The sequence below is a fragment of the Rattus norvegicus genome, chromosome 5 (assembly GCF_036323735.1).
Source record: "Rattus norvegicus strain BN/NHsdMcwi chromosome 5, GRCr8, whole genome shotgun sequence".
Classification (NCBI taxonomy): Eukaryota; Metazoa; Chordata; class Mammalia; order Rodentia; family Muridae; genus Rattus; species Rattus norvegicus.
This window is the reverse complement of record NC_086023.1, coordinates 138,417,470-138,534,637: the sequence shown is the minus strand read 5'-3', so window position 1 is coordinate 138,534,637 and position 117,168 is coordinate 138,417,470. Positions and strand designations below refer to the sequence as shown.

At 42.1% G+C, this 117,168-nt stretch overlaps 3 protein-coding genes and 2 pseudogenes across 8 annotated transcripts; 3 read left to right on the top strand and 2 right to left on the bottom strand.

Annotated features, from left to right (window-relative positions):
• The first annotated feature begins 427 nt into the window (after positions 1 to 427).
• On the top strand, positions 428 to 2,478 carry Guca2b (guanylate cyclase activator 2B). Its single transcript, NM_022284.2, has 3 exons — positions 428 to 538; positions 1,459 to 1,645; positions 2,251 to 2,478. The coding sequence occupies exons 1-3, from the start codon at positions 464 to 466 to the stop codon at positions 2,307 to 2,309; spliced, it is 321 nt and encodes a 106-aa protein (NP_071620.1). The 5' UTR covers positions 428 to 463; the 3' UTR covers positions 2,310 to 2,478.
• A 7,871-nt stretch (positions 2,479 to 10,349) lies between these two features.
• Positions 10,350 to 12,192, bottom strand: Guca2a (guanylate cyclase activator 2A). The gene is made up of 3 exons (NM_013118.1): positions 12,106 to 12,192; positions 11,121 to 11,328; positions 10,350 to 10,612 (listed from the first exon to the last, which is right to left on the bottom strand). The coding sequence occupies exons 1-3, from the start codon at positions 12,178 to 12,180 to the stop codon at positions 10,548 to 10,550; spliced, it is 348 nt and encodes a 115-aa protein (NP_037250.1). The 5' UTR covers positions 12,181 to 12,192; the 3' UTR covers positions 10,350 to 10,547.
• An 8,685-nt stretch (positions 12,193 to 20,877) lies between these two features.
• Positions 20,878 to 109,015, bottom strand: Foxj3 (forkhead box J3). 6 transcript variants are annotated; one of them, XM_039110007.1, is made up of 14 exons: positions 108,876 to 109,014; positions 108,194 to 108,272; positions 91,129 to 91,189; positions 74,927 to 75,251; positions 61,952 to 62,026; positions 50,640 to 50,723; positions 41,007 to 41,108; positions 34,128 to 34,256; positions 30,780 to 30,954; positions 29,851 to 30,264; positions 28,494 to 28,595; positions 26,795 to 26,986; positions 25,250 to 25,360; positions 20,878 to 23,699 (listed from the first exon to the last, which is right to left on the bottom strand). In XM_039110007.1, exons 3-14 carry the CDS (start codon positions 91,170 to 91,172, stop codon positions 23,584 to 23,586), a joined length of 1,869 nt encoding a protein of 622 aa, XP_038965935.1. In that variant the 5' UTR covers positions 91,173 to 91,189; positions 108,194 to 108,272; positions 108,876 to 109,014; the 3' UTR covers positions 20,878 to 23,583. The 6 variants fall into 6 exon arrangements, with proteins under 6 accessions (XP_038965935.1, XP_038965934.1, XP_063143814.1 ...); XM_039110006.1 differs by lacking the exon at positions 108,194 to 108,272 and having other exon boundaries at positions 108,876 to 109,015; XM_063287744.1 differs by lacking the exon at positions 41,007 to 41,108.
• LOC134487092 (ubiquitin-like FUBI-ribosomal protein eS30 fusion protein) lies at positions 47,659 to 48,250 on the top strand (annotated as a pseudogene).
• Positions 68,558 to 69,136, top strand: Rps27a-ps1 (ribosomal protein S27a, pseudogene 1; annotated as a pseudogene).
• Positions 109,016 to 117,168: the final 8,153 nt, after the last annotated feature.

Sequence of the window (117,168 nt, the reverse complement as noted above, 5' to 3'; positions counted from 1 at the left end):
TTGCTCTGAGCCATCTGCCCGCATCCTTCACTCAAAAAGCTATGGGCTAACCTGGGCTAAAGACACGCAGGCCGAGTCAACTTGACTGAGGAAAATCACTTGGCCTGCTATCACTTTCCTGACTCATCATCTTCCCCTCCTCCCCGGTGTGGAGGAGAGAGTGGAAAGTGGAGTGGTCCAAATCTTCCCACAGAGCCCTATTCACATCATGCCCTTGGCAGACCAGGTTCCCACAGGCTCTGGTTTCTCCATCATCACCATCGCCCCCACCCCCTTCCTGAGAACCAACTCAGAATCTGTCAAAGAGCCAGGTCTTTGTCAACCCCACCCCAGCCAGACAGTTAATAAGTGACCAGGGCTCTGGACCCTGGCCTATAAGGGGCTGCTGGCCGGGAGACAGGTGGCAGGCAGGTGGACAGCAGAGGAAGCAGAAACCCAGAGGTGTGAGCTGGGAAGCCGGGCCATGTCAGGAAGCCAACTGTGGGCTGCTGTACTCCTGCTGCTGGTGCTGCAGAGTGCCCAGGGTGTCTACATCAAGGTGAGACCCTGGCCAGCCTACCTGGTACCTGGAGGACCTGGGTTCAGCCCAGCAGCCAGTCTAGACTGAGACACCAGCTGGGTTGGGGTTGCTGGATAGATATGACGAGAGCAGCAGGTTTAGTCCGCTCCACTCTCCTTTGAAGTCAGCGCTCAGGGTCACAGTGTGAGCCTGGAGGGAACCCTCTATGGTTCCCTTTCCTGTGCTCACACACAAGGGCAAGTCACAGAACAGATTCCTGGGTAGGGAACCTTTGTTCTCACTGGAGGATGAGTGGTGCCAGGCCCAGGTGGACATTTTCTAGGCAGAGCAAAGGCCAGAAAAAGGGGAACGTGGACTTCAGCGTCTTCTTGGGGAGTGTTAGATGGGTTGGGCATGGAATCAGTCCTGACTGCAGTGTGGGATGCTTCTGGTCTTACTAGACCTGTGTGACTATACTCTAGCATCCGTATCTGGCAGGGTTTCCAGGAGGAGAATAAGAGAGTCTGGGAGGGTTTGAAAGAGTCAATCTCAATAAAGAAAGCTTCACCAGTGCAGAGAGAGGACCTTTAGCTGATGTGTCTGGTACCAGGCTTCCACAAGGAAAGGTCAGGTCAGATTGGAAACAGACAGACAGCAGAATGGAGGGAGAGATAGGGTTTGAACAAACAAGGGTCTTCCTGGGTCTGATGCCCATGTGATGATCTACAGAACTACAGAGTCTTTTGTGAGCAGCCTGGGACGCAGGGCTTCTATGTTGGTGTCAGATGGCAAGGCAATGTCCCACTTTCCTCCTTACAAGTTGTTTTTCCACTGTGGCTTGGCCTCTTCGTGAGCACAGAGAATGTTCTGGAGGACTCATGGGACCTTGACGAGTCCAGTTTCGTGGCACTACCCACTCCTAACCAGAGCCTAACCTCTCACCCCTCCCTTCTCCCTAGTACCATGGCTTCCAAGTCCAGCTAGAATCGGTGAAGAAGCTGAATGAGTTGGAAGAGAAGCAGATGTCCGATCCCCAGCAGCAGAAAAGTGGCCTCCTCCCCGATGTGTGCTACAACCCCGCCTTGCCCCTGGACCTCCAGCCTGTTTGTGCATCCCAGGAAGCTGCCAGCACCTTCAAGGCCTTGAGTAAGGATATTAACCCTCAGATCTTCCTGCTCTTCCCTCTGCACCCTCCCTTACCTCTCCATCGCCAGTTATTTCTGTTAAGCCCCTGCCCACCCCAGATCTGCCCCAGTCTGGGCACATTGAGTCAGGTAGAAAAGAACTCCACAGTCCTGAGAAGTTCTCCCAAAGACCTCACAAGTTGGTGTAGGGAAGGACTCTGGGAAGAGACAGACATGATTCCACGAGACACAGGCATCTGATATATCTGATGAGATCAGGCTTGGAATGGCTCCCCAGGCGACAGCTAAGCTAAAATGGGAAGAGTGCAGAAGAGTAATCTGCAAGCATTTGTGTCCCTGCTCTGGGCCGACCCTGATCTGCCCCTCTTATCCAGGACCCTTTCTATAACATTCAGGTCAAGTTGATCAGCCCATGTAGCAGATAAGAAACCTCAGATTTGGGGTGGGGGAGCTCTGGCCCACTCACTCTGAGTCCAGAGCAGACACTTCTATATGGAACATACCAGGGTCTCTCCCCAGGAGCTCCTCTCTGCAAACTGAATGACAGCATCCATGACCACTGACCCCCAAGGTTCATTTTCACTAATCTGCCTTCTTCCTGCACAGGGACCATTGCCACTGATGAATGTGAGCTGTGTATAAATGTTGCCTGTACGGGCTGCTGATGAAATGACTCCAGACACCTACCCCCACAGCCTACCCTGCCCATACTTAGGTACCATTGACATAATTACCACCCTCCCAGCACAAATGGATCCATAGCAAGACAATATGGATGCAGAGCCGCCATATTTGGTCCCCAGGCAGCTGCACCGGAATAAAAATGTTACCCGCAAAGCCAAGTGTGCATGTGTTCATTTCTTACTGTGGGTGGGGCATCTTGAGAAGCTGGATGGAAAGAAAAGACAGGCTAGGCTGAACATAGGAATTCCCCACCCACAATTCCAAGCCCAAGGAATTGACTCATGGGGCCCATTTCCCAGGTGAGGGAGCCCAGGGCAGCCCAGATTCAGAGGACCTTCTCCCCTGGAGTAACTCAAGGCTTTCCAGCTCCGGGACCAGAACTCTTGGCAGAGAATAGTAGGGAATAGGAAAGGGGAAATGATTGTGTCTCTTACCCTGCTGTGTGTCACCATGCTGTCTCTCAAGTCTGACAAGCCCAAACATCATCTGTTTGGGATGGGGTGGCATCAACGAGTCCAGTGACAGTCGGGTGACTCTGCTCCCACAGTCCAGCGATACTCTCCCCTTTACGGAGTGCCCATTTTTGTGTTCTACATCCATGCAGATTTCTAAATCCTTGGCAAGATAATACAGTCTCCATCAGTCTGAAGAAGTGACTAACGCTGTAATAGCCGGACCCTTTATTTATAGAGAATGTCCCTACAGGGTCACAGGGTGGGCAGGATGGCCAAGCAATGTCTTCCCAGGCTGATGCAGTCCACACTCTCGACACTCTGTCACTGCCCCTACATATCCTTGGCTGCAGATGATGGTGCCAAAGGCAAGACTCCGTGTGACCACCATACATCTCTCCTGAGCGGGGGTGGGGGTGGGGGACACAGCACCCTGTTAGGTTAATAGGAACTACACCCAGATGGTGTCTCCTCCCCGGAGGATATAAGGCTGTGACTGCTTGTAACCTGAGCCGTGGAAGGTAGAGCCCAACCAGCAGAGGTGTGTTGGAAATTACCGGTATGGGGTTTCCCACAGGGCAGGTTTGCTACTTAGCCTTTGACCTGGGCACCTGGGAGGAAGGAAGGCTGGGTGCAAAGGGCCAGCTAAGCATACAGGCAGCTGACAGACCTTACTGCTCCACTCTGCTCCTCTTCCTCACTCCCTGGCTCATGCCTCAGGTCTCTGCCTGATTGTGTCTCTGACCCTGCTGTGTGCCACCATGCTGCCTCTCAGGTCTGACGAACCCAAACATCATCTGTGTGCATTTACCCTTTCCAGGGGCTGTGTCCCCATCCCACTCAGCGAACTGCCACTGGAGAGTTACCTAGTGAGCCTGCACTGCTGCAAACACACACACACACACACACACACACACACACACACACACACACACACACACTGCTGCAAACACACACACAACTGCAAACACACTGCTGCAAACACACATATACATACACATGCAGAAGTACACACGCAGTACAGTAGAAAATGTGACATGCACCCTGTGTTCTTGGGTTTTAGTTTTCTCCTTCAGGAAGTAGTCAGTTACTCCCACAACAGCCATGCCATTATCTCTCCTCCATCCCTTCCCGCTCCTCTTTCCTCACCTCTTCTTCCTCTCCCTCTTCTCCCTTCTCCACTCTCCCTCCTCCTTTTCCCTCCTCTCCTTTCCCTCCTCCCCTCTCCCTCCCCTCCCCCCTCTCCCTCCTCCCCTCTCCCCTCTCTCTCCTCTCTTTTCCCTCCGCTCCTTTCCCTCCTCTCCTCTCCCTCCCCTCCCTCCTCTCCTCTCCCTCCTCCCTTCTCCCTTTTCCCTACTCTCCTCTTTCTCCTCCCCTCTCCTCTCCCTCCTTCCCTCTCCCCTCTCCCTCCTCCCTTTTCCCTCCTCCCCTCTCCTTCCTCTCCTCTCCCTCCTCCCCTCCCTCCTCACCAGTCCCTGGCAGCCACTCTTCTCTCTGCGTGACTCAGTTGAATCTTTTTTAGATTCCAGTTCAGAGTGAGGCAGTCGGTGCAGCATTTGTCTCCTGTTCATGGCTTATTTCGTCAGGTACAACACGCTTGTGTTTTCCCTTTGTCACAGGTGACAGGGTTCCTCTCTGTTTGAGGTTAAGCGGTATCCCACTGCATGTGTACCATGTTTTCTATATCACAGGCCTTGGCACTTGAGAGCAGTGCTACAATGGGAATGGACATGGTTTTACGCTGTATGGATTTCGTGTCTTTGTGCTACATACCCAGAAGTGGGACTACTGAGTCAAAGGCAGTTCTTGTTAACTGGGAGGGGACACTCTATACTGCTGTCCCCATAGTCATTTGCTTGCTTACTTTTAAGATAGAGTCTCATGTACCCCAGGCTAGCCCCCAATCATTACATCCATATCTTCTGATCCTCCTGAATCACTCCACCTCCTGATACTTGGATTTTAGTCATTTACCATCGTGACCAGTTTATGCAGTGTTAACAGTCGAGCCCGGGAGTTCATGTTCGCTAGCTGAGAGCTCTACCAGCCAAGCCACATCCTCAGCCCAGCTACACAAATATCAGGTGGGGCCTTTGCCCCACATCCTTTCTAACGCTATCATTATCCTGTTTTTTTGTAGATGTTTAATATATAATGTATGAGTGTTTTGCCTGCATATCTGTCTGTGCACCATGTGCATGCCTGGTGACATTGGAGGTCAGAAGAGGGAGTTGGGTCCCCTGGAACTAGAGTTAACAATGGTTGCGAGCTGCCGTGTGGAGCTGGGAATCAAACCCAGGTCCTCTGCAAGAGCAGCCAGTGCTTGAACCCCTGAGCCATCTCTCCATCCTCCGTGTTTTTAAATGTCCCCATTCTTAGAAGTGTGAAGTGACACATTGTGGCATTAACAAACATCCTTGGGGTTGGGGATTTAGCTCAGTGGTAGAGCGCTTGCCTAGGAAGCGCAAGGCCCTGGGTTCGGTCCCCGGCTCTGAAAAAAGAAAAAAAAAAAAGAAAGAAAAAAAGAAAACATCCTTTCTCCATGGCTTGTGGCCCTGAGCATCTTCACATGTCCAATATCCATGTATCACCTGGGAAATGTCTCCTGGGCCTCCCCCATATTGTAATTCCATCTCTTTTTTGGACTGTGGAATCCCTTCTGTTTTGGGTGTTGCTCCCTCACCAGAAGCACAAGTCCCATGTTCTCTCTGTCACTCCACCTCTTTTCTCTCTTCACTGTTTCCTTAACTGTCTGGAGCCTTTGAGTTTGTTGTTGTCCTTCTGTTTTTCTGCTTTTGCTTTTGGGGCTCATGGCCAAGAACAATGACAAGAAAGCACCCCCCCCCATCTTCTCTTCTAGTACTCTAGTGGCTTACGTTTCAGTCTTACTCCATTTAGAGCTGATGTGTGTGTGTGTGTGTGTGTGTGTGTGTGTGTGTGTGTGTGTGTGCGTGTGTGTGGTCAGAGTCTAGCTTCATTCTTCTACATATAGATACCCAGTTTTCCCAACACCATTTACTGAAGAATCTGTCATTTCCCTGTGTGATTTGGGTGCTTTGTTAAAGATCAGCTGTGAATTTCCTTCTGGGCTCTTTGGTCTGCTCCATTTGTTTCTTTTTAACCCACGCATGCATTCAGTGTGTTTGGCTCCAATGCGTCTCTGTTCCCTCTCCTCTATCCCTGCCCAAGCTTCCCTACAACGCCTTGTGATCGCTCTCTATTTTGGTTTTTGGTTTGGTACCCACTGAATCCATTTACTACCGCTCATTTGTACTGAGTATAGGTGATCTACTGGAACATGGGTACGTTCTCATGACTCTCCCTTCCCCAGTAGCCATCAGCGTGGCCAATAGATCCTCGGCTAGGGGTGGGACTCCATGGACTCCTGAATCCATGCTGAGATTTTGGCCGTCTTGATCTGGTGCAGGTCTGTGCGTGCAGTTCCAGCCGTTCTGAGCTTATGTGAGTAACTGTTCTGTCTTGTCTGGCAAATATTGTTTTGCTGCAGACATCAGTTCCCTCTGCTTCTTACAATGTGATGATCTGTGGGCCTTGGCATGGGGGCGCTGGTAAAGCTGTTCTATTCAGAGCGCTCTATAGTCTCTTATTCTCTGTACAGTGACTGCTTATTGGTCTCCATTAATCATCATCTACTGAGAAATTAGTCTCTCTGATGAAGGCTGAGAGATTCACTTACCCATGGGTATAAAGATAAGAACTTCAGGGGCAGTTCATTACCATTTCTATTTCGCAGAAAAATAGCATCAGATTGTCCCCCTGCGGCCTATGACCTAGTCAGCTATGAGGTTTGGGCCCAGTTACCCAGAACAAATTCTCTTTTATGGAGTAGGCTTTAAATCCAATCAGACAGTACTTGGGAGCTTCCTTAACATTCATGCCACTATTATACCAGTAGCTCACAGGGTTCATAGCTGAGTAAATTAATGACAACTTCTTCCCCTAATAGTGCGTGTTTCTTTGGTTTCTATAACTCCCCCTCTGCCTGTTGTCACTACCGTTCTGTTTTGAAGACGACAGCTTTGTACTAGATGTTGAGAAAAGATAGCATACCTATTAGTTATATTTCTCTCACTGTGACAAAATACCATGACCAAAGTGTCTAATGGAAGAGAGTTTTCCAGATTAAGGTTCCTCAGTGGTAAGAGTTCTTTCATGGTGGGGAAGAGAGGCAGAAGGTGAGAGGCGTGGTACTGTAGCAGGAGGCTGGGAACTCATATACTTCGCTAGACCTAGAGAAGGGAAACTGTAAGACGAGGACATAAGCTCTCAAAGCCCTCCCTCCCCCAGTGACACACTTCCTCCAACAAGGCCGCACCTCCTAAATCTTCCCAGCAGTGCCACCAACTGGGACCAAGTGTTTGAATGCCCAAGACAATGGGCGACATTTCCCACTTAATCTATCAGTGTGATCTTTGTTCATCTTGCTTAAGATTGATTTGGCTAGGACTGGGATATGGCTCAGTTGGTAGAATGCTTGCCTGGCATGAGCAGGGCCCTGGGGTTGACACACAGTGTCACATAACCTACGCATGGGAGCTCACGCCTATAATCTTGGCAGGGGGACCCTAAGTTCACGGTCGTCTTCACCCATGCAATTAGTTCTAGGATGACCTGGGTATTCAAGTCTTGTGTAAATTCATACGAACTTTAAGATTTTTTCCTATTTCTGTAAAATATATCTTTGAAACTTGGATAAGGGAGGGTTGCATTGACTCTGTAGACCACCTTGGGGACCGTGGCCAGTCTAATATTGCTTTTCTAATTCATGAAGCGAATGTGATGCCTTTCCACTTTCCTCATTAATATTTTCTTAATATATATTTCCTCCACTTCCTGTCTTAAAAATTATTTCATAGTGGCCCTTGTTGTCATTGCTCCTATTGTGAAAGGAATTCCCTTGATTTTGTGTTTTGTGTTTCCCTTGATTTATTTATTGTTAGTGGAGAGACGCGATACTGACTTTTGAGTATGAATTCTGTATCTTGAGGCTTCCTGGGTTGTCTAGGAGTTATAGTGAGGTTTTGTTTTTTGGTTTTTTGGTTTTTTTTTTTTTTTGTAAGTTCCTTGGAGTTTTATATCTAAGATTGTGCCATCAGGAAACAATGATAACTATGTTTCTTACTTGTTTTCTTATTTAATTGCTGTGGCTAGAACTTCCAGCACCATGTCAAGGAAAGCACGCCACACTCGCATGGCGTATGTAAATGCATGCAGACATTCACACAGCAATAAATAAATAAGCAAATAAATACATAAATAAATAAGTAAATAAATAAATAAACGGCACCCAGATCGAGAACAAGGATGCTCCCTTTGCTTTTATCTTGCTTTATTATTTTTCTTTTATTTTGCTCATTTCGTGTGTATGGGTGTTTTGTCTGCATGCATGCCTGTGCCCCACACGTGTGCAGTGTCTTCTGGAAGCCAGAAAAGGCCATCAGCCCGCCTTTTACTTTTTCCATCTTGACTTCTTTTACTTCTGCCTTGATTTTTATTATTTCGCTACTTATTATTTTGACACAGTTTGTTCTTTCCTCCATTCCCTGAGTGTGACTGATGGCGGGTCAGTACGTTGAAATGCTCTCTTCTCGCCGCCCTTACTGTGTGCTCGCCGCTGAGCTGCCGCCGCGGAGCCCACCAGAGTTGGCGTGTTACTTCCATTGTCCATGCTGAAAGACAGCTTTCAGCTCTTCTTCTTCTGATGGCCCTGGGGGTTGTGCAGCTTTGAGAGCCTTTTCAGGGGGCTGGAGAGATGGCTTAGTGTTAAGAGCACTTGTTGCTCCTGCAAAGAACTCAGGTTCAGTCCCAGCATCCATGTAGTGGCCCACAACCATCCAGAACTCCAGTTCCAGGGGATCCACACTCTCCTCTGGCCTCCAAGAGCACCAAGCATTGTTCAGTGCACATACATATGTGGAGTCAAACACTAATATCCATTAAAAATTAAAATAAATCTTAAATTAAAGAGAGCTCTTTATTATCCCTTTGTGCAGTCTTCACTCAATGTTACAAAGTTGACTCCTCTTCTCTTGTTGGTTTGATTGTGAGGTGGAGTTTCAGGCTGGGAGCTGAGGAGGACTTTAAATTCCTGGTCCTGTAGCCTACACTTCCCATGTCCTGGGATCACAAGTGGCATCGTGCCTGGTCAAAGTGGTTCTTGTGATCTCCATCTTGCAGACACAGAAGCTGAGTCTTACATCCAAAGTCACACTCAATGACTCTGACTCCCACGCTGAAGTAGTAAATGACTCTATCCACCACCCAGTCTATCAAATCTCCCAGTAACCCTGGGAGGAAGCTGTGTACCAAGTCCATTTTCAGACAAGAAAGTCAAGCCTCAGAGGGAGGGGCAAGGCTCCTAAAAGTCAGGCTGAAGCCCAGTTTGCTTCCTAAGCTCCACATTGCAGACTGGACTACCCCGGTGTCTCTCTGTTCCCATCATTCCAGCCTTCTGGAATTTTCTCTTCTTGCCTACATCATATTGGTTTTGAAATCCATCTACTCCAGTGCAGATCCCAGAATAATGAAAAGGCCCCCTCCTTTACACTTCCTGTCCGTAGCCAAAAGAGGGTATTCAGATCACAGACGCCTGTCTGAACACCACCACACCCTTATGGTGGCAATTCCTCTTCACCCACTCTCCCGGAGTAGACCCCAGCAGCCTCCTTTCTCTGTCCCCTATGTCCTTGCTGACTGACCTCACTCCTGTGCTGGATATGGTCCCCTCCTGCCTGACCCTGGATTTTCTTCCTTTTCTTTAAAAACCATTTAAAGAATTTCTCTATGTTTATATTAGGTCTGAACTGGGGGTTTGAAAAGTATAATTCATGCAATAGAGCTAGATATTGTTACAGAGAAGGGAACTAAGGCAGAGAAGGGAATGGTTTTTCCTAACATCACACAGGACGTGGAAGACCAGGGGCTGGGACCTGGAGCTCTGGATTTCCTCTCACACTGTTCTTTGAGCAGGCATCGCTGGGGATAGGCTTAACCATGAGCGGTGGTTGGAACAACTTCCTCCTGCAAAGAAGTTAACAACAGGGTGCCTAGAGCTATGCAAGAGGCACAGGCGACCACAGGACACGGAAAAGGCCATGGGGAAGGCGGCCATGGAGTCTGGGCTGGGAACCTAAGTGGGCATGCAGGAAGGCAGCCGGTGCAGAGGACAGGACTAGAGTGACTGCTTCGAATGGGATCATAGAAAGTGCAGAAGACAGCACCACTGGTCTGAGGGAGCCAGAGTGGTGGGCCAAAGGCCGGTGAGTATGGGACACTCAAACCAGCTCAGATAAATTCCTGTCCTCACATGTGGCTGAGCGGCAACTTGGTGACCCCAGGAGATATGTGAGAAAAGCTGGGACTCTGTCCTCTTTGGTGTGTCCCTGTACCTGTGTGTAGTGGTGGTCTCAAGGCTGGGGGAACTGAGCAAGGAATTGGAACCTTCTACTTTGGACACTGAACCCCATGGTTCTGAGGGCAGGTGGGTGTTCACAGCACTGAGGGAGTGCTAGACAGACATCGAGGGAAGAACAAAGGCACCACGAAGAGTACAGTAGCTCCATTTATTGACAGAGGGTTAGCATAGCCCCTAGGCAAGGCTTCCCCGGGGTAGTTGTCTCCTCATCCTCCTCCCCACAGTGTCCAGGGTAGGCTGAGAAGCTGGGGGTATGAGTTTGTTAGCCTTGCTGCTTCTAGAAAGTAGAAGGGGCTTCCACGTGGGCTGAGAGGAAGGCAAGTGATGTCACTCTAGCATCCCGTGCAGGCAGCATAGGCACAGATTTCACATGTGTTTGGGTCCTGAGCAATGGCCTCTGGTCAGGAAAGAAGGAGCCTTGGTGAGACAGCCACCCTTTCCTCATAGCCCCTGTCTCTCTTCCTCCCATTTTTTTTTTTTTTTTTTTTGGTTCTTTTTTTGGACCGAACCCAGGGCCTTGCGCTTCCTAGGTAAGCGCTCTACCACTGAGCTAAATCCCCAGCCCCCTGTCTCTCTTCAACTAGTTTGGGTATCTGTCACCAGCCACCAGGATAATCCCAGCAGGTTGGTCTCCTCTGACCTTCTAGACTTTCTGCTTCAAACAGAGCATATAATTATTGAAGCCAGCCAATCAGAGTGCAGCTTCTTACCAGAACAGAGACAGAGTTGTTACGTTATAGCCCGAAGATGGGATGGAGGGCTCCTTTTAACCCACGCTTCTGAATGAAGACCTTTCTAAAAGGCTTCCGTCAGTACCACTTAGAACTAGCCAATTAGAGCACACCTCCTCAAGCCCCACCAATCAGAGAATGTCCCAGCCACACTAGCCAAGAGGCGGGGCTCACCTAGCCTCTGCAGGATCTCCTCGGCGTTGGGTTTCTCGCAGAGGGGCCTCAGTGCTTCTGGAAATGCAGATTGGCTACATAGCTCTGGTGCCACAGGCTTCGGAAGCCTGAGAGCAAACTTCTTGTGACTCATCAGTGTGGGCTCCTGTACTTCCCGGAGGTGCTTAAGTTGTTTCACTGACTCCAGAGGAAAGGAAAGGTCTCCATCCTGAAAGAGGCAGTCAGAGCATAAGACCAAGGCTGCAGGCAGCCCTAGCCTGGGTGGCTTGCTTGGGACAATCTATGGGACAGCGTGAGGTCAGACCTCTGTGCCCCTGGGTTTGCTAGAGGCCTTAAGTGCTGCATATATCACATGATGAATGGCTGTAGAGAGCAGGGATGCAGTGATATCACATGAGGGTGGACTGGCTTCCTCATCCGTGGTCATGCTAGCCCAGACTGTCTTTTCTTGCCCAAAGGATTCCACCTCCAGCCTCCAGCCTATCAGAAGCAATAAAAGGAACCCAGGGGCATCCCTGAGAGAGCAGGATCCCTGCTTGCTGACAACCTGGCTTGTGCCTGGTGTCACCAGTAGGTGTGTCCAGCCATCTAGGTCCCCATGGATGCAACGGGGATGCCTGTGACCAAGACTAGTGTTCCAGGCAAGTGGGGGATGGAGAAACCAGGGCTAGATATGTGCCTAGCCACTAGCTTTGGCTGTTTTGGAACCTTAGCGAAGCTCATGCTTCTGTTCCGTGACCTGCCACCCGCCCCTCCTCCCCCAGTGTCTCACTGGCTGGGTCGCAGTGGGAGCAGCCAGGCTGCAGGCACTCCGTTCCTGTCTTTCCCAGCTGGTTTTTCTCACTGCTGTCTCCGAGTGTTTTCCTCCTCCATATTTGAAGGGGAAACATGCATGGCTGGCGGGACTCGGTGTTCCCAGAAGAAGCCCATCCCTCTTTTCAGGATTCCAAGGATGGGGCTAGACCAAGTAAGGGAGGGGTCATACCTGCACAGTGACCCCTTCTACCAGGACAGCCAAGGCACCCAGGAGGCACAGCACAGACAGCAACCAGGCATTCATGGCAGCAGTATGCAATGCCGAGAACAGGCCAGTACTAGTGTCTGGGATAAACAGTGGGGCTTTTAAAGAGCTTGGGGTTACTCAGTAACCCTGGGGCCTTGTCAACCTCATCTGCTGCTTGTTGAGCCCCATCAGATAAGGCCAGTGGAGCCTTGGAGATAAGAGATCAACAGAGCCTGGCAGAGCACTGGCCCCTCCCTGGGCACTACTTTGACCCACAGCTGGGCTGGGTCCTGGATTTACTCCTGACCAGGATGGCAGACCCAGCCCTGCCCTTGAAGAAAGAGGCCCAGCAAGGTGACTGTGACAACAGTGACAACAGAGACAGGGCCATTAGCATGGGGGTGGGGAGCACAGAAGAGGCATTTCCCATCCAGTTAGGAGGAGCAAGAAGTGAGCTGGGCCTGGAATGTTCTGGGGGAGGGGAAGAGAAAGTGAGCCCAGAGAGAGGGGAGAGTGGCAACACAAGACCCAACCTTGGTTGGTCTCTGTGACTCAACTTTGCCATTCTCAGGCATGCATTCAAACCCCACCAACGGCCTGTTTTCGCTGTGGCAGTTACCACTCCAAGTTGTATTGCCTTACCAGGTTCTCTGTGCATACCAATGTGAATAGCTCCCTGGTTGGCAGAAGCCTTGGTACTGAGGAGTCTATGAGGGCCTAAGTGTACCGGGCACACAGGAAACCCTTGATGAAGGTGCTGTTATCTGAAAAGCAGCAGTGGCTCCTGGTCCTCTCTGTCTCCTCTGATGGCTACCCACCTAGCCCAGTCAGAAGAGTCCGTCTTCAGGCAGTATGGCCCTTGTCCTATCCTCATGGCTGAAATGATCCCTGTGGACCTGGGTCCTTGTGATCTGACACCTGCAGGGATGGGGCAAGTCATATGTTCACTGCAGGACCTATGGTGTACAAGCCCCAGGATCCTGAAAAACACTGTCCTGGAGCCTCCTTTTCTTCCTGTCACTTCACCATGCTGCCTGCATTCCCAGATAGCCAGGGTGAGGGACAGCATCCCTGGATGTGAGAACAGTACTAAAGAAGGGGCTAGACAGAGAGGACCCTTGTAAGAAGAAAGTAGAAAGTACCTAACCCAGGGGCAACGTCAGGAAACATTTGGTCTTGCCATGCTGTTCTAGACTGAACCTCTGGTGTCTGTCCCCCGCAACCCCCACAGTGGGGCCATGTGCAAAAGCATGCAGGCACTGAGATGCAGATTGCATGTATGCTGAGGTGTGTGTGTGTACGCTGGAGTATGTATGTGTACAGAGATGTGCGCGAGTACACGTGAGGTGTGAAGGGCATATGTAGGTACTCTGAAAGACATGTGTACAAAGACGTTTGTGTGTGCCCTGAACTGTTGTGTGTGTGCCTATGTATGCCAGAGTATGACACACTGAGGTGTGTGTGGATATGCTTGATCATATTCATGCGTACATACTTATTAGCGTGCACACACTAAGGTGTGTGTGTGTGTGTGTGTGTGTGTGTGTGTACACATCCTGAAGCTGTCTGTTTATGCGTATTTGTGAGGAGGTCCATGTGTACTTCAGGAAACAGTGTGGAGGCATGTGTGTCTGTGTGCTGGTAGTCCACACATGTGCAGTCCATGGGTTCTTCCTTAGCCTGTTGAGAGATGACCTAGCAAGGGTGCTGAGCAGGGATTCATAGCTGCAGGGTACTCGTGGGCTGGGTTGGAGATAAAGTCATGGCTGTTTTGAGGACTAATGTGGAGAGGCGGGAGGAGTAGGAGACTCTTCAGGGGTGCACCGGGGTGACAGAGAGCTGGGCTAACGTGAGGATCAGCAGCTGCCAGCTCAGGGGCTGAGTTAGGGGGTTTGATATAGCATCTGGGAATGGTAGTTCCTGCTCGTCTGAGCTGGCTTTGGCATGGAGCTGATTAGGGCTGGGTTTGGAAGTGGATACTGGTTAGAGACTCATCAGTGTGGAGGCTGCTGGGCTGGGTTCCGATTCCTTGTGGGGTTGCAACTGAGTCGTTTGCAGTGAAGTTGGAGATGGATGGGGTGGGGCTGGGTTTATGATTTGGGTTAGGTCTGGGATGACGTGGGAGCCTAAGGAATTTGATTTGGCTTTAGGGTGGGACTGGGCTAGGGGAATCCTTTTTTTCTGAGACTCCAAGGTGTCTCAGGTGTGGTTGTGACTGGGGGGAGGGAAAGGGTCCCACTCCTGCTGTCTCTTTTGCCCAGGAGCAGGTGCATCGGACCTTCAGGATAATGCAGTTCCACACCGTGGGAGAGAGGAAGTTGCTATCTGGTCCTAGCCCTTTGGGTCTGGCCCTATCCACCCCCACCTTACCTCCAACTCTGCTCTGGGAAGTAGGAACTTACTCTTCCCCCTTGTCCCATGCTGCCTGGCCAACCTGGAGCCAGCTCTGAGTTCAAACCCCTGCCTCCTCTGCAGGAGACATATGACATCATCAGCCTGCCTTAAAGCTTCTTGAGATTGGACCTTTCCTGGACTCCTGGACCCAAGCTTGCATCCTGAGTCCCGAGGCTTGTCCTCAGCTCCCAGCATACCTCATCTCACCATTTCATGGTTCCGAGGACGTTTGGGTTTCCCATCCTTAAGTACCACCTCTTCTGGCCAAGCCAACACACTTCCTCGACCTTCCAGACCACAGCACCATCTAGGGACAACCAGTCACTGTCCCAAACCTCGGAGGGAACCCAGGCTGCCTGGCTGCCATTCAAGGTCAGCCCCTGATGAGTACATTATTCAACCAGGCTCTCAACACTACGCAGGAGTGGGAGGCTCTACCTAGAGCTAGACGGCCCCCAGACTTGGTGCCGGCTTCATCCTTGAGTTACGTTGAGTTGTGTTGAAGATGGGTGAAACAAACGGCCCCATGGCAGTTCTCAACATCTCCTAGCAACTTCCAGGGGTTCCCAAAACTTGGAGTTAAGGTTAAGGCCATTTCTGCTCTTTTGTACACACCATCCTCAGAGCCACACAGCCTTCAAGAGTGGCAGCTTAAGCCACATGCCCAGTGCTCAGACAAGGCCTGGAGTTGGGGGGATGCCACCATGTCTGAAGGAAAAACGGAAAGTGGCAGGGCTTGTCCCAAGAACAGCAGTTAACTGTGGCACAATTCTGCAGCTATGGGTATCCATTGACACATCCCCAGCACAGCTGGCCTTAACCACGATGCTGGAAGTCGGGGAGCTCTACTTGATGTGGGGTACCCTGGGCTCCTCAAGGAGACTGATACTATTACTTCTGGCCAACAGATTTGGTTTAAGAGCTGTGTGTAGGGGACCTCATTTGATTCCCAAGTGCCCATTAAGGTCAGGTCCACTACAAACCTAAATCCTCCAACAGACCTAAACCCGGAACAAGGCCCAGTAAGAGCCTGAGACACCAAGCCTAATCTGGAGTGGCCTTGAGAGGTGTGGTCTGCATTTTAGTCCAGCCTGGGAAGCTTGTAAATGTGCTTCAGAGGATGGAGCAATCTCTGGTTGCCATGGGAACCCAGGCAGCCAAAACTGCCTGACAGTTCCAGTGTCTGTGAACCTCCTGACAGTTTTGACAATAAATATGAATATATATGTATATATATTCATTCCCCCATTTTAAAGGGTGGGGGCGGTGAGCTGGAGCTCAGGAGCTCAGTGAGGTTAAGAAGCCATGACTTCCCAAGGGCATGTATGTACATGGCTGCTGGGTACAGCCCTATTGACTGTGCACTACAGAAAGGCACAGGGCCAATGGCACACATGTAAACAAAAGTTTTAACACCTTTAACCCAGAGGAAGGCACATTTTTTAAAATTTACTGCCAGGTGGATTTGGTGACAGCTCTGGTCATATAGCTATAAATTCCAGAACCGAATCCAATTTTCTGAAATGCCAAAGAAAAGCCTGACCTTCCACCGGGTGCAATGAGGAACTTCCCGAGTGCCTCCTATACAGATCCTGGCCCCACATAAACTTCCCCTTTGAGGGAAGGAAGAGAAGTGGCCCACTAAGAAGCAGCGACGCCCACGCTGCAGAGGAGAACATGGATGATCAGATGCCTGTATCACACAGGAAGTGGCAGCTGGCAAGGCTCCAAGGCCCTGGCCAGAGCCCAGGCCCCAGACTATCTCCCTTGATGCTTCAGGGGGCAGCTGGGGAGTAGAAGGGTGTGTCTGCTTGTTTGCCCAGTCAAGTCATCCCCGTGACTGGCCAGGATGAGATGATGGGCACCCGTTTGCCATCTGCTCCCATTCACACACAACAGCTGCCTCCTCTTCCTCCTCCTAGAGACATCTCACTGAAGGCAGGGAAGAGAGACTCATCTGGAATGCTCAACCCATGAGTGCCCTGCATGCACGCACGCACGCGCATGCACGCGTACACACACACACACACACACACACACACACACACACACACACACACACAATTTCAGAGAAGCCCAAGATAAGACAGGACATGGATGGACTTCACTGGACTCCTTGAGGGACATGCTGGGAATAAAGCCGGGAGCTCAGGTCCCCGAAGCTGGTGGTCATGGCATCTGAAGTGGCCTTTGACTGACAGATGCAGACCTGGGGGCACAGGGAGGAAAGCTGGTCTGGGCTAAAGCACAGCAGGGCTCCAACAGTACAAGCTTGGGCATTTGCCTAATGACAGTGAGAAGCAGTTTAGGACCCTGGCAGGGCCACTGTGCGCACAGAAACTGCAGCAGAGGACCAAGGGTAGGTGGCGGTAAGCTACAAGCGGAGAGCATACAGGATGGAAGGAGGTACTCCATCCTGGCAGGTCTGGAGGGGAGTGTGAGTGTGCATGTGTGTAGGGGAATCAGCTGTTTGTGGCAACTTGGTCGGAGCAGAGGGAGCTCCTCTGGATCAGTGCCCAGCCGCCAAGTACCTGCCAGCTTCTCAACTCTGAGGTGTTTGGTTCTGATGAAAAGGAAACCACCTCAGGGAAGGCAGTGTCTGGCCCACAAAGAATCCTAGAACAGACTCCAACGCCTGTATTCTCCCCAGCACCCTAAGCACCAGCTGTACTGGCCCCTTGCGGTCTGCCGAGATTCTAGCCACTAGCCAAAGGACAACCGATCAGCTTCTGCTAGCATGAGAAAGCGTGGGCAGGCACGGGCACTTACCTGCCATTTAACCCAAAGCCACAGTACCCGGGAGAGAAGCAAGAGGGTCAAGCAAGGCATGTGAGAAGAAAAAATACCTAGAGACTCTCGGGATCTAACTACGGCAGCCCCTGGGTATGCAACTTGAGAGGATGCTCCTAAGTTAAGAGTCTAGGGGATTGGGGATTTAGCTCAGTGGTAGAGCGCTTGCCTAGGAAGCTCAAGGCCCTGGGTTCGATCCCCAGCTCCAAAAAAAAAGAACCCAAAAAAAAAAAAAAAAAAAGTCTAACCACCCCCACCCCCAACACACACACACACACACACACACACACACACACACACACACACACACACACACACACACCTACTTCCAGCCCGCTGAGCAACCCCAAGAATTTGTGTTTGGATCACCAGAACACATCAAAGCTGGGTGGGCAGGCAGCCTGGGAAGATAGGAGATTGTATCCCCAAGGCAAGCTGCCTAGCAGAACTAGCAATTATTAGCGAACTCTGGTTTTGACTGAGAACCTGCTTCACTGACCCACCTCAACATGGGGCTTCCACAAGGATGTACACTCACACTAACACGCATCCACATCTGTGCCTACACATACACACATGGAAAAAGAAATCAGTCACAGCTACTCAGACTACACAGTGACAAGCACCCAACCATCACACACAGAGACACACACAGACACACACACACACGGAACCACAGTGGCCAAAGGCCTATGTTTTAGTGAACCAGAGCCATCCCTGTCCCCTAAGCATCACTCAGGCATGGGAAGGGAAGCTGAGAAATGTCCTTTGACATCATCATTAACTTGTGTGGGACAGGAAGCTGCTTCTGATCTTTGGGGGAGGGGGACTGAGAGCAAAGAGGTGACATTCTGAGATAGGGAGCTAGGGACATGGGCAGGATCTAGGGTAGGGTGGGCTGGGGAGAGGGAGGTCAAAGGCTCCTGGGACTGCTATCAAAGAGGAAATCTATGGGAAGCACAGACCAGAAAGAAGCAGATCCGGGCTGTCTTCCCACTCACAAGGTAGCGACCTTTGGGCTAACACTTCACCCCTCAGAGTGGCAATCCCCGGCAGTAAAAAGCAGATAATGGCACTGACCCCGTGAGGTGGCTGGGAGTGCTGAGAAAGATAATGGCTGTCAAGTACCAGGCAGGGAGGTGGCAAATGGTGGCAATAATCATAACGCACTTGACAGAGCATTACACAGGACACCATCCAGGCCCACTCAGGCTCACAGGCCAGGCTGGAGAGGGCAAGGTGTGCCTGCCTGAGCCACACCTGCAGGAGGAATGTCAGCTGGTCCTGGGGTGTGTGTGTGTGTGTGTGTGTGTGTGTGTGTGTGTGTGTGTGTGTGTGTAAGGCAAACTTTAGGGTTCAGCCACATGACGTGTAGGCTGAGAACAGCAAGGAGTCAAGCATCTCCAGACAGCAGTGTTACCATACAAGCAAAAGGGACACAGACAGGGAGGGAAGGTGCCTCTTCCTCTCTAAGCCCTGGGGTGTGCAAATAGGTGGCACAGGAGTTGAAGGAACCCTTCCAGAAAGGAGAGACATACAGCAGGCAGGGGTGCCCCCTGGTGACCACAGGCATTCCATGCAGCCTTTGCTTTACATGACTTTAATGACTTTTAATTATTTTAAAACTACGTGTATGCACCTGAGTATACTGGATCCTTTGGAGCTGGTGACATCTGACATAGGTACTGGGAAAGGAACTAGGGTCCTCCAGAAGAACAAACCATGCTCCCCAGCCCGCCAGCCCGCCCGCACCGCCCCCACCCCCCCCACTCTTCAGGGGCAGTCAATTAGGAAGACTTGGGAAAGCACAGCAAGCTGAGAACAGAGGTCTTAGGCTGTGTGGATTAGCACTGGAAATCAGCCCTACTGCTGCTGTTCTTACCAGCTCTGTCCCACGCCCGGCCTAGGTGCTTTTCAAGAGGTTGGGTATGCTATCAGGCCCATGGGTTGTTTCCTGAGAGTGAATGATGATGCATACCAGGTGTCTGGGACAACACTAAGCAGCTGGGGTCCACATGTGGGACACTGCCCTGAAATGGGACTGCACTCTGGTTCTGATGCAGCCAGTTGCTTTCCCACGGTGACTTGTCGATTTATCAGACCTTGGGAAAGGAGAGAGGACATTCAAAATCTCTTGAACTTACTATAAAAGAAACCAATGGAGGGGCTGTCTCAGGGCGTCAACATGCTGCCTATTCTGCTTGGCTGTAGCCTATCCCTAGGCTCCAGGAGAGACTGCAGACTGGCTCCTAAGGGTAGTACGCACAGCACCAGCCAAGAGCACACATGGTGAGATGCTCTGCTCACGCCAATGTCCCATCTTATACAGGCCCTCTGATGTTTGAAGTCTCTGTTCTTCTGCAGTGTATGCTGCAACCCTCACTTCTCCAAGCTGTCTCCTCTTCCACACACAGGGCCATGACACCATCAGGTGACAGTAGATCAAGTTAACAATGTGTACACTGGGGGGAGGAAAACTGTGGGAGTTGGTTTTCTCCTTCCAGCACTAGTCAGGGGGTCTGAACTCAGGTCATCAATCCTGGAGGAAAGTGGCTTTACCTCCTGAGCCATCCCTCCCATCTGTGCACAGGAAGTGTGAACTGCTGCTACATCAATGACTCTCCAACCTCCCCTCAGATTTCCCCAAGTTGAGAGACTTGGAACAAGTTGCTTCCTTTACCTGGTCTGAATGCTCTCAATAAAATATGCTTGCATTAGTCATTTTTATAAGAGAAGGAAGTATGAAGCTTTGAATGCCTCTTCCATGAAGTCTTACTGAGCTTTTATGGTTTGTTCAGGACACTATACACAGCTGGTAATGACCATATGTAAAGACAATACCTCAGAGCTACATGGTAAAGCTGAGAAAAACATACATGCAGCAGATTGTCTGTGTTTATGCCTCCACTGATCAGGAGAGGCACACTCCAGCTAGCCCAGCCTTGTCCTCTAAAAACACACACACACACACACACACACACACACACACACACACACACACACACACACAGTGACTAGTGTCTCCTTGGCTTTGGCAAACCATGGAGTTGAAAACAACTCTGGAGTCTACCCCAGACACAGTCAACCTAAGTCTACAATTAGGTAAAAGCTGGGGCATCCTCTTGTTTCTTCCCTGTCCACTGCCAACTAAGTGTTTTTGAATTTGCTTCTACCAAAACCCACAACCTCCACTCTAATCCAGTCTGAGCCAGGGCATGGAGCAGCAGTGTCAGGGAGAAAACTGCTGGCCTCAGGCCCTCTGGAGCTTACCTGCACTGCCTTCTCTGAAGGTGCTTTCCTGAGTCACTGCTCCTCACCAAGGAAACCTCCAGGGTGGCCTCCCTGGTCAGGTGCTGCCTGCTTCTCATCCCAGGCGAGTGTGTACACATTAAGGGCAGAAACTGTGGCTTCCCCCTCTGGATTGCCCCAAGTGTGAGATTAAACAGCCTTAAGTTCAGTGCTAAGGCAGCAATGCCTGGGTGTCAAACTCCCAAGGGCTTTGTGGCCTGGCCACTGGCTTCAATCTGGCTTTCTCAACTGCAGCGAATAACACAGACCACAGGCTGCACATACAGTCATAATATATTTATTTTAAGTGCCATCCATGCATATCAGTTCTGGCAGCGACAATCCTAATGACACTTGGAATATGTCTTTACAGCACTAAACAGTTACAAAGAATGGGTGCCACTCACCATTGGCAGAATATGAAATCGTGCAATAGGAAAACTGTAGAAACATTAAAACACTGACTGTCCAACAGCAGCACAGAGAGCAGGTTGTTTCTGCACAAAAGCCAATGCATGTCACCACGTATATACAACAGAAGTATGTACACGTCACCCTTCCAATGAACATATCAAAATACTCTATTCCATTTGAAATATTCCCAAGATCGATCCCCTCCCACTTCAAAGGGCGTCTGAGACACGTATTAAATATTTACAGGAACACACAGGAGCACATTTACATTTCAAACACTGCCACAAATGCCAGTCGGACTCTTCTCTTGGACAGAGCACCCCACCTGTGTATGTACGGTTATTAGTCTTTACCCCAAAGTCTCCAGTCAATTTAAGCCCAAGAGAACTTGCTATGTGTCGTCGAATAACAACAGAAATGGCCACTAGAGGGACTCTGCACCCAGCAGCTAGCCCTCCCTGCAGGGCCACTCAGACTTGCTGAGCCCCTGGGGAACAGGGAATCTCAGACAGTAGTGAGTCTGTCCTTTGGTGCCATTCCTGGTCAGTTTAAACGTTCATAACCATACGGATCACTGCAAATCAGCAAACAACTGCCAAATGGGAAATCAGCTTCACGTGATTTGTAAGCTCATCAAGCAGTGCTGTTTCATGGGCTGCAATCACTTAAAGTGCACACTGCTGAGCATCGACCCTAGTCAGGGAGCAGCCACTGTGGTATCTAGAAAACAGACGGAGTAAACTTCTGGGGCCTCATTTTCCCAATCTGTTCCTCTGCAGGGAGTCATCTCATCTTGCCTGGTCCTTCTGAGAGAGGCCTGTTGGCTATTGTTTGAGAATCCTCTGATTTTCACTAACCCAAGGGGATATACCTGAGCTTCTTCTCATGCCAAGTGGGGGACTAAACAACAAGAGAAGCTCGAGGCTCTCCCTTTTTCCCAGTACTACCATGGCTTCCCAGCGATTCATTCAAGACAATACTCCATTAATACATACACAGATATTCATATTCTCTCTCTCTCTCTCTCTCCACACACACACACACACACACACACACACACACACACACACACACACACACCTTTGTTCAAGTAGAGATTACTCATCCACAGACTCACTGAGGTTAGTTAACGTGATTAAGCATTACTGAGCCCAGAGACAATAACAAGCAACTGGTGACCAGTTATTTCTCCTTGATTTGACAGAATCTATTTTCCTCATTAAAACAGATTTTTCCCCCTCTGTAAAGAACCAATTAACAATCTATTCTCTGTGGGGAGGAGAATCTCCTTTCTTTTACTTTCATTATAAAAATCAACACAATCAACACAATCAACCCATGCAAGCTGTGACACGACACAAAACAAAGCAACTGATAAAGCTCTGAGGTGCTTCTTGTCAGGGATACACACACAGACCCAACAGCAGGTCACGCAGTCACTGCACTCGAGACTGACGCAGATGGACTCTGGAGCTGCATGCAGCCCCTGCTAGCGTTACCAACAACAGCAAGGACACTGCTGTATAACTCCAGCTTCTGTGTCTTGCTACCTAAATAGACTGATTCAAATTCCAGAAAATTCTTATTTAGCTATTTATTAACTCTCCACCAGCAGGAAGGCTAGGTAAGGCGGGAAGCACACTACCTGGTAAAGAGTGATGGTAAAGAGAAGGACAAATGTTTCTGATTGTCTTTGTTTGTAAACTTTTATCCAGAAAAATAACCATGCTCTCAGACAAATTCCTCCCTAGTGAATCCAACAGCGCTGTGCATTCACAGAAAGTAGCAATAAATATTAAAATAACACTTTTGAATAATAAATACATAAGTGAGTATGGAGACGTGATTTGTTTGAAGAGCCAAGCAATACCTAGTTTCAATCCGCCCACACACTTCAGAGCTGTCAGAATGCGGCTGAGGAGTCACGCTGACCGGGTACAGCACTCTCACACCCTGCACTACAAGCTTGCTCAGGAACCACAGACCCTCTGCACTGCTGAGAGTGCCAACTCCAGATTCTTGACTTACTCGGTGGAATTCATGATTGCTCCTACCTCTGGAGATTAAATAAAGGAAACTGGGCTTTGGGAAGCCAATTTCCTTTCAGCTCTCTGTATCATTTGAAAGCATCCTGCAGAAAATGGCCTAACAAGGAATAAAAACTGACAATAACTTTCCTTTCAAGATACAATAATCCAATTAGAAAAAACTTGAAGCCTTTCAGTAATATTTGTACACATATTTACACATGTATCTATAAACTGCTCGCAGCAAAATAGGCTCTGTCTGAAAAATCAGTCTGGCACTTGTGGTCAACATCAAACTGACACAAATATGCAAAAAGCTGTCCAAATCACAACAGTCAGAAGCTACAGAGGGTGCTGGCGGGGAGACAAACATGTAGTTCTTGCTTGGGTTGGATGAAAGCAGTAAGTTACCCAGCTAGAATCTCTGATTGTCTTCAAAAGGAATTTAGATAGCACTGGTAACTGCTTTGTTTTCTCAACCGGACTCTAATCCTTCCTTTCACTGAACAAAAAGGATGCTGGAGTCTGCTGTCTTGCAGAGACAAGCCTACACTATTGAATCCCAATCAAAGTCATCCTGGATGTCATCTGGAGGCAGAGAGCGCCGCATCTGGAAGGCTTGGGAAGGCATCATGTGCTGCTGGTTCATGGCTCCGTGATGGCCTGGAAAGGAGGAGGCAGTCAGCAGTGGCCTAGTCAGGGAAGACAGGAAGAGACCAAATAGCCCCCGGAGCTTGTCTCCTATGTGCTAGGACATGGGTACATTACCTAGAATCCACCCAAAATCCTCCAACAAGTGGGTCGTCTGGTCCTTATTTTATAGTAAGAAGAATAGGATTAAAGAAGTTGAACAAAAAAACCCTACAGTTATAACGATACATGCATGTAATCTAAATCTTAATTAAACACTCAGGAGACAGGCAGGAGGGTCACTGATCAAGGCCAGTCTGGACAACTCATACCGACTCAAAACTAACAAAAACCCAAAACCCAAAAAATTTAAACGCAGTCCACCTGACTCTAAAAAACATTCATTTATTTTATTAGCCTGCAGTTAAGGAAGGCTCAAGAAAAAATGCTGACAACCACTTCACTAGTCTGCTCTAATGTGTTTTCAATAACATAAATTAAGAATGCTCTCAGAGTACTGGGGCAACAGCTCAGTTGTTAAAAGTGTTGTTTGAGCTGTTCCCAGGAACCCATGTGGTGGCTTCTAACTCCAGGTCCAGAGGATCTTATGCTCACTTCTGACCTCCTTTGGCAGCAGTAACACATTCAGGAAAAACACCCATACAACAAAAAACTTTTAACAGAAGAAGAAGAAAAGAAGAAAGAAGAAGAAAGAAGAAGGAGGAAGAAGAAGGAAGAAGAAGGAGGAGAAGGAGGAGGAGGGAGGAGGAGAAGAAATTGCTGTCGTCATCATTGGGTAGCACTGAACTTAGACTGGGACGTAACAGAACTTACTAAAAGCAGCCCTTTTATTAGAATTTAAGCATACCCTTTGAAATGCTGTATTTATTGGATCATTGGTGTTTGTACTGTAAAAACAAAATTCCAAATTACACACTAATTATTTTTCTCAAGAATCCTTCAACATACGCTATGGTTTTCAGTGTATTACACTATATCAGAAATGGTGTCGTGTCTTTAACAAAAAGCTCAATCCCTCACTGTGTCAGACAGGCAGGAGACAGGCAATCAGGCTTGAGCTCTAGCCTCTGTATCTTGGTACATGAAAATCACTAGTGGGCGAGGAGGGGAGTGTGAAGCAGACACATCCCTTCCCCACTGCCTGGCACACAGGTCTCTCCAGGTCTCACATCCTCACTGGCAAATAAATGCTATTTATTGTCTTTTTCTCAGACAGGTAAAGAGAAGGGCAGGGGAGTCACGGTCTAAATGCTCATTCACCCAGGTGACCCTTAAGACCCCTCCTTCCAGTTCTACCTGCACGCAGTTCCCTGCCTACTCGCCACTTACCATACCTTTAGCCTGGAAAGAGTACATTAGTTCTTGGAAACCAACAGAACAGAATTCTCAGAAGCTAATCCACACAGATACCCCAAAAGCTGCATTAAGTCCGTCAAAGTAAACAAATGCTCAAAGGTACTCTGCAGCCCAGTTCACAGCCTCCCAAAGTGCCTCATTTACAGCAGGACACCCAAGCTTTACAGCTTTAAAGCTCTAGGTCGCAAACAGAACAGGGACATTACCTGCCATCGTAGTTCCTGGAGTGTTGAGCGCCTGTGGAATATGAGGATAACCAGGGGGTGGCATCACTGAGGGAGGGATTCCACTTTGCCTGGAATCTATGTACAAATTTCCTAACCAAGTTAAAAACACGAAGAGAAAACATGTTACCACTATCATCAAAACAAAGCAAGCACTAGACTCTTAATGGAATGGCTACCTACATGAAGCCAAGGAGGGGAAGACGGAAAACTATTCCTTCTGAAATGTAACTGGCTCCTGGTATAGGGTGCATGCTAGGTACTGAGCGCACTGGCATAAACTCATGTGCAAGGACATCTACAGTTGTCACTTCATTACAGCTCAAAATGATTTCCACATCCCTGACTTCACTTGACTCTCCCACTACCCACACAGAAAGCCTGACCAGAAATCACCTCTTCTTTTTACAGAAGTCAAAGGAAGCTCAAAAAAGTTAAGCTGGCTTGCCGAAGGGCACAGCTTTGGCACTGTCTTAGCTTCTGGATTTAGAATCCAGATGTCCTGGCTCAAAGACTCTTGTGCTGCTGCCCATTTCTCTACTGCCCTGAATGACCCCTTGACCGTCCTTGTGAGTGAACATCAGTTTTCAAGAAGACCGTGTTCCTAGGAATGCAAGTGTATCAAAATAAATTGCACCTGAATGCAATGAAATTGAAAAGTAACTACTATGTTTCCTAGGAAGGGAAGAAAACTGATCCTGACTAACAAGGTAAGGCGCATTGGACTTGGCTGATCCCAAGTCTTCACTAACCTCGGGAAAGCCAGACCTGTGCCCAGGCTTGAGATGGCATCAGAGATGACCTAGCCCAAGCCCCGCAGCTCACATATAGGGGAAATAACAGAGGAGAAACTTGACAGAAGCAGGATCAGACTCTAAGCCCAGGTCATTAACTCCAAGATAAGTTGCTCAAACTTTATCACACTTTTATTTTCACAGGAGAAGTGATGGGAGGGGTGAGGAATGTGGAGGGAGGGAATACACCACAATTTCTCATTTTCCCATGCCCTCATCTCAGAGCCTGCATAAGGACAACCTGCCATTCATTGTGTGCAGTCTTCAAATGGTCCTTAAACTTTTCATTTTAACATCCTTAAAAGATTTAACACTTTGATTTTCACTATAAATCAACAAATTTAAAGTGAAATAATTTTATAACTATGTTTTTAAGAAAAACCAACGAGTATCTTTTAGAGACTTGTTTAATAACAATAAAAAGTTAAGGATCGGGGTTGGGGATTTAGCTCAGTGGTAGAGCGCTTGCCTAGCAAGCGCAAGGCCCTGGATTCGGTCCCCAGCTCCGGGGGGAAAAAAAAAAAGTTAAGGATCACAAAGGATAATAGTAATAATTCACCCAAATCGCAACAAAATAGCCCTTTGCCTCCAAACTTTCAAGACTCCCTTTCCATAAAGTATTCGTCATCACTCATTTCTTAAAAACAGCACAATGTAAATAAATGTCACCCTGAGAGACACATCACACTATTACCCAGGACAGTGAGCTCATGGAAGTCTATGAAGCCCATACCTGCCCCGATGTGTTGGGAAGGTTTTGCTGGGTGCATGGCACCATGACAGACATTCTGCTGAGCATTACTCTGTGAGTGGATAAGGCCCGTCTGTGTGAAGAACTGATTCAGAGAGGAACAGAGGTCAGCGAACTGAACCTGATCTAAGGACCAGTTCTTGAGATCCGCCTGCCGCATACTCTCCATCAGACCTAAAAGGAAAGCGTGTGAAACACAGTGAGCGTGACTAATACTGCACGATAAAGGCCAATACAAGTCTTCTCAGTCCACAGTCTCCAATCACTCACGTCAGAATACATGGTGTACTCAGACCCGAATTCAACCTCCAAACCCATGTGTTACAAAAGGAAGCCACAGTCCGTGGCTTACATGGAATTTTGGTGTTTGAGGGAAGTGAAGACAGATCCTGAGGACTCACTGGCCAACGAGCCTAGGCTACTACTTGTCTCAAAAGAGGGGGCAGAGCTGTATAAGGGTCTGAGCTTAGAGCCCCATGACCTGCCTAAACGCCAAGAACTGCGGCATGTGCCTGTAACTCAGGGTGAGGGTCAGGGCAGGAGAGAGAACACAATCAGGAGATGGGAAAAAACATAAAACCATGATGGACACCACACACAAGGAAGACTACCAGACGCCAGCCATTCTAAGTCAAAACTGTAGGCTTCTGGTTCAGTGAGAGACTGTCTCAGAAATAAGGTGGAGAAACTACAGATGAAGAGATGTCGCCCCCTGGCCTGTCCATGTGTAAGACACCCACACATAGCACACAAAACATAAACCAAGCAGAGACGGCTTCAGCTGGCAAAACTGCTTGTGCAAATCTGAATTCAAACCTTAAAAAGAGTCCATAGTAAAAGGACATAAGTGATTCCTTTGAGCTGTACATATGTACCTCAGCATGCACTCATGCCAGCAATCTTCATATACATACCAGACACAAACAGTAATAAACAGAAAATAAATAAATAAAAGGTGGACAGCAACTGGGAATAACATTTGTAACTGTGCTAGGGCCCCAAAATGCAACTGTCCATGCAAACACACAAGGGGCAGGGCAGGGAGACAGACTACACAAAACCTGATTCTTTAAACATGGCCAATATTCCTGCAGAATTCATCTATGTACTGTTTTCCTCTATCAATTGCCCAATTTAGTAGAAAATTTTGTGTCCTTTAAGAACACTACCATTGGGGTAAAGAGATGGCTCAGCGGTTAAGAGCACTGACTGCTCTTTCAGAGGTCCTGAGTTCAATTCCCAGCAACCACATGGTGGCTCACAACCATCTGTAATGGGATCTGATGCTCTCTTCTGGTGTGTCTGAAGACAGCTACAGTGTACTCACATACATAAATACATCTTTAAATATTAAAAAAAAAAACCTCACTACCACTGCAAAAGTCATGTCTTTAAATAAAATGATGCTTCTTACCCTCTTCTCTCTTTTGTTTTTTTTTGGGGGGGGGGGGGCGTGTGAAGGGGCAAAACCTTGTTATGTATTTCTGGCTGGAGTATTTACAATCTAGTCAACAGCTGGCTCACTCTTGGCAACCCTTCCACCTCAAGTTTACCAAGGGCTAGGAAAGCAGGCACACACCAACACACTTGGCAGGAGATACTGTATTGCACTATAAAGAAAAAATGTTCCAGGAAAAACATTCACGATTAATTGGTTCTATGTAAAGAAACCAATCCTTACCTTGGAACTGTGAAAGGTCTACGTCTGACCAGTTAACACTGCTGGCAATTCGACAGCTTTCCTTCAGCATATCGAGTGTTGCATACCAGTCGCTTGAAACACCTAAAAAGCAATGTTGACAATACTATTAACTCTAGGACAGGTTAGGGTTATGGGTGTCAAAAGGCAGGTCACGAATCCCAAGTTCTACCACCCACTGGCAGTGTGATCTTATGCAAACTGCTTCAGCTCTTTGGAGTTATGCTTTTTCTATCTATAAAATGTGCTACGTTTTACTTGATTTGGAATAATAACAATGCATCTGGACTATCTAATACACAATGGTAAAAAAAAAGTTTCATCCCACCTCACACACATGGGATGTCTAATTCACAGGAATGAAACATTATCAGAGCCACTTAATTACTTCTGACTCCCTAGGGATGGCTTTTCTCTATGGTGCCACCAGCAAAGAAGCCTAGCAAAGGTGCACCACCGACTGTTTCAATTCCAACTGGACTTTCTTTGCCCGGGCACCAGACTTTTGTTTCCTCAAACCGCCCAATCTGTCTGTTCATTAACCATTCCCTCAGAACGTGCAAAGAACGGGCTTAAGTTTCTGAAGATTATATTGATATAGATAAGGCATGCTTATCTACGTATGATAAGCTTCTTATAACCATCTGCTTTGTCCCCAAAAGCTTTAATTCTATTTGACAACTTTCTTAAGGCACGTATCTAAAAATAACGTCAAAATGTTTAGAAAATATTCCATTATGGCAGAAAAATTTTGATCCTATTATAGAATCCATTATAATTATTACTAGGAAAACGAAACCAACCATTGAAGCCAAACAAAAAAATTAAAAGTATTTTTCTGATTTTTAAAATACTCATTCAAAAAAAATTTTTTTTGTTTTAGTAAAAAAGTTAAACCAGAGGTTTGAGACCAGCTCAGACCACCTGCTGAGAGACCACCCAAAACAAAACCAACCAAAACCCAAACACAAGTCATTTACTCAAAGCCAGAGCCACACTGGGGATTCGAATGCCGTCCTTTGTGGTATACACAGAACTTGCACTGTATCTTTTACACTCACACAGTGAGTCTGCAAGTCTGAAAACAGATCGAACACTTCATTCATTCATATCACTAGAAGCAGTGCCAGGTCAACACGAGAATTTAACTGAGTCTGCCTATGTTTCCAATGCATTTTAATCAAGGAAATCTTCAGGAGGTCACCCAAGAAGTGAATGAAATATAGTAAGAAAAGATTAGACAAGTAAAAGGGTTTCAGTAGTAAATACTACAGGACGTCCACATAATAAAGGGCAGATCTAAGTCACAGCTATTCCAAGAAAAGCACGAAAAACTTACCAGAATTACAGGATACCTGTTGAGGGGGTGGTGGTGGCTGATGCGCTAACGTCTGGTGCTGATGGTTTGGATGGTGTTGTATGTGCTGATGTGGAGGGGGGTGCTGGGAGTGAGGCGGCTGTAGCTGGCTGTGTTGCTGTGGGTGTGATGCTGGGTGCTGGGGACGCTGTGGGTGCTGTGGTAAACCATGCGGTCTATGGGGTGTATGTGGAGAGGGCTGTGTGTGCATCTGGGGGTGGGACAGCGAGACCTGTGCAACCGAATTACTACCTGTGGCACTGAGGCCACTATGATTGTTGGGCAGGCTGCTTTGGTTGCTGTGAGGGTGAGAGGTCACTGTACTGCTAGGAGAGTGCTGATAGGAACATGAAGTATGGGACTGTTGGGAAGATTCCGAAGGGATGCTCATTAAACCTGAAAACAGAGTAAGATCATTTGTGGTCAGATGTCCTTCCATCTCCTGACACTTGTCCCAGTATTATTTACAGAGCAAGGCATATGTATGGAATCAACATTCAGATGCACACATGTAAATTTTTTTAAAGGTGCCATAAACAAACCACAAACTTGGTGCTTAAACTCGAGTGGCTATCTCACTGGGAATGCTAGTCGGAACAAAAACAAGGCCCATGTATTCTTGTGTTACCTCTACCAATCAAACATCCCATGTGCCACAGACGTGGTGTGAGAATTCTTCAGCACAATGCTCCAGAATGCCCTCATAATCAAGTCAACTCTGCATGTAGGTTGAAATTAGTGTGTTTTCCTTTGCCATAACATAAATATAAATAGCTCAGTAAGCCAAAAGTGGCGTAACATACTCTCCCCCAAACTCATCATAACTTTCTAGAATTAGCAGGTCTAAGAGATGGTCTATGAAATTAAAACACTCATGTTATGAAAAAAAGGACATTTAAAAAGACGCTCACCTTGTTGACTAAGTGATTGCTCAAAAACTGACTTATACAGACTCCGAAACGAGGCACTAAGATCTTCAAAATTGTATTCTGTGAAAAGCAGTTGTTTATCTCGTTCTGGAAGGTTGTACTGCGGCTGCTGCTGAGGCGTTAGTGATTGAGAGACTGGTTCTGGATGGTTAGTGACCTAATAAAGAAAACAATGAATATAATGGCTCAGTATTAGCGCCAGCTCTGGAATCCAAGTCAATAACATCAGCCTGTGGGTTTTCCATTCTCTAGCAGGCACACCCTCCTTTAAGTGTCAGAGGGGGAAAAACACTGGCTTGGAGCTTGAGGAACCACAGCGATCCAATCCAGCCTCCACATGCATAAGAGAAACAGTGAGTCAAGTGAGATAAGCCTGGAATTCTCTCCATCTCTTCAGCATGATTTCTGTAGACTGCACTGTACCAGAGAGCGACCTACACCGCTTCCATTTATTTGAATCATCTTTACACAAGTTCAAATACCATCAGCAGATAGGACATTGCCCAATGCAGCACTATTCATTTCAGGAGGAAAGATGTTGACTGAGGGAACAAGAATGGAAGAGATAAACAATACAGAAGACAGGGGCTGCAGGTCCTTGGTGGAAGGCTGCTCAGCATGTATAAGACCCTGAGAGCCACCCTAATACCAACTCCTGCCCATAGAAGAAACCCACCACAATGACTCCCAGATGTGCAAAGCAAAGGAGATCCTGAACAGAAAGGGACAGACAGGAACCTTGAGTTATGAAGGTTACAGAAATACAACCAGAACTTCAAAAAACAAGAAGACTGCACGCATGTAGGTTAAGTTTGAAGGGCGTATCTGTGCTATGCTTGTGAAGGTAGCTGTCTGCATTCTGTGACACGCATGCAATCATGAGGGCTGAAGTTTGGATCCCTAGAACCAAAACAGGGGCGGATGCAGGGGCATGCATATGAAATCCCAGCAGGCCTAAGGCAAGACGGAGAGTGCTGGGAAGCTCAAAGATCACCTAGTTGGCATAGGCAGTCGTGAGCAAGAATCTGACCATGTATCTTTTATTTTTATTTTTTGTAGGGCTAGGGATGAAACCCAAGGGTCTGCATACGTCAGGGAAATGCTCTGCCACTGAGTTATACCTACCGTCCTACATCAACTGTATTTTTGAAAGATTTTATCAAAAAATGATAAACTACCATTTGGTTAGTGTTCTGTAAGTTAAGGTTTGTATAATCACTGAAAATTAGTTATTCAAAATGATGCTCAAGATATTTGCAATAATAAGAAAAATATTAATTTTTTTGCTTATGTTTTTTCAAATACCATTTTTAGGGGACCTGAAGGCTACCACATGCACATCCACTGACGCGTATGTGTACAAAATACCCATAGATGTAAGATTAAAAGTAAATTTTAAAACAATCTTTATGAAGAGGTATGGTTCCACCAGTCGCATGCTGCTGAGTTACCCACCACCACACCAATGGTGAAGGAAAAGCGCAATGGCAGACGTTGATGGCAGACTTGTGTTAACTCCCAAACGTGATGAGTAGAGGTTTTCTCCTGCCCTCCTATTTTGCGAGGCAACCAAAAGGCAACTTCTCATCCATTTCCCTGGTTCAGTAAGGCATGGTCCTTCTTGGCTATTACTGAATGTAACAAGACTGCCCAGCTGCCATATAAACCCCCCATTACAGCAAACCCTTACTCACGCAGCCTGTCATAGCCACACGGGCGTCCTAGCTTGATATTGCCTGTGAGATCTGGGGAACTGAGCTGTATCCTCAGACCAAATAAATGCTCAATGTCTACTCTTACCTTATGATACTAAGTCCTATTCTTTGGTATCAAGACATTTTACACTTAGGCAACTTAAAATCATTAAATGTTTGCTTACTTCACTTTATTCTTTTTATATAATAATCTTTAATCACCTATGTATAATAGGCTTCCCACGTCTGTGGGTTCCACGTCTGTGGATTCAACCAAACAAATATTTTGGGGAACAATTTTTGGTACTAAATCAGATACAGTTTTTCTCCTTTACTCTGGTCTAAACTACAGAGTATAATTCAGTGTATAATGCACATCGCATGTTCATTATACTAGGCACCTAAGTCACAGAAATAAGTAAACTGTGGAGGCCATGCACAGTACTACACTATTACAAATCAGAAACTTGAACGTTGTGCTGGGCAAAAACATCAACTTGATACAAGCTAGAGTCATCTGAGAAGAGGGACCTCAACTGAGAAGATGCCTCCATTACACTGGCCTGTGGGTTAAGTCTGTGGGACTTTTGTTTTTGAATTAATGATCACAATGGGAAGGCTTACCCTACTGTAGGCAGCATTATCCTGGCTAGCGGTCCTGGGTGGTATATAAGAAAGCAGGCTGAGCAAGCCATCAAGAGTAAGTCAGGGCTGGAGAGATGGCTCAGCGGTTAAGAGCTCTGACTGCTCTTCCAGAGGTCCTGAGTTCAATTCCCAGCAACCACACGGTGGCTCACAACCATCTGAGACAGCTATATGAGACAACCAATATGAGACAGCTACAGTGTACTCATATATATAAAATGAAATAAATCTTAAAAAAACTCCCAAAAGAGTAAGTCAGTTGGTAAGCAATATTCCTCAGTAGACTCTGCATCACCTTCTACTGTGTTGAGTCTCTGCCTTGACTTCCTCTACTAGACAGTACACTTTATGAGAGTAAAGCATGTCCTCTCCGAGTTGGTTTTGGTCATGGCATTGCATGCAGCAACAAAAACCTAACTAGAGCAAGAATTCTCTGATTTTCATGTCCACGGGTGAAGAAGAGAGACTTGGTCCTACACATTTTTTCTATTTTCTTGTCCCTAGAATATCGAGAAATCACTATTACACTAATGAACATTTTGTTGTGCAACTCTTGGCTCAGTATTCTTAACTAGATCCTCTGAAAAGAGCATCAGTCATCCTTAAGTCATCTTCTCCTAAGAGGTAACAGACAAGTACAAGAGTAAGAATATTCACATGTGAGCCCCTTCATGCCAAGACTTTGTTTTCCAGACTGAATAAAAAGATAATCTGCTTTATGGGCTCATTAGCTGACCAGGAAGAAATCACACTTCATCTTCCACTTACTCTAGTTACATGTCTGGGCATGCGTGTACCATGGCATGCGTGTGGAGGCCAGAAGAGAACTTGCAACAGTTCTTTCCCTGCATCATGTGGATCGTGGGGATGGAATCCACAGGGCCACTTCAATAACCCATTTCTACATTTTTTAAATTGGCATTTCAAGTATATTTGGTTAAATTTTGTACAATGAATATTCCACAAAGAAATTAACTTCATCGGGACTTACCGGTGTATAACTATGTACACTTCCCACACTGTTCAAATTAACAGACGCCAAACTCTGGTCTGAGAGACTGTTGTTAAGGCTGCTCCGAGGGCTGTCACTACCATCCTGATCAGTGTTGTACAATGTTACCTGGAATGAAAAGTAAAGCAGCACCTCAATGCACAGTTCCTAGACTTCAGAGGATTGTACAGTAGCACTGCAAACCACAGCTGAGCCTACAGCCAGACAGAGCAAAGTGCTTTTTCCTTCAGTTTCTGCACCAAAGCTATGTTTGAACGTTAAGTCCTTGCTTACCATGAAACAATTTTCTTACTGCTCCCAATCTAAAATACATGGTTATCCAGAACATAAACTAAATTCAGTGGGTATAGTTAGTAAACATTTAATATCAGAAGGTTAAAAAAAAAATCCATCTTATGTAGTTTTTTTTATGTGGTGTGTCAATGCATGCATATAAGTGTGCACCAGTGTCTCTGACACTAAAAGCACATAATCATAAAACCAAGAATATACAATATAACTTTTTTAATTGGCATTATCTGGTATATTGAAAATTATCACACAATTTAACTGATTAATTCATTTGAAATAACCATTAATCCAATTACACAGTAGCATTATACAGTAAACAAGTAAAATGAAAGAGCGATGGTCTACATTTTTGTAAATTCTCGAGGTCTGCTGGATATCAAACAGCAAGCTCTCATTCGCTGCTTCAGAGGCAGTCTGACACCGTGTTGCTTAAGCATTGATGAACTTCTCATGTAACTGTGCATAGTTTCTGACACATCAAAACATGCCAAGTATCAAGATTATAAAAACTGAAGTTGCAATATGTAATTAAAAACCATGGCAAGGGCTGGAGAGATGGCTCAGTGGTTAAGAGCACTGACTGCTCTTCCAGAGGTCCTGAGTTCAATTCCCAGCAACCACATGGTGGCTCACAACCATCTGTAATGGGATCTGTAAAGAGTGTGACAAGCTACAGTTTACTTATATAAGTAAATAATTAATAAAAAAAATTTTTAAAAAAACCATGGTAAATATCTTTATACTCAGTTAAAATCTACTGTTCTACCTTGTACTTCCAACTGACCATTTATTTACACATGTTATAACACCATTTGGAAAATGATTTAAGTGATCTTGTATTAACATATTTCACTATACATTGAAAACAAACAAACCCTAACACCTGCTAACATCACCGCAATCTCACTAGAGGCGTCTTAGTAGTGGGAAGCTAGCAGACTCACTGTAGTGGAGTCTCCAAGAATTCTAGTTTTTTTGTCTGAAGCTTGGATTTCATTATAAAAGCATTTGTCAGCACTAACTGACCTGTCAGTTGTTCCGGGCACTGAAAGCAGTACCTATGAACACAGCAGCTTCTAACTCAACAAACACATGCTTCTCTGAAATACTGTTTTGTGTTCTGTCCACCAACACTAAGCAGAAGTTTGCTCTGTGGTAACAATTTAGTAAAACTTTTTCCTGCTTTACCAAAGTAAATTTAGTTTTAAGTTTTATCTAGCTTGTAACTATGGCTGTGAAGACTATAAAGGATATCATGCGTCAATTACTGATGTCTAGCTAATGTTACCCATCAATTTGGCACACCAGTGAAAATACAAATTTAAAAACATTAACTCTGTTATTCTGAAACCAGTTCTGAACTCAACAGACTCACAAGTGACTGAGTTACTGAGACATTCACAGATGACTACATTTTGGGAACTAATGACACTACTTACCTCTGGTTTCCCCAAACCCTGCTGCTGCTTCTCCTAACCATCCATGTCAACAGTGACCCTCATCTCCGATCTCACCACATGGAGATCTACCACTACTGCCAGCCTTTTCTGTGCTAAAATCATTTATGGTTTCTCTTTCACAAAGCATTGTATCCTATGGCATTATCTGCCATAAATATTACTGCCTTCCCCTATTAAAAAATATTTTATCTGACTGAAAACATTATCATCTTTTATAATTTCGATCTCAGATCTATCTAAAACTGACTTTTCTACACTGAAGGTGATTTTTCTTTTTACACTTATTAAAAGCATTGTTGGATTTATTCAGAGTCTGTCTAGTCTTATGTTAGTACCAGTTTCATTTATAATAAAAGCTTTCTCTTGTTTAATATTTGGGAGAGGGGTTGGGGATTTAGCTCAGTGGTAGAGCGCTTGCCTAGCAAGCACAAGGCCCTGGGTTCGGTCCTCAGCTCCAAAAAAAAAAAAAAAATTTTGAGAGAAAACTCCTCATTTAAATGTGTGTATGTATGCAGAGCAGACTGCCTCAAGTGCCAAGTTCAGCAACATTATCCACCTCTGTCTGACAGTGACTCTCAGTGACCTAGACTTTACCAACTAGGCAAGTAGACTGGCTGGCCACTGAGCCAGACACCCTCCTCTCTCCACCTCTTCAGTAGGAGGGTCACAAATGCACCTCATCATATCCGGTGTTTTTTTACAAGGGTCCAGAACTCACTCAGGCACTTGTCTTTGTGAGCTTCTGTGGTTGGAATATGAAATGTCCCCCACAGACTTACATGTTTAACACTTGATCTTCAATTGGTGCTACCATTAGGGGAGGTTGCAAGGGGATGTGAAACTTGAGATTCTACGGTGCTATACCACTTCCTGTTCACTTTCTGCTCTCCAATACTGATGCAATATGACCAGCTAGCCCTTGCTGCCATGACACTCCACAGTAGTGAGTGTAAACCCTTTCTCCCTTGTCTAGTCAGGTACTCAGTAACTACTCCACAGGGCATTTACCTTACCAACTGTGCCATCCCATCGGCCCTTTATCCGACAATTCTCAATTTGTCATTTATCTACAGCTCTCCCTCCCTCCCCATCTTCCTTCTCAAAAACACATCAGATTTTGACTGATCATCAGCATTCACAAGAAAAGCTGACTTCTTTACAATCACTTTCTGCATAAAAACTGTGTATTTACTTAGTTATGGCTTTATTTTCTGCCAGTTACTTCTGGTCTGAATATCGCCTTTCTCCAATTATGGGCTGTTCCTACTCCCCCCCCCCCCCCCCCTGTCCTCCCTCTCTGTGCTCTGAGAGCAGCACCAGCGCTGCAGGTATGCATCAGCGCACTCAGCCGCCGCCTGGGACTTTCTTACCTCATGCATTAGGACTTTCACCCTCTATGGACATGTTCACCGGATTCTCATTTGATTATTGTTATAAATATAAATATAAAATACTTTCTACTTCACACACCCTCCCTTTTCAAACCACAGTCCTTCACTGCATTTGTTTTGGTTGTTTCCAGATACTCAAACCATCAATATTTAACTGAGGCTATTACTTTATGCTTTACAGGCTTTGAAGTTTGAAGTTACTTGTATTTCACTGATTTTCTAATAAATATCACGTATCTTTGATCCATGGGGGTAAGTTAGAAGCATACTATTTAACTTACCAATTCTGAAGAACTTTCTATATTTTTGCTATGACTTCTAACCCTAATTCCATTCTAGGGGAAATACGATCTGTATGCTATAACGTGCCTTCCAAATACTGACTTGGTAACTACTCAATGGGTACTCAAAAATATATTATGCAATTGGTGGATAAACAGTGTACATAATTTAGATTTCCTAATTTGAGTTCAAATTTTCCACAACTCTAGTGGAATTTTTTTATTTGTTATCAGGATCTTGATATTCTAGTTCTGAGTTTATCCGCAAGTTAAACTCTAGCATTACAAATAAGATTTGTTCACTTTTTTTTTTTCAATTCTGTCCATTTGAGGGTATGTTTTAGATGTATACAAAAAACTGTCAGGGGTTGGGGATTTAGCTCAGTGGTAGAGCGCTTGCCTAGCAAGCACAAGGCCCTGGGTTCGGTCCCCAGCTCCAAAAAAAAAAAAACTGTCACTTCATAATCAATATAAAAACTCCCTTATAAAATATAACTTTGCCTAGAACTTTTTCTTTTTTCTTTTTTTCGGAGCTGAGGACAGAGCTTTTCTAAGTACTGCAGAGCTGGGTCTTCTCCTCCCACCAGTCTGAAGCTCTTACCTGTAAGTGAAGTATTGCTTGTATCTACGTTCATGCTATTCCTGGTGTAACTGCATTAAAAACTGTGTTTGCTTTCCTCCCAATTCTCCTTTGTTCCTCCCCTTCTTACTTTTGAGATTCACTGTTTCCTTATTACACTGGTATATTGTTGTATTATTTTTTTAAAATAACCCGAACAGTGATGGGTTGTTCGTAAGACATGGAACTTTGATCAGTAATTTGTGGAAAATTATGGCTCCGATGATCTCTAAATAGAATTTAGCTATCTTTTAACAAAAATATTCACCCACCACTGTACAAACAGTTGAGACTAGTCTAGAATGGTCTGTCCTGACTCACAGGACAAATGCTATAACTTGGCAGCCTACGTTATTCACCACAGCTCTCACCAAAGACTGTGGAGTGCAATATTTGTCCCCTGTTTCCAGCCAGTAGTGAGTCTATTTTCTTTGTATCTGAAACCAAGCTCACAGAATTAGGTTTTCACAAATGCTTAAAAGTGGATTTTGCTTATATAAACTTCGACTTCTGGTATGCCTCAGGATCTTTTCTCCTAAGTATTCATTCATTTCAAAGTCCCCTCCACTGGTTTCTTCTGTAGCTCTCGGACAAGGCTGTCTCAGGTTCCTGTTCTGTGGCCCCATGTCCCTCATGTAGAGGTGCTAGTGTGTTTGTACAGGTTCGGTAGAGGGGAAAAGGCGAATGGTTTGTCTGGTACTAGTTCTCTGAAAACAAGACCTAAAAACTGCAGCCCCTTGAACATCATCATACAATTTGATCAGAAGATCCTACCATTATTTCTTCCTGGGTTACATAATAACTTCAACTGTCCAAGTCTAGGCCCTCAGCATCTCAGACTGCTGCAAAAGCTGTATTAGAGAGTTCTGGTTTCAGACTATAAACACTTCATCAGAAAGTTTTCAGTTTAGATCTCCATCATTAGAGATGCTACTTAGATGTCTAGGGCCTATTCAAAATAGAATAACAGAACTGTTAGGACTTCATCAAACTCCATCACCACTAGGAAACACACCTAAGGACAGTGATCATTCTACAGATCGCCACGTAGGAAGAAAAACTATTGTATTTCCACTGCCAGTGTCCTTTCAAGACTGAAATCTGCTCCCATCACAAATTCTTGACAATCTTTACGTTCCTACAAATAGATCCCATAGGTGCAACAATGTATGCATTTATATTTACATATGTACATGAGAAAAATGGAAACAGAAAAGGCACAAAGTAGACAGGCCGGAAAAAGGCAGAGGCCACAGGCCTGGGGGTGAGACAAGAGTACAGACTGTGAACACAAACAGCGCAGATGCAGTTTCAAGACCCTGCCTGCGCCATAGGAAAGGCTGCCTCATGACGCTCCCAAAGCACATTAGACTTCCGACACAGAAGACCTGGCTGTCTTGGGGAGAAGAGGCATTTGCACTAAACTGTGTATCTAACCACCAGCATCTCCAAAAATACAGCACACTACCAAATATGATTTTTTCTAGACTTGAGTATCACAAAACAGGTTGCGCACCATTAAAATGGGTTGTGGAAAGTGTGGAAAGTGTTTTGTTGTTGCATTCTGCTGACTTCTGTGATGACTACTGTTGTCAACCTGACAAGATCTAGAATCACCCATGAAAGGAGACCTGAACATACCCATGAGTGACTATCGTGATTCGATTAAGTAATCCACAGGGAGGACCATTCCTTGAGTGGAGATCCTAGACTGTATAAAACGAAGAAATCAAACTAAGCACTGACACTCATCATGCTACAACCCTAATTTTTCTGCCATGATGGACTGTACTCTTCAACTGTGAACTAGGATGAGCCCTTCCTCCCTCCTCAAGGTATTTGTCAGAGTACTTATAAAATCAGCAAAGGAACTAAGAAACATCCCATAAAATTTAACAACTCTTTTCTTCAAGTACATATTTGAAAAGCCAATCAAATTTCAAAATGAATTGATAAATAAAAATACTAGTCCAGAAATTCTATCCATGGGAACTGGCCAAGTCAAAATTTAAATTAGCACATAACTTCTCAGTAAGCATGCTCCAATTCTTCCCAACAAATATTTTCTAATTGTTTATGGATGGTGATGATGATGGTGGTGGTGGTGGTGGTGGTGATGATGTGGCAGGGGAGATACTACTAGGAACTGGACCCAAGGCTTACTTATACATGCTAGGGAAATATGGAGCTATATAAATCTAGATCCTTTAAAAATATTTTTATTACATTTATTTGTTTATTCTGTGGAGGGGCAATCAGGTGAGCACATGGAGGTCAGAAGACAACTCGAAGGATTTGTTTCCTCCATTCACTATGTGGGGCTCACCTTAAGAACTGAGCTTTAGGTTCTCAGGCTTAGCAGCAAGCACTTTTTTTTTTTTTTTTTTTTTTTTTTTTTACTTTTTTTCGGAGCTGGGGACCGAACCCAGGGCCTTGCTCTTGCAAGGCAAGCGCTCTACCACTGAGCTAAATCCCCAACCCCAGCAGCAATCACTTCTATCTACAGAGTTATCTTGCCAGCCCATACATTTTTTTGAAGACAAGGCATCATTAAGTTGTCCAAGTTGGCCTTGACCTCATTCTGTTGCCCATGAAGCCTGAAATTGTGATCCTTCTGCCTAACTTCCTCTGCAGCTGTAATGACAGGACAGGCCCTACCAAAACTGGCATTTGTGCATACACTTCAAAACATTCTAGATTCAAGTCTCAAGCTGTCATCACGTATAGATTGAGCAAATTTATATCATCTTTAAACTTCACATACATAACAATTGTCATTACTCAGGACATTGAAAAATGTTTAAAAGTGGAATTACTTTGTTAGTCACAGTGTTGATTGCCAGAGTTGGAGAGGCACTTCCCGAAATAATACACTCCATTCCCAAAGAATCTGAATCTATGCTATATGGAGTTGAGGCCTAAAATACAAGAACAAAATAAACAATTATTAGCTTGTATAGCCAACAAGTCGACACAGTTTGAAGGGATTTTATCAAATTCTCCAATATCCAGTGTTGTGCCTTTTTTCAAATTATGAAAATAAGCAGCTATTTAAAATCCCTTCTGCATTCTTACTATATTCTGGCATGCTACTGGCCTAATCCTACCAAGTTTGGTACTCCCTTATTACACCTCAGTGAGTCTCATGATAGGGTGGTAGGGTGGGGCTGGCACCTAACAACTTCCCCCACTTCTCCTTTTCAGCAACAGTTATCTGCCCATAGCTGCACGCTAGGAACCACCGTTCCCAGACTTATCTGCAGCTAGCTGTGGTCATGTGACTGTGCCATGGTCAATGGAGTATTGAGTAATACATGCAACTTCTGCAGCATTTCTTTGAAGAAGCTGGCTTGCCTACAACGTCTCCGTCACACTGTATGACAGAAATAGTCTTGTCTAATCTGACAGCTGACTTAGGCAATTATTGAGAAGCCCTGGGAAAAAAGATTAGAAAGAGTCTGGACATCTAAATGACTGTATATCCCTCTGACTTCAACTACTCCTGTCTCCACCTGAGAAACAGGCATCTCGTTTAGGCCTCTGTTACATCCTTATTACTGCTTACATAAAAAAATGACAAACAATATCTTAAATAGTATGTCCTATGCATTGTTATAAACATGAGTTTCTAAAACAATGCACAAATGTTGTCTGCATTTAAAGAGTGTGTCTCGGGGTTGGGGATTTAGCTCAGTGGTAGAGCAAGGCCCTGGGTTCGGTCCCCAGCTCTGAAAAAAGAAAAAAAAAAAAAAGAAAAAAAAAAGAAAAAAAAAAAAGAGTGTGTCTCTCAAAAAATTTACCCTCAGTGTTAGAAAGGTAAGAAAGGCAAGTGAATAACTTGTGACCATGGTGTCAATTGTCTGGAAGAAATCCCATCCTCACATGCCGCAATTGAGCATAGACTTTTAAAAGCTCACACTTGGGGCTACTGGCATCATTTAATAACAGTAACTATGGGATTGCAGAAGGCACAAGGCCTTGGATTCAGCTTACCCACAAGGCAACAGGAAACCCTAAGGGGAAAAAAATCCACAGATACCCATCTAAGATTCAGTGTTGTAATGAATTATTAATACACTCATGAAATAAAGAACATCTGAATAAAATAAGAAAAAGCTTAGTGGAGAGATTAAAAACATGAAAATGAATAAGACCTAGATAAATATTATTTGTGAAAGAAAACTAGTCAGTGGGGTGGGGTTTATATAAGAATGAAAAAGAAAGGAAAACAATTAGTAATAACTTGAACAACAAACAACTAGAGAAAGCAGAGCTGCAGAAAGCTGTGTGGGTCTCAAAGGTCTAGTCAGGAACGTCACTAAACTATTAGAACTGATGAGTGCTCTTTATAAAATAGAATACAAAATATACTAAGAGCCAGCAGCTTTTCCATATTCCAACAATGAAAGCAACCCAATTCTTAAAGAGCTCACACCCCACAATCTGTTAAGCAAACAAACCAAAGTAAAAAACTTTCACAGTAACAATTACAAAGTACTTTAGAAAGAAACTGGAGGAAATACTAGAGGCAGAAGACCTGCTGCCTACACAAGTGAGAACACTGTTAATATGCTCACGCTACCTAAAGTAAGCTATACATTCAATGCAATACTCATTAAAATACAAAACAGCATTTGTCACAGAACCAGGGGGTCGGGGAGCCAACCAAACAAACCTCAACTTCATATTGAAACCAATTCAACTCTAGATGGACAGAGCAACTCTGAGGAAAATGCAAAGGCACGGGTATCACAGCACCTGACCTTATCCCACACAACAGAGCCACAGTAAGAAGCAGCACAGCACTAACATAAACGAACTGCTTTCCTCAAGACTGGACTTAGGAGCTGCAGAGCTGACTCAGACATGATGAGCACTTGTCCTTCCATGGGACCTGGGTTTGGTTTCCGGTACCCACATGGCAGTGTACAACTGCTGTCTGTAAGTCTAGGTCCCAGTGCCCTCTTCTGACTTCTAGAGGTACAAAGCATTCATGTGATGCACAGACATACATGTAGGCAAGATACTCATGCACATAAAATAAAACCACCTTAAAAAGTAAATTCAGAACCATGCCACTCAGCTCTTACTCCTTGGACTCCAACAACAACGTCAACACTATAGTTACCCATATTTATCAGAGCTATTCCAATAGCTGAGAGATGACTATCAATAACTGGATACAGCATGCATTTAACTATGCAGTTATACATGTATATATTTATATATATACAAAATGGAGTATCTTTCAATAATGAAGAATGAACTCTTACTTGCAGGAAGTGAAGGACATCAAGTTAAGTGAAATAAGGCAGAAGAAAGACAAGTGTAATGTCTAAGCTCATAAGTTGTAACTAAACGAATCCTTCCTTAAGTTGCTTTTTCAGTCTCAAGTAGAAGAGCAAACATACACTGGTCATGTATTAGCAACTCAAGACATATTTTCATGTGAAAATACCACTGTAACAATACAGTTAAAAACACAACTAGTTGGTATGGTTGAGAATAGAGAAGGGAACACAAAAAAAAAAAAAAAAAAAAAAGAAAGAAATAATGACTAACATTTGAAAATTTAGTAAAAGACAAATCTGAAAATATGAGCTCAGTGAACCAAGGACAAACTCAAAGGGAAAACGAACAAAAGAACAAGACTCCGTGCGGCTTACAAATGCAGTAACTTCCAACACAGTTGAGGAAAGAGAAGGAGTTGGTTGGAAAAAAAGGAAAACTGTCAGAATTTGTCGATGATGTCATTATTCAGAGTATATTCCAGGTCATGTAAACATGGTATTTACAACTAACAAGATCAAAGGATAAAATGGTTAACAGACAAAATCAACTTTATGCTTGCATAGCAACTAGAAAGTGTTTAGCACTCATTTTATAATAGCACCAGGAAGCCATATTAAGGATTAAGTCCATCTAGAAATATTCAAGTCCTTCCTGCTAAAAACTAAAATTCTGTCTGGCAGAAAAATACCTAATGAGTGCAGAACCCCTTTCATAGGTTGGAATAAATATCGTTAGACCATTTCCCAGATCAGCAGTAGCCTGAGTAGAAAATCTTGGAAATAATGAAAATGTTCACTTACTATCTGTGACAATTCACTAATACAGGTATCAAAGCATTCCAATTATAAGCCTACCCATTAATTGTGTAAAAAAGCCAAAATTCTACCCAGTTGTTAAAATAAGTTTCATGTACATGAAACCTTCAACTATGTACAGGATTTGTTTTAAAACCCCTAGATTTTATTTTATTTACACTTATTCTTTGGAGGTAACATGCAGTACCTTCCAAGTAGTGCACACAGGTATTCTTGTACAACTAAAGTGTCTGCTCCTTTCTATAGCTGAGGAGGAATGTAGGCTTCATTCCTTCCTCTTATCTCTTTAACCTTTCCTTTAAACACATCCTTACTCTTTCTCAGACTCAACTGAGAAATCGAGTAACAAAAAACAAAAACAAAAAACAAACAAAAAACAAAAAAACCCCATAACAATATTAAAAACATGGCTAGATACAGAGTATCCTCAGAAGAATGTCCTTTTGGGCCAGTGGGCTGGCTTACCAGGTTAAAAAATACTTGTCAGATAAACCTGATGATCTGACTCAATCCCTACTCTAAGGTGGATGACCAAAACAAATCCCAAGTTGTCCTGACCTCCACACATACATACTACAGTATTTTCTCTTGTATTTGTGTTTCCTGCTTCTATATGTATTCATGCAAAATAAATAAAGTGATTTTTAAAAATCACATCACATGCTGGTGAGGATGTGGAAGAAAACACTCCTCCATTGCTGGTGGGCTACAAACTTGTACAATCTCTTTGGAATCAATTTTGATGGTTTCTCAGAAAAATGAGAATAGTTCTACCTTAAGACCCAGCTATACCATTCCTGGGCATATACCCAAAAGATGCTGTACTATACCACAGAGACAATTGCTCAACTATGTTCACAGCAGGTTTTGTGTAATAGCCAGAAACTGGAAACAATCTAGATGTTTCTCAACTGAAGAATGGATAAAGAGAATATGTACATCTACACAATGGAATTCTATTCAGCTATTAAAACAAAGACTGGGGCTGGGGATTTAGCTTAGTGGTAGAGCGCTTGCCTAGGAAGCGCAAGGCCCTGGGTTCGGTCCCCAGCTCCGAAAAAAAGAACTAAGAAAAGAAAAAGAAAAAAACAAACAAAAAAACAAAGACACCATGAAATTGCAGGCAAATGGATGGAACTTGAGATTATCGTCCTGAGTGAGGTAATGTAGACCTGGAAAGACACATGTAGTATGTACTCATAAGTGGACACTAGCCATGAAGTGCAGGACACCCATACTACAAACCCACAGACCCAAAGAAACTGGTAACATAAGAAGGGCCCAAGGGGGGTTGGGGACTTAGCTCAGTGGTAGAGCGCTTGCCTAACAAGCGTAAGGCCCTGGGTTCAGTCCTCAGCTCCAGGAAAAAAAAAGAGAGAGAGAGAGAGAGAGAGAGAGAGAGAGAGAGAGAGAGAGAGAGAGAGAGAAGGGCCCAAGGGAGGATGTGTGACTCTTACTCAGAAGAGGGAAACAGAACAGTCAAGAGTAAATGGAAAGAGGGAACTGGGGGGAGAGGGGATGAGGAGAGGTATGGAGATGTGATCAGGTGTCTGGGGAGTGGGACTGAGAGGGTTAGGAGTAAGAATAGAAAACATTAAGAACATCCCTGGGACTAGCTGGAGACCTGGGATGGAGGCTATAAGGGTGACCCCAGATGAGATTCCTTCCCACCAGCAGGGAATAGAGAATGAAGTGGCAATCTCCTGTAGCCAGGTAGAACTTCCAGTGGATAGAGGGGTACACCAACTCGCCCACAAAATCTTCAACCCAAAACTTATCCTGCCTACAAGATGCTCAGGGATGAAGAGGGAGCAGAGATGGAGGGAACTGCCAACCAATGACTGGCCCAGCTTGAGAGCCATCCCATGCAAGACAGCCAACCTTTGACTCTATCACCGATACTCTGCTGTGCCTGCAGACAGGAGCCTATTCTAACTGAGAGGCTTCACCCAGCAGTGGATGGAGGCAGATGCAGAGATCTAAAGCCAAGCATCAGGCGGGGCGAAGGGAGTCTTGTGGAAGAGTGTTGACCGAGCCAGAGGGGTCAAGGATACCACAAGAAAACCTAGAATCCAGGAGTCTCAGAGTCTGAACCACCAATGAGCATGCAGGGGACTGAACCTACCACCTACCCCCGACATTTGTAGTAGATATGCAGTTTGGTCTTCGTGTGGGTTTCCTAACAATTTGAATAGGGACTGTCTCTGACTCTGTTGCCTGCCACTGGATCTCCTTGCCCTACTTGGACCGCCTGGTTAGGCCTCAGTGGGTGATGAGTTAGTCCTGCTGGGACTAGACATCCCAGGGTGGGGTGGTAACCAAGGAGGGCTTCCCCTTCTCTAAGGAGAAGGAGAGGGGGTAACAGGGGAAGGGATTTGTGAGAGCAAGACTGGGAGAAGGAGGCTGTGATTGAGATGTAATATGAATAAAAAATTATGAAAAAGTAAAATAAAAAGATATCCTTTTCTAATTATGTGTCCACCTTCCAGCTCTTGTCTTAAATAAATGTAAATGATTCCTAGGTGCACACAATTGAGATTTTTCTTCATCAAAAAATACTAAGTATTTCAACTTCATGGTGTTTCAAAACAAACAAACAAAACCCATGAACAATTATATATTTACTTTTTTTAAAGCCAATATACTGTAAAGTTCATATACTACTACTTGGCCTTTTTAACCTTCAAATAATTTGTATGATAATGTTTTGGAAAATTTAAGACAAAACTACCCACAGCAATTTGCCTTCCATTATCCTAACTCTGTTCCTCAAAAGCTCATGCTCCAAACAGGAGCTAGAGTGACACTACTAACATCCTCCCATTCCCACCAGCAGGGGCTGCCCCTCCTTCACACAACCTACCTTTACAATGGGTTATAAAGACCTGGCAGCCTGCCTCAGGCTTCCACCTTTGACCCCTACTGTCAGTCCTACTATTCCTTCCCTTTTGCACCATACCAAGTACATTTCTGCTTTAGAAGAAAGGACCTAGCCCCCTATTCCCATACTTGTAGGACCTCAGAAGGAATTCTTTAAAGCTTACGCACAAAGACATCCCCAAAGACTAACTACCCTTGTTCCTAATTTTACTACTCTGTGATAAACTAAATTAAGGGATTCACAAATGTTTCTAAAACATAATCCAATGGCTATTAAAAATGTAAAGTATTCTAATAAAAGCGATATATATGCCAGGTGGTAGTTGGTCACACCTCCAGCCTGGTCTACAGAGTAAGTTTCAGGACAGTCAGTGGCTATACCAATAATCCCTGTCTTCAAAAACCAAAACCTCAAGAAGGTCCAAGGCGGGTGACACTGTGATTTCTGCCCAGTGCTCTGAATGTCAAAGTGAAGAAATCAATGGTGGGGAGTTGGGTAAGGGGGAGGGAGGCGTACTCTCACACCCTTGAGGTGACCAGCCAGGAGACATGGCGCCCAGATCAAAGCTCATGTGGCCTCCCTAGAAGGCACTGCCCCCAGAAGATCAAGTTGTGCTTCTGGCAGGCTGCTGCTGGAGGATGAGGCCACCCTAGGCCAGTGTGGTGTAGAGGCCCTGACCACTCTGGAGGTAGCTGGCCCATGCTGTGAGGTAAAGTTCATGGTTTCCTGGCTCAGGCTGGAAAAGTAAGAGGTCAGACTCCAAGGTGGCCAAATAGGAAAAGAAGAAGAAGACAGGCTGGGCCAAGAGGCAAATGCAGTACAAGTGACGCTTTGTCAATGTTCTACCCACCTTTGGCAAGAAGAAGGCCCCAATGCTAATTCCTAAGTCCTGTTGTGATCCTGCCACACTAATAAAGCCACTTTGCCAAGAAAAACCTGCAAAAGGTATTTAATATCAGGCCCACCTTAAAAAGTTGGGTATGATATATTATACATCCATTTTCCACCATGAACAACCAGTAAACAGGAACCATGAACTGTCTTTTTGTTTGTTTTTTTTCTTTTCTTTTTTTTTCCCCCCGGAGCTGGGGATCGAACCCAGGGCCTTGCGCTTGCTAGGCAAGCGCTCTACCACTGAGCTGAATGCCCAGCCCCTTGATCTGTCTTTTTTCATCATGATCCATCCTAGAGAGCCATGAAGATTTGTCTACAGAGCCACAACTTTAATCACCCATAGAAGGCCTCTCTGTGCTCCCACCAGAAAGGCCACCAAGCCTGCATCCAATCCAAGAACAATCCCCATGGGACAAGCTGGCACCCCCCCTCCAACCGCACTAGACCCTCTGCCCAGCCTGCACCTGGATGCCCAAGAGTCTGAGAACCCCATGGTCTCATCACTGCAGGCTCTGGGACCTCCGAACAAGCTCCATCTTCTAACATTTCAAACTGTGTTCCCCACCCCACCCCCCGCGGGAGCGGTGTCTCCGTGCTTCCCTACAGTCCAGTGGCAAATGCTGGGGAGGTAAACGTGGGGGAAGTGCCGTCAAAATCCCATATTCCACAGAACCCTGTGGCAGAGTGGACTCGAGCCTACAGTCTATCTATATAGCTGTATTATCCTGGTCCTTTTCTTCAAGGTTTAGAAATTTTTTTTTTAACCAGCAGCAAGCAGGCATATGTCAAATTTATCTCGCCACACATTTACTTCATTTTCTTCACATTAAAATCTTTTTTCCTGACTTACTTTGCAAACATTTAATATCCATTATCGGCTGTGTAAAAACACTGATGCTAGAGATATGAATACTTTGTTTCCTATGGGGACATTAGTCTAGGGAAGGAGAAAATATAGAAAAAATTACTGTAAGTGTTTGTGATTTTATAAAAGAACTTTATAAGAATTCTACGGCACCACAAATGCAAACACAAGGAAAGGCTTTAGACTAAGTAGTCAACACCTGAACTGAGTCCAACAGCACAAGAGGGTGACAATGATGTCCAGCTGTAATGCTGCAGCTGGAAAAAGGGTAAGAAAAATGACATGCAGTCAACACATGGTGGCAGCTGAGGTGTCAACTATACGTATTACAACACATATTAAAATATCAACCAAGGGTTTTTCTCTTTCATTCTTGGAAATAGCTTTAACCATGGATTCACACCAACACAAGCACAAAGACTGTATGCAGAGTAACTACCATATGAATGAATGAAGAGGAATGCACTGTGAGGACAAGGAAAAACAACTGGTATAACCAGGAAGAACATCTGTGATGGCTGTCACTTAAAAGTCAATCCGCACAATGGAATATTACTCAGCTATCAAAAACAACGAGTCTATGAAATTCGTAGGCAAATGGTTGGAACTGGAAAATATCATCCTGAGTGAGCTAACCCAATCACAGAAAGACATACATGGTATGCACTCATTGATAAGTGGCTATTAGCCCAAATGCTTGAATTACCCTAGATCCCTAGAACAAACGAAACTCAAGACGGATGATCAAAATGGGAATGCTTCACTCCTTCTTTAAATGAGGAAAAAGAATACCCTTGGCTGGGAAGGGAGAGGCAAAGATTAAAACAGAGACTGAAGGAACACCCATTCAGAGCCTGCCCCACAGGTGGCCCATACATATACAGCCACCCAATTGGACAAGATGGATGAAGCAAAGAAGTGCAGACCGACAGGAGCCGGATGTAGATCGCTCCTGAGAGACACAGCCAGAATACAGCAAATACAGAGGCGAATGCCAGCAGCAAACCAATGAGCTGAGAATAGGTCCCCCGTTGAAGGAATCAGAGAAAGAACTGGAAGAGCTTGAAGGGGCTCGAGACCCCAAAAGTACAACAATGTCAAGCAACCAGAGCTTCCAGGGACTAAGCCACTACCTAAAGACTATATATGGACTGACCCTGGACTCTGACCCCATAGGTAGCAATGAATATCCTAGTAAGAGCACCAGTGGAAGGGGAAGCCCTGGGTCCTGCTAAGACTGAACCCCCAGTGAACTAGACTATGGGGGGAGGGCGGCAATGGGGGGAGGGTTGGGAGGGGAACACCCATAAGGAAGGGGAGGGGGGAGGGGGATTTTGCCCGGAAACCGGGAAAGGGAATAACACTTGAAATGTATATAAGAAATACTCAAGTTAATAAAAAAAAAAAAAAAAAAAAAAGTCAATCCGCAGTGTTTGAGTACAGAACAAAGCTACCAGATTAAAGCTCAGGACCTGGAGTGTGAGACTCACACAGCAGGGATGTCCTTCAAACAACTCCTAAACTGCCCCCTTGCTCAGCGGAGGATCAAACAAAAGGGGCTGGAAAATGCTCTGAAAATACACAAAACTGTAAAAGGAAATCTTACTTTTCTTGTGATTACACATCATCTACTGGAAACGAATTTTAAGAGTCTACATTTCTGACATGCTCAGCACTCATGAATCATGATAATGAGCTTTACCCGTTCTACAGATCTTGCCCTCTTCTTTGGCCGGGTAGGCAGCGTGTCTTCCTTCGGATTGGTGTCTATGGCCCAGTAAGAACCCTAAAGGTAAAAAACAAATTATATTAATTGTATATCATAGTAAACCTTAACATGGAGTGGCGCTACCAGGAGGAAGTGAGTCACTGTGGGGGTGGACTTTGAGACCTCCTATGGTCAGGTCCCTGTCCAGTATGGAAGGCAACCCGTCTTGCCTGCCTTCAGATCAAGACATAGAACTTTTGGCTCCTCCTGCATCATGTCTGCCATGCCTCTTACCATGATAATGGGCTGAACCTCTGAAAGTATAAGCAGCCTCAAATAAATGTTTTCCTTTATAAGAGTTGCCTTGGTTATGTTATCTCTTTATAGCAATGAAATCCTAAGATAATAATCTCCAAAACCAAGAATTTTGAAAATGTAACAACTGACAAAAAGAATGGAAAGAAACACCTGACAGGCCTCACCTGACCGGAAGGTGTCCCACTGCTACTACCTTGAAGCTTTTACCTTGAAATGGGATTTCATTAAGTTACCCAAATGGGCCTCATCCTTGTACTCTTCCTGTTTCAGCCTCATGAACAGCTAAGATTATAAGCATGTACAACTGTGCCCCCCACCACCAAAAACCTCTAATTAAACAGAAAAAGGAAGCTCACACAGAAATCATTCAAGAGATCACTTCTACAGTATCAGTCCAAGGGCATTTACCACTACTGAATCAAGAGGAAACCAACAGTCAACTATGATTTTTAGTGAGTGACTCATTACTACTTTATTAATTATTTTTATTTTAAAAACTGTGGGAGAGGGTTGAGTGTAGGAGTGTGCAATCCAAAGCGCACACATAGTGGCCAGAGCATGGCAGATGTCTCCCCTATTATGCTCACACGTGGTACACAAACATACCTGGTAGAATACACCAATGCACACAAAATTTAAAAAAAAAAAAAAAAAAACTGCAGGGGAGTGGACCTGTGATAAACACTCCTTTAATCCCAGAACCCAGGAGGCAAAAGCAGATGGATCTCTCTTGTGAGTTTGAGGTCTGCCTGATCTATAAAGTGAGTTCCAGGACAGCCAGGGCTACAAGGAGAAACTCCATCCCCAACATACAAAAAAGTAAACACTAAAAAAACAAATAAAAACAAAACAAAATCCCAATGTTTTAACAGTTTTGTACACAAAATACTACACACAGATCAACAATGGGGCAAAATCAGTTATAAGCACGTTTACTTGTTGAGACATCTCACCAACTCAGGTTTCATTTTTAAAATAAACTTTCCCGAAATGCTTTAACAAAAACACAATGTACCAATATTAAGCAAATAATTCAGAAGTGTTTATAATATACATGCCCTGTAATTAAAATCAAAAATGAAAACAAAGAACATTCCATGGCCCTCAAAAGCTCCTGTGTAGCACAGCAAGTTATCTTCCTTAGCCCATCACACACACAGCAGAAGTCTGCTGCCTGTCATTATACACTAGGTCTTGCCTTCTGTAGAATTTGTGTAGGTGGACTCAGTCTGTTAGGGTGCTCTCCACTCGGAGTATGTGAAGAATCCAACTACCCAAGCCTTGTAACACGTGCTCTTCTGTCCCAGCGATTTGAGTGTGTAGTTTTGTCTCTGTGATCCTAGGCATAATCTTCTGATGAATGGTAATATAGCTCTCTTTTGTCAGAGATTTACATTATAATTTTTCATATATTCTAAATAATGAATCCTTTCTCAGATGTATGTACTGTGAAGATCTTCCAGTCAGTGTTTGCATAATGGTATTTTCTAAAACCAAAAATGTTTTACTTCAATAAAGCCTAGTTTATCAAATTTCTTTCAAAAGAAAGATGTAGTCTTTTCCAAGATATAAGAAATATTTTCTGCAATGCTTTCTTCTAAAAGTTGTATAATCTCAAGTTAGGCCTCTGTTTTACTTGATTTTCAATAAGTAAGAATCAGCATTTTTCCACCGTGATAAAGACTGCTATTATATCAATTGAATACCTTTGTCAAAAGTGAGCTGATCAGGCATCAGATCCCATTACAGATAGTTGTGAGCCACCATGTGGTTGCTGGGAATTGAACTCAGGACCTCTGGAAGAGCAGTCAGTGCTCTTAACCTCTGAGCCATCTCTCCACTGTACAATTTCTTTTTGTTTTCTTCACCTCTTTTCCAAATTGTTGAAAATCTCTATGTGCTCATAACTACGTAAATGTATTTTAGCTTAACTATTTAATGGGAAGGCTGCTTTTCTGAGACTGAAAGCAGGACCTGGTATATGTTCTACCAACACTGAAAAGATATACGGATGCATACAGTTGTTTTGAAATGTATCTCTCCTAAATTAGCTTATTCGTTCCTTCTACTTGATTTAGTAGTAACTGAAAAAATTTCAAATTTTACTTTAGTCATACCAAAAATATTTCTCATTTTTCTAAGCAATCTGACCAGGAGACTATTCTGAGTAATATACCATGGTGATTTCTAACAAACATACTTTTGTTACTTTTGTAGTCATAAGTTACAGTAAGATCATGTATTGACCCATAACCTTTATTTAAATCCCTGATATAGTCAAACTCTGAGTCAACCACAACTCTACTTCCAAATGTATCCAGAAAACTAATATTAGAGTTTACCATAAACTTTTATTTAGTTATAAAATTTTATAAAAATTTTTACAAATAAAGCACAGTAGAAAACCTTGAAAATTTTTGGATGGCCTATTCAGATTAAGAAAATTTATGGTTGCCAGGAGCTTAAAGTGGGAGAAATGGGGAGAGAAAAAAAATTAATGGGAACTATTGTCCTTTTCAAGATAAGGAAACATCTTAGAGTTCAGCTTTACAGATCAGCTGAACTAGTGGGTTATATGATCCAAAGCAAGAGGGAACATGCAAGTCACATCTAAACCAAAGTGTATTTCTGCAAGGGATTAGGGGCATGCTGGTTTCAGTGAGCCTTGTTGGTGGAGGTGTGATCACAACAGATCAGTATGTAAAACTCTCAGTAACTTTTCCAGTGTCATGCTTGTCTGCGTCCCATCTTGATGATCATGTACTAATCATCTAAAACTATAAGCAAGCCTCCAATTAAAGCTTTCTTTTGTAAGAGTTGCCTTGGTCATGGTCTTCATAGCAACAGAACAGTAACTAAGGCAGGGAAAAAGGAACCAGAGACATCTAATCTAACACAGTTATGCATGACGTAGCCAACTCACTGTCAGTGGTACTGCCTGGAAGGAATCCCTGTCTCTATTTCTAGTTGAGTCCTACCTTCCTTTAAACAATGCTACACACTAGAGTTCTTCCTAAGAGTTTTAGTTTAGTTTATGTGTATATGTGACCCATATGCATGCAGGCTCACGGAGTCAGAAGAGGATGTCAAATAGTGAGCTCTATAATGTGTGTGCTGATACATGCAATGCAATGATAGCACTTGCTGCCACACACATACGCAATGCCTCTGACCCAGGATCTATCTCTCCTCTCCCTCTCTCCCCACACTCCCCCTTTGTGTCACACACACACACACACACACACACACACACACACACACACACACACACACACACCAAGTTTAAAAAATAGGAACATTTCATAAAGGTAAAAGAATTCAAAAGGACAATTAAAAGGACTACACATAAATTAAATATTAACATGAATCATGAATATAAATGTAAACCATCAAACTTACAGAAACATAAAAAAATCTGTATGTACTTACTAGCTGAGCCTAGACAGCACACGAAAGTCACTAAATGGTAACTTAGGAATAGATTCCATTTCATTAACATTTAACATGACTACTCTTTTTAGAGCCTAATTATAAAAATAAAAAGGCAAATCTCAGTCTGAGACTATTTTCACAACATAAATCTAGCAAAAGACTTCTATACAGAACACACGCAGTCTCAGTAACGACAGTTTTTAACTTAATCAGGGGTGATTAGACTGTGGGCAAACCAAAATTATGGTAAGATATTGTTTCACACCCAGCCAAAGTTAAAACCATCACTAGTAATGAATTAGTAGTGGGAAGCTTTGGAACTGCTGTGAAAATGCAAAGTAGCACAGCCACAAGGAATAAGGATGAGTATCACCTCCCACTTAGCCTGTGACCCAGCAACCCTTCCTCTCAGTAGTCAAGAGGACTCAAAGAAAACATGTAGAATTCCCAAGTAGTTTTTTAATGACAATCCCAAGCTGAAAAGACCTCTAAATTGTTTACCAGCAAATAAATGAGTAAGCCATCTTTTCTATTCATAAAATAGAACATGTCTTAATAATAAACAAGTAATGGTGAAGGGCAGCCAGCTCTGCAGTGAGAAAGCATGCACACTCGTATGCCTGACGACTCCATTACTACAAGTTCCCTAACATGAAAAACACCTATGAAGAGTTCAAAGATCACCATCTAAGAGTCAGGTTGAACTCAAGTTCATCTGGAATCAAGACCAGACATGTAAATCAGCTCAGAATTCTATTAAGTAGACATCAAGTCATATCAACAACACTCATACAGTAAATACATACGCACGTCATGCAGCTCCCCCAACCTGGGAAAGGAACACCATGTCAACCTCTACAGTCCCAAACAGCAAACCGAAATTCCACAGCTTTCGCCTACATCTTTCCAAAGAGCAAGCCACTGCAGACTTCGAGATGTACTGAAATGAAAGTTAATTCTAAAGAGGTTTAAAAAAAAAAAACTACAACACACAAAACCTCCACAGTGTTTAACAGAAAAGACCATATAGTTATTAATCCATAAACACCAGGAAGATGAAGATTTATAAATAAAGATTTGTAAGGTTAATCCTAGCACCTGGGAGAATTTGAGACAGGAGGGCTGATTTGAGTTCTGGGCCAGTCTGATCAACGGTTAGCATCTATCTAAAAATATATTTCAATGAGCAACAAGTAATTTAAATAATTTTATTCACATCATAAAGTATGTATTACTTTATATAAAGTGCAAGTAATTTAAATAATTTTATTCACATCATAAAGTATGTATTACTTTATATAAAGTATATCTTTGAATAGCAATTCAAAGTACCTTGCTTTTACCACGTAGTAATGTAACCTTTCTTTAACAAGCTTCAGGTTGAAAATGCTATTAATAAACATGTTTATTAACTGATGAGGTAGAAATAGTCATAACCTTTTATTCCAGGAAAAAGAATTTTGAGCCTAGGTAACTAGCAAATCTAGATGGCTAAATCTATAGTCTAAGTTCTAAATCACCCACTGCTAAGCACGGACTCACTGCTGCTCTTACTTCTTACCTCTCAATGCACACCTATTTCAAGAACTTCAGAAATGATACCAGAGCCTTCCCATGTCTGACTCCCACACCTTTATATCACATGTTAATTTTCCTTTCTCATTCCCAGTTTATATGTGGCCATCTATCTTCCCAACGGCATCTTAGGATGCTACCCAGTCTGCAGGTCCATTTAAAAAGCACTATTCTTACCAGCTTGAGTCTGGTTTATTCCCACTGCTTCAATGTAATCAACATCAGCTTTCTCTGGTGCTTAAAGTGGTTACTTGAAGCATCAGAGCCACTCTCTTCAAACACAAAGGAGACTATTAATGATCAAACACAGTAGGCACTCAAAGGCAGGCTGCTTGGTTGGCTGAATAAGTGGATGTATAAACAACTGTCCCAATGCCAACTTAGGTTCCTGGAACATCCTTCTGGAACAAATGCAGATTTCCTCACTTTAAAAGGCACTAATGATCAAATTAAGTAAACAATGCCTAAAAGAGCAAATAAAGTAATTCACTCCTAAATTAATAAGACTTAAAAGATGTAATTACCATACTGATTTAATAAATGGCTTCTCCAAGTTTTACATATCTCCAAGTTTTACATATCATACAGATATGTAAAAGTATCTTATTAAGTGCTTTTATTTAATCAGTGCCCTAATTTAATTCTTTTAGTTTTTATAGTTGAATATAAAGTTTTACTATGTCATTCTCAATGTCTAAGAGACACCCAGCTCACGTATCTTCAATATACAACCCACTAAAAAAGCAGCTTAACATAACTACTAGTTGTTTTATTTTTAAATCTTAGTACTTATCATTATTTGGACTAAGCCTAAATGAAAGGAATCAAAAGACCAAATAAGCAACAATTCTGACAGCCTTCAAACGCTCAATGTGTGGGAGCCCCATGGGATGGAACACAGGCAACAAGAAGGGATGAACTGTTGAGTTCATGGTATGGAAGGATCTAAAATGAATGCATCATGATAAATGAAAGGTCAACTAAACAGACTGTGTACAGTATGAGACATATTACATGCCAACCTGCAAAAGGCAAAATTCTAAGAAACAGAAAACCTATCAGTAGTTGTTGGAGTCTCAAAAAAGGGGAGACTAACTTCCAGTGGACAGAATAAAATACATCTTGATCATAACGGTTACGTTCTACACTTCTCCAATTTTCTAAATTGTAACCCAAGGTGATACCACTTATAGGTATAAAAATTAACCTTTGGGTTAATTATTGTATAAAATGGTTAGATCTAGCAAAAGGGTGCACAACAACGAAGTGTTACATTGCAGATGTAAAGAAAAGGCAGCTGAGGGCTGGAGAGACGGCTCAGTGGTTAAGAGCACTGACTGCTCTTCCAGATGTCCTGAGTTCAATTCCCAGCAACCACAGGGTGGCTCACAACCATCTGTAATGGGATCTGATGCCCTCTTCTGGTGTTGTCTGAAGACAGCTACAGTGTATTCATATAAATAAAATAAATCTTTAAGAAAAGGCAGCTGAGAAGAAACAGTTCACAGCATGCTGTAATGCTGGGACAGAAAGTCATTGAAATACCTATTATCAGTGCTGGCTTTTGATTTTCAAAGAGTTTATTTTTGTATATGTGTGCATATGTGCCAGAGGTTGCCCATGGAGGCCAGAAGAGAGGTGGAGTTATTATTTAATAGACAGCTGTGAGCTACCAGATATGAATGCTAGAAACTGAACTCAGGTTCTCTGCCTCCAAAAGAAAAAAGAGGCAGCATGGCTAAGCAATGTCTCCACCTTCTGTTGTTGAAACAAAGCATCTCATGCAGCTCAGGCTGACCTCAACCTCCTGAGTGCTGGAAGCTTAAGTGTGCATGCCACCATGCCCAGCTACCCTTGGCTTTCATGTCTCAGTGTCTAGTTACTAATGTGACATTCATAACTGACCTTTGCCTTGACATTTGCTCACCAGCACCAATCCATTTCTGTACTTTTGGACCTTGTTATTAATTCCTCTAGTCACCAATTCACCTGAACTTTGTCTGTTCGGACTGCTTATTTGACTAAACTTAATTATGTCCTATGCCCAGATGGCAATCAGAGCCCTTAGCTCTAACGATTTAAAACCACTATGTCTACTCCCACCCCACCTTGGCTCAATGGTTTTCTCCCACTGTGGTAACAGTGGTTTGGGAAAGCTTCTTAAGTGCCATCATTAAATAGTGTTATTTTTATAATTACATTACATATTAAATACTGTAATATAAAACAAAACCAATTAATAGATTCCCACGCTTAACCAACATGTTGGCATCCTCTCAAGGAAGACAGGTATAACGGAAAAAGCACTCAACTACAAACCAGGAAACCAAGTGAGTCTCACTTGTTCAGCACTCACTCTGTGCTGGTTACAGATTACTTGGAAGGAGGGGGAGCAACAGTTCTGATGGTACTAAAACAGCATAGCTTCTGCCATTAATTGACCTTAAAAAAAAAATCAAGTTAAAGAAATGAGTGGACTGGGGGCTAGAAAGAGACATTCCTAATGATAAACTGAAGAGCTGGTTGCAGCTTTTCATGAAGTATTCCTCTTTAGTTTATTCTAGTTTTCTGCAACTGTTAAGAAAATATGACCAGAATAGCTGTCTCTAATTCCAAACTAACCATGAATAAGGAATATCTCAGTCCTAATTACCTGTTGTGTAAAGTAGGGTGACACCAAGGTTTCCAAAACAAAATGGTGGGCTTTTTTTCCCCTTCTAAACCAAATTTTCATTCTAATATCATAAAGGGGTGAAAAGTTGGGTCAGAGGTTAAGAGGCTATTCTTAAAGAGGATCCAAATTCAATTTCCACACCAACATGAAGTTCACAACCATCTATAACTCAAATCCCAAGGGATCAACAAACCTCTTCTGGTCTCTGGAGAACCAGGCACACACATGGTGAACAGATTTATATGCAGATAAAAAAAACCACACATACACATAAAATAATTAAACTTTATATACCAAATTAAAGTAACTTTATTCACACAATGTATTACATCAAGTTTACAACATTAACTTCTAACCATAATCAGTAAGAACAATGGCTACTACTCAAACCTAGCTTTGAGATGCCAATTGAAAGCAATTCTATTATTATAAACCTAGTTTGCAAAATTAAATAGTGAGAATGATTAGGTTTGTTGAACACAAAACATTAAAACTAGAGACAAATGGTAAAAGCTGAAAGCTCATTCAATTCACTTTTAAACAGATTCTTTTTAATTTTGTCTATGTGCATGTGCTTGTGCATGGGTTTGTGCACATGAGTGTAGGCGAAGATAGAGGCCAGAAGAGGGTGCTGGATCTCATGAAGCTAGAGTCTACAGGTAAGTGTGAGTTGACTAATGCAGATGCTAGGAACCAAACTGCAAGAGTAGTACATGTACTCACAAGAGAGCCACTGTTCTGGGCCCTCTGTACTTTAATTACATAGTGAGATAAATTTAGGTCCAAAGGATAATTTCAAAATGAACCTTATCTTTTTAAAAAAATCAACCTTATTCCAGGATATTACTTAATTAAAGAAGGAAAATTTTATCTTCTATACAAAAGAAAACTAGCAGCCAAGTGTTTAATGGACTTTGAACTGGTTACTATTTAGTTAAATAGTTAGAAAACAACTATTAATTCAGTGAGCATTTACTCTTTCTAAAAGTTAAAACTAGGCATGGTGGCTCATGCCTGCAATTCCAGCACTAGGGAGGCAGAGGCTGTAAGTTCAAGGTTCTCCTGGTCTCCATAGCTAAGACCAGGCCAACAGGGTTACATATACCTGTATTAAAACACAAAAGCAAGCAAAATCTTAATAAGTTTAATCAGAATCAAATGTTTATAAAATCAAACTAGTGCCTTCATAGATCTTAAATTATTTCTCACATTTTAAAAAACAGTTTTCGGGGCTGGAGAGATGGCTCAGTGGTTAAGAGCACTGACTGCTCTTCCAGAGGTCCTGAGTTCAATTCCCAGCAACCACAGGGTGGCTCACAACCATCTGTAATGGGATCTGATGCCCTCTTCTGGTGTGTCTGAAGACAGCTACAGTGTACTCACATACATAAAATAAATAAATCTTTAAAAAAAAACAACAACAACAAAAAAAAAAAAAAACAGTTTTCAGGGCTGGAGAGATGACTCAGCAGTTAAGAGCACTGATTATTCTTCTAGAGGTCCTGAGTTCAATTCCCAGCAACCACATGGTGGTTCACAACCATCTATAATGGGATCTGATGCCCTCTTCTGGAGTGTCTAAAGATAGCTAGAGTATACTCATATACGTTATATAAAGAAATCTTTTTAAAAAAAATAGTTTTCAACCTGAGTCATACTACAGAAATTGCTGGTGTAGTTATACATAATTTTAAACCCAAGCACTGGGAAAGGGAGGCAGATCTAGGCAGATTTTTATAAATTTGAGGCCAAACTGAACCACATAGTAGGTTCTAGGCCAGCTAGGGCTATAGGTAAAAACATGTCTTTAAAAATAAAAAAAATTGTGAAGGACATTTAAAAAGAAAAAAAAAACTAGTTCTTTTAGAGACAAACCTACTTCAAAAGGAAAAAAAATTTCATTATCAATTCCCATTCACAATGTTGGCGTTAAGAGCATGAGAGTAAAAAGACTCTTAGAATAATATAGTCAATCTTAAGAAAGGCCTGCGGGAGAATAAATCCTCCAAAGTGCCACGAAACACCACCCCTTCTGGGCTTCGAGAAGAAATGCATAGCTCTCAATGCCTTAGTGGTCTTGAAGAAGATATGGTATGCTCATCAACAAGGGTGCCTCCTCAATGCCACTGACCTCTGTGCATTCACAGTGAACAAGATACACATGATCCTCAAACTCCAAAGTTTAGATTTTATAGATAACTAATGAAGACTGATGACTGGGGTGTGGAGTTAACATTTCTGAAAGACTGCTTTGTGAGGCTGCTTTATGAAAGATCCTGTAAACAGAAGCAGCAAGCCCTAACACAGAGACCAAGCAGGAAGGGATATAGCATGACGATAACTACAGTGAGAGAAAACAAGCTTCAGTGAAATAGCACTAGCTCAATCTCCAGGGATAAGCACTAATAAGCCAACCGGAGAGGGGAAAAAGGGACCATGTGAAAGACATGCTTACCAATCTTAAAGATGATCTTCATAGTAACTATGCATGAGCTAAACTACAAGTGAGATGACAAGAGTAAAACTGAAAAGGGTATTTTCTAACAAACAACACACACTCAAATAAGAATGGTATCTTATCAACAGGCACAAGGGGCTCAGTCCAAATCCAGCAACTTATGTTGACAAGCACCTATAATGCCATCTAGCAGTCTAAGCTTTAGAACAGAAGCGACCATATGTACAAGCTGCAGCTACAATGTTATATTGCAGAGCTACCACCTCAACAAAGCAAGCAGATTCTTCGGATACAACACTGAAACTGTAATGCTACCAGGAGATGATAAACAACTCGGAGGAGAGAGTAGAAATGAATGTTTACTTCATTAGAGCACTTTTCTCCTTGCTACCTACAGGGTTCCTCCCCAAATAGTAGGAGCCCACCATATTTCCTGACAAGCAATTCAACATCAGATTAGATTCCACACACAACTCTAAGAAAACCAAGCAAAACCGAGGTAACACAAGGCAAACTCTCGAGCTCTAACTGCCTTTATCACTTTAAAGGAGCCCTCAAGCTGAGTGATGGCAAAGTGTTTAATTGTAGCAGTCAGGAGGCAGAGGCAGGGAGATCTCTGTGAATTCTAGGGCAGCCAGAGATACAGTAAGCACTGTCTCAAAAAACCAGTCGGTCAGTCAGTCACTTAATCCATCAGTCACTAAAAACTTAAAAACAGCTGGTTCTTACACGTCACCTAAACCAGTATAGGCAGGAATACTTGCTGATTCACACAACTCTTGTGAACTAGATAGTCTTGACTCACATATGCCAAGAGACAGATGACTACAATTTAAGAAAATGTCCTACCTTTCCGGGATCATCCTTGGATCGAGGCACTTTAAGGAAACATTTGTTCAGTGACAGATTATGCCGTATGGAATTCTGAAATTAAAGAAGAAAACCATTGTTGGGTCAGTAAAATATGAAAAAAAAAACCTACTCCATTTTTAAAAACAAATCAAGAAACCTACATATTTCTTCTATGAATTTGAACACAGTTACAAATAGAGGCAACTTTTAAAGCTCCAGGGACTGGGAAGATGTTGGTTCAGCTCAGCAGGTAAGAGTGCTTACTGCACCTGCAGAAGACCAGAGTGTGTAGCTCAGCATTGACATCAGGCAGCTCACAACCAACTCTAAGTCCACCTGCAGGGGACCCTACACCCTCTCTGGTCTCTAAGGGAGCCTATTCCTACATACACGTACCTATACAGACTCACATACATACACATACTAAAATAAATACATAAATGAGCTTCAAGGCTAAACCTTTCTAGCTTTCAAATTAGGCACAGCGTATAGTAAAGGAAAACAAGCTATTGGGATACTCAATTACCAGCAGAGTCAATAATGATATATATTTGGCATTTAATTGCTTAGAAACTCTAATTATGCAAAAATATGGCTATGATAGAATGCTAAATGATAAGCATCAACCACAAAATTGCACATTATTGTGTATAAGACTTATTTTATATGAGTGAGTGTTTTACCTGCATGTATGTCTGTACACCACATGCATGCATACCAAGTGTATACAGAAGTCAGAAGAGGGCATCCTGAAACTGGAGTTACAGACACTTCTGAGCTACCAGGTAGGTACTGGGAACTGAACCAAGATCCTCTTGAAGAATACCAAGTGCTCTTAACCTCTGGGTCATAATTTCATACCCTTAACTGTGGTTATTTATGTTTATTTATGCTTGGAAATAAATCAGAATGCCAAATGTCAGAAGTTACCCTACATCAGTTTTTAGGTAATAACTATGCTCTTCTTTTTACTTTCCTGCACAGTCCAAATAGTTTAAAGTACATGTGTAACCACTTCTAAGTGAGTTTCTTAAAGTGTTAAATGTCAGGAATATATAGCACAACATGAGGGAGAGCATTTGATTTGCATGCACAAGTCAGATTTACTCCCCAGCACTGAAACAAAACAACATTTAAAAATGCCACTGTACGGACTGGAGAGATGGCTCAGTGGCTAAGAACACTGTCTGATCTTCCAGAGGTCCTGAGTTCAATTCCCAGCAACCACATGGTGGCTCACAACCATCTGTAATAATGAGGTCTAATGCCCTCCTCTGGTGTGTCTGAAGACAGCTACAGTGTACTCATATACATAAAAAAAAAAAATGCCACTGTACTATAGGTAAACTCGGAATTAGAAAGTTGTAAGAGAAAGACTATACTATGGCAGATACATGTTTCAGAACTTTAAATGAATTAGACAAACACGGGTATCATTTAAGTAATACTGGGGCATTCACAGCTATAGCCATCTTGGAGTAATGTTTCCTGAAAAGAGATACACACACCAATTTACCTATATCCATATGAACAGAGGCTCTTTCACCTTTAAGTTATTTTTTAACTGAATAGCTAATTTTTAAAGAGATGTATAGAAGCGAACAATTTAAATATAGGTAAAAATATATTTGCTGACTTACTATTTCTTTTTTTTTAAATTTATTTATTTAATGTATATGAGTACACTGTTGCTGTCTTCAGACACACCAGAGGAGGGCATTGGATCTCATTGAACAGATGGTCATGAGCCACCATGTGGTTGCTGGGAATTGAACTCAGGACCTCTGGAAGAGCAATCGGTGCTCTTAACCACTGAGCCGTCTCTCCAGCCCCTACTGTTTCTTTCTTATTAGGAAAGATACACAAAACATTCCTGTGTAAATCACATTTATTTTTTACTTATTTATTTATTTATGCACACATGATTATGCATATGCGGAGGTCAGAGGATAACTTGTAGTCAGCTCTCTCTTGACGTCATATAGGTCCCAGAGATGGAAGTCAGGTCAACAAGTTTGGTAGGTTATGTGTCTTTACCCACTGAGCCATCTCACAGACCTACAAAGCCCTTCAGAGTTATTTTTGAAAAGAGGATAAAAAGAGAAAGAGTAACAGATAAATATAATATACTCATGGACAGGAGTGTCATAATGAAATCCTGTAATACACAATGATAAAAATGAAAAAAAATCATTTTTTCTGAAACAAGAACAAATTCCACTACTCTATTACAAAGGCATATAGAAACATAAGGTTCTATCTATAACAACAACAAAAGATACTGGGTTATTAAAACAAGAGAACGAAGACATGAAGGTGGAAGGGGTCTGGGGCGTCTGGCAGGGGAGGAGTCTGGAATGGACAACATCAGGATACATTAAACTGTCAAAGAATAAAGAGTAGGAAGATAAAACTGCTGTATACACAAGTCCAGGAGAGGATCTATATTCCTCATCACAGCAGAAGAACTACTAAACTAGCTCAGGTGACAGAAAAATGCCTTTGGGACCTGAAGTGTTCGTGAATTAATAGGACTGGACAATGACTGCTAACAGAAAATATCCCAAAAAACGGTTCCCAATTAAAGACTCCAAAGTCCATTCATTAGTAATCTGTTTATCTGTTAACCCTCATGTCCACATAACTAACTAGTAGAGAGAGGCTCCAACTGCATTTAGCCACTACTTAAATATTATCTTTGAGGATCATATTTTTGGCATATCTACTTTATTTTAATGTCTATCAGAGTTCTTAGCCCTAAATGGGCTATCAATATCATTCCATCCCTCAAGACTCAGGGATCTATGCAGAAGAGGGGCAAAAAGACTCTAAGAGCCAAAGAGGTAGTAAATGACTTAAGGAAATATTTTCTCGGGACAAGTAGATGCATGCAGCACATGTGAACTCACAGATTGTGACAGCATGCACAAAAACCATATACGCCCAAACTAGATAACAGCCCAGCAAGAAGGGAGATAGTATGGAGCATTCCACCCACTAACTTCCCATAAATTTTTAAAAAGCACAAATATTTAAGTCTGAGGTGATGGCAGCAAAATCTCTTCTCCATAGCACTCTGGCAAGGTGTCATTACTTTGGAGGAAGAATGGAAACAAACACTTTTACTGAGAGACAGGAAACCCCGTGAAACCCTGTGCCAGGACAAAGCAGCAATCTACTACCACTACAGGAAAAAAGTAGATGCAAAGTCCTTTTCCTCTGGGAGAGGGATAAGCTGCCGCCCTGCACCCTAAGAACTGACACTGACACCATACAATGTGTCTGCTCCATCTCAGAAAGGAACAGGGACCCCCATTCAAAAGCTACCACAGTTACAAGGCTACTCTGGCTTGAACTAGCAGAACACATAGGCATGGTTATGTTGTGCCATGCATGTAAAGGCCCTAGAATAGTTTCCCAACATGCACATGTGCGTGAGCATGACCCCCCCCCCGTGCCCACCTACCCATGGAATAAACCTATAATCTCAGCATATGGGCAGAAGGATCAGGAGTACAATGCCTACCCAGGTTATAGGCTATCTCAAAAATTAAGGGGTAAGGTGCAGTACTACTATGCGCATTATAAAATGCTAAAAACCAAAAGGGAAGACATATCCTTAAAGGTAACTGTGAGAAGTTAAATGAAAAGTACCAGAAATGGTTTTTAAAGTTCTTGTGTCTAAAAAAAAACCATAGTAGTTAATTAAAAGACTCAGGATACAGATACAAGTAATGTAGAGCAGGAAGATGGCTCAGCAGGAAAAGGCACCCACAGTATATGACAGAATACTGTACTTGTACGGTATAGTACAAGATGGATGACTTGAGTTCACCCCCAAAACACAGGGTACTGACTCCTGAAATTTATCCTCTAGCCTCCACACCCATGCCTGCATTCTCTGTATCCCTCTCTCACAAATAATAAATTTAATTTTTTAATTAAAAAAAAAAAGGCCAAGTGAGATATCTCAGCACCAAGCCCGACAGCCTACATCTGACCACTAGAGCCACAGAATGGAAAGATAGGCAACTTCACAAAGTTGTCTTCTGACCACTGTGCACACAAACACATAAAATTTTATGTTGAAGTAAAATGTATAAAGGAACTAGAAGAACTCAATTTCTGAAGTCCTTACATGATACATAACATAGCTTAATACTATATGGTGGTAGGTTGTAATTAAAGACAATCCATATTTGCATCACCTTAAAATTCCTGTGCTGAAATCCAATTTCAATGTGGTAATATCTGGAGGTAAGGCTACTGAAAGATTAGATCATGAAGAGAACTCAAGAAAAGGACTTAGTGTCTAAAAGAGGTCCCAGGGAGCTCATTTGCATCAACAAGACAGCCTCCATGAGGCCAGGAAGGGCCCTCAACCAAGACTAGTAAGAAGTTTTCAGTCACTGTGAACCCCTGGATCCGGGATTTCCCACCTTCAAGACTTTTGAGAAATAAATGTTTGTTATATGTAAACCACCTTGGCTACTGTGAGGTTTGTTTGTTGTGTGTTTAATTAAAGCAGTTTGAATTAACTCTGACAGATTAATAGTTTTAATCTTATAATAATTTCCAAAAAGGAAGAAAAGAAATGCACTTTTAAAAATTTGATTTGAAATCAAATGTTGAAGCCAAAGCTCAGGACACAGATAAAACCGAAGACCTATTAGACAAACTAGATTTCATCCACCCATCTTAATATTGAAATGTAAAACCTCCAACCAAGATGGTCAAGCTCAGGCATAAGGGCATAGGCCTGCTGTCCCAACATAAGCAGGAATCATGATCTTGAACCCAGCCTAGGCTACAAATAAATAAGGTTAAGGGGAAAAAGGGAAAGGAAGAAAGGAAGGAGGAAGAAAAGAGGAGGAAGAAAGAACGGTTCAGAAGAGACTCAATACCTCTGGGGAATAATGAACTTGTACCTGATCTTCTTCCCATTCAAGAAGCTTACATTTTGGAAATTCTCACATTTCTGCTCCATCCATCCTTTCTTCACTTCTATACTTGTTGCGCAACTAGTCAATCTTCTCTACAGCTATGGCTTCAGTGACTCTCCTCTCTCAAGTGCCTAACTTATTTCAAATTGTCAACTGGAGTTACAGGAGGTTGGAAGTTGTGCAATATGGTACTGGGATCTGAATTCAATGCCCTCTAGAAAATTACATGTTCTTCACTACTGAGCCATCATCTCTCTCCTCCTCCAGAATCAGCTTTTCCTAGAAGCTCTGGCTAACCTTCCCTAACTTATCCTTATGGATTTCTCATCATAACTGCAGATATGTTTAATAGGTTTCCTATTCCACACTGTATTCTTAAATATAAACCCTCCCCCCAACACACATACCCCACATCATTGCTTCATCTCTGCCAATTCAGGTTCCCCAATCTGGGTGGTGTTTATCTCCAATAATGAAAAAAGTTATAGTGATTCAAATGATCTAAGCCAGCCTGGAGAAAACTGCCTTAGGGTAAAGAAGAGAGATGGCTAGAGTCTGCTTTAAAGAGAACCCAAGTTCAATTCCAAGAAGTACAAGTAATACTATCAAGCAGATCTCCTAAGTAAACATCACGATTCCTCTGCATATCCCAAGAAAATAGGCTATTGTCGGATTGCTCTAGTCAAAAGCCCAGGGGCTGGGGAGGATGCTCAGTGGATAGTGTCTGCTGTACAAGCACGAGGACCTGAGTTTAGATCCCCAGCATGCAAATGAAATAGCCAGGTGCAGCAGTACACATCTGCAATCCCAGCACTGGAGGCCAGAGACCAGAGGATTCCCAGGGTTTTCATGCCAATCAGCCTAGCCAGAGAGCAAGCTCCAGTATCAATAAAAAGATCCTGGAGAAGTGACTATGGAAGACACCTAGCTTCCGCTTGTACCAATCCAAACAAGTACATCTGCACATCCATGCACATATATGTAGACCAGTTTCTTCAATGTGCTTAAGCATAATTATACTTAATTTAATTAAGTATAATTATAATATACTTATATTATATAAGTATAATATAATATAACATAATTATATTTAAGTTTCTAGGGTCCCTTTTTCACCAAATCTTGTTAGCCAAAATCCTAATGATTTAGAGTTAATCTTCCTCAGTAAAGTTATTAACAAGATTTTTAATTCCTTTTCCTCTATTTCAAATTATAAGATAAGTCAATTATAGAATATTCAGAGTTATCTTTAACAATGTAATCTCCTTCAAGATGGCCCTACCTGAAAGGGCGTTTTAACTAAATGTTAAGGTTTTTATCTGGCCCTTAAATAGTGAACCTGGCAAGGTTTCCCACTTTGGGTGACTACTACATTTCTGAAATAGTTTGTGGCTGCTTTAAAATCTTTTCCCTAATATCTATTCAATCAGTGCAGACTTCACAAGCTGTATATGCCCTCCCAACTGCCCCAATCTCTCTCCTCCATATCTAAAGAAAGGAAGCAGCATCGCCTGCTTAACAAATCTAAGAAAATGGGTGGAAATTCAGAAAAACAAAGACCTCTACAAAGGAGAGGAAAAGATCAAGCTTTCTTTGGTCTCTCTCTCTCTCTCTCTCTCTCTCTCTCTCTCTCTCTCTCTCTCTCTCTAAGATTTATTTATTTGACCCGGAGACTCGGTCAGCCACGCTTGGCTCTTCCTTTCCGATCCGCCATCGTTGGTGGAGCAGCCGCCACGATGCAGATTTTTGTGAAGACCCTTACAGGGAAGACCATCACGCTCGAGGTTGAACCCTCGGACACTATAGAAAATGTAAAGGCCAAGATCCAGGATAAGGAAGGAATTCCTCCTGATCAGCAGAGGTTGATCTTTGCTGGTAAGCAGTTGGAAGATGGCCGTACTTTGTCTGACTACAACATTCAAAAGGAGTCCACTCTCCATCTCGTGCTGAGACTTCGTGGTGGCGCTAAGAAAAGGAAGAAGAAGTCTTACACCACCCCAAAGAAGAACAAGCATAAGAGAAAGAAGGTCAAGTTGGCTGTGCTGAAATACTATAAGGTGGATGAAAATGGCAAAATCAGCCGACTTCGTCGGGAATGTCCTTCTGATGAATGTGGTGCTGGAGTTTTCATGGGTAGCCACTTTGACAGGCATTACTGTGGCAAGTGTTGTCTGACTTACTGCTTCAACAAACCAGAAGACAAGTAGTTGTGTATGAGTTAATAAAGAGAAGGAACTGAAAAAAAAAAAAAGATTTATTTATTTATGTATATGAGTACACTGTGGATGTCTTCAGACACACCAAAAAAGGGCATCAGAATTACAGATGGTTGTGAGCCACCATGTGGTTGCTGGGAATTAACTCAGTCACCTAAGAGCAGACAGTGCTCTTAACCACTGAGCCATTTCTCTGGCCCTGGTCTCTTCTTTTTGTTCTTGTTTTATCTGAAACAGTCTTACTACAGAGCTTTAGCTGTCTTGGAATTCACTACATATACCAAGACTACACTGACCTTAAAGTCGCAGAAATCTACCTGCCTCCAATTTCCCCAGTGCTGGGATCAAAGGCATGTTGTTCCACCACACCTGGCTTTTGGTCCCCATATAAATGATTAGGTATAAATGTATCTAGGTCTACAAAAAAAAAAAAATTAAAAAAAAAATTAAAGTGAGTACAGTAAATCCTAGGCACCCACTGTTTTAAAGCTCAGTGAAAGAAAAATGTTTAATGATTATTATTTATAACTCCTAGAGATACTGAAAGTCTGCTCAAGGCAAATGGTACGAGATATCTTTCTGGGAATCTTTAGTTTTAAGGACAAAATATACCCCACCCCTTCTACCCCCAATCCACCCACTATCACTACTTCTAAAGGAATTCCCAGCTATGATTTGAGATAACAATCACCAAGGCATAACGACAGATTTATAATACATAAGACACTGAAGACTAGCAGGTTAATGAGGAGCATAATCAAAATGTATATACTGTTCCTAGAAATTGACACAAGTTCTTTAGTTGGGCTTTTATATATGTTAAGATCACTATAATCTGGTTCATCCCAACTTTTTACCAGGAGCCCCTACAATCAAGTATTTAAAAATACAATTAAAATATACCTCTAAATCCTCAAAATAAATTGCTATTTCACTTCCTTAATAGTTTCCTAGTAAGTCCCCTTCCTTTTACTCTGGTAACACTCTATTCTTTGTACCAGTCACTTCAGAATCTGATACTCCCCACTCTTCGTCAGTGACTACATCCTTTAAAGTTAACACTTTTTACTAAGTCACAGACAAAATGGATATGACTTACACACTGTAGCTGTGTGGATTCCACAATCCTCTCAAGAACTTTTTATTTTTTTATTTTTTTTTTTTATTTTTTTCGGAGCTGGGGACCGAACCGAGGGCCTTGCGGTTGCTAGGCAAGCGCTCTACCACTGAGCTAAATCCCCAACCCCTCAAGAACTTTTTAAATAGCTTCATAATGACTTGTATGTATCTTCATCTAAAAGAGGATGGACTCTCTAAGGTACCGTGTACTAAGTTTCTTTGTGCTTCTAAACTCAAGCTCAGTGAAGAGGAGAAAGTAAACCCTTTTCAAACTAATGAAAGGACCATGAAATTAAACTGGAAGGATTGGTAGCCCACAGGCCAAACAAAATCAAAACGGACACATTTATTATACTGCAGATTAAGAACTCTGGAATTAGAACATCTGGAAATTAGGAAATTACACACACACACACACACACACACACACACACACACACCCTTCTCGATTCTCTTAGGGAGGAGAAGCCGAAATGCCCATTCTGTGGCCTAACAGGAAACACATAACCAGAGCACATTGGAGAAGCCACCAATGGTCTGGTACTTCTTGCTTTACTCATTATATTACCTGCCTCATGCCTTCAGCTTTATGACCACTGATAAAGATCTACGAGTCTCATAGGCTTTCTTACTCAAATTTTGTCCATTTCTTTTTCTCTACAGACATCACACTTTTCTGCTGCCAAACAGACCTATATTTCCCTAATCCAAACCTTGACAAAAAGTACCTAGAGTGCCTGACAGTAAAAACAAACAACATACTACTACTTTTTAACAATGTTTTGTTCTGAGGTTAAAAAAAAAGTTTGGCTGAGCAATGGTGTCACAAGCCTTTAATCCTAGCACTCGAGGCAGGGGCAGAGAGGCACAGAGAGGAGCAGAGGGGCACAGAGAGGAGCAGAGGGGCACAGAGAGGAACAGAGGGGCACAGAGAGGAGCAGAGGGGCACAGAGAGGAGCAGAGGGGCACAGAGAGGAGCAGAGGGGCACAGAGAGGAGCAGAGGGGCACAGAGAGGAGCAGAGGGGCAGAGGCAGATCTCTTGTTTGAAACCAACCTGATCTACAGAGCAAGTTCCAGGATAGCCAGGACTACACCGAAAAACCTTGTCTCAATAAGGGAAGGAAGGGAAGGAAGGAAAAAAAAAGGGAGGGAGGGGGGTGGGGAGAGGGAGAGGGAGAAACAACAAACGTTTTGGGGATTTTTTTGAGGTGGGGGAACTGGAGATCATACCCACGGCTTTAAACTTCCTAGGCAGTCACCTAACTCTAAGCAACGTCCCCAGATTTTATGCGTCCAATTTTAAAATACACTTCTATGCTGAAGCGATAACTCAGCAGCCAAGAACATAGGCTGATTCTCCTATCAGTAAATCCAGCTTCAGTTTCCATATAGTGGGCCGTAACCATCTGTAACTCTAGTTCTAGGGGATCTGATACTCTCTTTTGGTCTCCATGAGCAACAGGAAGGTATGTGGTATACAGACATCCATGCAGACAAAACACTAATACAGGTAAAAGAACCAATTTTTAAAAATCTTCTTTTCAAACCAGTAAGTCAGCTAAGAGAATTCAAATATCCATGTAGCCTTCACAAAATTGCAGGCTATATACTACTACTGGTTAAGAACAAGGGCTGAGGGGCTGGGGATTTAGCTCAGTGGTAGAGCGCTTACCTAGGAAGCGCAAGGCCCTGGGTTCGGTCCCCAGCTCCGAAAAAAGAACCAAAAAAAAAAAAAAAAAAAAAAAAACAAGGGCTGAAATTCTCAAACTACTAAGTCTACTGAGTCTTGATCCTACCATTCTCTACCTCAAAAATTCTGGAGAAAAAAAATCACTTAATTTCTCTAAGCCTCTGTTTTCTTACCTTTACAACTGGGCAAGAGTATCTATTTAACAAGCTACTGTATGACTTAGACAATAGTATAAAAGCATTTAGAATAATTCTGGCACATAGAAAATTGAAAATACAGCTATTGTTTGAGTATTTATGTATAGAAAAAGGAAATAACTGATATTAAAACAAAAATAAGTTCTATAATATTACTATCAATAAAGCATGAAGAAACACAAAAAAGGTTCGCTTTATAGGGAAATGGTAGCGTGAGCTGAATAAAGTAAAACCAACTGGATAAAGGGCAAAAGAGAAAAGAACAAAAAGCAAGAAATCATGTTTACAGACAGCAAGAGGACAAAAAGGAGTGGGAGAGGAAGGTAAAAAGGAAGCTGAGAGCAAGAGTTGCCCTTTAATTCAAACTGCATTAACTGAAGCTCCAAAATAGAAAAACACAGTGCTATGGGTGAAAGAGACAGGGAGAGCTGCATTCTTTCCCTCAAGACATCCGACTTCCTCCCACAGCACACGGCACAGCCCAGGGGCAGGGATGTTAGCAAAGATCTCAAACTGTATGACAATGTTTAGGTAATACAGATAGTAAACTTAAAGGTAGTAAAGCAGAAACATTTACTAGAAACTGAGGTAACTATCATCTAATATAACCTAAACCTCTATAAACCTTTTTTTATATACACACAAGCATGCACACATGTCACATAGCACACAACTGTATAATTCCTATGTAAAACATAAAAAAATTAATAAGCATGTGCAGAAGCAAAGAAAGTAAACTGGATTACTTGTTATAACACATATAGCTACTACAAAACTTATGTGACGGCTTATCAAAAGGCTTTTTAAATATGCTGTTGATTCCAGAGCTGGCAAGGAGGGTACAGAAGATTCTGGAAACAAGAGAATGAGATCATCCTATAGACATTCCCGATGGTCAAAGCTGCATTCATCTGGAGGACAATGAGGGTTTGGGTTGTAGCTCAGTAGTAGAGCATTCTAACTTAGAATGTTTCAAGACCTTAGGCTCAATCACCAGTAACAAACAAGTGAAAATTTACTAAGATTTTTTTTTTTGAGGAGATGGGGGCTAAGCATAGTAACACACATCTATAATCACAGCACATGGAGGCAGAGACAGAGAATCTCAAATCCAAAGTCTTTACCACACAGTGATCACGGTGAGCCGTAAGCCAGCCCAGGTTACATTGTGAGACCATGTCTTGAAAATAGTTCAGCACAAGCAAAAAGCAAATGAAAAAGGATAATAATGGCACAAAGAAAAACACCCGCAAGCACTGACTATCTTAAATGACTGACCGAGTAAGAAAAGTCTTTCTCTTTAATGTGTATCACATGCCCACACGCATGTACAGCCACACGAGTACAAGTGTCCATGGAGACCAGAAATGGATGTTCAATTTCTTGGGGCTGGAATTACAGGTGGTTGCTGAAATGCAAACTCCAGCCCTATGCAAGAGCCACAAGGTCTCTTTTAATACTGGAGCCATCTCTCCAAGACCAGAAGAAGCCAGCAGTGCTTTTGTCTGTCTCTCTATGTAGCCCTGACTGTCCTGGAACTCACTATGTAGACCATGCTGGCTTCACTCACAGAGACATGCCTGCCTCCACCTACGGATGCTGGAACTGAAGGTGGCAAGTGCAACCACAGGCAGTGGAAAACTCATTCTCACTCACAAAATAATATTCTTCATTTTGTAGGACAAAGAAAACTCATTATTAGAAAACAGCAATGAATGCTAAAATTCCTGGGCAAAGTTTAAAAAGAAAACAGTGTGTTCACATGCCCTCAAAATATCTCCCCAAAACTTTGTATTTACAAGACAATGAACAATAGCCTTATAATGGAGTAGCCAGAGACATCACACTGACCAAGTAACTAGGCTGTGCAGACATTTTGTGCCTCTAATAAGCAAAGGGGCATGTTCCCTCTTTGTTATTCTGCCCCAAGTGTGTTATTTCTCACATGAGAAAACAACTCCAAACCAAGGAGAAAACATTTCTGACAAGCATTTCTCAAAAGTGTCTAAGTCACAAGAGAATGTGACATTCACAGATTAGAGGGGAATGGAGAGAAAATAACAACTGAATTGCAATGTGGAACCCTGAAACATAAAGGACACTGAAGGAAAAAATGATGAGATCTGAAAAAAGCTTAGTCTGGTAAATAGCATTCTACCTGCATAAATTTTTGGTTTTGGTCATCATGCTACGGTCTGTCAGATGCTAACATTGGAGGAAACTAGTCGAGTATATGGAGAAGACCTGTGTGCTGCTTTTGTAGCTCCTACAAATCTCAAAGTCAAAACAAACGTTTATAAAAACCCACACAGCTGTGTAGTCCTGTTTTCCACCAGAGCACCACGGCCAACCCATTTGCACACTAGGTACCCTTTCTCCTGACTGCTGCATTCACAGCACTCTCTCCTGCCATACTACATCAGTCCCACGACATAATAAAGCTCTAACATGCGACTTCCAAAAATAAGGCAACCATAAGTTTGGAGAGCCTGCAAGAAGATTCAGTGGGTAATGACACTGGAAGCAAAGCCTGCTGACTCGAGTTTGATCTGTAACAGCCATACAGTAGAGAAAACCAACTCCAAGTTGTCCTTTGGTCTCCGTGTGTGCCTGGTGGCATACATGCTCCCATCACCTATCAATCAACGCAATTAAAAGTTCTTCCCTTTTCTGGAATCCTAAAAATGGTTAAGTCGGAATTTAATCTTTACTTTTCTAGTTTCTCAAAAAGCTTTACTTTCACCAGCAGTTAACAAAGTTCCCACTGCTTACTTCACAAAAGCTAAAATTTAGATGAAACACTTACCTTCCAACCACTGCCAGCCTCTCTGTAATACGGAAAGTTATCACAAATCCACTGGTAAATCTCACTTAACGTCATTTTCTTTTTAGGTGAGCTATTAATTGCAAACGTGATGAGGCTGGCATAGCTGTACGGAGGCTTTCCATCTTTGTGCTGTTGGACTTCTTCCTGGTCTAGCGTTGTATTTGGGTCAAGGAGTGCATTCTTCTTAGAAATTCCCGTTCCATGTGCATTTTGTGTGGCATCAGATTTTTGGATGGCTGCTCTCATAGTAAGCTGTGGTAACCAGTCCATAGATGTTAGGCTGCTCTCCAGTTCAGATGTCATCCTGCAGGTAAATAGACTCCTTAGTGAATATCAAGGGAAAAATTCCTGCTCTAGTCAAAATAATCGAATACAGGAGTCCCAAAATGAGGCAAAGCTTAGTTAAACCTGAAAAGATTGAGTTATGTTAATGGCCAAACTAAATATTTAAGGGATCAAGATTTCCTTTTTTATTTTTTTCCTTCTAAATCATGAAGGGTTTAAAATGCAAAATAATACATACACCAATTGCTAATGCTATTCTTTCTTGAAAGAAAAGGAAAGAAAGGAAAAGGGATGGAAAGAAGAAGGAAGGAAGGAAGGAGAAAGGGATCAGAGAGGAAAGGAAAAGGGGGAAAGGGGAAAGAAAAAAGGAAAAGAGGCAGCAGGATCCTGGTATGAAAACTTTATCAGCAGCCCAAGTCCTTACTCACCAAAACACCACAATCCTAAACTGTACACCGCTATCTCAATGTCTTTGGCACAATTTTAGAAATATTATACAATTATACAAAGGAGTGCCAAAACTAAAGTGAAGGCAAGAAGTCAGAGAACTGAGAAAACAGATGCAAAAATCTGCATGAAGGCAAGAAGGTAAAGTTGAGCATGTGGAAGACAGGAAGTAGAAAGCAGGAGAGACAAGAAAACAAGCTGGGGGGAGCTGACTAAAGAGGTGCAGTCGAGGGCGCTAGGGTTGGGGAAGGACAGACAAGCAGTACCAGGCAGTTAGTAGGACAGACAGGCAGTACCAGGCAGTGAGTAGAAAACAAAGTCAAGAAAACAGCTTACAAAAACTGAGAACATGGGATTATAAGACGCAAGAGATTAAGCCAGAAATGGTGAAAAAGTGGCACAAGCTCAGGCGTCAAGACATCCCTACAAGTTGGAACTTCTGATATATTTTTCTCCAAGGCTAAAAAGTACCGACCATCACACCCAGACAATGAAAACAAGTCTCACTAAGTTAACATACTTTCTAGAGAGCTGCTGTATAGATGGGAGAGGAGAACAAGGAAGGATGCTGTCACTGCACACTGCAGTTGTCAGTGTTCAAGCAGAGCACACAAGCATTCTGTCCTGAGATCCAAAAAGCATGACTAGTGACCCAATGACAAAGCAGAAGATGAAAGTGACTTCTAAGTGACACCAAAGTAAGAAATCACACCACAGTCTAATGTTTAGGGCTAGAAGTGCAGCTCAGTGGTAAAGTAGTTCCCTAGTATATGGAAGGTCCTAGATTTGCTCCCCAACACTACGCAAAGAAAGAAAAAGGTGACTGGGCAGGAGGAATACTCCATACACTCATTCCAAGTAGTAGATAGAGTCAATTTCCAAAAGCCAACACAGGTTTGGGGAATTAGGAAAATCAGAATTCAAGAACTGATTCCAACAGTTTCCAGCTGTGAACCTGTGAAAATGTTTACTATCTGAAACTCCAGCTTTCTCATGTGTACAAACAACAAAAGTATCTACACCTAAAACACTATTTGATAAAGCATACATGCATGGACAGAGAAAACATTCAGTAAATGTTAATATTAGTCTAGGAGTGTCTTGGGAAGGTACTGATGCACTTTCGAGTTCCAAAAGGTGGAGGGAGCTGACATGAAGGGGAGAAGGAAATAATAGTGGGAAAAAGGGAGAGGGAGAAGAGGGAGCTAGAGAAGAAAAAGGAGAGGAGGAAGTAAAAGGAGGGAGGAGACAAACACAGAGGCCTAGAGCCCTATTATATATCATCTGATTTTCCTAATGCTCTGAGCCACTGTTTTACTTTGTTTCTCAAATTCCCTCCTTTTCTAAAAACCAAACTTAAATTTCCGTAAATGGCACCTTCAAGGATCAACAAACTCGTATTGTCCCACCATATACTGTAGCAACCAGAAATGCTCATGCCCAATACCTTGTAAGGACCATGAAATAAGGAGATGTGCAAATTTCAAGATTACACTACACCAAATGAGTGAGGGAAAGTACCTGGAGCTTACAGACTCTGACCTTCAACTTAAAGATGAAAAACTAAGGTTCTGACAACATTAGAGGCTGTTTTCATAACTCTACAATAAGCGAAAAGCTTATTTGGAAAAAAGTCAGCTTTTGATGATGATTATAAAAATGGGAGCTATTACTGTTCAGTCACCAAAGAAGCATTGGCTATTATGTCCCTACATGCTATTGTTCTAGCTACCTCAGGTCTCCCTTTGCCTTGTTCAAATTAAGACAGCTGGTACACAAATTCCCCGTGCTAACATAAAAAATTTACTTAAACTGAAATATATCTGGCACTAGAGTCAGTAGTAAGAATAAGAACCTAACACTCAGGATATGTCAGCATGAAGGAGATATTTACAATGTGTGGCAATACATTTAACAAGACTTCATAATAGCCACTGTGTATGGGACTATGTTTGAGTAATAAACAGAGAACCATTATCTAATTTTTGCTCTCTAGGAACCAACATCTTAATCAATATTAGACATGGAAAAAATTATGTGAATGAGCGACATTGACTGCTCAGGAAGGAAACATGGACTGCTGTCCTGGAGGCAGGAAAGGAGGAACTTCATTGGTGCCTTAAAGATGAACAATGTGTCGATCACCTTGAACTTACCTCTTATGTTAGAGCAAACATCAAATATTCCATAAAATTTCTCAAATATGAAGTCTGAAAAAGTTTGGTTGTTTCTAATTTATTACACTTTATATACTCTTGTTAGTGATGTGGAAAGTGCCACTAATGATGATATTTAAGGCAGATGTTGCAGTGATTCCCCATTAAGCAGAAATATAGAAGATGACCGTTCGGTTTGGTCCACTATTAGCAGAGTGGTGATGGGAGAAGCTGGTTTGTATAAGAGACAGATGGTGGTGAGTTTAAAACAGCACAAACAGCTCTGAGGAATCAGGCCATTTTATCTCACCTCACTCCAAAAGCCTCCAGCTGACCTCCTGGACTCACTATCTCTCCCTGCTAATCACCTCAAGTGCAATGTACACATTCAAAAAGAATTTGGAAACACTCTTATGTCATCACAGCCAAGCACTCTGGATGTCTCTCTCCTGACTACGTGACATAACACATTTTCAAAAGTCTTAGTTTTTATTATTGTCTTACTAATTCTAAATTCCTACTGCTGTTCTAACCTAAATTTAGCATTTAACACCTTCATATAAGTTTATCATATGCCCAAGCTTCCTACTCACCCCTTCTCATACCTCCCCCCTGAGAATAGTGACCATATACTAGGTGCTACCTAATAACATGCAGATACAAAATATCTAAAAATAACAGTAATTTAATAAGGAATTAAAAACCTTATCTGAAATGGCCTTTCCTTTTCACTGTTTTTTCTTCAAGACTCAAACCAAACATCTCTTCCTGTACAAAGCGTCCCATTCTGTAACTAAGATGAATGAGATCCTGTTCTTATAAGGCACAGATTAAATAAATAGCACAAGATTTATATGCAAGCTGAACACCCTGTGTCATGGAGACCCTCAGAGCTCCTTGAAAGAGAGAACTTCAATAGTTAAAACAGTAACTATCAGGCTGGAGAGGTGGCTCAGCTGTTAAGAGCACTGACTGCTCTTCTAAAGGTCCTGAGTTCAATTCCCAGCAACCACATGGTGGCTCACAACCATCTGTAATGAGATCTGATGCTCTCTTCTGGTGTGTCTGAAGGCAGCTACAGTGTACTTATATATAATAAATAAATAAATCTTTTAAAAAAAGTGACTATCTGCCAGGAGTGGTCCTAGCACTTAGGAGGCAGAGGCAGGTAGGTCTTTAAAGTTCGAGGCCACTCTAGTCTACAAACTGAGTTCCAGGACAGATAGAGCTACACAAAGAAACCTTGTTTCAAAAAAAGAAAAAAGAAAAACCACCAATGTGTGTATCTGTGTGTCTTTGGTGGGCTGATGTGCACACACATTTCATCAGACCGGAGAACCTGTCAAGAAGCAAAGCACCTGTCAGAGGTTAAAAGGAAGCAGCAAAGAGTAGACTGGACAGCTAATGGAGGGCGCTCACAGCAGCAACATCCTTATTAACTTGGGAAGGGTTACTACCTAGATTGACACAAACAGCTCTCCTAGAATGCCAGAGGAAAATGGAAACAACGAGAAAAAGAATCCATTGTTTGTGAGAGAGAAATGAAAATGGAGAAGAACTACCACCTAAAGTTCTGATAGTGGTGTGGCATCTTTCAAGGGGAATTTTTTCACAACTTTCAAGACATCAAATATAACAACAGAGCAAACAGGTGTGGTAGCTCACAGCCATAAGCTCAGCACTTTAGAGGCTACAGCAGCAGTGCTGAATTCAAAGCTAAATCCACTGAATTAGACCCCATCTCGAAACCAAACCTAAAACACTTTTCAAAACTAAGTCATGACATGTGGGTAAGGAGGTGGGACATTAATTTCACTTTACAAAACACCACTGATATGACCTCGCATATGCTTTTAAACCTTATCACACTCTTTTCATTTCTGCTTGCAATTTTCCTCATTCCCAAGGAGTAGCGATGTTTACTCAGAAAGCTTTTCAAGTCCAACAAGAAAACAGAATGGTGGGGATGCTGTATCCTGATAGTTTTAGAGGACAGTGAAAGGTGACCTTATGAGGGTAATGTATAGTGACTCGAACAGTACTGAGCCTCCCTTCCACTTCATTCATGTTCTCTCACCTAGAGATTTGACAGCACATGAAAACTGCACAGCGAGGAATTCAAATGAAATCTTTGTGAAATAGACACTAGCTCCTTCCTGTCATACAAAACAATGCTCTAAATGAGAAATCAAACTGATTATAGAGTTACAAGTACAGAAAAAATACAGATGCTTAGCTTAGACACAGGCCTTATGCAACCTATAATTTGAAGCACTGTAAGGCTGGAAATGTCACCAAACATTTCTTTATGCTATGGCAGTTCACACCTTTAATTCAGCACTCGGGAGGCAGAGGCAGGCAGATCTCTGAGTTCAGCCCAGCTTAAGGCTCTGCATCCCTCAGGGATTTATTTTGGTACAATGGAACCTCTTCAGTGGTCTATGAATTTCTTAGAACAATCTTCACAATTTATTAAACATTTAAGAATACAAAGAAAGGGCTGGAGAGATGGCTCAGAGATTAAGAGCACTGACTGCTCTTCCAGAGGACCTGAGTTCAAATCCCAGCAACCACATGGTGGCTCACAACCATCTGTAATGAAATCTGATGCCCTCTTCTGGTGTGTCTGAAGACAGCTACAGTGTACTTAAATATAATAAATAAATAAATCTTTTAAAAAAATAAAATACATTTACAAAAAGCTTATTTAAAAAAAAGAATACAGAGAAGACCAATTATACTAAGTATGAATTTTAAATACTGCTACACACATACATATGCTACCTCACACAATCATCCAGCAACCTTGGTGAAAATGAGCCCTTCATTGAACTATATTAAAAGTCATCCAGGATTTAAATTTTTGTAGACGGCACCTGGAAAATGAGAATATACTTTTTCTACAACTAAGATCTTACAATAATGATTCCTGAAACAGTCCATCAGTAAGACCTTCCTTACTCCACGGGAGGATTTTGAATCCATAGTTCTCAGGTATAAAAGCCCTAGCTGGTTATTGCACAGCAGAAAGATGAAGGTGTAACAGGGAGAAAGAAAATGTTCTCACTTGCCTGGTACAGAACCCGATTAAGTCTGACAAGTGTAGTTTTCTAACTAACTGCTTCCTGTATTGCTCCTTCCTCAACACTCTCTCAAAAGCAGTTAGTTGTTCCTTATTCCATTGAGGAAAAGAAACAACAGTAAACTACTTTCCATTAAGGAATGGCTGATCTGTTAACGCTTCTTTAAGAAATGACCCTCTGAGAGACAAACCAAAAAGAAAACACTCCTTGTTGCTCTGAAGTGAAAACACAAAGTGAAGAAAATATACTTCAGGATAGGGAAAACTCAGTAAAAAAGTATAAAACATTACTCACCAAAACTCAACCTTTCTAACTTGTCTTCTACCTCTAAAGTTCTAAGAATGTTTATAATACAAAGTATATAAAAACTTCTTAGGGATTTGTGAAAGCTGCCGTGGGGGTGAGGGGGAGTGTGTGACTTCAGAGACACTTATTAGAAATAGATTGGTAAGGAATCCCATGAGGTTATTTTGTAAAGTCCTGATAATTAGATTCCTAAGCTTGCCACAGGAAGACAGGCACGGTACTACTATGCCTGCACTCTGGAGGTAGAAGCAAAAGCATCAGTTCAATGCCAACCTCAACACCATACCAAGTTCACGGGCAGCATGAAACCCTAGCCCCAAGCCCCACGACTAAATATTTTCAAAGGAAGTAAATTCACAACACAATCAATCTTTTCTGGATTAGGAGATTCACTGTACTTTTAAAAACACTTCTTAAGCTAACCTAAATCTCTCTCCTACTGTGGAGAGTACAGAGGAAAATGTCTTTAGCCAGAGTTCTCTTCATAATGATGCCACCTTTTTACACATGTTAAAAGTCTGTAACTACTCCAACTTTTCCTGCAAAATTTAATAAGCATAATACATTTGCTGTTCTCTCTAGTTGCTCTCCAAATTACCCTTCCACTATTTAGTCTTAGATTCCAAATATTCCTAATTCATGAAAACCATACTCTCAGTTAGAAGCCTGTTCAAGGTACAAAGGTACAGGCCATTGAACCAAAATGTTTCTTGATTCATTATCATGTGTGTGTACTATATGTATGTGTAAAGGTTTCCTAAGTCATTACAATGGTGAAATTTTCATACAGTACAGAAAACCTAGAAGGTTTTTTTAAAGATCTATAATTTACCAGAAAGTCTTAAATCAACAATGTAATCTACCTGACTATGATAAGGACAGACTCTATTGTTTACTATCATTTATACCATAGCATCAATGCACAGAAATGTCATAATAAATATGTTTACTTAAAAAGGTATTCCCAGAAGATCATAAAGGCACTCCATAATATCCACTTTTAGATTTCTTGTTATGATTTCAAGACTGGCTTAAAGATCAGATAAAATTTAGTCTACTACATAAAAGCACTCTAATTTTTATAAGACATGAACCAAAAAAATTAAAAGGGGAGAGGTTGGGGATTTAGCTCAGTGGTAGAGCACTTGCCTAGCAAGCACAAGGCCCTGGGTTCGGTCCCCAGCTCCAGAAAAAAAAAAAAAAAAAGAAAGAAAAAGAAAAAAAAAGAAAAAAGGAAAAATTAAAAGGGGAAGATAGAGGAAAGAATCAGAATAGAGAAGACAGTAGACTAAAACTAGAATTTTAGAAAATATAAACTACAGCTTCCTTGAAGACAGAGAGATGAGCAGTTCCTTCAAGACTGCAGTGTTTTAAGGAAGAAACATCACATTAGATGAAAAGGAAAACAGAGCCAGGCAATGGTGGCACACTGCCTAGAATCCCAGCACTCAAGAGGCTAAGGCACATCTCCGTTTCTAGTACAGCCTTGGCTACATAGAAAGACACTTTCAAAACCAAGAGCTGAGGATGTTGGTCAGTGATAAATAAAATGCTTACTACATAGCATATACGAGATTCTGTGTTCAATCACTCTGAGTTAAAAACAGCATCCTAAAAGGCTACAATTTAATGAGTTTTTAAATTCTGTTAATACAAATAATCTAAAAACTAAACAGACTTTCTGCTCTAGGAGCATATAAGTAGTTAACAATTTATATAAAACACCAACTCATTACCACTCTGATTGCTTTGTGTGAAAAGGTCTGGATGTTAATTCTACAGCTATCTGGGATGAAATGGTTACCAACCAATCATAGGTAAAAATGCTACCCCTAAAATGCATTTGACCCTAACAGCCTCTGCCTGGAGACCTATCTTATCAAGACCTATCTTATCTGCTGTTTGTGTTTGGCTTCTTGCCACCATTTCAGAGTTTCTCGGCTTTGCCATTTGATTTTACCCTTGTGTTTACTGATTGATGCTATCCTTGTGTTTTCTGTATGTGCTGATCTCTGTGAAATGGAGACCAGCCTAGTCTTTCTAGTGAGTACCTGGCTAGTGAGAACTCAATAGTGATACTGTCTCAAACCCACTGCTACGCCAGTACAAGAAACTATGTTCACTGGAACATGAATATACACATATACACATACAAACCACACACACATGCAATCAGTTGAAGGAAGGGAAAAAGAAATGAAGTCTAAGGAGATGGTATTATTTAATGTTATCAAGTAGTGAAAATGCTGTGATGTTTTAATATTATAAGATATATAATGGACAGATAGCTTTTAAATTATATTCAAATGCTAGGACTACAAAATGTTAAAAAAAATATACAACGGAGTTTCTCTTAAATTTTCTGAGTATGTTTTTAAGTTTTTCTTTTCTTTCTTTTCTTTTTTTTTTTTTTTTTTTTTTTTTGGTTCTTTTTTTCGGAGCTGGGGACCGAACCCAGGGCCTTGCGCTTCCTAGGCAAGCGCTCTACCACTGAGCTAAATCCCCAACCCAAGTTTTTCTTTTCTTTTAAGTCAACTAGAGTGTACATATTTATGGGAACAGATGCAGATGGCCTGTTATCCTCACTATTCAGGCTTTCACTGAAACTCAGGGTGTAAATGCAGCAGATTCAGGTTACACAAGTGTTTGTTAACCTTAAGGATTTTTTTTAATGTTTTCACATGATTTACAAAACCTACCAACATTTTTCAGCAACATATAGACATTCTACAAAACCATATTAGAACAGGCTAGAAGAGATCTTAGTAAACATCTCTCTATGAGACTTTCTGAGCAGTCTTCTGGAATAAGTAAAGCAGTTACTAAGTCATTGCCCCAAAGCTGCAAACTCTGACACTATCTATCCCACTCAATTCTGCTCTGCCAAACTGGAGCTAGGATTCTCTGCAAGCCACACTACTAATTTGCCAGCTGGCTTCTTTAAAGTTCTACCAAGAAAAGGTAAAGTTAAAAAAAGAAAAAAAAAAAAAAAAACAGCTTGCAGGGCTAGAAAGATAAAAGTGAATTGTTTTTTCTAGTATTAAAGAAAGAATTCTCAGAGCCAGGTTGGTATGTGTTTCCAAACCCAATACTTAGGGAGGCAGAGGCAGGCAGACCTCTCTGAGTTCCAAGCCAGCCTGGTCTACCTAAGAGATTCCCAGGTCAAGCCAGGGCTATATAGTAAGACCCCTCTGGAATGAATGAATGATAAAGCAGGCAGACAGACAGGCACTCACACATTCATACACTCCCCTACCAAAGGCTTTTTCACCCAGGCCCTTCCCACGACACCAAGTAAATCCAGTTCTCAGTGTTTCTAACACTTGAGATCCAGCTTTGTCACACCTAACTCAGAAACACCAGCATCTTTCTCAGGAGTCTAGGTCTCAGTCTATATACTTTATCTTGCAAGCTAAAACTTCTCTCCTGCACTTCTATTTCAAAGTTAGTTAATCTTTCTAAGTTAGTAAACTTTCCTCTAGCTCCCTACTAGTCCAATGAGTAACTGGTGTCATATGGCTTTCTTCACAATGCCTTTCTTTTATCATTCTGATACTTAGTTAACAACTTTGTATCTACTAAGGTATCTTCTGTCTAAATATATATCTGGCACAGTTTCTGCCCCACAAATAAAATCCATGTGATAAAATAATCTCAGTATGCAGAATAGGATTTTGTTGTCATAATTTTTTGCCCTTTTTCCCCTTCCCTTTGGAGATAGGGTTTCATGTAGCCCAGGATGGCCTAGAACTCAACTATGTCACCAGTTAACCTTGAACCTCCGATCCTCTTGCTTCCACTTCTCAGATGCTGGGTCTACAAGCTGAACTGCCTTACAAAGCCTTGTAATTTTTATTAAAATACAACTTAGCACCAAGAATGGTGACAGAGGCCTGTAATTCCAACAACGGGGTAACTGAGGAAGGAAGATCATGATTTTGAGTCCAGCTTAGGCTATGTATTGAACTTCTCTTAAATAATTTTGCCTATAATATATTCAAGTAAAGAGCAAAGTGTTGATTGGTAAGAACAACCTAGTTAAATCAATATTTAGCTATTACAAACATTACTTCAAAGAAAATTTGAGTTTGTCCTGAATTCATTCATAAATATATATTGATAGAATAAGATATATGAAGATATTGAAGTATCTCTCTAAATTTGGCATTACTTTTTAAATCATAAAATATAGCAACTGTAATTTAAAAACCAATCCTAATAAACAATGATCCAACATCACCTACAAAATATGATTAAATTATCTTAATTATTTAAGGAGACTGGGAGTAGCTTTAGTCCATTTACCTCATATTCCCAACAAAAAATTAAAAAGTTTTATTTTGGAGGCTAGGTCTTCCCATGCACCTCATGTTGGCTTAAACTCGAAATCTTCCAGCTTCTGCCTTCTAGGTGCTTTTACCACACACATGTATGCCAGCAAACCTGGCTCATGCCAAGAACTTCAAAAGCTTCACATACTGTCACTCTACTCCTTGACTTAACTTACATATACTGCCCATCCTCATTCCTGCAAGGTCCATAAGCTCGTGGACCTAGCTCATTTGGCAGGTGATGGCCAATTTTGATTGACAATTTAATAAGACTTAGAATCACTATAGGAACAAGCCTCAGCCCACTTCTTTGGGAATTTCTAGACTAGGCAGATGTACAAAGGCACACCTATATTGTGGAGGTACTAGACTAAATAAAAAGGAGAAAGAAAACAATAGCTTTCTTCACTCTGCTTCCTGTCTGCAGATTCAATGTAAAGAGCTGCCTAAAGCCCTCTTATGAGCCAGAATATACTGTCACAACAACAAGACAGTATATACTGTCACAACAACAAGACAGAATATACTGTCAAAACAACAAGACAGAATATACTGTCACAACAACAAGACAGAATATACTGTCACAACAACAAGACAGTATATACTGTCACAACAAGACAGTATATACTGTCACAACAACAAGACAGTATATACTGTCACAACAACAAGACAGTATACTGTCACAACAAAACAGAATATACTGTCACAAGACAGTATATACTGTCACAACAACAAGACAGAATATACTGTCACAACAGCAAGACAGTATATACTGTCACAACAGCAAGACAGAATATACTGTCACAAGACAGTATATACTGTCACAACAACAAGACAGAATATACTGTCACAACAACAAGACAGAATATACTGTCACAACAACAAGACAGAATATACTGTCACAACAAGACAGAATATACTGTCACAACAACAAGACAGAATATACTGTCACAACAAGACAGAATATACTGTCACAACAACAGGACAATATACTGTCACAACAATAAGACAGAATATACTGTCACAACAACAAGACAGTATATACTGTCACAACAACAAGACAGAATATACTGTCAAAACAAGACAGAATATACTGTCACAACGACAAGCCAGAATATACTGTCACAACAACAAGACAGAATATACTGTCACAACAACAAGACAAATATACTGTCACAACAACAAGACAGTATTTCTGGTTTGGGGAAGAGCACAGGAAGCAGTTTTAATTAATCAAGTTTTTAACATCTCCCCCCCCCCCCGCACACCCCCACACACAGTAAGAGGGGGTATGTTTCCTTTCTTATTCGAAAACAGCTTCCACTTAGAAAAACCAATGACAGACAACAGTTCTCTTCACATAAGTCTGTAAAAATGGAACTCTCTGCTTTGAAAGAGCCATTCAGAAAACTACAGAAATGAGTCTTACAGTCTGTAAAGTGAGTCTGATTTATAGCTATATTCAAAAGATTCTGGTTCTAGAATTATTATACATAAGAACTATTATACATAAGCACTCTAGGTTAGTTAATCCATCCCAAGTTCTGTAACCTTAGCAAGCAAAATTTAGGCAAGTATGCAACTAAACCAATTATTACATAACACAAACACTAACATAAACACAAATACTCCAAACAACTTAAAAATATCAGTCAATAGCCTTTATAGGATTGTTCCAGCACACCTGATCGTAAAATATTTTAATAAAATCTATTCAGTGTAAGAGCAAAGTCTACAAAACCACTTGATATAACCATTCCCAAAATTTTAAATATTAAAAAAAAAGACTACTCCCATCACATGAAAAGAAATCACCACTAAGTCAAATTAGTTCTACAGCAGTTCTTAGATAAAAGAAGTAATGTGCTTTTGTTCCCCAAAATTATTTCCAGAACAATTTAGGTATCCCTTGCCTTTAAAGGGAGGAAAAACATTCAAGTTAAGTAGGTGTAAAAAAAAAAAAAATGCATTTTCATGGGAAGAAACACCATAATGGCATAAGGTTTTCCAGAGAATAGCAAGGAACTTTGCTCCGATGAATGCAATTGCTGAAACTCCAAAAAAGGCAAACTTTATTCATTTTCCGATTCACTCTAGAAAATCAGAACCTACATAGTCCTGAATTTCACATTTACAATTCAAGTAATGTTTCTTTCTCTCCTCTTGCCCTCATTCATCATTTCCTCTGTTCCAGTAACACTGGCCAGCCCAGGTTTGGTCTGTTATATATTGTAATGATAATTTCTTATCTAAAGGTCTAAGCTTATTTTTATGTTTATAAGCTTTTGTTGTGCAAACCTTGTTCCTTGACTTAAAAGTATTGGTTAAATAAAACTTGCTACAGCCAATTACTAGAGTTAGGTGGGTTTTGAGTTACTGGGTTGGGGGTGGAGAAGAGTAAGAAATGACCAGAGAGGAAGGAAGAGGAGGCCACCAATAGAGGAGAGGAACCATGAGTACATGGCTAAGAAAAGACAACAATTATCTGGAGTACACCACTGGGGAGGTAGCCAGGCCAGCAGTTAAAATGGTAGATTAGGGGTTATCCTCCAAATAAAATAACCATAGTCAAGAATCTCGTTAATCTGTAAGCTAGTTGGAGATACACATATATTGGTTAAACCACATGTTGGCGCCTTACATAGTGCATGAAAACAATCTATCTGAGACAAGTTACTGGGTAGAAAGGCACAACCCCAACCCTTCCCCCGAAAATGTGGCTTTCAAGCTACTGCTGCTTGGGACCAGCTAGACAGACCACAGCTACTGGGAAGGATTTGCACTAACTAGCTCAGCAAATAGACAGAAAGAGGCTGCAGTTCTCCCTAGAGCTGCATGCTGCTCTGGCTTTCCTGACAGAATGCACAGCTTAAGCTGATGCCCAACACAGAAGAATGACAGCCTAGTCTGGGTCCACTGAGTCACTGTCTAGCAAGAGGTGTCAGCATAACCAAACAGGGAGGGGCACATAAGCCAGACGCCCGGGGATGCAGGCCTGAAGCCTCAGAAAAGCAGGGCATGCTGGAAAGGCCTGGCCAGAGCCAGCAAAAGGCCAAGCAAGGAGCCCTGAGCTAGCTAGACAGCTGGAGTGGGGAATGCAACACAAGGTAAAGGCTAAAAGTCCCAAGAGTCTAAACTAAAGGTATTAAATTTGAAAAAACAATAAAAAAGTTAAATATTAAAAATATCTAATTAAAATATAAAAAAACCCTTAGAAAAAAATTTTAAAAATAAAAAATGCTTTTTATGACACAATGCATCTGGATTCTATATGATCTTACTTCACTTATCAGCATAAAGATGGCTATTTTTTCAATGATTACAGTTTTATATGTCCTCCTTGGGAGAGATCAAGATAAGACAGACTTAAGGGAAAAAAAACCTAAAAAGTTAAATACTAGATTAGGGACCATAAAATGGGTTTAAAAAAAATCTTTAAATAAAATTTAAAAACCCTCAAAAAAAATCCAATCTAAAACTTACAATATCAAAAAAACATAGTTCCAAAGTTTCCACAAGAGTTTAAAAAATTTAAATGGCAGCCTATAGAAATACAATATTTTAAATTAAAAATCCAGATTCTGCTTACTGATGCTAACTTAAAGCAATGCCACACGATGGATTGTATGCTTCATTTTACAGTTAAAAATTAAAATCTATATGAATATCAATACAATCAATCAATACAAGTTTAGAGTCCCAACAGACTTGAGTTCTGTGGGTGATGATTCTGAGATTACATATTTACTAGGGTTGATGGTTATCTTGGAGATGCCTTCAGATTAAAACTAATGATACTCAGACATATATGTCCATTAAAATACAACAATTTTATGGGCATTATGGCATAAAGCCTACTCCAGATAGAGCTTATACTCATCAAAGTCAAACCATTATGAAAAGGCCTAAGAGGAAGTTTTTTTTTTAAATGCTCATAAATCAGAAAGGGGAGAAAACTAGACTCTGTCTCAAACCTACATACTCTTGAAATTCACATTTATGGAACTAGTACTGTTTCTCTCTCTCCTCTCGCCCTCTGTTCATTATGTCCTGTTCCAGTAACACTGACCAGTATAATATTCCTCAAACACAGAAGAGCCTCTTACTGTGGCAATTTCTAGATTCCCTCTACTTAGAATGTTCATTCTCTACATACTAAATATGTATCTGGCTCACTCCATCACTCTTTCAGCTCTACATGCAAATGTCTCCTTTTCAGTGAAGCTTTCCCTGGGTTATTTTAATCCAGTTCAAAGTAACACCTACTCCTCTGTTCTAGTCTCTTCCATTTCCTCCTCAGCCCTCATCAGGAACTCTCAGTATCTGGCAAATAGGTCTACTTATTTTGCTTTTAAAACAAAAAAGCAAGACAGCAGCAACAAAGCATTACTGTAGTTCAATGGAGAACAATGCTGTTATACTGTGGACGACTGTTAGAATGATGCTGGCAGTGCATCACATGAATAAATGATACGGACTGCAGCATCTGGTAACTAGTCGCTGTTGCAATTTAAATTTTATACTCTAAATTTTCATTTGAAAATCTTCAGTTAAAATTAGTTTTAGATTTTTTTTTTTTCTTTTTCTTATTGTGACAGGGTCTGTTATGTAGCCCTGGCTGTCCTGGAACTCACTAAACCAGTCTGGCCTCAAACTCAGACCCACCTGCCTCTGCCTCTGAATGCTGAGTTTAAAGGCATGAGCTATCACACCAAGCAAGGTTACTTTTCAAAAACTGCTCTTCAGGGCTGGAGAGATGGTTCAATGGTTAAGAGCACTGACTGCTCTTCCTGAGGTCCTGAGTGTTCAAATCCCAGCAACCACATGGTGGCTCACAACCATCTGTAATGAGATCCGATGCCCTCTTCTGGTGTGTCTGAAGACAGCTACAGTGTACTCATTCATATATGTATATATAAATAAAATAAATAAAACCTGCTCTTCAACCAACAGTCACTCAACGTATAGGACATGGAAATCTAGGAAAGTTTTGTATTTGTCTGCTCTACCTACCCACTGTATTTTTTTTGTATTTAACAAAAAAAAAAAAAAAAAAAGATTTCGGTAACTTAAAAAAATCTGAAAACACTAGCTTGTACAAAACAACTTAATTCCTATTTTCTACATTTATTTGTTTAGTTTAATGTAGAAAATGGTAATCTAAACACTCCTCAGAAACAAGTTAAAGTCAGTAATTCAGTCCTTATTAATCATCTGTTACAAAGCAAACAAATTTTTTAATTAAAGCAAATAGAAAACAGCTTACATTTTTAAGAAACAACAACAAAAAAGTGTAGTTATGCTATTTCATGATCAAGATTATCCCTGGAGACTAAGAAGAGATCTAAATACCATTACCTTAGAAGTCGCTGTAAGCATAAATACCCCCACTGCACCAAACTGCACAAAACAGCAGTATTTTTCCTACAGCAAAGGTGAGTTACTGTACTTCACTAGGGAATGAGCTGTGGGGCTATTTCATAAACAAAACAGTTTATAAAGTTAGCTACTGAGCACCTTGAAATTCTCTACAACATGACATGATGAACTGGGGTTGGGGGGAATGTACTCACCTTAATGAAGTTACAGATGGACAGGCTTGTCCATACAAACCCATCTGGCCACAAAGAGAATCTAAAAGTAAAGAAGAATTCATTATTAGATGCTTCAAAGTAAATTGATCTATAACTCAACTAACTACAATTTAATTAAAATGCTGAACAAAAATCAAAAGCTAAAGGAATCACCACTATTAAAGCATGTATGAATGAAAAGAACATGACAGTATCAAAGATGCGCACATCGATCACATAGGAGACAGACACCAAAAGGTGGTGAGACCTCGTAATATTTAACAGATGAGTCATAGGGCGTGTGCCCAGTGTTTGTAGAATCCTAAGCATTCCAGCACGGTACCTGAAAGCTACCATTCGCCTGAGCATACCAGTATCTACACCCACACCATCTCCTGCACACAACTAGTCTCCAGTGAAAAGAGCTATCTTTACTGGTTTTTGTATAATACTTCATCTGAAGAAATAGTTGCAATGCTTTAAAATCAGATAGTAAAAAGCAGAGTAGCACTTGAGTAAAAGGGGACTTGAGTAGTTCAGATTTTCATTCATTACTAAGAGTGACTTTCTTCATTAAAACTTGGGGATGATACCATCTAGCTTTATTAACCATTCTAGACTTGTTTAGAATAAATGGATAAATGTATTTATTAGCAGGACTATATAACAATGGCAGAATACCAATTATTTGTACTAGGCACAAAGATAATCCACAAATGCCAAGGAGTTAGCAGGTATTACAAAAAGATTGGAAGAGGTTAAGTACATACTGTGTAGAATGTATGTGTGTTAAGACATGAGCAACCGAAGGGAGTGCTTATCCCAAAGAGCCCGCTCTCATTTCCAGCCGCAGCCCAACTCTGTTAAGCAGCATTTTAGACAGTGTTGAAAGAACTTCCCAGTTTTCAAAGGAAAAAAATTCAAACTTTAATTCAACTCTGACTCCTATTTTCTAATCATTACAAGAGCCAAATAAATCACTAGATTTTATTCTAAGTTTATAATAACCTTTAAGAAACTTAATGGGTTCTCAGCAACTAACAAAGAAACATGTGGAATGGCAATACTCTGATAGTTTATTTACTTTGTTTCTCTGCTAGAATACAAGTTCCACAATAAAAGGAATCTTTTGTCTGCTTCATTTCCTTTTATCACCATAATCTGACTGTCATCATATTTATTCAATGACATTGCTTCTGTAATTGAAAAAAAAAAAAAAACACAGAAAGTTAAAATAATAGGCTGGAGAAATGGTCCTGCAAGCCTGGCACCCTCTTTCTATTCCCAGGACCCACAGAAATTACCAAGTCTATGAAAACAAGCCTCTGACCTCCACATGTGCACATCTAAACACAGACAACTTTTTTAAAAGCAAATTAAAATGTTTGAAACTGACTAGATCTCTAACCCAGTCTCTGTGTCTTATACTTCTATCTTTACATAATTTAGGACCAAGAAGAGCAAATTATATCCAGAATATATACAGAATCTTCAAAACTCAAAACTCAACCTAATTTTAAAAAAGGCAAGGATTTTAACAGTCAGTTACAGGTGAATTATCTCACAAAGAGATAGGTATTCAGCATTATTCACCACAAAAGAAATACAAATCAAAACCACAATCACAGCGGGAACCCGGCTTAGGGGACAGACTAGTGAAAACCTGCGTTTGACCCCTAGAAGCCATGGTAGAAAGAAGAGAACACCTGCACCCACACATAACAGTTAAATAACTTATAAGTTTTAAACTTCTTAAAGTTCTTAAAAATCTTACAGTTGCTAGTGTTGCTCCTCTGAAAACACAGCAGCCAATCAAAAAGCTAAACGCTGATTTACCATATCATATAAACCAGCAATTGCACTCCTAAGGAGAGAGAAGCCAGCATCCCTAAATATATAAATCCACAGGGAAAAACGGAATAGATGATTAAATCCTAACAACAAAAGAGTAAGACAATCTGGATGCCCACCAACTTGGTGTGTTAAATACAAAAGCACTATGTCCATGCAGCACTGACAAAAGAAAATGACGTAGGCCATAACACACACACCCTTGAAAACTTATGCTAAAGAAAAGACAAAAACACCCTATGCACCATATAATTCCTTCCATCCATACAAAATTGGCAAATCTGAATTAGTAAACAGAGTCTACTAGTGGTTTCTCAGAACTAGCAGGGAAAAAAGTAAGAGGATGAGAGGAATTGGCTACTAGAGAGTATGGAGTGTCTTAGAGGGGTAGGAAAAGATTCTAAAATTAGATTCTCAATGAAAGGAAGCTATAACCTCCAATATTAAGAATTCATAAAGTAAGAATCACCTCCCTGCTACCTAAAAACAGTCTAAGAAAAAAAGAAAGAAAAAACACTGCTGACTTTAAAAAAGATAAAGACAATGTATTTCAAGACAGGATTTTTTCTGCATACCCCTGGCTCTCCTGGAACTTGTTCTGTAGTCAAGGCTGGCCTTAAACTCACAAAGATCCACCTGCCTCTGCCTTCTGAGTGCTAGGGCTAAAGACATGTGCCACCACTGCCTGGTCACTCCTAGCCCATTCCTAGAAATCCTACTTTACTAACGTCAAGTGAAACCCAAGCTGTTAATTAAAAGTTCTATCAGGAGAATTTGATATATAAGTTAATTCAGGTTTAGGGCAAAGTCATTAGAAAGGTTTCACATAATTTTCAATCCTGCTTAACCCACAGGCTGCCTGAGAAGTTCATTTCTAAAACAACCAAAAAGGGATAGATATCCACAGCTAACTGGGAAAGCAGTTACACAAACTGTAATCCTGTCATCCCCGATTCAGATCATTGAATGAACTAGAGAATGCCACATCAGGGCATTCGCTTTGAACTGGCAGAAACCTTGGACTCTGGGTAGGAACAACAGGCTGGGTACATCGACTGTAATTCTCTGGATACTCATTATTAGTTCCTAGACTCATACACAGTTTTCTTTCTCTCAAAGATGTTTGTGAACTGATGTTTGTGAAGAATAAAAATGCTTCTGGCATAGTAAAAACTTGGTTCTAGTTCCACTGAGAAAGGTGGTAAGATCCAGTGACTACTGGATGACAGTTCAGTAGAAGAGCACATGCTTAGCATGGACAAGGCTAAGGATCCAATTCCTTAGCACCACAATAATAAAACTAAATTAAAGTGGTTTTTAAAACAGCCAGTAGAAACATGAGTGACAGACCAAACTGAAAGGATATAATCTGGATTCATTCAAGAGACAATCAGTCGGGGGTTGGGGATTTAGCCCTGGGTTCGGTCCCGAGATCAGGGGGGGGGGGGGGGGGGGGACCAATCAGTCAATGGGTTTCTGATCCAGACCTAATTAAAGAGATGCATTCATAGTATTCTAAAACAGGGAGTGATGGCACAGGCCTGTTTACCCTATCACTTTGGAGGTGAAGGTCATCCTGGACTTCATGAAGCCTCATCAGATAGACACACACACACACAGATACACAAAATCTCTCTCTCTCTCTCTCTCTCTCTCTCTCTCTCTCTCTCTCTCTCTCTCTCTCTCCTCTTCCCTCCCCCTCCTCTCTCTCTCCCTACTGACAGCATTACGTGGGGGGGGGGGGGGGAAGGGGAGGGAAGGAGGGGAAAGTAAGGCTATTATAATTAAGGCATGACTAACTGGAGGGCAAAAAAAAAAAATCTACCCTGTACTACTTCACTATGCACCTGTCTCTGCCACTAGAATTCTGGTTCCTAGTGGGTTAATACATGTCTAATAACTTCAACCTATCTCACAATGACTGGCATATGTTTTGTACATAGTTTCCCAAAACACTTGCTGAACTGATAAAAAAAAAAAAAGTCAGGTACATGTTTCAAAGTAATACAAAAGAGGGGCTGGGGATTTAGCTCAGTGGTAGAGCGCTTACCTAGGAAGCGCAAGGCCCTGGGTTCCGTCCCCAGCTCCGGAAAAAAAAAAAAAAAAAAAAAAAAACCAAAGTAATACAAAAGAATTGTGTATAAGAAACAGATTTAAAAAAAAAAAAAAAACCCCAAAGGAGTCAAATGACGACAAAGTCAAAAAGAGGAAGGTCAGGCATGCTATGGCTTAAGGTTTAGGCATGCCAGCCTAAAATGTTGACATTTGATGGCTGAAGCAAGAGGGACACTTCAAGGCTAGCCTGGCTACATAGCAAGTTCTAGTCAGTTATCTGTATTTCTTTCCCTGCTACTGTGATAACTACACAGGCAAAAGAAACTTAAGAGAGAAAGATCTTAATTCTGGCTTACAGTTAAAGGTACAGCCCATCATGGTGGGGGTCAGAGTGACAGGAAGCCTGAAGCACCTGGTCACAAGGCATCCACAATTAGAAAGCAGAGAACATGACTAAGGGCCTACTTTTTTTTACCAGTTCCAAACTTCCAGTGCCACCCAAACAATAGCATCAAGACAAATCTCAACACACAGGCATACAGAGAGGCCATCTCCTTGCCAGCTAACTCTAGATTCTGTTAGGTTGACAACTAATGCCAACCATCACAGACTGCCTGGAAACCTGGTCTACACACAGTGAAGACCCCTACCTTAAAACAAAAAGAGGACACAGGGGAGCTATGGTTTGGATAAAATTTTTTAAAAAAAGACGACTAAATGCACCATGTGAACTTTGCCTGAATCCTGATTCAATTAAAAGCCAACTGTAAAGGCATTTTAAAATAATCAGGAATTTGATTATGTACTAGAAATCAAATATTGACATGAAATACTGTCAATTTAAATTTAGGGAACTACTTAGCCATACCTAGAGAAATAGCTAAGTAGTTAAAGCACTTGCTGTGCAATCATGAGGACCAGTTTGAATTCATAGAGCCCTGGCAGGTATAATAGCTACCCAGCTACAATTTCAGTGCTTACAATGAAAAGACAGGATTTCCATCAGGCAAACCTATGGGAGAATACTGAGTTAACTGAAAAAGTGCCTTAAAGGGTAAGGAGAGTGATTAAGAAAGACTCAATGTAAAAAAAAAAAAAAAAAAAAAGAAAAGAAAAAATGAAGAAAAAAAAAAAAGGAAAGACTCAATGTCAACCCTGATCCTACACACACACACACACACACACACACACACACACACACACACACACACACAGGCACCCCACATACATATATGAGTAGAAAAAAATACTATAGATTATTATTATTATAATAATGGCATATAAATCTTGCTTCTCTCCTCCCTCTTCCCCCGTGTCCCCTGCCCCAACCCCTGCCCCTTGTCCCTTCTCTTCCTCTTTCTCTCTCAACACCAAATGATGGACAACACCTTGTAGCAAAAGGGCCTAGAGAACCCGGGGGACACAGGATTTAGAGGCTTCCACAGCAGTCTTGGTCAAAGCCACCAGGCTAGTGAAGTATTTGGGAAGTTGGTCCTGGTGTTGTGTTCCAAGGAGGTAGCCACTGCCATCCGAGGGGCCATCATCTTGGCCAAACTTTCCATCATTCCTGTGCAAAGATGCTACTGGGGGAACAAGATTGGCAAGCCCCACACTGTGCCATGCAAGGTAACAGGCCATTGTGGCTCTGTGTTGGCACTTCTCATTCCTGCCCCCAGAGGCTCTGGCATTGTCACTGTTCCTGTGCCCAAGAAGCTACTAGTAATGTCCGGTATAGATGACTGCTACGCTTCAGCCAGGGGCTTTACTTCTGCCACCTTTGATGCCATCTCCAAGACCTACAGCCACCTGACCCCTGACCTCTGGAAAGAGACTGTGTTCACCAAGTTTCCATATCAGGGATTCACTGATCATCTTGTGAAAACCCATACCAGAATCTCTATTTAGAGGACCCAGGCTCTAGTGTATAAAAACCACATAAGGGTTTTTATACAAGAAAAATAATGATAAGTAAGTCTATTAAAAAGAAGGAAAAAAAAAAAAGGCTATGAGTCTAGTGTAATGGCACATGTCTTTAATCCTAGCAGAAGCAGATGGATCTCAAAGAGTTTTGAGGTCAGCCTGGTCTACAGAAGTTCCAGGTCAGCCAGATATACAAAGTAAAATACTCTCTCAAAAAAAAATCTATTAGTAATAAGAAAATAAAAATAAAAAACAGTACATCAGCACAAAAGAAAAGGTACTTGAAGAACATGAAAAACTCTCAATTGTCGAACCTCAATAAATGAGGATCCATTTTACTTTTTATACTGGAGATGGACAACAGGATGGAGAATCAAGTCCAAGACCCCACAGGTCTAATAAGCAGTCTTTCATTAAGCTATATGCCTAAGACTTATTACTTTTATTATTTATTACTCTTAATTATGTTGACACAGGGTCTCATTAAATTGCCCAGGCTGGCCTTGAACTTATTCTGTAGCCCAAGCAAGCTAAGTCTGTGATCCTGTTGCCTTAACCTCCCAAGCAGCTGAATTACAGGTCCACACCACCAGGCCCAACTTATATTTTATACACTTCAGCACATACTTAATAGAGCAGGTAGACTCAAGTCTTTGGATACTATTTATTCAACTCCAGTATTTGTACAATTGTCTTTCTTTTCTTAGATTTCAGGAAGCAAAGAATGAATATGACCTCTGAGACAATGGCATATGTAATGAGGAAAAAATGGGCACTCATTTGATAACTCTATTAAAAAGAATTCTCTCTGAATCAACTCTAAGAAATTCTTGTAAATCAACACCAGCGCTGAATATGAGCCAGCCAGGGGTAGGGCCTCTGCTAAAAAGAAGTAAATACAGTCTCAAGCTTCATTAGAAAGCGAGTTTCAGACCAAGAAGGGCAACAGCCTACTAAATTCTTCACTTAGTTTGCAGTGGAGTATTGTGCTGTTTAAGCAGCCATATTAAGAGCACTTACAAAGCTGAGTGCTCAAAGGGAAAGATTCATAATACTAGTGAAGAACTTAGGAACCAAAAGGCCGTAGTTGTGATGGGGCACTATGGCGGAGGGGAAAGCGGATCTTTTTGAGTTTGAGGTCAGCATAGTCTACATCCCAAGTTTTAGGGTAGCCAAGACTGGGTAGCAAAGACCCTATCTTCATTAAAAATACAAAGGGAACCATGTCAAATGTAAAAGAGAAGCTAGGTCTATTTAGCCTGAAGAAGAAAACATTTTCCAACTTCACAGCTCATTTCTAGTATATAGACTGAGAACATTATTTTCCTGAGGCTTTCCTGGCTGTTAATGAGTATTCAAAAAAGTGAGAAAAAAACATTTTTTCACTCCAAAAGACACAAAAATGTTCAATAATTTTAACTACGTGAATGTTCATGAAAAGGTGACAATTTATTGATTTCCCACAATTACTTGCCAAGCTTCAAGTACAAAGAAAGAACAATGAACATTTTAATATTCTGGTATAAAGTTTGGGAAGCTTCTTTTATGCTTCATCTCTTAAGTTCCTGATTAGTCTTTCAGCCTAAAATGCCCATATCACATCCCATTTCAAATACTATCTGTTGTATGAAGCTTTCTTCATCAGTGGAAGCAAAACCATTACTTTCTGGTAAATCCATGGCTCTTTAGCTACACCTGGGAACAAACGGCCTTTTAAGTGCCATTTGACAGTCCTTTCTATACACAGCACTCAAATTGTCCATTAGAATAATACTTGTTAAATACCTGAAGAGTTAACTTGTGGGAAAAAAAGAGAGAGACTACAGGTTCTACTGTTCCACAGAGGAAAAAGGATTGGTTAGTAGCAAATTTTGCTTCATTTAGTGCCTACACAAAGAGCAGGCTACCCTTTTTACTTTTCAGACATGGTCTTAAATCTGCCATCTCTCCCAGCACTCACTCAGCTCACCTCTGCCTTCCTGAGTGCTGGATGACAACACTCAGAACCATCCCACACTTCAACTACCACTGATGACAGGCTTGGGAAGAGTAGCTAAATGGCCATGCCTTAAGTGTTCTAGTAGGAAAGTTCAATGGTATGAATGACTAACTCGATATTCTAGGAACTACAATTTATTTACCTCATCATACTAGGGGAAAGGTAACTTGATACATACTATTTTTAGCAATGTTAAAAATCTTAAAATTAGTTGCCATGCAATGGTGGCTCAAGCCTTTAATCCCAGCACTCAGGAAGCAGAGGCAGGTGAATTTTTGTGAGTTTAATTTAAGGTTAGCCTGGTCTACAGAAGTGAGTTCCAGCTAGGACTACACAGAGAAACCCTATCTTAAAAACAAAACAAAAGTTAAAATGAAATACAAAATGCCTTTTCATGTACTACTTTACTGAATACGTAAAAATCCCTACAACACCTTCTGCACAGTAAATCACTTGCCATTTAACATTTCTCATACACCCAATGGTGGTTCCATCAGATTATATCACCAGTAACATTACAGCCATCAATGTTTGCATAAGCACACTGATTGTCCCCAGTGACAAAGTCATCTAACATTTCTTAGAACATGTCCCCTTTTACTAGGTAACAGAAACTGCAGCAAAGATAAAAACAGATATTATCTCCATCCTTGAGAGTAAATATAAGGATCTTTTGGGAGGTACAGCTGGCTTTTAAAGCAGGATCTTACTACTTGTAATCCTGCCTCTACTAGAGAACAATTTCTTAAATCATGGTATCAATGCAAACCTGGTAATCTCCCATGAGTCAGAATGCCTAAGTCATCTATGGCAGTAACACATGTTCCAGAGATGAGCGAGCTTATGGCACATACCGTAATGCAAGCACTTGGGATACTGAAGCAGGAGGATTGTGGGTGAAGGCTAGGCTGGGCTATACCAAGATATTGTCTCAAAAACAGGGAAGGGGTGAAGAAATGCTCCTTAAGGGCAATCTTGAGGTTTCTCACCTTCAACATTTGTGGGTGTGGAATATGTGCTTGAAAAGGTCAGAGGGCAATTTTCAGGAATTGGTTCTCTCCTATTCCATGTCAGTCCTGGGAATCAAACTCAGGTTGCCAAGCTTGGAGAAAACTGTCTTTACCCACTGAGCCACACTACAGGTTCAAGGGCATGCTTTATAAAGCCATTCTTCCCTACCCCTGAATGCATTAAGTTCTTCAAACAAACCTGCTAAACACTGCCTTTCCAGGTAAAAACTAGTCATCAGAAGCAGTCAGAGGCACCACTATTACTGGGAGGATGGCTCTGTGCTATCTCTCTAACTAAGCATCTGTGGTCTTCGCTAGCATGGATCCTGCTTTTCACTTGTCTGGACAGAAACAGATGAAAAATAGATGACCAATCAAATAAGAGAATTAATTAATTCAGTGTTCCTGGATTGAAACCATTACCTTAAACAAACATTAACAGTTTTGTTTTTCTTAGTAAAAGTCTGCCAGATAATGAAAAAGCAGGTAAGTAAATCCTTAGGTCTCATCTTCATTTCAAACTAGACTACCATCTCAAGTAACTTAACAGAAATAACTGCTGTAAGTAAACCTGGGATTTAAATCACCTAACACGGGTTGGAGAGATGGCTCAGCGGTTAAGAGCTCCGACTGCTCTTCCAGAGGTCCTGAGTTCAATCCCCAGCAACCACATGGTGGCTCACAACCATCTGTAATAGGATCTGGTGTGTCTGAAGACAGCTACAGTGTACTCGTATACATAAAATAAATAAGTAAATCTTTTAAAAAAAATCACCTAACACATTTACAACTTGATCCATAACACTATAATCAAGTCATTTATCAAACCAATTTATCTATAAAGCTTCTTAGCAAATACTTCAACAGCACCAAGTATTTAAACTGCTCTTCAAAAGACTTACTTTTCAATGTTATGTGAACCATAAAAATTCAATTTTCCAAATGGAACATGTTTAATCGTATAGAAAGGTTCATGAAGAGACACTTTAAATTATCCACTGTCATGGTTTTCTCCCAGTCTGGTTTTTGTTGTTTTGATTTCTATTCAGTAAAACTTCCTTGTACACTATCAGTCTTTTTACCTATCAGGCAACAGACAACAGGTCTATCTATCCAGATAGATAGCTACATTAGAACCAGATGTTTAATTTCTCTAAAATTTACTAGCATGTACTTCCATTCTGAAAGGGTGGGAGACCTAACTGCGACTTAGCAATCCTTAAATTCCTATTCTGATTCTTTCCTATCTCACCTCCAGAATACTAACAGCAGAAATGGAGACTCAAGTAAGAATGCTTCCAATGACTAAAAATGGACCTAATCGAACAAGAAATTGTACTTGCTAATTTTACATGAAGCTTTACAGTATCATAGTTACACTCTTATCTAAAGAACTGATCATTTGGGACCTCTATGGCCTTTCACTTCCACATCAGAAACCTAAATTTTGTTTCTCACTATAACTTCATCAATTTTCTACTTAAAAAAAAAAAAAAAAAAAAAAAACAGAATACAGGAAATGGGTTCCAGTGTCAGCTCTACTAATAGTAATTAAGTGACACTCTTGTCAGTTGATTTCATGTCAATCCTACCTGTATTGCAGGACTGTTATAAAGCCCAAAATCCAACATCAATCATTATCCAAATGTAAGGTGGAAATATTTCAAAAGTACACATGCTCTAACTAATATGACACATAATTTTCTAACACACCAAGTATTTCTGATGGTTTTTGCTACCCATTTATACATAAGATAAAACCATCGGGGCTGGGGATTTAGCTCAGTGTGTAGAGCGCTTACCTAGGAAGCGCAAGGCCCTGGGTTCGGTCCCCAGCTCCGAAAAAAAGAACCAAAAAAAAAAAAAAAAAAAAGATAAAACCATCAATCTACTTCATACCTTACCTGTCTAGCCTGTGTAAAATATTAGATTCATATATCCAAGAAAAACAGCAGAAACACCACTTACTTTCTCCCACAACATTATGCCCTATCTTTATTCAAAGAATCAACCTACCCTTGATTGTTAAGTGTTAACTGCTGTGACTACAACTCATTCCCAAAAGTCCTAAACACTAAGCAACAGAAACTTGATTTAAATTATTTTAATAATAATCACCCACAATCTAGAATGTAAACAATAACCTATTTCTGTCATCCTATAACTTCCTCCCAAAGTCATCTCTGTAAAGAAAGAAAATATGAAACTGCTACTGAATGCCAGCAGTCTTACGCCCTAGTGTATTCCTCTCACATATCTCACAGCCAACAATAGAAACTAAGATCTATTAGCAGTTTAAAAGTAGGGTCAGATCTCAACATTAGGCAAAAGTAGATTCTAATTTCTGTGGCTTTTAATATGTACACACTGGCACTAAACTTTACTTCTAATTGATCCAATTCCACTAAGCAGGACTCTTATTGGCTGGGAAGAATTCAATTGCAGCTCTTAGCTTTGTACTCCAGATGAAAATTTTGCTGAAAGTCAGTTGACTAAGTAAGAAAAGTCTCCTTTAGACACAGTCATCAAGAAATGATGGCCAACTCTTCAGTGAGCTCAAGAGTCTCCACTACACAGAACTTGAAAATAAAGAAGAACAGCACAGGCAGTTGATGATAACTCTAAAAATCCTCTTGGCCTATATTCTATTACACTTACTTAGTGTGTGTAGAGGGGAGAATACAGGCATGCCATGGAGCCTGTACGATGGTAGAGGACACTTTGTGGAAGTCAGTTTTCTCCTTCTAGCATGTGTGTTCTGGGGACCAAATTCAAGTCACCAAGCTTGGCAGCAAGTACCTTTACTGACTAAGCTACCTCACCAGCTTTCTTTTTTTAGACTTACTGTATTCATATATATGTCTAAGTGGGTGTGTGGAAACATGTACACGCACAAGTTCATGACTTAACCTCAAACAGATGCCAAAAGAGGGTGTTGATCCCTTGAAGTTGGAGTAAAGGCAGAAGCAGCATACTGGGTTTGTTACATGGGTGCTAGAATCCAAACCCTAGTCCTTACAACTGCACAGCAAGCATGCTTAATCTCTGAGCTATTTGTCAGCTAAGACTATATTCTAAAAGTCACTCTTCATTAAGTCTGAACCTGTCATAGAGTACCTCACTCACTAAAGACAGAAAATAAAAAGTTTGGTATTAATATAGATACAATCACACCAAAATAAAATCATGTTAGATTTATGGTAAAATTCTTAAAGTAACTAAAGTCACCTACAAAATACTAGAAACTGGGTCTAAAAAGGATAAAGCTCTTATCCTATTATAGCATTGCAGTTTGGCACCATAAGCCATTTGTTCTGACCTCATTGTACAAGAGTTATTCATCAATTTGAAAAAATATCCAATCTAACATATCAAATAGAATAGCAGCTAAAGATACCTATCAACAAAGGTTACTTAAAACAAGCAGAGTGTCATTGTTATAAATATAAGCACAACATCTGGTTCCTTGCAACAAAGCTATTTCCATAACCCAACAGATGGCCCACAGTAATAATGCTTTGTTGATCTGGTTATAACAAATTCTATTAAATCAGAAATCCTGTACAGCGGAAGCTTTTCCCAATTTCAGTATAAGTCAATCTCTTTAACAAAAACACTGTACTTCAGTTCTTTTTGTACACTGAAATACAGTTTACCAACTACGACGGTCAAATCTTTGAAAGTTATTATGAAGTGCACTGTGATGTCTTCCTGAGTTCTGAGGTAGAAGAGGTAGAGTCCCCCGTTGGGACTGAAAAGGTAACTGCTCAAAATGGAAACAATCTGAGTTAGAAAGACTGCAGGAGAGGCACAAATGAGTTCTGGCTCTCCACCTGAAATTTCTGAATAGTGTCAATGAGGGAATCTACAGGACAGAAAACGGCGACAGTGAAGAGCACTAGGATTGTAGTTGTTAGCTGAGACACTGTTAGGACAAACAAAATGAAACACACTGATGTCAGTATCTACCTTGTCTTAGGTCACATTAAAAGCAATGCTTGTGTAATGTCAAGTAATGTTTCACTGCTTCTCCAATTGTACTCAAATCCTATCTTCATATTCGGGTCCTGTTCTTCCTTGACTTAGTTTATTAATTCATAATTAGTGAGTAAAACAATATAGTAATTAATTCTGAGTTCTGAAAATGACAGTGAAACTTCAAGACTTGGTTCTTTCCATTCCTAGCTAATTACCATAGGCAATTTATTTTACCTTTCAGTGTCCATTTCCTTATCTGTAAAAATCTCATAATAAAATCTACTACTCAGAGATTGCTTTAAGAATCATATAATGAAAGTATTCTGAACACTTTGTTGCTAAAATAAGATCTCAAAATGTTAATCATTATTAACATTATCATCACATTAAACACCAATAAAGTTCTAAAGGAAGGACAAAAATACATTTTGTTTGAACAGAGCAAATGAATAACAAAATTCTGCTAAGTCTTCACTCTAAGTCCCAAAGACTCATAAAAATTCAGTAACTCCCAGGTTGGGTGTGGTGGCTCATCCTTTTACTATACCCCAACACTAAAAAGATAGAGGCAGAATAACTTCAAGTTCAAGGGCAGGCTTGACTGAAATCCAAGTTCAAGGACAGCCAGAGAAACACAACAGAACTTTTTGGTTTTTTGTCCTTTTTGCAAAAAAGGAGACACTAAAAAGAAAAAAAATGAGATGATTTCCCCAAGTGATAGGAATTTCCCAGTCCCCTTAATTCTCCAGGGATTTACACAGGAATGGATCCTTTAAGTAAGAGTGGTGGAATTGGCAAAAATAAATGACAATGACATCTGCTCCAGTATTTTAAGTGCAATCAATCCTGGCCAAGTCACCTAACCTAGCTTTTCATCCTAAAGATGTTTTTCCTACACCACAGGTTTGCTGTGTGATCAAATGAGATAATATATGAAAATACATATAAATCACACGCTACACATGCTTAAGGACCAATTATGACTTACTTTTACCTTTAGCTCCTAATGCCTACTAGAGCACAGTAGAGTTTATTAGACTAAAAATGAAGTCAGAATTAGGAGAGTGAAGTTGATAGAGTGAAGGGTTTAAATGAATTAAGAATGGATTAAAAAAAGCACAGTATATCCAGACTGTAGAATATCTGGCTTTTATAAAAGGGGCTGAGACACTAACACATACCAGTATCAACAACCCTTAAAACAAGGGCAAAGTCAGACACAAAAGTCTGTCAGTGTGAAACAGTGTGACCCTTAGGTGTTTGAAGGGGAATGCCTTTAATTCGGGCCTCAGGAGGCAGAGGAAGACAGATCTCTGAATTTGAAGCCAGTCTGGTCTACATAGAGAGTTCCAGAACAGTCAGGACCCTGTTTCAAAAAAGAAAAAAGAAAAGAAGGAAAGGAAAAACAAACAAGAACTTTCTTCAGAACACTAGTTTCCCTGGACAGATAGCACATTGGTTAAGAGCACTGACTGCTGAGTTCAATTCCCAGAAACCACATGATGCCTCACAACCATCTGCATTGGGATCGAGATCCAATGCCCTCTTCTGGTGTGTCTAAAGACAGCTATAGTTTATTCACATACATAAAATAAATAAATCTAAAAAGAACATTAGTTTCTTTTTTGGTTTGATAGGTTTGCAGTAGGTAGTCCTAACTGCCCTGGAACTCAGAGATACTCTTACTCCTCTGTTTCCCAAGTGCTGGGATAAAAGGCATAGAACACTAGTTTCTTTTCCAAAGATAAACTCCATTTTTGATCATTGAATAACTCTGATATGATCAATAAGAAGAAGAAGAAGAATACCACCACCAGAGGAAACCTTAACCAGCATAAAATCTCTACAGATTGGTGAAAACCTAATTTGTCATGTTACCTTTCTTTTAAAATTCCTTCTTGTCTAGTTCATCCATCTTTGCATTAAGGTCAGAGTCTGAATTTTAAAACTGAATTAAATATTGTCAACAATCCTACTTTGTAGAAAATCTTCCTGTTCTTGGCTTCTGTGACAGAAATTACTTCTTGGTTCTTCTCAGAATGCTTTATTTTTCTATTAGCCTACTGTAAAACCCCAAATTCTGCAGGTTTCCCCCACTATACAGTATCTCTCCTGAAAAACATCTATTCAAGTGTTTTACTATACCACTTACAGGCCCATCCCTGCAAACCTACAGCTCACCTGACTGCGCACCACACAGGTATATGTAAAAGCTGACAATTCTGGGAACACTGTAAACCATTCAATAAACGCTATTATTTTATTTTCACAACCAGTCTCTTATGTCAGACTATTATTCCTAAAACTCTCCAAGAATATTCTAGTCAGGTTGCCTTTTCCTGCACACTCAGCTGACATAGACCTACCTCAGGTACATCGTTCCACTGTCTTAAGAAAGCACTATGGCAGCCTATCAAACCAAATCTCCTATCCTGACAGATCCTCAGCCAAGGTTCCTATTACTCACCAATGCAATGCTCTGTGACAGCCCTGTAATCTCCTAAACACACCTGTCTCCTCACCTTTTTTTTTTGTGAAAATTCCTTTTTCACACCATTTATTTGGTCATATTATTTCAAATATAAGTCTGCTGTTATTTAATACACAAAATGATGAGTAAAGCTGATTCTCCATAAGCAGACAACTGCTCCTCCTTTTCAACACAAGTTGAAGCTTTCAGACACTAGTATTTTAGTCCTTGTCTCTATATATCTTACTTCACAGCACTGTGTTTTACAGAAGTATACAAATGCTGACTGCCCTGTTATAAAAATATGTCTGAGTATATCAGAACATTCTATTTTTCACCGCCCCACCCATACTTAGCATAATGAAAACAGAATCTGTATTTAAATACTTTTATTCGGGGCTGGGGATTTAGCTCAGTGGTAGAGCGCTTATCTAGGAAGCGCAAGGCCCTGGGTTCGGTCCCCAGCTCCGAAAAAAAGAACCAAAAAAAAAAAAAAAAAAAAACTTTTATTCTACATAGAAGGAAAAGGAAGAATATGCTGACACTTGTATCAAATAAAAAAGGAAAGGCACTATCAGAAATACATTTTAAGGCTACAATGTAGGCAGGTAGGCAGTTACAGTAGTAACACAGCCTGTAATTTCAGTACTTGGGAGGTGAAGGCAAGACAAGAGTTCAAAGTCAGCCCTAACCACAGTGTATTAGAGGTCAACCTGGTCTACATAAGACTGTCTAAAATTAAAATGAAAAAAGGAAAAACTTCAGTGTGAAAAACAAGAGAATACTGGAAATTTTCACATCAAAAAGAGTGACTTCAAAATAGTAATTTTTATTTCACCCAAACAAACTGAAAACCAAAATAAACATTCTTGACCTCATCCACAAACCACCTAATAAAGTCATTGGGAACTCCCAGCAGCACAAAACAGAGCAAGATCTACCTCAATCCAATACAAAACCAAACAGAAAAGAGCTTCAAGTTCATCTTAAACAAAAAACTCAAAAACTAAATAACATCTACATATCCCTTCCTAACATAAACATAGAGATAACTTGGCCCCCCAAAAAATGAGCAGCTATCGTTTTCTCCATAAATACTGTGGTTTAAAAACACTAAAAAGCGTCACTGCTCCTGTAAAGAGAGCAATCTATGGTCTCCAAAGAGGGAAAGATGTAAACAGTTAACCTGGAAGAGATATTAAAGGAAGGTTGGGTGGGAGACCCGTATTTAAAAGTGTTTAAAAAACAAAACAAAACAAAAAAAAAACAGAGCCCAATAGTACCTAGTGCATTTTAGAAACGTGGACTAAAAGAACTTTCAAAACAGCAAGCGGGACTACCTAGTGCCTCTACTAGAGAATAATCTACGTGCATCATGCCCAATGGAGCATGCATGCTTTCTCACTAGGGAACAAAACACAAGGAAGAAATAAAGACAAATGAACAGTGAAAGGCGAAAAGCAGCCCACCAGTTTCGAGCTCCCTGTCACGACTCATTCAGAAATCCAGCAACAACTTGAGCCCTGCATCAACACGGACTAGAAAATACTAGGCCAAAGAGACACAACCAAGTAGAATAGAGAAACCGTACACACCAACACATCAGTAGCAAGCGCTTGTCTCTGGAGGACTGAGTAGTAGAGAAAAGAGCAAGAGCTACTGGAGTTGAAAAGGTGTCAATGAACTAAGGTCTGGTATGTCCCCTACTAGTCTCAATTTCGTAAGAGTACAACTCTTGATTCTTCCATCAAACAACAGTCATCCTCGACAAGACAAACTGACCTTAACATCTTCCACGCTGCCCAGAAGAAATCACAGGGTAGACGGGGGGTAAAGCACGAGGGAAAAACATCTTGACCAACTGCAAAAAATGGACGGGGTGGGAGGGACGGGACACTACCACGTGGGCAGGATGCAACACACGCAGGACAGCAGCAACACGTCCGCATGCGAAGTCTGCCTTTGCCCCAATGCCAGAGAAGGACGCAGGGACAGGATAGGACAGAAGATGGGACCCTCGCCCCAGCCTCCTCACCCCCGCAGGGTACCCGCGGCCCACGAGGCACTGACCCCCGTCCCGGCAGAATAGCGCCCAGAGCGCGCATCGCGCCGGGAACCGGACGAGCCCGGGCCAGGGGCAGGTCACGGAGCGATGAGGGCGCGACTGTCGCGGTCCTCCGCGGCCCCGGCATCCGCACCGCGGGCCCACCTGGGGGAGGGGCGGGCGCGAGCGGCATTGAGCTGAGGGGCAGCGGCAGCTGAGGAGCGGCGCCGCGGGCGAGGGAGGGCCGCGCCACCAGGCCGGCCCAGCCCTGCGCCCACCGCCGGCCACTGGGAGCGTGCGCTGAGGACAGCGAGCGCCGCTCGCCCAGGGCAGCCCCCGCCCGCGTCCCGGGAGATGCCCCAGCCCCGCCTCCCCGCCCGCCGCCCCAGCCCCGACGAGACCCTGGCGACGCGTGCTCACCTCAGGCTGCGCAGGCCCGGACGGCCCGGCCGAGCCCCCGGCCGCTGCGTGCGTCTCTGTTCCCCGCGAAAGGTCCCAACGGCGCCCTCAGCGAGCGGCCCAGGCCGGGAGCGGCGCCGAGAGCGGCGGCGGCGGCGGCGGCGGCGGCGGGAGCAGCCAACATCCGGGGCCGCGCACCCGGAACTACTTCCCGGCCCTCTCCCTCCCACCCCCGCCTCCCGCGACGTCTCAGCGCTCCCGGCCGGGCGTCCTCGGCGCCACGGCCCGCCCCGTCGCTGCAGCGGCAATTTGCGAGGGATCCCTCCGCGGGGACAAGTAGTGCCTCTAGGCTCTCGCGGTTCTGCCTCCGTGCGGCCAGCGGGAACCGGCGGTGGGGGGTGCGGAGAGCCTTGCAGTGCTTGCGCCTCAGGCGTGAGAGCTGCCGAGGCGTCCCTGGCCCCTCTCTCGGGATTCCAACTCCTGAGGAATGCGCCTCGTGACCTCCCAGCCTTCCAGCCTCTTGTCACTGCGCGGCCCCGACAAGCACACAGCGCAGATTTTCCCGGCCGCCACTGGGGCGCTTTGGACCTTGCTTGGGGACACGCGTCCTTCGGAATGTCAAGAACCCGGGTTCGAGGCCCCTCCCTACCCAGGCATGTCATCTTGTCATTACCCCTGCCGCGTCACCCTCTCCATCTCGAGTTAGCTAGCCAGGTCGTGACCTCGTTATCAACAGGTGGAGCGTTTAGTAGGGTTGTTCAGACTTCCGGTAAACTTTGGACTTTCCCTCAGTCTTCAGTGATCCTACCTTTGAACTATTAGCGCTGACAACCTGCCCTGTCCTTATACACTTAATTACCTTGGGAGGTATTATTTGCTGCGCAGATGCTGTATTAAGTCACGTACTCTTCCCTGCAGCCTCAAGAACAATTGGGAACTTAAAGCATTTGCTCAGGATTTGGGCATTTGATGGGTAGATGGATGTCAGTGAGTTTGGTTGAAAGAGAAGGCAAAGATCTAAGAGAATGACCCTGGTGACTTTGCTGAGCTAAGACATCGTGAAACCATCCCTCCATTCCTTTATCACGCATTGAACACTTTCGTCTGGCAAGCATCTCCAGGCAATGGGGATTCAAAGTACTCACTTCTCTCCAGAATACTCCAGTGAGACGGACTTAAAAAGTTATTGTACCAGGCACTACTTTAGTGCTTAAGATGAATCAGTGAACAGAAAGGGGATGTAGGTGGTACTATCATTCCCTCTCAGACAGAGAGAAAGGTGATAAAAATAAAAAGAATTATGTAATAATGTTAGAGAACGTTGAATGAAACGAGGAAAAAGTGGTCAGGACAGAGCTGTGTGAAACACTAAAAGGATAGTCCTTTTAAAAAGAGCTGCTTCGGGGGTTGGGGATTTAGCTCAGTGGTAGAGCGCTTGCCTAGCAAGCGCAAGGCCCTGGGTTCGGTCCTCAGCTCCGGGGGGAGAGGGGGGGATTAAAAAGAGCTGCCTTGGTGAGCCACAATAATGAGGCAACTTGAATCAGAGGCCTGAAAGAAGTGAAGGGATTCAGTGTAACTGGTTAAATCATCCTGGCAGTGTTAGGAAGTAGTGAGGCCAGGAGAGGTCAAAGATAAGGACAGAGGGAGATCTTGTGGGCTAAACTGTCTCTATAGAGCTTTAAACAGTAAACACTCTGCTTAGCGTACAGGATAGGAAGTCAGAGGTGACATTACCCAGGGTGGAGGTGATAACCTAAGTACCACACAGGAAAATAGGATACAGGTTTTTATACTTTAAAGTTATCCGTCTAGGGGCTAGCAAGATGGCTCAACAGGTACAGGAGATTGCTGCACAAGCCTAGTGACCAGAACTTAATCCCTGGAATCCATGTAAGGGTAGAAAAGAACCAATCTCACAAGGTTGTCTCTGACCACACACACGCACACATACACCACAATAAATAATTTGAAAAATAATTCATTGGGTTGGGGATTTAGCTCAGTGGTAGAGCGCTTGCCTAGGAAGCGCAAGGCCCTGGGTTCGGTCCCCAGCTCCGAAAAAAAAAGAACCAAAAAAAAAAAAAAAAAAAGAAAAATAATTCATCTAGATGTATGTTTATAACTTCAGCTCTGGAGAAACTGGCAGGAGGATCATGAGTTTGAGGCCACCCTAGGCCACATGAACCCTGTCTCAACAACAGAGAATTCATAGTCTAGTGGGAAATAAGAAAATTGATTACATAACACTATGACAAGGAGAACATAGTCCCAAAGAGGATGCCCCCACTGACCCCCTTGCCAACTTTCTGGGAAAGGGTAGACTGTCCCAGAGCTCCAGAAAGAATTGGAATTACCTGACTTGCTGGTCAATCAAGTGGATCCTTAGTTGAACATAATTAACATTAGCCTTCCCAGCCTCTTAAGTCTCAAAGTTCACCTTTTTCCTAGGCTATAGACAAAGGAAAACTAAAGAGCAGCCCGGGTACTGCTCTTAAAGAGATGGGTATAGCTGTTTCCATTTGTAGGAGGGGTAAACAAGCCAGGTGTCACCAGAATTTAACATGAAGCTTAGATCAGGATCATGAAAGACCAGTCAGGAATCTCTCTGAGAAACTTAAGTACCCATTCACTACCTCTGTAATGGTTTTTCCTGGTTATCAGCTTGACTATATCTGGAATGAACTGCAATCCAGAATTGGAGGGCACACCCATGATCCAGATCTTGAGGCTGGAAGAGACAAGTTTATGACCTGGATCTTAGCATAGGAATCTTGAGGCATAGTGGCCATGAAAAGCTTAGGCCCAGGCAAGGTAGTATATGCCTTTAATCCAGGAGACTGAGGCAAGGAGATCTCTGAGTTCATAGTTAGCCTGGATCAAAGCAAGTCCCAGATCCAGGCGTGGTGGTACACACCTTTAATCTGGGACACACCTTCTGCTGGAGGCCTACCTAGGGACATTGGAAGAAGGAAGATTCACTCTCCTTTGCCTGCTTGCACTTACTTGCCAGCACATCTGTCTCTGTCGGAACCTACTTTTACAGAAGACCAGCTTAAACAACTAGCCTCATAAGACTGAGTAACTACCAGATTCTTGGACTTCCAATCTACAGCTGCCCATTGGTGGGTTAGTAAATCATCATGATAAATTCCCTTAATGTATAAGAGAGATTCCATAAGTTCTGTGACTCTAGAGAACCCTGACTGATACATCCTCCTCTTCCAAGTGATGGACAGGACACTTCTCACTGTTTTGGAATTCTGAGACACCGTACAGGAATGTTCATTCTAGTTTTCAGGGTGCATAGAATTGGAGAAAAACCAGATTTACATACCTGCTAGGATCGGGTGGTATGCCACTTCCTTTGAGGAACAGAACCAGAGGCCACAGAGATTCAAAAGGTGGAGGACCAATAAAATTTGTACTGTCTATGGAATTCCTGCTATAAATAGAATGTAGCTGGTCTGGCTACAGAAACAAAAAAAATTAATAATGGTCAGAGGACAGATGTACAAATTTGCTTTGCTATAGTAACCTGTTCACCATGGATTTTCATCCCATAACATGTGCTCTACACCTTAAACATACACAATAAAATCAATTTTAAAAAATATAGCATGGAAAAACACACACACGCACATGATTGCAATGGCCATAGCAACAAGAAAGGTTCTGAAACCTTGCAAGGAAGGAAAGTTTAAAACCGAGGTTGGAAGGACAGACCTAGGTACAAATTTAATATTCCTTAACTTCATGTGTTACCTATATCAGATTTAGTTTCTCTCCTTCTCTATTCCTGTATCTACCAGCTGGAGATTTTGATCACAGAAACTTAGCCAAAGAGTTTGTGCACAGGCTATGATCGAGTCAAAGCCCCCGAAGACAGCTATTCACTATATACGTGGTGAAGAGTTACCACAGGAAAAGAGTAGTTTGCCATCTTGGGAGATGCAGATAGGTTGGGAGGGAAGGTTGGGGCAGGCCAGCTCTCAGAGAAGAGGTGATAATCCTGGGGACAGATGTTGGAGACAGAGATGAAGGTGTTACTGCTCCTTATTGTCTTTAGGCTTTCTCCAGCTTCGTGTGGACTGTACATCCCCTGAAAAGGACACAGTCCAGGGCCTAGCGGTAAGAACCCTACAAGCCCAGGGTTGGGCACAGAGTATTTATGGCAGGATGTTCGACAAGTTTGACTCCACAGTCACTTAGACAAACAAGAGTCCTTCTGGTCCTTTTCTCTGTATGTGTTGCAAAAGAAACGGGGGAAATGGGAAATAAATGTAAAACGAGCCAAGATTTGCAAGGGGAGAAGAGAGAAACATGATGCAAGGCCTTCTCATTTCCAGCTCTAGAAGAGCTTTCCAGATTTCCTGATTATCGTTATCTAACATAACTTGTATTAGATGTAAAATATAAAAAGTTACACATTGGCCATTGGGAAGCTCTTCAAACCGCTTACAGCTGCTTGATGACAACACTTGAGTATTAGTCACTATGCGTACTTAAAGAGCAGTCAACAATCATTTATCAAGTGCCTACTCATTCCAGACACTGTGTTAAATATCAAGGAGTTAAACACGAATAGATAAACAGTCCATTTCAATGCAAGTCAGCAGAGATTTGTATTCGTGCCATGGAAACAGGGATAAGGCAAACTGTTCAGTTTGGTGCAGGAAACTGTGGGCCTGGAGAGACAAAGAAAGCTTCCCCCTCGAAAGGTAAGGGTAGGGTGAAGCCAGGAAATGAGCAGAAGTTTGCTCTCTAGAAACAGCAGTAAGTTTGGGAATAAAGAAAACCTCAAGTTGGGTGAGAACAACTTGTACAAAAGTGGGAAAAGTGTAGCTAGAAGAAGAGCCAAGCTACAGAAATAGGAGTCTTATAAAAGGTCATTAAATACTCATGGCTGACAGCAATAACTATCTCCTGGATCTAGACTACATTGCTCTATGTAAACTATCCTTAAACTAAATTCTTCCCTCAGCTAGTTTGGCTTTTCTGACTATCAGTAAAACAAAAGGTAGTTTTCACAACCTACAGGAGCCAAACAGTTTCCATGGAAGGGTCCAGCTTGGACTCAAGTTCACCACCACCAGTAAAGCCAAAATAATTTATTTGATAATCTGATAGCAAATGTGCACTGATATACTACACACACACACACACACACACACACACACACACACACACATATACACACACACCTTTCTCTGTTTCTTGTAACTTGCCTCAAACCTTGGCTCACCTCCACTCTCAGAATCAACTGAGCTAATTAAAAACATAATGAGAGACACAAAGGCACCAAGACAGCTGAGCAAACATGAGCAAATGAGTAGACTGGATGGAGTAGTTACATTAGACGTAAGCAATAACGTAGATGAACTGATGGACGTTCAAGGGAGATCTCCTCTCCACCAATTACTCGTATTTTAGGGGATGCTAGAATGAATGAGTAGGAGCTCACAGCAGAGAAATGGCAGTCAGCTTTGTAGCTCAGTGTAACTTGACCCTCTGGGTGCAAATTTGGAAATGAAATTATTAGCTTTGAGCTGTAACATTGACTGATTTTGTGTTGGATGAACTAAATGGGAACCTTTGGGAAGCTCCAGTGCTGGGGAGAGTGACGAAGACATACTTATTACCTACTGAATATTCTTTGTGGACTGCATAATGGACCCTTTGCATCTTTTTATTTAAATTTCCCACAAAACTGGGAAAAGCCCATCTCAGTTTTGAAGAAGAGCAAGCAGAGGATTTGAACCCAGAACTACCTGATTCTTAGCATTTGTTCTGCCCATTTTCAAAAGACTCTCCAACCCCACAATCATTGTTTCTATTGATTTGAAAATTGCAACCTCCTGGGACTAGCTACCTTAAGATGTTGTCTTAGCATCTAAGTACCACAGTGTCAGTATGATTACCATTTCCAAATGCTTAGGGTGGCTCTCAAGGTTGGGTTAGACCTTCCCACTGAGAGCAGAATTGACCTTGTGACTTCTATCACCTGATGGAATGGGAGTATCTGTATGAGACAAGCCTCCAGCGAGTGTGCCATATCATGCTGTCCATTTCTAGCTGTCCTGACAACCATTGCTGCTTGGGGTAAAGGCTATTTCATGGGCGGCAGACCCAGAATGGAAAACGTGCAGCAAAGCCACACCACACCTGGACAGGACCCAACAAATGAGGAAAACAATCCACTGGACCACTGAGAGCTGAGGATCGCTACGGCAACATAACCGAGCTTATACAGACAGATTCTGAAGCCTTTTCTGGAACTTCTTAAAGCTCTGGTATCTTTTCCAGGTAAAAGAGATTACCTGGGGATTATGAAAGGAAAAGGAAAAAGGACATAGCAATTTTGAATTCAGTTTTGATCTGTGGGCCTCTTTAAGCCTTTTTGTGCCCCAGACCTAGGGAAGTTATACTGAAAGTTAGAATTCAGTCCCTATGTTTGAGACGGACCATGTCCATCTGTCTCTAAACACAGTACCATCATCGTACCTGGCACCCACTAGGCAGTCTCCATATTTTTGTCAAACTAATGTATAATGATCTAGACCTGTAACTTGGAGCTTCTGATTCACTGCAAAAGCTCTTGGCTGTGCTACAATTTGTTGCCAACTTGGGCTAGGGAATAGTTCATTTTTACATCGTACTTTTTATTTATTTAAAAATCATAGGGGTTGGGGATTTAGCTCAGGGGTTGGGGATTTAGCTCAGTGGTAGAGCGCTTGCCTAGCAACCGCAAAGCCCTGGGTTCAGTCCCCAGCTCTGAAAAAAAGAAAAAAAAATCATACAAATGGTGAGTGGGACAGGGACTCTGGAGGCCTGGAGTGAGGGAAGAGTTCACTAAAGGCACACACGCTCCTGGGGCATTACAGAGCTGTAGAAAACATGGAGGGCTCCAGACAGCTTGATGATTGGAAAATTAGCTTAGTTGAGTTGATAATGGGATTGGACAAAGAAAACATGTAGGTTAATGCTAAACTCAGACGAATATCAGGGCAGAGAGCCCCGAGGCTTAACGTTTTCTAGGTATCTTCAAAGAGTGAAGAGCAGTGATTTAAAGACTAGACTGTGTGAGGCCCTTAGTTCAATCCCCAGTACTGAGGTAGAGTGGAGGGGAAAAATACTTCCACAGGATATTCTTGATGCAACCACTGAGGAGAACACGACCGGCTAAGCCTGTCCTAACCTGTGAATGAATCCTGTAAAGGCAGGAAGGAATTCAACCTGTTTATTCCTGTTTCCTTCAAGAGTGTAAGGTACTACAAAGATAGAAACAGTAGCTAGGGGGCAGTATGGCATAATCGTGACCAAGAACATGGGCTCCCCATCCGCCCTTAAAATCAACCCAAGCTCAATAACATTAGTTGGGTGATTTCTTAATTTCTCTAAGCTCAGTTTTCTCATCCGCAAGTTGAAATGATAATAGCTGCTGGATGGGTATGTGGTGCATTAACAGAAACCACAGAAAGGAGAGCAGAGGAAGGAGTTTAATCTGACTGAATCTGAGGGTCTTAAAGTGTTTGCCTATACATGGACATTTGAGTTTAGCCTTCAAAAATGAATGAGAGCTTGAAGCAAGACACGTGGGAGAGTGGTTCCTTGAACGAAGGACCATCTCTGTCCTTCAGGTGAAACCTAGCTGAGGTCCCCTTTCCTCTCTCACACTCCCCAGGGTTTGCTGCGGAAGTGATTGAGACTTGTATACCAGCTACATCATAGCCAAACTTCCTCTGCCCAGTCCTATTTATTTCATTCCTCCACCAAGGCTGATCACAAAAGCCCTCCCTCCCCTCAAAACCATACCCCTCGCCTTTTGGAGTTTGTTTCTTGAGGCATCTAACAAGATAGCATTGTTTATGTTTATGATGTAGAAATGTCTCTATGGAGAACCAGCTAAAAGGAAACATTAACTTACATGCTAAAACACTGCAGATTATCCACCACTATTCCTTATTTTCTTACATCTGAGTCTATGTGCATTCAGTCTTGGATAGATAAACTTAAGGTTTGCGGTGGTTTGGGAATGAAACACCCTTTGTAGGCTCCTGTGAATACTTGGTCCCTATGTGTGGCCTCTTTGGGGAAAACCTACAATGTGAGACCCTTATAGGAGGAAGTAGATGACCACAGGGTGTGCTTTAAAGGTTATATACTTTGTCTGTACCCTCCCTTTGCCTTCCATTTGCCATGAGGGGAACAGTCCCCTCCTCCATCCCTCCCATCACCATGTGGTTCTGCCCAAGTGCCAAAGGCCAAGAAAGAATGGAAGCTATAAGCCAAAATCAATCTTTCCTCCTTTAGGTTG

Bases quoted from the DNA above. Each gene is read 5' to 3' on its own strand.
- Guca2b (NM_022284.2), top strand. From the start codon at position 464: ATGTCAGGAAGCCAACTGTGGGCTGCTGTACTCCTGCTGCTGGTGCTG. The intron at 539-1,458 runs GTGAGACCCTGG...CCTTCTCCCTAG, and splicing joins CCCAGGGTGTCTACATCAAG to TACCATGGCTTCCAAGTCCA. The intron at 1,646-2,250 runs GTAAGGATATTA...CTTCCTGCACAG, and splicing joins CAGCACCTTCAAGGCCTTGA to GGACCATTGCCACTGATGAA.
- Guca2a (NM_013118.1), bottom strand. From the start codon at position 12,180: ATGAATGCCTGGTTGCTGTCTGTGCTGTGCCTCCTGGGTGCCTTGGCT. The intron at 11,329-12,105 runs GTATGACCCCTC...TGCCTCTTTCAG, and splicing joins TAGAAGGGGTCACTGTGCAG to GATGGAGACCTTTCCTTTCC. The intron at 10,613-11,120 runs GTGAGCCCCGCC...TTTCCTGACCAG, and splicing joins GGAGATCCTGCAGAGGCTAG to AGGCCATTGCTCAGGACCCA.
- Foxj3 (XM_039110006.1), bottom strand. From the start codon at position 91,172: ATGGGTTTGTATGGACAAGCCTGTCCATCTGTAACTTCATTAAG. The intron at 62,027-74,926 runs GTAAGTGTTTCA...CTTTAATTTCAG, and splicing joins AGGCTGGCAGTGGTTGGAAG to AATTCCATACGGCATAATCT. The intron at 25,361-26,794 runs GTATGGGCTTCA...TAACTTGGTTAG, and splicing joins TTCCCAACACATCGGGGCAG to GAAATTTGTACATAGATTCC.